At 43.5% G+C, this 131,269-nt stretch overlaps 1 protein-coding gene across 1 annotated transcript; it reads left to right on the forward strand.

Moving 5' to 3' along the window:
• Nucleotides 1-21,132: 21,132 nt before the first annotated feature.
• Nucleotides 21,133-115,510, forward strand: UBTD2 (ubiquitin domain containing 2). Its single transcript, XM_040344535.1, has 3 exons — nt 21,133-21,391; nt 78,238-78,474; nt 114,687-115,510. The coding sequence occupies exons 1-3, from the start codon at nt 21,322-21,324 to the stop codon at nt 115,082-115,084; spliced, it is 705 nt and encodes a 234-aa protein (XP_040200469.1). The 5' UTR covers nt 21,133-21,321; the 3' UTR covers nt 115,085-115,510.
• Nucleotides 115,511-131,269: the final 15,759 nt, after the last annotated feature.

Below are 131,269 nucleotides of genomic sequence, written 5' to 3' on the forward strand. Positions count from 1 at the left end.
GATTTTCACAAGGGACAGGGCAACCACCCCAAAGGGGGAGAACTAAACGGGGGTCGAGAGGGGGGCGGCGCGCCCGGAAGAAAAAGACCGAGAGTATAACAGGTACTGGGGTGTTTAATTTAAGCACCTCTACCTTTAATGATGCTGAAAGACTAGTTCTAGATAAAGGTCTGAAGTTTGTTCCTCCGAAAGGACTTAACAAGTTTCAGACCTTTATAGATGTACAAAAATTTACGAGAAAATTGAGTATCCAAAGATACTTCATCTCCAATCCAACCAGACCAAATCTTGCGGATGTCACAACGGGTGTTAGACATACGGGTCTTTCGAACCCTTCCCTTTTTAACCCTCCTTGTCCTTTGGCACCGAGTATTAAAGTCTTCAGAGACTTGGTTTTGAAGGACCTAGAAGAATTACCTTTAAAAAGGTTCCATTCTGATCCCAATATTAAGAATGGCTTGAAATCCCTATGTGAGAGAAAGGACCTTGTTATACGCCCTGCTGATAAGGGTGGGGGGATAGTAGTTCTTGACAAGTCTGCTTATAACTCAGAGATGTCAAGACTACTGGAGGATGATGTCACTTATGTCAAGTTACCATCCAATCCTACCAGTAGTTACACCTACTCCTTAAAGAAATTGGTGGAGAAGGGTGTACAGAGAGGCATCCTCAACAACAAGGAACGATGCTTTTTAGTACCTAGGGTACCTCGTATCCCTGTTATATACTACCTGCCAAAAATTCACAAACATAGCACATGTCCTCCAGGAAGACCAATCATTAGTGGCATTAACTCTGTCACCTCCAGATTGGGGAAATATATTGATTTCCACCTCCAACCTATAGTGAGAAACATTCCTTCCTACCTCAAGGATACCAGGCATACTATTGCTAAACTTGAGGAAGTGATATACACCAATGACATCATTCTTGTCACAGCTGATGTGGCCTCACTTTACACCAGTATAGCCCATCACTTGGGTTTCCAAGCTGTGGAATGTTTTCTCAACAGGTCACCCGATCTCCCTATTCTGCAAAGATTGTTTATAATGGATCTCCTCAGGTTTGCCACTACGCACAATTATTTTTGGCACGCGGGGGATTTCTATTTACAACATAAGAGAGTCGCAAACATTTTCATGGCCAAATGGGAGGAGGATGTCGTCTATGCTGCCGCCCGTCCGGAGATAGTTCTCTGGGCGCGGTACATAGATGACATCCTCCTCCTATGGCGTGGTGACCACGGGTCTCTGGAGTCCTTCATGAGTCATCTTAATGACAATCAAGTTGGAATCAATTTAACATATGAGGCTAGTACTTCTAACATTAATTTTTTGGATCTGGAAATTTTTGTACAAAATAACAGTCTACAAACCAAAACCCACTTTAAACAAACCGACCGTAACGGGTTTATCCCGGTTGACAGCTGCCATCATCCCTCCTGGCTGAAGTCTGTCCCACGTAGTCAGATTCTGCGAATTAGACGGAATTGTTCTAATGTGGGAGACTTCAAAGAACAAGCAAAGATTCTCAAGAATCGCTTTGTTGATAAAGGATACTCTGAGAATCATATCCAGGAAGAAATTGAAAGAATTTCAACGATTGATAGGGCAACCCTGACACGAGAGAAAGTCAAAACGGTACAGGATAGTAGGTTTAAGAACTCTTTTTTCACCGCATTTTCTATGCAATATAAGCAAATTAGGTCAATCATCCAAAAACATTGGAACATACTAACGAGTGATCCCACTTTGGGACCTACCTTACCCAATAGTGCATCCATAATATATCGAGGGGCAATGTCAATGAGAAATCAGATCGCGCCAAATGTCCCAGACCCCCCAGTCAAACCCATTTTTTTCCCTCTTTCTAAGGGTTATCATCCATGTAGGAGGTGTAAAGTGTGTGTATACAACATCACCAAGAAGAAATCTATTAACTTTAGATCTACGGTTACAGGGGTTGAATTCCCCATTAAACAATTTTCAACATGTGCCACTCGGTATGTTGTTTACCTTCTCACCTGCCCTTGTGGAAAACAGTACGTGGGGCGTACCATACGGAGCTTTTCCACAAGGGCAGGTGAGCATATTGCCAAGATTTTGGCAGGGTACCCCAAACACACTGTACCAAGACATTACTTGGAACACCACAATAAGAAGGTCGAGGGAACCCTGTTCCAAATTATAGACCACTTTGTCCCTCATTGGAGAGGTGAACCAGGTACGAGGGGTGTATCTAAGTTAGAAGTATATTGGATATACCAGTTAAAAAGCTATACGCCCCACGGGCTTAACGTGGAGTGGGACGTGAATTCATTCATAAACCAATCATGAACCTCCATCTTGGTTATTTATTAGTACAGCTTAATATCTCCTTTATTGTGTTTATTTTATATATAGTGGATGGTTTTGTTAAATCACCATACATCTATTATAAGTATGATTGCCTGCATCAACTAGTCAATTGGGGGTGTATATTACCTGTGATCAATCTGTATACACTATCCCGGGGACCTAATGCACTATATTCACTGCTTAGGATTCGTTTTCATCATAGAGGTTTATAGCTACTGCTTACGCCTCTCTTTCATCAATGATTCCCTTGGGACGCATCAGATGGAACGCATACGTCATCACGCCCCACGTTAGCTGACGCGCACACCGTCGTGGCTAAGTGACAATGCGCGCATCACCGCCTGCCCCCTTGGCGATTTGTGTCGTGGATGTTGAGTCCGGGACTCGGATTCGCTGTAAGGTGGGAGGCGGAGCAATTCCCTTGTCCCGCATCCTCATATTGGACAGAGGCTGTCATGTGGGACGGGAGGAGATGACGTCACATATTGGAGCACTGCGATTGGTATCCTCAGCCGCGCCCCCGTTGTCCCACCTCCGGTGGTTGGAACGCAGGAAGAGGAAGTAGCAGTGGGTGAGACGCACGCCCGAGGGGAGCAGAATAGCAGGTGTAGATCACAGGTAAGCTAATCATATGGCTATATATAGGCGCAGGTAGAGGTGTGGGTCAGCTCTATAACCCTGTTGATGTCTGTGAGGACGAAACCGGTCGGTTAAATTTTGATCCATACCACCAACACTGTGCCAGTTCATGTTATCTGCCTGCTGTGGTTTTTCTTTGATGTGCCGTGGTGAACGAGTGTCTTTATCGTTTGGGTCTTTTATAATTTTTACTATTTTTAAACTTTGGACGATTTCCTTGCTGTGTACTATTTTTTATGAGATTTGGACTATCTCTTTGCTTATGTCAAAACATTTTTTGATCAAGAATTTTAAATAAATTTCTACACTATGAGGAGGTGTTTTCTCCCTCTTTTCTCATATCCCTCATGAAATCGGGAGTTTCCCCTCCTTATCATCTCACGTGACGTTCCTGTGGCTGGTGTTACCAACCCTCCTTCTGGGATCTATCCGGAGCATCGGAATTGGGACATCCATCCACCCATTGGTGCAACTGAAGGACGGCCAGCATATACAAGCCTTGAGGACCTACCCACCATACGGTGAGCTGTGGGTCAACTAAAGCTGGTAAGAGTACCTTAACTTTTATATGCCAAGGAATGTCCTTTTGAAGATGTGCAATTTCTGAGGGAAAGGATTCTCCATTGATGTGGAAGAGGTGTTTTCCAACTGAAGTGACGAACAGTCAGCTCTGGGGAAGCTCTGGGAGTGCCCCCCTTCCTACTTTTCAGAACTTTTATTTTATTTTTTTTTGTGTTTGTTCACATTTATAATCACCTATTACATAAGATTTTTCTTTTGTATGCTTTTTTATACCATACAGGTATAATATTAGCACTCAGAGTTATTATAGCTCTGGTATACATGTATGTTTAATTCACAGAGTTTGGTTTTTCCTTAATATAAAACTCTCACTACAGAGGTCACATCCTCACAACCAATTAGTGGTTACCTTTTTCCTTTTTTTTTTATTTTTTTTATTTATTTTTTTATAGTTTTGGCGCTACATTAATTTTCTTTTATCTGCTTACACTTATCCACTGGTATGTTGGCTGCCTATTTACACTATATATACACTTAGATTTGTTTAGCGCAATATATTCTTTTTATATATTAAATAACTAAACATGTATGCATATAAAAGCCCAAATTAGGATAAACTATCATTAAAGTTTAAATTGAGCACTAGTCAAACATTTTGGACAAAAATATAGCAAGACAAGCACATAATTGCGATGTGAAAGAGCCACTCTCATCATGTACAGCACTGGATCAAGATCGGGCTCCGGTAAGTATAAGGGGGGGATTCTACTTAATGCATAAAGTAACCGCAGTGCATTATGGGGCACTCCGCGGTGTGTGAACTTGCGACGATTGCTCCATAAGTTTGTTCTACAAACAAACGAACAATTCGAACATCGAGACCATCCCTACTTATGAGTTAAAGCTTCCTACCTGGACACATGCTTGCCCTTTGATTCCACCTAGATGCTACCTTCCCTGACCCGATTAGTAGGACATTTTATAAACTATGCTTTTGCCGATTATTTGGTAATTTTCTTTGGTTGTATGTCAGCCCTCCAGCTCTTGACAGTGGGGCAAAGCCAAGAATCATGACTATGACTTATGCCGCGTACACACGACCGTTTTGTAATGGCGTGAAAAATGAATTTTTTTTTAATGTCATTAAAAACGATCGTGTGTGGGTTCCAGAGCATTTTTCATGGCGTGAAAAATGGGCATTAAAAATTTAGAACATTCTCTATTTTTTTGCGTTGTTTTTCACGTTGTCAAGCATGTCGTGTGTAGGCTTTAACGACGTGAAAAAAAACGTGCATGCTCAGAAGCAAGTTATGAGATGGGAGCGATTGTTCTGGTAAAACTAGCGTTTGTAATGGAGATAGCACATTCGTCACGCTGTAACAGACTGAAAAGCACGAAGACTGAAAAGCGCGAATCGTCTCTCACCAAACTTTTACTAACACGAAATCAGCAAAAGCTGCCCCAAGGGTGGCACCATCCGAATGGTACTTCCCCTTTATAGTGCCGTTGTACATGTTGTACGTCAACGCGCTTTGCTCGAGCATTTTTTTTTCACGATCGTGTAGTAGGCAAGTCAGGCTTGACAAGAATCGTGTTGAAGAAAAACGTAGTTTTTTCTAGACCATTAAAAATGGTCGTGTGTACGCGGCATTAGGAGTGTCAAGCATTGAAATCTATCCTCCTTGTGGCAGCTCCTGCCAAAAACCCGGCACTCTTTACTCAAAGTCCCTCCCTAGTAATTCTTACACTTTATTCATGATCAGAGTTCTTTTATTTATTATGACTGGTTACCTGAGGTAGTCTGCAATAGTAATTTCTGCATGCCTGAAGTGTGAGGTAATTAGGCAGCAAGAGAAATATCAACTATCAACACAAGGAAAGCGCTTACAGTCATTTAGTTGTCGTTGCATATCTGCATCTACCTGGTTATTATAGAATATGATTAGATGAATTTTTACTATTAACAGAGAACAAAGTTGAATAGTGGCAGTTACTATAATATTATCATTTAAAAAATAAACAGTAAAAAAAAATTGCGGTCCAGTTGATAAGATTTCACTCTCATTATGGGTTGAATAACTAAAACTGGAGAGTGCAACATGTGGTGCAGCTCTGCATAGAAACCAATCAGCTTCACGATTGTTTGACAAAGCTTAACTGAACAAACCAAAATTAGAAGCTGATTGGCTACCATGCTGCGGTGCACCCGATTTTTCACTCTCCAGTTTTAGTAAATCAACCCCAGTGTTTTTGTGACAAAACTAACACAGGGAGAGAAATTTAGTGGAATTCTTTAATGGGACACAAACAGAAAATAAGTTTCCAGCCTTGGCTAGTACCTTTTTCCTTAGAGGAAGAATAGTGATAAAGGCATCACAAGGCGTTTTCCTTAAGAAAATTACATTTGTCATATAATTCATAGGAAAAAAATATAGAAATGATGTAGAAAAGACAAAGCTTCCTAATTTCTCACTGGGAAAATGACTTAGCAACAGTCACCAGAACTAATTTGATGAGATATAGTGCTGTATTAAAAATAATAAGTCCCAGTGTATCATAAAAGTAAGCATCACTGTATGTAAATGTCTGAGCTCAAAAACATCCTATCAAGCGAATATCATACATATCCAAGCAGTTTTCAAATGTCCATTATGTATGAGCTAACAATCATGCTGCAAATACACAGAAGAAATGCATCCTGGCATGGACAATGAGAATAGTGTCACAACTGTCATCAGCGATATTTCAGAGGTAAGTGATCCTAACCTAAACATGCCAAGATTAAAAAGGTTTATGGCCGGCTTAAAGCAGTAGGAAACAGTATTAAAAAAGAAGTAAATAGGCACCAGGCAGTTAAAGTCGAAATGTGCCACTTTGCCAGAAGTGGCATCCAGGAGTGGTGTAGTTTAGTAGTATTTTTTGCTAATGGGACTTTGTATTTTTTATCCTGCACCAAAACTATATTTCCTTTTCTCTAGCATTTGCACTATGCAGTGTACACTCCCGGCAACTTGAAAACAAAGAGAGTGGGAGCTAGGTGCCACGATAGGCTATTAGCACATCATGGGATGTGCTTCTGTGGCCATCCCAAAGCTAAGATCTGCTTCTAATGTCCTGTTGAAAATTCTGCTGCAATTCCCTCCAGTGCTTGTTATAATATATTTGCTCAAGTGACCGCTGTTGAAAGGAAAGATAAGATTTATTGATCCTACCTTTTATCACATATATACCCCTGAACTGAGGGTGCCCCCATTTTCCACTGGAAGAGGAGGCCTCCATGTAAAGTTCTTCATAAGAGCCTCAGGATATAATTTCCTCAGTGGTATTTTTCCTGCTGCACCAGACAGAAGCAGAATTTAGACTCACCATGACTATATAAAAAGCTTATTTAAAAAAAAGTTACCCCCTATCATTTACAATTGCACTTTGCTTTTGATCTCCAACGTCTCAAGTTATGCTTTTTGCTTTGAAGATTTATGAGAATTGGTAACTATTCTAAATACCACACTGCAGCTAGGATGTCATCAGAGCATTAAAGCATTTGGTCTACTGCCAACTCCAAGATGTTTCTAAGCACAGCAAGCAAGAGTGTGGCTTATGTTCAGTAATACTGATGGATGGTTTCACTTCTGCCATTGGTAAGATACTTTGAGGTGCATTTAGAAGTTCTATCTACAACTTGGATTCTTGTAAAATTAGTAGTAGATAGATAATATAAATAAATGCGTGTAAGGTACAGCCATCCTTTTTAGAAAATGTCAGATGTATTTCTAATTTAAGTAAAATACTGAATAATCCCAAATGCTATCTGGTTTTAGCAGTGTTAACACACAGTTCTTTGTGTCTCAAACTTTTAGATTCAACATCTATTTTAGTATATATGAAAAAGATACTGAGCATACTATAAAAACAATAAATAAAAAATGTATAAGGTGTAAGCTGAGACTCAAAAATGTTATACAACATAAATAGCAAAATATAGGAAAAAAAGGAATCACGCTAAGGTTAAGCAATGTGATGTGCCCAATACACTAAGGCCACTGTGATGTACCCAATACAATGAAAACAAATCAGGTTAACCACCAGTGGGAACATAAACACATGCAGTGATGAGTGAATAACACAGTTGAGATGGGCCAGAATCAATGAAGAAAGAGTCCAATCATTAGCATGTGATAGTATTCAGTAGGGTTGTCCCGATACCACTTTTTTGAGACCGAGTACAAGCACCGATACTTTTTTTCAAGTACTCGCCAATACCGATACTTTTTTTAATGTCATGTCACAGTGGCGGTATTTTTTTTATATTTTTTTCCATTTTTTTTTTTTTACTATTTTTTTTTTTTTACTATTTTTTTTGTTTTTTGTTGTTGTTTTTATTGGGGGGGGAATGAATTGTCAGTGTGTTTGTTTTTTTGTTTTTTTTATTTACATTTTTTTACAATTTATTTATTTTTATCAGCCCTGTTGGGGGTCTTTGGTGAGATATCAGGGGTCTTAACAGACCTTTAAGACAGAGAAAGGGACTAAGGACACATATTCCCCAGTCCCTTTCTCTGCAGCCTCAGCTGAAATGAATGGAGGGAAGCTCCTCTCCATTCATAAACTGAAGCATCGTAAACACAGGTTACGATGCTCAGTTATGTGAATGAACAGAGTCAGTGATCACTGACTCTGTCCATTCGGAATAGGTAGGAGCCAGATTTAGCGGCTCCTACCTCCGCTCTCCATCCTCACAAATTGAGGGGGGAGAGCGGCACGGACAGGGGGGGAGAGAAGAGCTGCAGGAACGGGGGGAGAGAAGAGCGGCACGAACGGGGGGGGAGAGAAGAGCGGCACAGACGGGGGGGGAGAGAAGAGCGGCACGGACGGGGGGAGAGAAGAGCGTCACGGACGGACGGGGGAGAGAAGAGCAGCGCGGACGGGGGGGGGGAGAATAGCGGCACTGACAGGGGGAGAGAAGAGCGGCAGGGGGGGGGGGGAGACTGCACGGAGCACGGGGGGAGGAAAGACTGCACTGAGCACGGGAGGGAAGGAAAGACTGCACGGAGCACGGGAGGGGAGAAAAGACTGCACGGAGCACGGGAGGGGAGGAAAGACTGCACAGAGCATGGGGGGAGGAAAGACTTGCAACTCCCCTGCCTGCCCAGGTATCGGCTGAGGCATCGGAGCATTTCCCCCGAGTACAAGTACTCATGGAAATGCTCGGTATCGGTACTGATACCGATACTAGTATCGGTATCGGGACATCCCTAGTATTCAGTAATAGCCTGAGTGAGAAATTGATCCACAGACGGTCCAGACACAGTGATGACAGAAGCACCTCCACCACGATAAACACTGACTCTTACCAGTGTAAGAGTGTGTTACTCTTACTCTTTCCATCCATTTTTTTGGAACGCTTGGGCTACCTTTTTGGGCTTGACTATAGGTAATGTATTATATTATCTGACTTGACTCTGGTGCAACCATGATCTAACTACTGAGGCTGCATTGACTCACCTGTCTGTTCATTTATTCTCTCCCCCCTCCTTTCTCTCTAGCTAATTTTTACGCACCCCACTCCTGATGACTGGCTTTAAACGCCAAGAAACGCATCAAGTCCATGCTCAGGGATGCCAGATAAGCTTGCCCAATCATGTATTTTACCATACTGTTCTCTAAAAAACTTTTTTCTTTGGGATAATCATGTTTCACTGTATCTGTATGCCAATTTAATGTGATTGCTTATTATTAATCATGTCCTGGATTTTGAATATTAATATTGTCAATGTGATTATTACTATATGTATTATGCCTTTGTCTGCATGATCTTTGTATTATATATTATGATACATATTACATTATGAATTTTATATTTGACTCTTTGATTTTCTTTTTTCGGATTGGTTACTTAGCAATTCTGATGGGACTGTGACAGTAAATCTACCCTTGATATCCCATATAATTACACACGCCTGTCCATGCCTCAATTAAAGTCCCATGACCCACTCATTTTATTTTATTTTTTAACTCCGGAGGTAAGTTCAAGGGTAAAATCTCAGACTTGCTATAATTAATCTTAAAGTTGGAGAGCACGCTGAATCTCTGTAACATTGCCATAATGTTGGGGGAAAGAAATTAGCTTGTGTTCTCTAGTCCCTACACCAAATCCCTTAATATCAGGGTTCAGACATATCCGATTGAGCAACAGTTCCAGGGTGAATGCAAAAAGGAGGGGGGATAGCGGCACCCCTGCCTGATTTCTTTACAGATCAGAAACGTGTTAGAGAGGGTACCATTTACTTTAACCCGCGCTGCTGGATGGCTGTACAGTGATGCTATCCAGGAAAGCATGCTGGGGCTGAGGCCTAAACTCGTCAGCACAGTCTGGAGATCAATCCACCCTGTCAAACGCCTTTTCGGCATCAGTAGAAAGGACAAAATATAACATAAAAAAAAGAGACCTGTATGTGTTGCCGACATCCCTGATTGAAATGGAGAGAAAAGGACCCCCAAGGTGGGACTTTAAAGGCAACGACTCAAATTCAAAATGAGTAATAATATACAAAATTTATTAAACAATTTATACAAAAAGTGGTTAAAAACATAATAAGTACAAAGGTGCGTGACTTTTCCACAGTGGTCCAATGGGGCCCGACGCGTTTCAGGACTTGGCCCCTTGCTCAGGGGCTAATGTCCTGCGTGGAGTCACACTATATGTAATACAAAATAACCATATTTAAAATTTGTACAGAGTTAGAATGAATTGCATATCTAAACAAAATAGGAGAGCATCATAAATGTACAGCATATATATCATACCCATCACCATGTAAGTAGACTCGTGGCTCATCTGGCAAATATCCAGGCGATAGCAAAAATAGCCCCCCAACAGGAAAAAAGGCGGGGGGCAGTGGCGGGGCTGGACCACCTCACAAACTCCAAACAAGCCCAGAAGATACCCAGTCGAGATTGACAGAGCGTCAGTATGGCTCCCAATCCTGATCATAACCAAAAAATCAATAAATCAATAAGTGTCATCTAAATCCTCATTGTCCAAAAAGATTAGATGACATTCCTTAAATAAAAGGTCTCACTTTACATGCGGTGGGAAACGGTGCTAGTTTATAAGAATAAAAAAATATTTAATAGAAACATACCTATCTATTTATTAAAGATAGATGAAATTACAGTGAGACCTTTGATTTAAGGAATGTCCTCTAATAGTGTGACCCAACACAGAACAGTGAAGAAGGGACCAAGTCCCGAAACGCGTTGGACCCCATTGGACCACTGTGGAAAAGTCACGCACCTATGTACCTATTATGTTTTTAACCACTTTTTGTATAAATTGTTTAATACATTTTGTACATTATTACTCCTTTTGAATTTGAGTCGTTGCCTTTAAAGTTCACCTTGGGGGTCCTTTTCTCTCAGTAGAAAGGAGAAGACAGGGCGATTGCACCGTTCGCGATTGGGCCCAATGTATCAACTGAAGTGTGCGGTTAGAATTATCTTGTGCGTCTGCGTCTCTCCCAGCTATGAAGTTTGTTTGGTCTAGGACTCTAGGTGGATTATCGTTGGTAAGAACAGTTTGAGGCGGTTAGCCAAGATTTTTGCTAAAATCTTGATATCAGAATTCAGTAGCGAAATTGGTCTGTAGCTGCTAGGGATGGTGTGATCTTTCCCCTCGGGAATAACTGTAATATGCACAAGGAGCCCCTCCTTGGGTATCTGTGCTCCTGAGGCTGGAGTGTTAAAGTAAGTGCACATCGGGTTGGACAATAAGGTATGGAACGAGGTGTAAGTACAGGAAGATGGTGTCCGTTATCTGTTTTAGTGCCACTGAGTCGTCTAGAATATTTTCATTCATGTGCCAGGTCCACAACCCTGCATCCAGAGACAGTGGGTGCTGCAAGGAGATGGACACTGGGGCATGATCTGAGTTTGTGATTGATCCGATGTTTGTCTCTTTTTAGTGATGTTGCCCCTGCTATCAAGCCAACAGTATGCAGAGGAGGTGGTGAACTGGCTAACTAAACCATCCTCATCCTCTATGACTCAAGCTGACACTAGTGCGCAGTCCACCGCTGCTGCCAGAGTGGCTTTTTCTGCCTTCTTGTCCACAGCTACTCCGGCCATAGCCCCAGCACCATGCATGGAGGAATCAGCTGAATTATTTAAAGGGGTTGTAAAGGTTTGTTTTTATTTTCTAAATAGGTTCCTTTAAGCTAGTGCATTGTTGGTTCACTTACCCTTTTCCTTCAATTTCCCTTCTAAATGTTTTTTTTCTTTGTTTTCTTTGTCTGAATTTCTCACTTCCTGTTCCTCCTCAGTAAGCTGTTCTGGCTGACTAACCACCGCTCGGATAATGTTGGCAAGTTTACTGAGGAGAAACAGGAAGTGAGAAATTTAGACAAAGAAAAAAACATTTAGAAGGGAAATCGAAAAAAAATTTAAGTGAACCAACAATGCACTAGCTTAAAGGAACCTATTTAGAAAATAAAAAACAAACCTTTACAACCCCTTTAAAGTGTAAGTTTACCTTTACAAAAAAATCTGTAAGGTGAACTTACACAGGCCCCCCTCGTTGCCCCAACCCTTCCCGGTCCCACTGACCTGGACCGCCGCAATCTCCAGTTCTAAGTCCCGGTATGTCAGCATAAGGAGCCTGGGGCTTATAAATCCTCTCTGCATCCATGCAGCTTCATAATAGCTGACAGTATGGGCTATGCTGATTGGTCAGCGCCATCACATGCGCGGCACTGACCAATTACAATGCTCCAAAACATCCCCCTGACGAGGGACGTTTCGGACATTTAGCTGAGAGAATTTATAAGCCCCGGGCTCCTGGCACAGATATACCAGGGCTTTGATTAGCACGGTCTAGGTCTGCGGGACCGGGGGGGGGGGGGGGGGGGGGGGGGGGCCTGAAGTTCACCTCACAGAGTTTTCTGTAAAGGTGAACTTACCCTTTAAACACAGCATCAGCTAGTTGCTTCTTGAGGATGCACAGGCATTACTTGATTCTGATGATGGTTCTGAGGTTTAGAAAAGGGAGTAACATGAGCCTACAGAGAAGAGAGAACATAGATAAACAACAAATTGGCAGCCATGTTGCCCCAGCCGCTGCGTATTGCCAAGTTGGCTCCAATGATGATGAGGATGTAAGGGATAATGAGATCACTGACGCGACTTGGGTGCCAGATAGAGCAAAGGAGGAAGGTGAGGCTGAGGCACAACCCCAACGAGGCAGGATGTCCTCCAGAGGCAGCCATCGTAGAACAGTAGAGAGCAGCCACCCTATTCAATCAGATTGTGGAGCTGGGATAGAGATAGGGTTTGTTGGGGCCCAAGGAAGCCAGAGGGGTAAATAGGGGCAGGTGGACTATATCGGTACTAGGTAAGTCAGTTAAACAGGGAAATATAGTAAAGGTAAAAAAGTTCAATTTATTAAAAGTAACATAAAGAAGATAAGGAGTACACAATTTTTTAAAAAATTACAACAGTATTGATTTAAAAACAGATAGATTATACGACTAGCCAACACATCATAGAGATGGTATAAAGCCCTAGTCTGAGGGCGACGATGAAGCGGAGGGGGTCGTATAGATCAGGATCTCTGGCCATTTTTCAGAGAATATGAATGATAACACAAAAACTTTTCTTTCACTCATGGTTAGTGTTTGGCTGAAGCCAATTATTATTAATCAACTGTGTTTACTCTTTTTAAATCATAATCACAACATAAACTACCCAAATGACCCTTATCAAAAGTTTACATACCCTGGTTTGGCCTGATAACATGCACACAAGTTGACACAAAGGGGTTTGAATGGCTATTAAAGGTAACCATCCTCACCTGTGATCTGTTTTCTTGTAATTAGTGTGTTTGGTAAAAGGTCAATGAGTTTCTGGACTCCTGACAGACCCTTGCATCTTTCATCCAGTGCTGCACTGAGGTTTCTGGATTCTGAGTCATGGGGAAAGCAAAATAATTGTGTCACGTACCTTACCAGAGGCCGAAGTGCTGAGAGGGCTTCCCTTGCGACTAAGTGCAGAACGCCCCCTGGAGGTGACACAGGGGGTGCTATGCCCAAAGATGCAGGAGTTGCCAGCTGCGACTTGCTGAGTAGATGTTGGAGATCAGCTGTATACCAGGATACGTAGTCAGGCAGGGGTACCACGGAAGTACCAGATGAAATAGACTGGCAGGAAAACCCAGGGGTGGAGTCAGGAGCCAAGCCGGTAGTCATACACAGGAAGCAGGAAGTGACTGGAGCAGGTCAGAAGCCAAGGTCATACACTGGAACAAGCAGACAGGAACAGGATAAAGGGTAAGCCGAGAGACAATCCGGGGGTCATGCACGGAGAAGTCTGGTCAGGCAAGCCGGGTCGTCAAAAGAAACACAGGAAAACAGGAACAAGAGCTCAGGGTCACATAAAGGCTGAAGATCATGCAGCAGTTGGTAACTGCTGCAGCAAGCTTTAAATAGGGCACTGACGCCAGGAGTCCCGCACTGTGCTCGTTGGTCCGTGCAAGACAGGTCTGCCAGTTCTTCCACGGTTGGTTCTCTGACAAATTGTCAAAGGATCTATGGGAAAAGGTAGTTGAACTGTATAAAACAGGAAAGGGATATAAAAAGATATCCAAGGAATTGAGAATGACAATCAGCAGTGTTCAAACTCTAATCAAGAAGTGGAAAATGAGGGGTTCTGTTGAAATCAAACCACGGTCAGGTAGACCAACTACAATTTCAGCCACAAATGCCAGGAACATTTTTCAGGATGCAAAGAAAAACCCACAAATAACTTCAGGTGAAATACAGGACTCTCTGAAAACATGTGGTGTGGCTGTTTAAAGATGCCCAATAAGGAGGCACTTGAAGAAAAATGGGCTGCATGGCCGAGTCACCAGAAGAAAGGCATTACTATGCAAATGCCACAAAGTATTCTGCTTACAATATGCCAAACAGCACAGAGACAAGCCTCAAACCTTCTGGCACAGTCATTTGGAGTGATGAGTGAGGCCACAACCATAAATGCTACATTTGGAGAGCAGTCAACAAGGTCTATGATGAAAGGTACACCATTCCTACTGTGAAACATGGAGGTGGATTGCTGATGTTTTGGAGATGTGTGAGCTACAAAGGCACAGAACATTTGATCAAAATTGTTGGCAAGATGAATGCAGTATGTTATCAAAAAATACTGGAGGAACATTTGCATTCATCAGCCAGGAAGCTGTGCATGGGACGTACTTGGACATCCAACATGACAATGATCCAAAACACAAGGCCAAGTCTACCTGTCATTGACTACAGCAGAATAAAGTAAAGGTTCTGGAGTGGCCATCTCAGTCTCCTGACCTCAATATCATTGATCCACTCTGGGGAGATCTCAAACGTGCAGTTCATGCAAGACAGCCCAAGAATTTACAGGAGCTGGAGGCTTTTTACCAAGAGGAATAGGAAGCTTTACAATCTGAGAAGATAAAGAGCCTCATCCACAAATACCACAAAAGACTTCAAGCTGTCATTGATGTTTAGTGGGAAATACACGGTATTAAGAACTGGGGTATGTAAACTTTTGATCAGGGTCATTTGGGTAGTTTCTGTGGCCATTATGATTTAAAAAGAGTAAACACAGTTGATTGATAATAAATGGCTTCAGCCAAACACTAAGCATGAGTGAAAGAAACATTTTTGTGTTATTCATATTCTCTGAAAAATGGCCAAGAAATCATAAATTCTGCCATCTACCCATAATCAGGTCCCAGTTGCTTTAGGGGCTGCCAAATCCTGGTTTCAATGGTGCATGTCTGGTGGGAATGTCCCAGAATCAGACCAGTCTGGAAGAGGATATGTAACCTTATCTCCAAGGTCACTAAGTGTTCGGTCCCCAGGTCTGTCGCCCGTGTTCCTCATATCTCCAAGCCCAACCAGAAGATGATCTGCTTTATGCTCCTGGGGGCAAAACTCACCATTGCTAGGGCTTGGAAACAGCCCAGGATTTCCATTATAGCGGTACAACGCAAGATCTCATGGATTATGGCGCAAAAAAAGTTAGTATCTTATCGGACACAACTCAAAAATTTGAAACAGTGTGGAAACCCTGGGCTGCACACTGTGGTATCTCCCTGGCAGTTGGGTTCCACCCCGAGCACCCTGCACCCCCAAGCTTTAGTTAGGCACGTGCTCCCTTTCTATTCCTTATCTCGTTTCTCCCCATCTCACTTTCTCTTCCCCCCTTCTATTTCACTCAGGATAGTTGACATGACTTAAGGGTAATGCATTGCTTGTATGTTATGAAGCCAATTCGGCAACACTGAAATCCTGGTTGAATCTGTGATTCCAAGCTAGAGGCGCACTGGAGTCAACTTTGGATTCACTGATATCCTTGCTAGTAATCTTACAGGTGGGGGGCGGTTGGGGGGGGCCTGGCCGGGGCCCAGGATGATCCCATTAGGGGTGCCCGGGATGGGTAGGACTCTCCCGAACGACTGACCCCTTAGTTCACTTCCCTACCTCTCTTTCCCCTACTAGCCAGGGGTTAGCTCATAATCTTCCATTACTCAGCCCACGGTTGGGCACTGAAACACCAAAGGGGGCCTTGTTGCTGACACTATGTTTTGTTTGACACATGCTTATGATGTAATAGATCCAGCCTTTTGTCATGCTGTTGGCAGTGGACAGGAAGTTTGAACCCAAAAAAGCATCAGACAGTCTGCCTGTGCCTCAGTCTCCATCCTGGTAAGCTCACCCTCTCTAGTCTTTCCTGCTTCCCAGTGTATAAAAAGGGGTGCTCTGTGGACTTTGTTAAAGGGAGGGGGGCGGACTTTGGTGAGCAGAGACCCCCTTTACACCATAGTCCACAGAATGCACCCTTAAATCAAGTTTCCCAGAACACCCCTTACATCAGACCCCCCCTTAAATCAGGGTTCCCCCTAACAGTGTAAGTGGAAATTCTGTGCAGACTCTGATGTAAGGGGTGGCTCTGTGCGGACTCTGATGCTTACATAATAATGTACATAACATAATGTATAGGGTGCAGGGGTCAGAAGTGTGTAATGTACAGGGGTGAGAGTCATGGCACAAGGAGGGGGTCCCATGAGGACCAGAGTGAATGAAGGTGTTCACTGTACACTGTTAGAAAGAGGTTCTATTATACTACTTTGTAGTCTCTAATGGAGTCTGGAGGAGAAGCTTTCTAACACTCTTTTGTACTTTGTGCCAAATGTGGGGGCGAGGCCAGGGGTGGGTCATGGTTGGGGCCTGACAGGGGGCCCTTGCTTTATTTGGTCCGGGGGCCCTGAGTGTTAGTCCACCCCTGCCGGCAAGTGTTCTCCCAGTCAGGGATCTCCGCACGATATTAGCTTCCTAGTTCCTGCCCATCATGACGTCATTCAGAGGCTGGGATAGAAGAGGAGGAGTGCTGTTGCGACCTGCGGGGAGCGCTCACCACAGTGGGTGAGTGGTCAGCTGCACTGCTTTCATTTTACTGAAGTGGTTTATTAAAAACTAAAAAAAGTTTTTTTTTTAGGAAGCACTAGCACTAGAAATTCCCCCTTGGGGGTTTCCCTTATTTTTTCTCTCTTTTTTTTCTCCCCCTTTTTTTTTTAATACACAAGATATCACAGTACAGTTGTTTTTCTTTGCTCTCCCCCCTCTATACCTCTCCCCCCCATTTTCTCTTTCTTGTTCCCTTCATGATTCCTCTAACTAGTGGAATTAGAACACGGGGGAAATATGGCTGGGTATGTTTTATATTGGATAAGTAGACTCCCTAATGCAACTAATATTGGTTTATTTTAATGAAGGAGGTATATTGAAACCGTTTATGTGTGGTGTATTTATGTATTTTATGTGTGTCTTATATATGTATTGTAATGTTTCTAATGTATTATCGTAAAAGATTAATAAAGAAAGAGTTAATACAAAAAAAAAAAAAATGGGGTTAATCTGCAATGCTATTTGGAATATGCAGCATGGAGAGGGTTAATGTATTGCTATTGGTCACTGATGCATTTGTGACCAGTGGCAGTTAATTAACCTCTTTGTGCTGCATTAGCAGCAGTGGTGTCAGTGTTAATTAACCCCTTCATGCTGCAGCATAAAGGAGTTAGCACTGACACTGGTGCCACTGCCACTAATACAGCATAAAGGGGTTAATTAACTGCCACTGGTCACAAATGCATCAGTGACCAATAGCAATACATTAACCCTCTCCATGCTGCATATTCCAAATAGCATTGTAGATTAAATTGGTTGTAAATGTTTTTTTTATATAAAAATGTAGCGATACCCCCTCAAGAGCTGCTGGTTGTTGTTGTGATCGGCATATTAAGTTACCTTTCAGTGTTGTCTAGGGGTGTAGTTGATGAGTAGAGTAGTGAGCGAATGTCCAGTCAATGAATAAAGGTTTTCAAATGCTTTATTTCCAGGCCCAACATGGCCAACATCAACATAAGGTATAGCAAGAAGGTTTATGAAGCGAGAGAGAGAACTTTGCAGTATCAGGCCTGGATATGAGAAAGAGCAATCCTGCTCTCAACAGCACAGTAGTAGTAGTTACAGTTCGTCGCCACTCTAGCCAGAGTGGGTGAAGTGCCTCCGGACAGACTCCTGCCACAAGCATGGCAGCCGAAGTGTCACTTTAGGTTGCTGGGAGGAACAGGCCTCTGCCACAGACCTGGCTCTAGGGCCTCTGCCACAGGCCTAGTACATTAAGTGAACCGAACGGATTGAGCGAATCCTCCCAGTAGGTTAAGTAAGGGTCACCGGGTGACAGTGGAAGTGTACCTGTCAATGTCCCGGGCACCAGATCCCCGATGGTTTGTTCAAGCCCTGTTGGACAACCTGCCTCCTGGTTCTCCTCAAGCTGACCCCCCATCGAACGGCACACAGCCTGTGATCTCCTCAGTAGAGTTGGGAACCCAGTAAGTCACTGGGGTCCCTGTCAGGAACATGGAGCTCTGCGTAGCATGCGACCCCGGCCTGGAAGGCCATCGCCGGGGTCCGTTGGATGCGCACACCCTGAAGGTGGGTGCAGCACCTGGAACCCGCAAAGAACCACACAAAATGGCGTCTGCCACAGATATACTCTCCCCCAGCATGCCCAGCGAGGGAAAACTCCTCTAATTGGCTGCTGGGGAAGAGCGGCTCTGCCAGAACTCCTCTAGCGCCAACTATCGCCCAGGGATGGGACCGCATCCCCGGAGCGCAGACTGACCTACAGGACAGTTCAGGAATGACAGCAGCCCAAATTTAGCAAATTGTGAATGGGAGCAAAATAACTCTCCCATTCCCCACTAACTTTAGCGTAGTGCCCATACTGAAAGTAAGGGGGCACTACAAACATAACAAACTTGTCATACTTACCTGCTCTGGCAAAGGTTTTTGCACAGAACAGCCCAGACTCTTCTTCTGGGGTCTCCCGCTGGCACTCCAGGCCCCCTACTCTTCATCCCGCATCCTGTCACCTTAAAATCATCACATAGGGGACTTTTTGTCCCCTATGTGATGAAAAAAAGAACATAAGGAAAAAAGTTACACCCAAGTACATAAACCCCACATATACACATGAACGAACGTAAACGCATGCCTCAGGGGAGCCTACACGTAAACACGTTGATTGTGACGCACGTTACATATTACCATGCACGCCGTATTGAGAGCAACACAAGACCTCCTCCGTAACACTAAACTGTTACTGGGATTTTGAAGCTTTGCCTATAGAAAATATAGGGCACTAAATTTTGCCGCCATTTCAAAATTGGGTAATTTAATGCGTTTGCTTGCTCTAATATTCACTTTAGTGTGTTTTTTTTACAGAAATGTTACATTTCCTAGACCTTTGCGGTAATATCGTGTGACATAAAAAACGACCACTATTTTATTGTCTAGGGATATCTGCTTTCAGGAAATATATAATGTTTGGCGGTTTTGTGTAATCTTCAGGTCTAAAATTATTTTTTAAACATGTGTACAAAAGAAAAGGTAAATTAACATGGATGACAAAAGTGGGAGTTGGGAGGAGGCAGGGAAGAGGGAGAGTGGGGCAAAGTTGCTCCACCATGGGCCGCTGGGCCAAAAGATGCCAGTCAGCCCCTGCCAGGGTTTCTGGAGGGCCACATTGTCCTCCCCCACCCTTGTGATCATGAAAAATCTTATAGCTAGATTCAGAAAGGGCGTCCTAACTTTGAGACGGCGTAGTGTATCGTGTTTACACTGCGCCGCCGTAAGTTAGCGAGGCAAGTACATGATTCACATAGTACTTGCCTGCTAAGTTACGGCGGCGTAGCCTAAAGCGGGCGGGCGTAAGGGCGCCTAATTCAAAATAGGCTGAGGGGGCGTGTTTAATGTTAATTTTGTTTGACCTGACGTGATTGACGTTTTTTTGGAACGGCGCATGCGCCATCCGCCTACATATCCCAGTGTGCATTGCGGCAACGTACGCCGAATGGGCCTATTGGTTTCGACGTGGACGTATATCCCTATTCACGGACGACTTACGCAAACGACGTAAAATATTCGAATTTCGACGCGGGAACGACGCCCATACTTAACATTACTATTCCAGCTATTTGATGGAATAACTTTAGGCCTGATAATGCGTTACGTAAACGGCGTATCTGTACTGCGTCGGCCGGGCGTACGTTCGTGAATAGGCGTATCTAGTGATTTACATATTCTACGCCGACCGCAGTGGAAGGGCCACCTAGCGGCCAGCCTAAATATTGCACCCTAAGATAGGACGGCGCAAGCGGTCGTATCTTAGATAGGTTTAAGTGTATCTCAGTTTGAGAATACACTTAAACTTAGGACAGCGCAAATTCCGAGTTAGGTCGGCGTATCTACTGATACGCCAGCCTAACTCTTAGACCTTTTTCACATTGAGGCGTGGAGCCGCGGTGACGGTATAGCCACGCTATTTGTAGCGCGGCTATACCGTCGTATTTTCCGCGATATTCGGGCGCTAGCGGTGAGGTTTTAACCCCCGCTAGCGACTGAAAAAGGTATTACCGCGCTTTCCTATTGATTTCAATGGGAAGGCGCGGTATTGGAGCGGTGAACACACCGCTCCTATACCGTGGTAAAGATGTGGCTAGCAGGACTTTTGGAGCGCTCCTGCTAGCGCGCCGCTTCAGTGTGAAAGCCTTCGGGCTTTCACATTGAACACCACATCACTTTTCCACACTCTATGGGCCACTTGCCCCCCCAGGCCTAAAGCTGCCAGCCCTGCCCTGGCTGGGCGTTAAACCCAACTTTGTCGCAGTCGCATATGTGCTTTATGTTATGTCTGTTCACATTTTGTTTTTTCTTTGAGTAAAGTTGCACATTTCTGAGGAGTAAAAGGCGAAGCTCCTCCCTTTTACACAGATTTTATTACAAGCTCCCAGCAAATCGTCTAAAAATCTATTCCTCTCCAGCCGGCTGATGAATTCCAGCTGAGGCGGCGGAATGTGCTGCGCTGTAACAGATGTAGAGTAGCACATGCTGGGACCCATCCTCCTAACACGACCAATAGGAAACCTGCGGAAACCAACACAGGGCAGCTTCCATGCTCATCAGCGACTAGTAGGGAACCAGAGCCGCTCGTGACGTCACCCGCAACACGGCAAGGAGGAGGCAGCTGCTACCATCGCTGCTTATAGCGGGGAGTGGAGGGCCGTGACGTCGGCGGCGCGAGAGCGCGCTCCCTTTTCCTTCTTCTTCTTCCTCCTCCTCGTTCCTGTGCCTGGTGCCGCGCACCGTGAGCGCGCCCGCCCTGTGAAGGCAAAGAGAGACTATAACGGCCGAGGCTGCCCCCGCCGGCACCCATGGGAGGGTGTGTGGGCACTCACCACGACTCCTCGGGCAGCCTGAACGAGAACTCGGACGGGACCGGAGGTGAGGAAAGGAGGATGGTGGGGAAGAGGAGGGGGGAGAGAGAGAGAGAGGGGGGGAGGAGAGATGGAAAGGGATTCAATGCTCTTCTTTTGTCTGTTACTGGCCCGGTGCACATACAAGCGGGGTAGGGGGGACTGGCCATGGCAGACTCATGTGAGGGGATGAGCTGGCAGGCATAGGTCAGCCTGGCACTGCCATGGGGGTATGCTTCATGCTCATTGGGAGGGATGCTCATGTCCAGGTACAATGGAGAGCCATGTATACAGGTCCTATAACCAGTCCCCTTTATCTGGACCTGTCCTGTAACGTTTAGGATGTTGCAGCTCATCCGACTATGTCCCATAGTTGTGATGAGTGTCGGGAACATACCCTGCCATTATTGGACCATTCACATCTTCAGCCGCATCACACAGACAGTCGCAAAGTAACCAACTTTTACAATGTTGCTGCGCATTACCGCCATTACAGTTGGAGTTCTTCCTAAAGCTGAGCTGTTTCAAAAAACAGTTATGCGAACTGTCACATTTGCTTGTGCTCTCAACCAAACTGTCAAGCCATCAAATGGCTGGTGTCATATCTGATCACCATGGCAACTGCAAATCAAACCGAGGCTAATGCCGCGTACACACGATCAGGCTTTTGCCCGGCCAAATCACTTCAGAATTGCGACGGAATTCCATTGGGAAAAATAGAACGTGTTTTATATCTAAACTCTGATGGAATTCATCGGAATTTCCGATGAAAAAACTCAGATGGGGCTACACACGATCGAAAAATCAGATGGGGGGGAAAAAAGTCCATCTGACTTTTTCCATCGGAAATTCTGATCGTGTGTACGGGGCATTAGATGGCAGCTTCCTTGTCTAAAAAGGAAAGTGTGTGTATGTATAAAACTGTTATTTTTTTTTTTTTTTCTTCAACCCCTGACAGGTTATCATTTTCTATGTATCTCATTAAAGCGGGAGTTCACCCATAAATGTATTTTTACCCTTAGATGGATGCTCATTTAGTCTAGGGGAATTGGCTAGTTGTTTTAAATTCCGAGCATTACTTACCGTTGTAGAGGGCGATCTTCTCCGACCACTTCCGGGTATGGGTCTTCGGGACTGGGCGTTCCTTCTTAATTGACAGTCTTCCGAAAGGCTTCCGACGGTCGCATCCATTGCGTCACGAGTAGCCGAAAGAAGCCGAACGTCGGTGCGGCTCTATACTGCGCCTGCGCACCGACGTTCGGCTACTTTTGGAAAATCGTGATGCGATGGATGCGACCGTTGGAAGCCTGTCGGAAGACTGTCAATCAAGAACGCCCAGTCCCGCAGCCCATACCCGGAAGTGGTCGGAGAAGATCACCCTCTACAACGGTAAGTAATGCTCGGATTTTAAAACAACTAGCAGATTCCCCTAGACTAAATGAGCATCCATCTAAGGGTAAAAACAGCATTTTACCGGTGAACCTCCACTTTAAGGAGGTTTCCCTTCACTTTCTATCCTGAAAACACAACTGGAAGTCTCTTCGCACTTTAGCTGGTTTCATGCCTCACATTTGCACGGGCACAACAGCCTGCCTATTCATTTGAATGGGCTCCTGTACATGCAAGAAGTGCAGGGGAAAAAGTCCCCCTTTAACTAACAAACAAACGTGGTTTCACTTACTTCATCTTAATGGCACATCTGTTAACCACTTGTCTACTGGGCACTTTTTCTCCCTTTCTGCCCAGGCCAATTTTCAGGAAGTGGTCATGCAACACTACCCAAACAACATTTTTATTATTATTATTCATGATTTATATAGCGCCAACAGTTTACGCAGCACTTTACAATGTAGAGGGGAGACGGCACAATTACAATACAGTTCAATACTGAAGGGCCCTGATCATATAACTTGTGTTCTAAAGAAAGGGGTGGGTGGTAAAAAAGGTAATGGCTGCAGAGAATGATTTGATGGGGTTGGCTCGGGGACAGTTGTTAGGTGGTTGTAAGATAGGCTTCCCAAAATAAATGATTTTTCAGGGATCTCCTAAAGGTGGACAGGGTAGGGGCTGATCGGACGTACTGGGGCAGGGAGTTTGAGGATGGGAGAGGCTCTTGAGAAGTCCTGAAGACGAGCATGGGAGGAGGTAACAAGGGTGCTAGAGAGCAGGAGGTCCTGGGTCTTGCGGAGGGGACGATTTGGGCAATATCTAAAGATAAGGTTGGTGATATATTGGCATTTTGAATTTTACACGATGGGGTAGGGGAAGCCAGTAAACATATTTTTTTTTCTTTTTCTTTTTTTTTTTTTTCACACAAATATACCACATTTATTTGTATTTTTTTTGCTAATTAACCAAAAATTAAAAACAAAAATAAATTCTTTCATAGTTTGTTATAAAATTTGACAAACAAATTCTTCTTCACTGATGTGCGCTGATGAGGCGGCACTGATTGGCTGCACTGATAATCGGTGTATGGGCCTTTCACACAGGTGGTCCGCCCAGCAGACTTTGCTTTGCTCAGCAGGGGATCGATCCGCTGATTGCAACTGAGCAGGCAGATGACAGGTCCATCTCAGCTCTCTGTGCAGAGATGGACCTGTCAAAGCCTGCGCTCTCCTCTATGGGGAGATCGGATGAAAACTGTTCCGCCTGTCCGTTTTCATCTGATGCGCCAAAACAATGGAAAATAGTGTCACCATCCGTCTGGATTTCGCAGACAGGATCGGATAGCAGCGGATGTCAGCGGGCATGTCACTGCTGACATCCCCGCGCCATAGGAGTGAATGGAGTGTCCGATCAGGTCCACCTGAAAAACTGACAGGCGGACCTGTTTAGAAAGCCCATGTAAAAAGGATCTAAATGTCCCTTTTAGACAAGTCCGTTATCAGCTCTCTTCTCTCCCTGTGAGTGCCGATAACTGGCTACTGTTTACATTCGTGATCAACTGTGATTAGACACAGCTGATCACATGGTAAAGAGCCACTGATTGGCTCTTTACCACAATCTGTGATCAGCAGTGTCTGGAGCATACTGCGACCAGAGCACGGTGCCCATGCCCCGTAGCAGGCACGTGGTGGGCGTGATCATGGGAAGCGGTCATATGACGGCCTCACAGAACTAGCCAGCCACGCTGTAGCCGTCATTTGGCTATAGCGCGGTCAGCAGGTGATTAACCTCCTTAGCGCGGTATTCCAGAGTCTGGCTCGGGGTGAAATTTTTTTTTTTTTTTTTTATCCCGAGCCAGACTCGGGATCGCATTGCAGGATACAGGGGGAAGTTTCTTACCTTGTCCCTGGATCCTGCGATGCTTCCCCGCTGTGTGTGCGGGCTCCTCCGCTGTGTCTCCTCGCTGGATACACAGTGCCGCCGAGCTCTGTTCCCTGTGACGTTACGACGCACGGGGACGGAGTTCGGCGCCAAATTCAAAAAGTGAAAAACACAATACACATACAGTATACTGTATGAAATACACACCCCCCATTGTCCCCAGTGTTCTGCATGTACTTTTTATATAATAAAAACCATTCTTTCTGCCCGGAAACTGGAGATTGTCCATAGAAACCAAAAAGTGTCCCTTTACATCAAAAGTGGTTAACAGCGATAATAAATTAGAATAACTTGCAGAATTGAGCGATAGCGATTTGTGGGAAAATTCATCATCAAACAATAACAATAATGACAGCGACAATTCTGCAACTGAGCAAATTTCAGTGTTTTTGATTTGATTATATTATTGAATAATTTTTATTAGAATTACATTATTATTTGTTATAAATTATTTATTATATTATAATTTATGATTTTGTTTTTCAAACTTTATCATGCCCGGGATGTCTACTAGACTCTTGTTTGGACAGATTTAAGTGGGTTGTTCCTAAGAATTGCTCGCCTACAGTATAAAACGCCAAATTTCCATGCAAAAAATTGTACCGCTTTTGGTACAAAATTCCAGACATAATCATACCACCAGGGAGGTTAAAGAGCAGCACGCGTTGCCTGTGGGTCAGGAATACATGTAATTTTTGCACAGGTTCCCAATCTGCACAAATGTGAACATAGCCTGTTGGGGGGTGGTAAATATAAGTTGTTATTAAACCCAGGACCCTGCATTCACTATATCTGGTCTCCCACAGAGCACAGAATATGTCATTCCAATAATTGTAGTAAATATAAACATACATTTTTCTTATCAGCAGTATATAGTCTTGTGACTTCTATCAGTGTCTGTTCGAGCACTGGTTAAAGCTTGTAGGAGGAGTTTTCATTCTTCCCTGATTGTACTATGAGGCTGCCCCCAACCCTCTGGCTGGACAGTGCTGATTGGCCCTGTGCTGATCACATGCACCCTCCCAAGAAAAAAAAAACCTCTAGCAATACACGCCAAACTGACCATGTGCAGAGTGCCCCCCAAGGCTCTGTTCTATCAGGAGATGGATTGGAGACAGTGAAAGAAGGGGAGAATAAGGCCCCTTTCAGACTGGGGCGGAAAAAATAGCGGCGCTATACCGCCGGGATTGCCACGGGAATCAGCCGCTAGCGGTGCGGTATTAACCCCTGCTAGCGGCCGATAAAGGGTTAATACGGCCCGAAATGCGCCTCTATAGAGGCGCATTGCGGGCCGTATGCCATTGTTTTCAATGTGAAGGAGTGGTATACATGCCGCTCCTCTCACCGCTCCAAAGATGCTGCTGACAGGAGATTTTTTTGTCTCCCGCCAGCGCATCGCCTCAGTGTGAAAACCCTCCGGCTTTCACATTGAGTCTGCAGTGAAGGAGTTTTTCAGGCGGCATAGCAGCGATATCCCGCCTGAAAAACTCCTCAATGTGAAAGGGGTCTAAAGGATCAGACATCCTTTTTATACTATGCACAGATTTAACCCCTTAGGTTCCACAGTGAGTATAACGAGCATGCTTTATTGCATATGCAGACTAATTTTACTGTTGTGGCTTTAGTAACACTTTAAGCCTCGTTTTTAACAAATATGTAAACTCAACATTTCATATTCCTGATATGTGCCTGCTGTAACTTCTACTTGTATGAAAAAGAATCCTGTTCTTTGTATTGCTTTGCTTTCTTTGTATTGCTACCAGTTGTGTTCCTGCTAGTCCCTCTGCTTTCCTATTAAAAACTGGCCACACTAAACAGGGGAACACACTATGGTCAATTCTCTAGCTGTGCTGGGAACTCTTCTCCAGTGATCAAACTTCTGCTGACATGCCCCCCCAACCCAGCATAGCCATTCACTGGAAAAATAAGTCTGCTGTTTCTCCTCCTATAGCTCTTATTCAGCTGAGAACAGAGACTATGGCCCCTTTCACACTGGGGCATTTTTCGAGCGTTATTTGAGCGAAGCCTCATCTGCAATCCCAATGTGCTGGTAAACCACCGCTAAGACCCTAACGTTTTAGGGCGTTTTTGCAGTGCCTCAGTGTGAAAGGGTACGGCGTTTTTACAGCGCTTTCAATTTATTTCAATGGAGAGGTGTGTTTTTGGAGCGTTTTTTTTTCAGCGCCCAAAAGCTGCTCCAAAGATGCTGCTTGCAGGACTCAGTGTGAAAGGGTCCATTGAGATGCATGGAGAGCGGTTTAATAGCGCTATTTTTAAAGCTAAAACGCTGTAAAAACGCTTCAGTGTGAAAGGGGTCTATGTTATCACTTATGAAAAAAGGTTTGTGTGTGTTTTAATAATTATTATTATTCATACACAAATGTTTTGCCTTTCATTTCTATTTGAAACTGAATGGGTTGTTTTTATAAAGTGATCGTTTACATATACTTTATGCTGCAAAAGGCAGCCAGACAGGGTTATACATTTGTCATGGCATCACATTGATTGTCCCTGTTGCATTCTGCAGACAATACAGACATTGGATGTGCCCCATTCAATGGAATGGGGTCGTGTCGCAACTGCAAGCTAAACACTATGCTCAAGATTGCAGCACTGTATTCTTATTTTAAAAACCCTGTTCAAAAAAAAAATTCAAGAGGCAGCAGGCTCAGCTACTGAATGCCTGTTGGCTGCTTCTGTACCTCCACCATGGATTGCTTTCCAAATAAAGGACCACGCTTCATAGCAATGCAGGTGTAAACGAGCCCTAAGTGGAAAGTTCATACCGCTAAACCAGCTGCTGACTAGACCTGTGCAGATAATATAATATTGTTAAAGGTCCAGTCAACATCCAGCCCTTAGAAAACAATAAATATCTCAAGCCCTGGTTGAAGGTCCTTTTTGGATCCCTAAAATGCATTGGCTACACTTTCGATTGTTTCCTGGACTGGCCCTGGAATTAAGTCCTATCTGGACTTTACACGGCAGTTGTGTGTTGCTTTACATTTTTGTTGCAAGTTCACAGGGGAAATAAAAATCGGGTGCTTGATCCCCTGGTTTAACAACCCTTAAACTCACACCTATAGTCAGACATGGTGGCTGCTTGGATCTGTTTAGGTTGACATGGCCATTATGCTTTGTGGTGCAGCAATTTTAGCTTAGCATTTGGAGTTTGACAAGCGGCACTACTTGCCATTTGAAGTCCACCCAGCAATTGTGTGCACCTTGGCTCTGGTGGCTGCGACACAGTAGTTAAATGTCAAATCCCATTTTGGGTTATGAAAAAAAAAATCCCCAGGGATTTGAAAAACAGGCATGTAGTGGGCAGTATCGCCTCCTGAATACCTGTAAACCAGCTCCAAACTGCCTATAAAGGTGATTCACTGATTGATGACAGGGGTTCTACCACCCCTCTAAAAAGCAATGTGAATGAGCCGCTACACGTTTCTTTTGGGCTGGGTTCACACCTCCAATGGATATGGTTCGCAGCAGGGGTCTGGGGCATCCCTGTTCTCCTTTTCAGGGAGGAATCAGGGCTGAATCTTTGCCTGAATTCGGCCCTGAAATGTAGCCGAAGATGCACAGCACTCCTGTGCAAGCCACAATGGAGATATGTGAACCAGCTCCATAGAGAGCCCGGTCACTATCTCCAGTAATGCGAATTGGATGCTTGGAAATTCACATCCAATTCCATAGGTGTGAATCCAGCCTTAGCCCAGGTTCACATTGGGCTGCGGGAGTGAAGCTGTGCGAGTTCAGTTGAACTCGCACGATTTCACTCCCGCTGGCAGTCCCGATTTCGGGCCGCGATTTAAGAGACATCTGTGCAGGTTTCTGCACAGATGTCAATGTAAATTGCGTCCCGAAATCGCAAAAAGTAGTACAGAAACTACTTTTTTATATTGGTTCAGCGCCGCAGATGCGGAATCGCACCGATTAGGACGGTGCCATTGCCGGCAAATGCCGCCGATTTGAGATGCGATTTGACATGTGAAATCGCATCTCAAATCGTACCCAGTGTGAACCTGGGCTTAAAGACAGTTGTCTCTGAAGTAGGAATCCCTATAGGAAGATTCCCCACTCCAGTGACTGCTCCAAATTTTTGTTTATTTTTACTTTCTCTTTCAGTACTGATAACAATGGGGATCAGGACCTTCAGAGAGGGTGAATCTCTCCAAGGGAGATGGCAATCAACTTCAATTCAAAACCACACACAAAGTTTTGCATACACATACATTTTTAGGCCTCATTCAAATGAGCAAACAATTCTAAGGCGGCCAAACATGTACACAGAGCACCTCAGAAATGTTCATGTGAACAGTGAAAACTTTACACAAAGTAGATATTAGTTGGGATTGTCTAATTTCCATTATGTTTTTTTTTTTTTTTTTTTTTATATCATAGGGTCACATCTGCTTTATCACCTGACTTTATGGTAATTTGGATTATGCAATTAGAATAAGGTGGTTTCACAAACTTTCATATCGCCCATCTTGTTCTTGGACAATCAACAGCTGCGTTGACACATTCCATGGTTACTGTACTGAGGTGACAGATATAGGGGCCCTTCACACCACTGTGGTACATGGACATGCTTTGCGCTATGTGTTGCATTAGGGCAGCTCATTCAGTTAGATGGACTGCATAACACACCAAAAAGGGTGCATGTCGCATCTCTGGCAGCGCTGCACAATGCAAACTAGTTCACTGATAGACATTGGACAGAAAAGCGTGCCTGTTTGCAAGTTGCTTTTGGGGAGTCAGAATAAATGTGTGTAGCACAGTGGCGGAAATGTGCCCTAACCATTATGGCGATAAACTCTGTGGTATGTGCTGATGGTGAAGACTAGAGGTCGACCGATATGGGTTTTTCTCTGGCCGATACCGATGCCGATATTTAGAATTTGGGGCGGCCGATGGCCGATATATGATGCCGATTTTTGCGGCCGATATTTTAGGCCGATTTTTTATTTTTTGGCAGGTGGCACTAATTGGCAGGTGCCACTGGATGGCCTTGGCAGGTGGCACTAGTTGGCACGCTAATTGGCACTGGCAGATTGCACTGGATGGACCCAATTGGCAAAAGCAGATGGCACTGATTGGCAGGTGGCACTGAATGGCACTGGCAGGTGGCACTGGTTGGCACGTGGCACTAATTGGCACTGGCAGGTGGCACTAATTGGCATGTGGCACTGGATGCTACTGGCAGGTGGCACTAATTGGCAATAGTTAGCACTGGCAGATGGCACTGGGTGGCACTAATTGGCAGGTGGCACTGGATGGCCTTGGCAGGTGGCATTGGGTGGCACTGGATGGCATTGGCAGGTGGCACTGGATGGCACTAGATGGCATTAGCAGGTGGCACTGGATGGCGTTGCCACTGGCAGGTGGCACTGGATGGCGTTGCCACTGGCAGGTGGCACTTGATGGCATTGGCAGGTGGCACTAGTTGGCATGGCATTGGCAGGTGGCACTGGATGGCATTGGCAGGTGGCACTGGATGCTACTGGCAGGTGGCACTAATTGGCAATAGTTAGCACTGGCAGATGGCACTGGCAGGTGGCACTAATTGGCAGGTGGCACTGGATGGCCTTGGCAGGTGGCACTAGTTGGCACTAGCAGATGGCACTGGGTGGCATTGGCAGGTGGCACTGGATGGCATTGGCAGGTGGCACTGGGTGGCACTAGATGGCATTAGCAGGTGGCACTGGATGGCGTTGCCACTGGCAGGTGGCACTGGATGGCGTTGCCACTGGATGGCATTGACAGGTGGCACTGGATGGCATTAACAGATGGCACTGGATGGCATTGGCAGGTGGCACTAGTTGGCATGGCATTGGCAGGTGGCACTGGATGGCATTGGCAGGTGGCACTGGCTGGTTGGCATTAGCAGATGGCACTGGCAGGTTTCACAGCACATAATGTAGCCGATAATGTGTGAAACTCTCTATACAGTTTCACATGGTGCTGCAGAGAGCAGAAAGAGGAGCTCAGATTCATTGCGATGTTGAAGGTGGGCGGGACCCGGGTTGGGTGGGGCTCAGCTGTCCACCAGCCAATGGGATGAGATCATTGGCTGGATAGCTGCTGAGTCCCGCCCACCTTCAACATCGCAACGAATCTGAGCTCCTCTTTCTCTCTGCAGCAGTTGTGAAACTGTATGAAGAGAGAGTTTCACACATTCAGCTACATTATGTGCTGTGAAACTGTGAGAGCAGAGAGAGAGAGGAGCTCAGATTCATCGTGATGTTGGAGGTGGGCGGGACCCGGGGTGGGCGGGACCCAGCAGCTATCCAGCCAATGATCTCATCCCATTGGCTGGTGTTGGACAGCTGAGTCCCGCCCACCACGGGTCCCGCCCACCCCGACATCAGTCCGACAGCTCCATTCTCCTTCACACACACGGCACTGCTCTGCAGACAGTGTGGAGAAGGGAGGGGGAACCCCATGTTCCTCCTTCCTTCTCCACACTCTGCTGATGCAGATCTGCTAAATATCGGCCACATTTGGATAATAATCGGCCGATGCCGATTTCTCCAAAATGACTGAATATCGGCCCGATATATCGGCCGGCCGATATATCGGTCGACCTCTAGTGAAGACGCTACCTAGATGAGTTGTATGCCTTGTACATTTAATCAGAAATGAGCGTATAGGTGAAATCATTGCATTATTGCTTTCAGTAAAGTTTTAGACTAGCTACTTCTAAATGATATCGCAGCCAAATACACCTGGGATTGGGAAGCAAGGGCTTATGTCACTGGTAACAACTCTTGGGACTATACGTCCCATGAATCGCTACATCATGGTGCAGGCACGCTCTGACATTCGAAACTACTGTCTTCTGCCTCTGCCGGGTCTTCTCCGCTGTCTTCTCGCTCTTTTGCTGGATCTTCTCTGCTGGCTTCTCCCTCTGTTCTTCCGATGTTGACTCAACTCTCTCTCCCGCTCTAATGCTGGGTGTGCGGTGTGCCACTACTTATATTGGCATGGGTCACTGGAGGCCTGCCCCTTATGTCACCACCCATACCATGGGAGGTGATGTTATAAGGTGGAGGCCTCCAGATGTCACCCGGTGACCATGCCAATATAAGTAGTGGGGAACCCATGCCGTTAACATTTTGTGTGGAGTTCCCCCTAAAGATTTCTACCAGAATCTGGCATTGTCAGGGATCAAAGTCGGATCCCTGTTCATTGAAGTTGGACGCATGTCGGACTTCAAGTTACAGGGCAACTTTGGATACAAAGCGGGACGACTGTCGTGTCGTACCAGTGTGAACCTGGCCTAATTGATGAAGAAATAATGAAGGAATAGCCCACACCTGGCCATGAAACCGCTTTTGATTCAACTGTCCAATTACTTTTGGTCCTTTGAATAAAGGGGATGCTTATTTTTAAGAGCTGTCATTTCTAACCCCCTCCTCCTGATTTGGATGTACATACCCTCAAATTAAACCTGAGTGTGCATTTTCAGCCCATATCCGTTATAGAACTATAGCTTGAATGTTTTGGTAAATACCTGAATTTTTATATATACACCCACACCTAACTGTATATTTTGCAGCCTTGACCAAATGTCTACCCGGCCAACCATCTGAGATTTGAACAAATGACAATTGCAAATTTTGGAAGCTTTTTGTTGGCCCCATAATATTTATTAAACTTTTATATTTGCTAAATAGCAATTTGTTTACCATTCAGCTATTTTGTTGTATTTGAGTTTTACTTATCTTGTGTAAACGTTGTTTATCTTTTAACCACGGTTTGCCCAGATTTATGACATGACATGATCTGATCCTTTATGTACGAGGGATATAAAAATACTGTAATTGCTTAAAATCTATTTACTCTTGTATTTGGCATCTGTCCATGCAGGATGGATTTGATTTAAATCACTAGTAAAAAGGCTTGATTTAAAAAATTATTTTTAAAGAGCAAGCTGTCTGCCCTGCAGCGGCTCCTTCTCCTGACCTGCTGTTGACTAGGGGTGCAACGGATCAAAAAACTCACGGTTTGGATCGTTCCTCTGATCGGAGTCACAGATCGGATCATTTTTCGGATCAGCAAAAAAAAAAAACATAAATATATATATATATTTTTTTTGTCTATTAACACTTTAAATTATTTTAATGTCCACATCTCCCCCACTGTATATAGGAAGATTGTCTGCATCCATGAGCAGGAGGGGAGCTCACCTAGGCCGCCGCCGGGTGTATCGAGATGGCTGCCACTCTGGAGCTAGGCTGAAGCCGCGGCCTTTCCTATGGCCGAGGCAGCGGAACTCAATCCGCGGATCGCGTGGTGTGCCAATCCGAACATGTTGACCTGTTCGGATTACGGATCAATGACGATCCGTTGCACCACTACTGTTGACTCACCAACTGTCCCATGCACTTTAATGGGATGGCTGGTGATGAGGTAGTGACACAACAATGTGAGGGGCGTGGCGGCAGCAGGTGAGTGGATGCCCGCTAACGGGCGCTACCATGATGGATCTAAAATGACAAGTGCTCTTTAAATGTAAGGACTTATTCTTACTGGTAGCTGGAATCTTTAATATTTGCAAACAATTTGATAAAGGAATATCCCTGAACTTTGTTTTATCTCATGGATACTGTGAATGCATCAATGCCGTCCATGTTATCTCAGCTTGCAAAGCTTGGATTCCTTGAATGAGGTTACCAAAAATGTAAATATTGCAGAATATACAGTCTCATGCTACATAACTAAGCTCAGTTTCATGCTGAATAAACTAAATTATTAATGTATCTTAAAGGGGTGTGTGTGTGTGTGTGTGTGTGTGTGTGTGTTTGTTTTTTTCAAAATAGGTTCCTTTAAGAGCCGGTTCACACAGGGGCGGCACGACTTCGGGGGCGACTCGGCCAGGCGACATGAAGACGACATCTAAGGCGACTTGCAAAATGACTTCTGTATAGAAGTCAATGCAAGTCGCCCCCAAAGTAGTACAAGAACCTTTTTCTAAGTCGGAGCGACTTGCGTCGCTCCTATTAGAACGGTTCTATTCACTAGAATGGGACGCGACTTGTCAGGCGGCTGCGTCGCCTGACGAGTCGCCCCAGTGTGAACCGGGTCTAAGCTAGTGCAATGTTGGTTCACTTACCATTTCCCTTCTAAACTTGTTTTATTTATTTTTTTTTGTCTGAATTTCTCCTCTGTAAGCTTGCCCCCATCATCCGAGCCGTTCTGGCTGGGGGTTAGTCAGCGTGCTCGCCCCCTCCCTTGGGACTACATCCCTGCAGGGAGATGCTGTAGGGAACCAGGAAGTTAGCAGCTGCAGTATTTGTAGCTGCTGACTTTTTAATCATTTTATTTTTTGGGCAGAGCTCCACTTTTAAATAGAAAACAATCTTTTATATAATATATTGTTTTTATTTATTTTTTTTACTCCAAAAGCATTTTATTAAAATAAATTTGAAAAAAATATATAAAATCCAATCCTTCTCTTTTTTTTTTTTTTTTTTTTTTAGAGTTCATTGATTTATACCCACCCTGACTAGAGTCAGTAGTGAATTATGCATGCCTCTACTATAACCTCCAAAACTTTTTTTTTTTTTTTTTTATTCTTTCTCCAAAAGTCATCTTAATTTTCTGTACATTAATTTTAGTGAATGCAAAATATGGATCGATTGCATTGACTTTTTTTTGGTTGCTGTGGAAAGTCAGCTGGGAGGCTGAACATGCAGGATTAGAATGCTAGTTTTGGTAAGCACACTGATTTGTTTTGACAGAAATTTGATAGAGCAGCAGGAGGACAGCAACCTGCTGCAAGGCCGATCTCCCCTGAACTTGGTAAATAGACATCTCGCCGTGTGACAGCTGTGTAGCCCTCCTGCTGATCTTTGCTCCAGCACCACCCCGATGTAACATACTACATCTGTTCTTTGTCCCCTGCTCACTCTGATATCATTGGGCTGTGATCAGGACTTGATGCTTTTATTACCGATGTAGCCAAATCTCTGTCCAACTCTCTAGGATCATTAGGGGCCCATGAGCAGGAGATTTATCTTGCATATGGTTAAGAATTTGCCATCATTGTCTTTGTAATTGCCTGAATGTCCACTACATTATTTGAGAGCTGTTGTATTCTTTATTTTGTAGATACTTTTGTTGCTTTTAATCTTGCATTTTAAAGTACCAGTAAATACACTGCTCAAAAAAAAATGAAAGGAACACTTTTGAATCAGAACTCCTGGGATATTGATTCGGTCATTTAAAGGTTCGTTTTTTATTTTCTAAATTGGTTCCTTAGTGCATTGTTGGTTCGCTTACCTTTTCCTTCCATTTCCCTTCTAAATTTTTTGTTTTTTTTGTTTGAATGTCTAACTCAGTGTTTCTCAACTCCAGTCCTCAAGGCGCCCCAACAGGTCATTGTCATGGACCTTGAGATATTAAAGTGTTTCTACTTGACATCTGTTACACAGGAGAGGGACATTCAATGCAAGGCTTTTGAAATGCTAAGTGGAACCAGTTTGCGAAATACCTTTTATTGTGTTCTGCAGGTTAAGAGCGGGTGTCGGAGTCAGTCCGTCTAGCTAGAATCGGGACTTGAAGGTTAATTGAATCTATTATGTATGTTTGAAGATGTATGTGTTTACGCTAAGGGACTTTGTATTGTTCTAAAAGGTCAGAAGCCTCCTGTCAGCTGTATTGAATTAGCATTCTATTGTCTAAAGCAATGTAACCTCTCAGAGGTAGTAATTAAGTAGACCGGGTTATTGTGTACATTGATTACCCCCTGGGGCTTCTGTCTCAATACACAAGTCTTTCTATCCAAGCTATTGGACCAATCCCTGTTGACAATTTCAAGTCCTCATTTGCATGGTCAAGGGGGACCTGAGTGAAGACTGCATATACTTTACAATTGACCAATAGGAAAGCGGTTGTTGGGAGTGGGATGTTCCAAAATTCTGTATAAAAGTGTGCTGTGTACTTGAAAATAAAGGGTCCTGTTGGAACTTACATACAGCCTGCCTGGTGTTTGTTCTTAATGGGTCCGAATGGCACATAGCTGTAATTCGGATCCCGGAACCTTGGATGACTGGACCATCAGACGTTGCAATCTGCAAGCTGACTCACTGGTAGCAGAGGAGTGTCGGGAGAGCAGGACCTGGGCGAGGAAGGATCTCGTCAGTCATGTTTTCAGGATTTCCCTCAGATGAAACGGCTGTGGTAATTACAAGGCTGTGAAACTGATCAAATCACCTGTGCAAAATAATGGAAAGCCTGAAAACATGACCTGTTGGGGCGCCTTGAGGACTGGAGTTGAGAAACCCTGGTCTAACTTCCTGTTTCTCCTCGGTAAGCTATCCACCATCATCCGAGCGGTGGAAAGTCATTTAGAACACCTTAGGAAAGGAGGAACAGGAAGTGAGAAATACAGACAAAGAAAACAAAGGGAAATTGAAGGAAAAGGTAAGTGAACCAATAATGCACTAGCTTAAAGGAACCTATTTAGAAAAAAAAATGAACCTTTACAACCCTTTTAAGTAGCAGAGGGGGAGGGGTATATAGAGAGGGGGTTGTTTATCAGTTTCAGCTGCTTTGCTGTTAATTGAAATTAACAGATGCACTAGATGGGCAACAATGAGACCACCTCCAAAACAGGAATGTTTTTTCAGGTGGAGGTGTCTGACATTTTGTTTCCCTACTCATCTTTGCTGACTGTTTTTCACTCGTTTTGTATTTGGCTAGGGTCAGTGTGTCTACAGGTAGTACAAGGCGATACTTGGACCCTATAAAAGGTTGCACAGGCAGTCCAACTCCTCCAGGATGGCACATCAATACGTGTCATTGCCAGAAGGTTTGCCGTGTCTACCTGCACAGTCTCAAGAGCATGGAGTAGATTCCAGGAGACAGGCCAGGAGACAGGCAGTTACTCTAGGAGAGGTGGACAGAGCCGTAGAAGGTCCTTAACCCATCAGCAGGACCGGTATCTGCTCCTTTGTGCAAGGAGAAACAGGATGAGTACTGCCAGAGCCCTACAAAATGACCTCCAGCAGGCCACTGGTGTGAATGTCTCTGATCAAACAATCAGAAACAGACTTCATGGGGGTGGCCGGAGGGCCCGACGTCCTCTAGTGTGCTCTGTGCTCACTGGCAGACATTGTGGAGCTTGATTGGCATTTTCCTTTGAACATTAGAATTGGCAGGTCCACCGCTGGTGCCCCATGCTTTTTACAGATGAGCAGGTTCATCCTGAGCACATGTGGCAGATGTGAAAGGGTCTGGAGTAGCCGCGGAGAACTTCCTGTAACATCGTTCAGCATGACCGGTTTGGTGGTGGGTCAGTTGATGGTCTGGGGAGGCATATCCATGGAGTGACGCACAGACCTCTACAGGCTACACAATGGCACCCTGACTGCCATTAGGTATCGGGATGAAAATCTTTGGACCCATTGTCAGACCCTACGCTGGTGCAGTGGGTCCTGGGTTCCTCCTGGTGCATGACAATGCCCGGCCTCATGTGGCGAGAGCATGCAGCCAGTTCCTGGAGGATGAAGAAATTGATGCCATTGAATGGCCCCCACACTCACCTGACCCCAAAAAAACACCTCTGGGACATTATGTTTCTGTCCATCTGGTGCCGCCAGGTTGCACCTCAGTCTGTTCAGGAGCTCTGTGATGCTCTGCTCCAGATCTGGGAGGAAATACCCCAGGACACCATCTGTCGTCTCATTAGGAGCATGCCCTGATGTTGGCAGGCATGCATACAAGCACTTGGGGGACATTCACACTAGAGGTCGACCGATATGGGTTTTTCTCTGGCCGATGCCGATGCCGATATTTAGAAATCGGGGCAGCCGATGGCCGATATATGAGGCCGATTTTTGCGGCCGATATTTTGGGCCGATTTTTGGATTGGGATGCATTGTGGAGGAGGATGGATGGTGCTGGGCGTGGGTGGGAGATGCGTTGTGGAGGGGGAAAGATGGTGCTGGCTGTGCGTGGGGGATGCATTGTGGAGGGGGATGGATGGATGGTGCTGGGTGTGGGTGGGGGATGTGTTGTGGAGGGGGATAGATGGATGGTGCTGGCGGTGGATGTGTTGTGAAGGGGGATGGATGGATGCAGCTGGCCGTGGGTGGGGGATGCATTGTGAAGGGGGATGGATGGATGCAGCTGGCCGTGGGTGGGGGATGTATTGTGAAGGGGGATGGATGGATGCAGCTGGCCGTGGGTGGGGGATGCATTGTGAAGGGGGATGGATGGATGGATGGATGGAGCTGGCCGTGGGTGGGGGATGTATTGTGAAGGGGGATGGATGGAGCTGGCCGTGGGTGGGGGATGTATTGTGAAGGGGGATGGATGGATGAAGCTGGCCGTGGGTGGGGGATGCATTGTGAAGGGGGATGGATGGATGCAGCTGGCCGTGGGTGGGGGATGTATTGTGAAGGGGGATGGATGGATGGAGCTGGCCGTGGGTGGGGGATGCATTGTGAAGGGGGATGGATGGATGGAGCTGGCCGTGGGTGGGGGATGCATTGTGAAGGGGGATGGATGGATGGATGGAGCTGGCCGTGGGTGGGGGATGCATTGTGAAGGGGGATGGATGGATGGAGCTGGCCGTGGGTGGGGGATGTATTGTGAAGGGGGATGGATGGATGGAGCTGGCCGTGGGTGGGGGATGCATTGTGAAGGGGGATGGATGGATGGAGCTGGCCGTGGGTGGGGGATGCATTGTGAAGGGGGATGGATGGATGGAGCTGGCCGTGGGTGGGGGATGCATTGTGAAGGGGGATGGATGGATGGAGCTGGCCGTGGGTGGGAGATGCTTTGTAGAGGGGGGTGGATGGATGGAGCTGGCCGTGGGTGGGGATGGATATATATAAAATGAGTGTGTATACAGGAGAGGGGTGTGCTCTAACATGTACACACTGTTCCCTCCAGCACTGTCCATTGGATGACACCTGTGAGCTCCCACGTGAGTTGGAGTACAATCACTAGAGAGCCGAGGCACCTATCAGAGATGATAGGAATACTGTACATTACCCCAGTCTCCAGCAGCACGAGAAATGAATCCTTCAGCCACGCTGCTGGTAGCCTGCGCGCCGGCCCCGCCCCCCTTACCTCGGCGGGCTGTAGCAGAAAGCAAACTTGTCACAAGCCTGAGCAGCTGCAGTAGTTGCTTGTCTGCGCGAAGAGATCACAAAAGCTTCCTGCATGCTGGGACGGTGGCGGGATTACTGAACATGGGCTCTAGGCTACGGCTGGAGCCGTAGCCTAGAGCCCATGTTCAGTAATCCCGCCAACGTCCCAGCATGCAGGAAGCTTTTGTGATCTCTTTGCGCAGACAACTTGTACTGCAGCTGCTCAGGCTTGTGACAAGTTTGCTTTCTGCTACAGCCCGCCGAGGTAAGGGGGGCGGGGCCGGCGCGCAGGCTACCAGCAGCGTGGCTGAAGGATTCATTTCTCGTGCTGCTGTAGGTGGAGCGGGGTTTTAGCGCGGCAGCCGAAAATCGGCCGATTTTTTTACAATAATCGGCCGATGCCGATTTCTTAAAAACGGCCAAATATCGGCCGATATATCGGCCGACCGATATATCGGTCGACCTCTAATTCACACTACTGAGGACCATTTTGAGTTGTTGCAATGAAATTTCAGCAAAATGGACAAGCGTGCTGCATAATTTTTTCACTTTGATTTTCGGGGTGTCTTTGACTTCAGCCCTCTGTAGGTGGATAATTTTAATTTCCATCAAATGATGTGCCATCCTTTCATTCCTAACACATTGCCCAGTCCATATCAGTATAGATATCCAGCTTGAGATTTTGAGATCCCGTTGAGATCTGATATGTTTTCAAAGTGTTCCTTTTAATTTTTTTGACCAGTGTATAAACCCTCAAAATTAAATAGAAAGAAATACAGCACTGAAAAATATTTTAAAAACCATGTATTAACAAATGCAAAGGTGAATAATACCAATATCTCAAAAGTAAAAAAAAAAAAAGTGAAAACCTAAAGTCCAATCATCTTGTATAAGCTTTAAAATGTTAACATAATTTCAGAAGTCATTTTAAATCTGCAGTTTTCATTAACATAATGCCTTGTAATCCTGCTATGCATGTCCTTGTACAGGTTCTCCCTGTTATGGCGTGACAGTGATCTGCCCCCATGTCTTGTTTGCTGTCCTACATTGTCATCCTGCCACTTTTCCTGTTAGTGGCCACTCTAAGTAACCATGCTCGTACTCCTTGTGCAGGCATGTTTCACCATAGTTAACCGCTTCAGCTTAGGAAGGTTTTATCCCCTTCATGACCAGGCTATTCAGCACTGCACTACTTTAAACTCTGTAGCCAAACAAAATTTATAAAAAAACAAAACAAAGTTCACACAAACCTTTTCTTTTTGGTGGTATTTTATCACCACTGGGTCCTTCATTTATTATAAATAACCCAATTTCTTTTTGTTTTTCTACTAGAACACATCTCCAAAAAAAAAACTTCTTCCTTTTTTTTTTTTTTTTTTTTTTCTTTTCCTTTCTTCCTACGAATGGCAGTGATCGGTGACTTATAATGGACTGCGATAGTGTGGCAGTCAATCTGACTGACACTGTGCTCACCAGTGACACGAATACAGCAATAATACTATAACTGACACTGGCTGGGAAGGTGTTAGGATGGGCTCTGTACAGAGGAAACCATCTATGTTGATTTTCCACACGGGGCCGCTGGGCTGCGATTGGACACAGCCGATCAACAGGTCCTGGCCATGAGTCATTGACAAAATCTCGCTGTGTACAATCACATAATGCCTTTGATAATACGTGCCCTAATACGTGACCTGCGATGTACATTTTGCGCTGGCGGTTAAAGCGTATGACCCCCCCACTTGTAAAGGTAAAAAAAATATTTTCCTAAATGGCTTCCTTTTACCTTAGTGCAGTCCTCCTTCACTTACCTCATGCTTCCATTTTTGCTTTTAAATGTCCTTCTTTCTTCTGAGAAATGCTCACTATCGTTCTTCTGCCTGTAACTACACACAGTAATGCAAGGCTTTCTCCCTGGTGTGGAGTGCCGTGCTCGTCCCCTCCCTTGAGGGGGTGAGCAGGAGAGTCAGGACGCTCTCTACGTTGCAGATAAAGGAGCTGTGTGTTGGTGGTTGTCCTGACTCTCCTGCTCGCCCCCTCAAAGGAAGGGGGCGAGCATGACACTCCCTCTACAGCGACTGTACTTCCAAGTGCAAAAAGATACTTGGTGGGCACACTTCCAAGTGCACTTGTAGTGCAGAGGATTGCCTTTTGTAAATAAGCCCCATTGACAGGCTGCAGGCAGTGGATCTAGACCCTGCACAGTGCAGCTAGATACCCAGGCCCAGATTCTCGTACGAGTTACGCCAGCGTATCTCCAGATACGCCGTCGTAACTCTGAGTTTGAGGCATCGTATCTATGCGCCTGATTCTTAGAATCAGTTACACATAGATTTATATTAGATCCGACCGGCGTAAGTCTGTACGCTGATTTACGCCTAGAAATATGTAAATCAGCTAGATACGCCATTTCACGAACGTACGCCCGGCCGACGCAGTACAGATATGCCGTTTTACTTTAGGCTTTTCCCGGCGTAAAGTTACCCCTGCTATATGAGGCGTACCAAGTATGGACGTCGGAACAGCGTCAAATTTTTCACGTTTTACGTTGTTTGCGTAAGTCGTTCGCGAATAGGGCTGTGCGTCATTTACCTTCACGTTGAAAGCATTGGCTTCTTGCGGGTTAATTTGGAGCATGCGCACTGGGATACTTTCACGGACGGCGCATGCGCCGTTCGTAAAAAGCTAAATTTATGTGGGGTCACATTAAATTTACATAACACACGCCCACATCTTCCACATTTGAATTAGGCGGGCTTACGCCGGCCTATTTACGCTACACCGCCGCAACTTTGGTTTGAGAATACTGCACTTGCCTGTCAAAGTTGCGGAGGCGTAACGTAAATAGGATACGTTACGCCCGCACAAAGATGTGCGCTTCTACGTGAATCTAGGCCCCAATATGCACAGAAGGCTTCTGGAATTTTTCTGCAGTAGGTTAGATTTAGATTCAAGTAAAATGAGAACTTTGAGAATTTTAGTAAAGTAGTATTATTGGCTACTATTTATTTTTTATTGACTGGAATGTTTTTTTAAAACTTGCTTTTGTATCTAATCTATACTTGTTATCTTTATTAGTCTTTGCTTGTGTTGCAAAGTATATCACAATGCATCACTTAACAGGTTAATATTGGGGCAGGAATGGATAAAACCCAGGAGGCCGTTAGTAAATTGAGCTAAAACATGACAGATGGTGCCTGTATCTGGTGCCGCACTCAATCGCTGTGTAGTGAGGGTCTACCAAAACAATCCCTTCAAATTATATCCAGTCTACTAGTCAACCAACACAGTTGGTAGTAATGTTTTATGTTTTATCTTCTAGATCAAAATCTGATTGTGTGGCTGACAGATTGTTTTCAATGGTACATATTTTGTCAAATAACACTAATCTACAGATATTAGTATATTTTTATATATTCTGTTAGTGTTTCTTGAAATATCTACAGTGTCCACACTTTGCTCTAGACTGAGGCGCACAGATTTATTAGCAGGTTTAAATACACTAACAAATTGAAACCAAACTCCAGCTCACACTGCAGTTACAGCAGCATTTTTTTATTTTTTATTTTTTTTTACGTTTTGGGATAAAGGTTTTTACATGTATAAAAGCTGATCATTTGTAAGCACCCCGTCTGTAGTAAATGGTGGTTCTCGCATATCTAATTGCTACATCTGCAGGACAGCTTGCGCTGTCCTGCAGCAGATTTAGACTTGTTCTAGAGATGCACCGATACCCTTTTTTTTATCTGAGTACGAGTAACGATACTTTCAAGTACTCACTGATACTTTTCAATGCCGTTTACGTCTTTACAAATAGAATGCGCACAAACCACACTGCAAATAATTGCATGCGATTTGAACAGAAATGGTGTGATTCCTGTCCGAATCACATGCGGTTTACCCACAGCTCCTGTGTGAAGTCCGGCTTGTCATAGTGATTTTGAGCCAGAGTTCACACAGGAGCAGGGAAACTCCATGCTTGAATGGTCCCACTGGCTCTTATTCGACTGGACATCTCTGGCTCTCACATGTACATAAATAAATAATTGCAGAAACCATGAGTATTGCTGTATACACTGGAAGGGGGAGAGTAATGGCGTGTACACACGATCCGAAAATCAGACGACAGATCGTCCAACTTTTTTTGCTTAATAGTCACAAGTAGAAATTGAATAGGTTACGAAAGTCGCACAAATTCTCGTACGACAGAGGTGATGTCATGTGTTGTAATGTATTTGTATTTTCGGACAATAACTATACTGACTTAACGAAAATCGTACGATCTGGTATCGTATGAGGAAACGTGTTTTTTTTTTTTTTTTTTTTTTTTTGCTTGTCCAATTGAATAATATTGGATGAATTGTTGTGATCGGCTCTCGAAAGCTCTGTACTAATGATCCGATTATCGCACGATTCTTCCTCGGACGACAGTTTTCGTACGATATTCGGATCATGTGTATGGGCCATAAGGCCCCTTTCACACAAACGGACCATTTGTCTGTTTTTCATCCATCCGTTGACGGATGGAAAATGGACATTAATTTATTCCTATTGAAAAAACGGGTGATCATCTCTTTTCATCTGCTTCTGACAACATCCTTTTTTTTATTTAACGAATGAAAGCTTTTTCATGCGTCAAAAAAACGTATCGGACGAAAAACGGATGTTAACTGACAAATGGTCAGTTTTTCATCCATTTTTTGCATTTCTAGTGGATGGGGGGGGAAAAAACGGATGGAAAAACTGATGAACTGAGCTGATGAAATTAACCCTAATGTGTGTATGTGTGAAAGAACCCTAATTCTAGGGCCAACTCTTGGGGTAATTCCAAGTTGATGACTTGTGAAGGCTTTTAAAATGTCACCTGTGCACAGTTTTGGGTAATATTATCTTGTCACTGTGTTAAAGGATCACTAAAGGAATTTTTTTTTTCTTTTTTTCGCTAAATAGCTTCCTTTACCTTACTGCAGTACTGGTTTCATGTCCTCATTGTTCGTTTTTGCTTTGAAGTTGCTGTAATTCTGCTCTGATCTCCACACTTCCTGCTTGTCTGGCTCCTTTTGAAAAAACTCATGGCAGCTTTTCACTGTGGTCTAAGCTGTGTGTCTAAAACTCCTCAGAACCAATCAGATTCATTTTGAAAACAAAACACTGCCCTGGATTTGTTTGTTTTTGTTCTGTGGGTCTCTTTACTTCACAGAAACATGAAACCAGTTTAAAAACGAAAGTGAAACTACAGGCACATTATATGATTGAATTTAATCAATTTTTAATCATTTTTAAAAGGAATCGGTTAACTTTTATGTCTCTATACCCTGTAAACAGTCATTTCAGCAAAAACATTTTTTTCCTTTAGTGACCCTTTAAGGGTGTATGCAGTTTTGAGACTTGACTTATTTGGTATCTGTTTAGTGTGCATTCACACCTAGGCGTTTTCACGCCCGCCGCTATTGCAGCCTGCAATACGCTGGAGGGGTGATTTTACATTGTCGGCTATGGAGATGGTTCACATCTCCACGCCGAAACACCTGAAGCTCAAAACAAGTCCCGGACTCTTTTCTTTCGGGCGGCTTCGGCGTTCGGGCATAGCCGACAATGTTAAAATCACCCCTCCAGCAAAAAACAAGGCTCAAAAACGATGCGTTTTGTCGCCGCAAATCGCGGGACAAAACGCCTATTTTATGTCGCCACATATCGCCTACGCAAATGTGTGAATGCAGACTTGCTCAACTGTCTCGACCTTCCCTTTTTATATTATTATTTTTTTTTTTTTTTAAATTACTAAAAATACAGCTTTGATAAAGTAAAGTAACCCAAACATTGTGTAACATTAATTGTAACTGCCACCATTTTATTCTACAGAGTCTCTGCTTTAAGAGTAAATATTTGGTGGTTTATATAATCCTCACGACTAAAATGTGCATTTTTTTTTTATCTTCCAAGAAAAAGGCTCTGGCAGCAAAAGAGTTAAACGCCAGAGATGGTAAATACTTTTAACTGAAATGGAAAATTCAAACACACGACCAAATATATACCCAATAGGGATTATGCATACTTTGTAAGGTTGAAAAAGATATCAGTCTATCACGTTCACCCTGAGAGTGTTTGACTACTGTTCTCCATATCCCTGTGAGAAACCCATCTCTCAAATAAAGAAAACCTATTTTATTTTTTATCTACACACTCAAATGACAACACCAACTGTAGAAGGGAGTTCCACATCCTCATCATTTCTAACAGTGAAGAACACCATACGCAGTTTAAGGGTGAAACGTTTCTCTTCCAACTTCATTGTGTGGCTGCGTGTCGTCCTTAGAGAACCAAGATTAAAAAGTGTCCTCCCAATGCTAGTCACCATTTAAGGATTTGTATATTGCTGTCATATCCACTCTTAAGCGCCTCTTCTCCAGGGAGAATAAATGTAATTTATGTTTGTTCCTCATAACTGAGGTTCTCCAGACCCCTTATTAGCTTTGTTGCCCTTCTGTGGACTCTCTCCAGTGCAAGCACATCGGGCCAAATTCAGATACATTTACGTTGCTCCACGGCAGCGTAACATATCCCATTTACGTTACACCCTTACGTTACACCGCCGCAGGTTTACAGCGTAAGTGCCTGATTCACAAAGCTCTTACCTGTGAACTTGCGGCGGTGTAACGTAAATGTGCTCGGCGCAAGCCCGCCTAATTCAAATGGGGCGGGCACCATTTAAATTAGGCGCGTTCCTGCACCGAACGTACTGCGCATGCTCCGTCTGGAAAATTACCCGACGTGCATTGCGCTAAATGACGTCGCACGGACGTTATTTGTTTAGCCGTTAACGTAAATGGCGTCCAGCGTCATTCACGGACTAGTTACGCAAACGACGTGATTTTTTAAATTTCGACGCGGGAACGACAGCCATACTTAACATGGCTTAGAACACCTAGGGCTCAGCCCTAATTTTACGTGGCGTATCTCGACGGAAACAACGTAAAGTTAGACGGGCAGCGCGGACGCTCGGGAATCGCCGTAACTAGTCATTTGCATATTCTACGCCGACCGCAATGGCCTCGCCACCTAGCGGCCAGCATAGAATTGCATCCTTAAGATCCGACAGTGTAAGTCAATTACACCTGTCGGATCTTAGGACTAGCTATGCGTAACTGATTCTATGAATCAGTCGCATAATTAGGACGGGCGGATCACAGAGATACGACGGCGTATCAGGAGATACGCCGTCGTATCTCTTTTGTGAATCTGGCCCATCATTCCTGAGGATTGGTGACCAGAGCTGGACAGCATTCTAAAGATGCAGCCGAGCCTGAGTTTTTTGTAAAGTGGTAGGGGTATAGTCTTATCTCTTTTGAGTAAATACCTTTAATGCATGTTAATGGCCCTGCTTGCTACAGCTGTCATCTACTAAGAACCCTAGATCCTTTTCTCCGTGTGTGTGTGTGTGTGTGTGTGTGTGTGTGTGTGTGTGTGTGTGTGGTGTTCTTTCCCCCCAGAGTTTTTTCCCTTTAGTGTGTAACATGCATGTATACATGTATAAATTGAGTCTTGTCTGCCATAAAATTGTCCAACCCTCTATTCTAATTAGGTTTTCTTGTTAAGTTGCTATATCCTGTTGTGAAGTTGTTGCCCTGCCTGGCTTATCAGCAAACACTCCAATTGAACTATTTTTTATTCTAACCGATATCGTTTGTGAAGTTAAACAGAATAGGTCTCAGGACAGATCCCTAAGGCATCCCACTCACTGCACCAGAAACACATTAGGAAAATCTGCACCATAATCGCCAACCTCTGGAAGCACTGGAACCAGTTTTCGGGTTTATACTATATCAGTGTCAAACGATCTTAAAGCAGTATTAACCAAAGGCAAACATTTTATTATATTGCAGCTTAAAGGGGTTGTAAAGGTCCGTTTTTTATTATAAATAGGTTCCTTTTATGCTAGTGCATTGTTGGTTCACTTACCTTTTCCTTCAATTTCCCTTCTAAATGTTTTCTTTGTTTGATATTCTCACTTCCTGTTCCTCCTCAGTAAGCTGTTCTGGCTGACTAACCCCCAGCCAGAAGGGCTCTGATGATGGGGGCAAGCTTACTGAGGAGAAACAGGAAGTGAGAAATTCAGACAAAGGAAAAAAACATTTAGAAGTGGAATCGAAGGAAAAGGTAAGTGAACCAACAATGCACTAGCTTAAAGGAACCAATTTAGAAATTAAAAAAATGAAGCTTTACAACCCCTTTAAAATGTCTTAGATGTGATGGCTGTATTCATTTTTGTCATATGGTGATCCAGCCAGTAAGTCTTTTTTTAAAAAGCACAAGCTTTTCAGCAGAATGGATCAGTTGCAGAGATGAGAAAAACCATTTAACCCTAACAGGGGTGCTTACAATGTTCATCATCTTTTATTTAATTGTAAAACATTTTATTCCAAAAAAGGGAAAAATAGGGCTTGCTGTAACTGCTTATAAGGTATTTAGCTGAAGCTTGGCTGACAATGCTACATTCCAAAGGTGCCCCCATAGCTTATTAATGCAGAGTGGGAATACTCTAATACAGGAGGTGTGTTACTGGCCAGATAACCAGGTGGGGGGGAAAAAAAGAGAAAACCGGTGTAGCCACGATATCTAATGATTGGTAAGCTGCAGTATACTGTTACATTTTAGATTTTGGGTTTATTAACGCTTTAATTTGTAGATTAATTATTTGTGGGGTACTGTGTCAAACCCCTTAGGGAAAACCAGATACACGATTACAGCTTATCTCCTCATAGAATGTTGTCTGGAAGATCCTCCCCATCGTTTACACACTATTAATGTTAGACTGACTGGTCTGTAGTTTCCAGGTACAGATCCGGGCCCTTTTTTGATTATTGGTACCACGCCAATCAGCTGATACCATTCCAATCTGTAAGCTGTCCCTAAAAATGAGGAATGATGGTCTGGCTTTAACATGGCTAAGTTCTTTTAGAACTCTTGGGTGTAAGTCACCTTGTCCCTTTTTATTCACATTTAAAGCGGTGGTTCACCCTAAAAACTACATTGTCTTATTCCACTGCCCCCCCACTTTACAATCGAATTAAGGCTCTTATTATTTTTTTCATGCTGTACATGCCTTAGTACAGCATATTCACCCGTGCATCTGGGTTGCAAAACCCGCGGGAGTGGGCGTTCCTCACATGCCAGTGATTGACATTTTGCCCAAAAACGCATTCCCCCCCCCCGTCGCGTAAGCCGCGTCACGATTGGCGAAAGGAGCCGAACGGCGATGCGCATGCACAGTATAGCGCCGACTCGCTGTTCGGCTCCTTTCGCCAACCGTGACGCAGCTTACGCGACGGGGGGAGCTCGTTTTTGGGCAAAACGTCAATCACCGGCATGTGAGGAACGCCCACTCCCGCGGGACTCGCAACCCGGATGCACGGGTGAATATGCTGTACTAAGGTATGTACAGCATGAAAAAAATAATAAGAGCCTTAATTCGATTGTAATGTGGGGGGGCAGTGGAATAAGAAAATGTAGTTTTTAGGGTGAACCACCCCTTTAAGTGTGTGTGTGTTTGTGTTTTTTTTTTTTTTTTTTTTTTTATTATTGTTATACTTTGGTCTCTTGTCAGCCACAAGGGGTACATTCAATATAGTTCCATACACTCAAAAAGCTGGCAACTCGACAGCTTCTTCATTGTGAAACTTTATTTGAGCACTACAGCAATTGCAACCTCATTAATATGCTAACATGTTTCGGCCGAAAACTTACCCATAGCATATACTAATAACAATAAAATCCAAATGGCATAGCTATTGATCTGCTCAAGACCAGAAAATTAGAGTCAAGGTTTCCTCCATTCACCATTCTAAAATGCTTTGACACTTTAGATACACTTTTAAAATCCCCCCCCCCCCAAAAAAAAAAAAAATGTAATTGAAATGCTCTGGTATCCCAATGTGTAGATTGCGAATAATGCAACCTACATATTTGTATCTAGCAACTTCTACATTCTTTTACATAATCAACCATTTTTGAATTGCAATTAATGTAATTTTTTTAAGAGTCTAAGATTTTCCTGTTAAAAAAAGTAAGTTGTGCTCTTTTTATGCCTTCTACACTGCTTGCATGTATTAAAGCCACATGGATATGAATCCACGTGTACTGGAGAAATTTGAATTATGGGAGCGCGAGAGAGAGACCGTATGGATCCCAAAGTGGGAGCTTTTCTACTTTAAAATTTGCATCCCTGTTGTAAAATATCAAGTAATGCCTTATCTGCATACAGGATGGGGAGGCAACCTTTAATGATTCTAACAATCTGATTGTACTGTATGGAGTAAGTGGTTACAAAATGGGTCACTTCATTTTTACATTCAATATACAATGTCTTGAAAAAGTATTCATACCACTTGAAATTTTCCACATTTTTGTCATTTTACAACCAAAAATGTAAATGTATTTTATGTGATGGACCAACACAAAGTGGCACATAATTGTGAAGTGGAAGGTAAATGATAAATGGCTTTCAATTTTTTATTTACAAATAAGTATCTGAAAAGTGTGGCGTGCATTTTGTATATCCCTTACTAAAATCTAGTGGGACCATTTTGTCCTGTGTATTTCTCACACTAAATTCTGCTATGATCACCAACATCCAGTCAAAATCCAGAAAAGTAACCATGTGACTTCAGAAAAGGAGTGGGGGCGGGAATTAAACCCTCAGAGGGCCAAGGAACACACCAGACAGGTGAGGGATAAAGTTGTGGAGAAGTTTAAAGCAGGGTTAGGTTTAAAAAAAAATAAAAAAAAATCCCAAGCTTTGAACATCTCACAGAGCACTGTTCAATCCGTCATCTGAAAATGGAAATAATGTGGCACAATTGCAAACCTACCAAGACATTGCCATCCACCTAAACTGAGAGGCCATGCAAGGAGATCATTAATCAGAGAAGTGGCCAAGAAGCCCATGGTAAACTCTGGAGGCTCTGCAGAGATCCACAGGACAACTATTAGTCATGCACTCCACAAATCTTGCATTTTTTGGAATAGTGGCAAGAAGAAAGCCATAAGTCCCATTTGCATTTTGCGAGAAGCCATGTGGGGGACATGGCAAACATTTGGGAGAAGGTACTCTGGTCAGATGGGACCAAAATAATTTTTTTTGGCCTAAAAGCAAAACGCTAACACTGCACGTCACCCTGAACACACCACGCCCACTGTGAAACATGGTGGTGGCAGCATCATTTTGTGGGGATGGTTTTCTTCAACAGGGACATGGAAGCTGGTCAGATTTAATGGGAATATGGATGGAGCCAAATACAGGGCAATCTTGGAAGAAAACCAGTTAGTCTTGCAAAAGACTTGAGACTGGGGCAGAGGCTCATCTTCCAGCAGGACAACTACCCTAAACATACAGCCAGAGCTACAATGAAATTGTTTAGATCAAAGCATATTTATGTGTTAGAATGGCCCTGTCAAAGTCCAGACCTAAATCCAATTGAGAATCTATGGCAAGACTTGAAAATTGCCGTTGACTGATGGTCTCCATCCAATCTGACAGAGCTTGAGAAGAATGGGCAAAAATGTCCCTCCTAGATGTGCAAAGCTGGTAGAGACATCCCCCCAAAAAGACTTTCAGCTGTATTTGCAGCGAAAGTTGGTACTACAAAGTATTGACCCAGGGGGGCTGAATACAAATGCACGCCACACTTTAGGTAATTGTTTGTAAAAAATTATGAAAAACATTTTATAATTTTTCCTTCCACTTATGTGGCACTTTGTTGGTCTATCACATAAAATACATTTACATTTTTGGTTGTAACGCAACAAAATGTAGAAAATTTCAAGGGGCATGAATACTTTTTTAAGGCACTGTAATCCTATTAACATTACTGTCTTGTTTAAAAGAGAAGTAAAGAGGGGGGGGCGTGTGTGTGTGTGTTCCAGATTCATACTTGCCTAGGTAGCTGCAGCATCGATCCTCCGGCACCTCTGCATTGAGAAGCTATCGATCGATCATTTTTTAGAGCTCAGTGAGCTGTAGACTATCAGTCACAGCTCTCTGATCTGCCCCTCCTCGCTCATTGGAGTGCTGACCTGTGGCAGGGGCGGCTGGCTCAGGCTCTGTGGTTTTGCTGGGAGGCTGAGCTGGGTGTCTGTCCAGGCACCTGGCAGATTCAGACTTTATTGTTGCAATGACATGGAGCCTTGACAGACTCCTGTGAATCCAGACAGCTCTCTGCTGAAAACGGGTGACAGGAGTGCAAAACCAACTGCACTGTGATCCATATTTGGCTGGACTTCTCCTTTTAACCCTTTCATGCCTAAGCCTATTTATGACATTTGGTGTTTATGTTAAAATCCATATTTTTGGCTAGAAAATTACTTGGAACCCCCAAACATTATATATATATTTTTTAGCAGAGAATCTAGAGAATAAAATGGCGATTGTTGCAATATTTTATGTCACACGGTATTTGTGCGGCGGTGTTTTAAACACAACTTTTTGGGAAAAATTTACTTTCATGAATTTTAAAAAAATGAAAAAGTAAAATTAGCCCAATTTCTTTGCATAATGTGAAAGATGATGTTACGCCGAGTAAATAGATACCAAGCATGTCACGCTTTATAATTGCACGCACTCGTGGAATTGCGACAAACTACGGTATCTAAAAATCTCCATAGGCGCAGCTTTAAACTTTTTTTTTTTTTTTTTACGGTTACCAGGTTAGAGTTGGAGTAGGTCTAGTGCTAGAATTATTGCTCTCGCTCTGACGATCGCGGCGATACCTCACATGTGTGATTTGAACACAGTTTTCATATGCGGGTGCGACTTCCATATGTGTTTTCTTTGTTGCGCAAGCTCGCGTGGAGGGGGGCGCTTTAAACTTTTTTTTTTTTTTATAATAATAAATTGTTTTTTTTTTTTTTTTTTACATTTTGATCACTTTTATTGCTGTCACAAGGAATGTAAACATCCCTTGTGACAGTAATAGGTGGTGACAGGTACTCTTTATGGAGGAATCGGGGGTCTAAAAGAGGGGAGGTACAGATATTTCAAGAATCCCCTTGAGGACCACACATCCCACTCTTTCCTCCTACCTGATGGTGGTGATGGGATGGAGGCGCCACTCAACGATTCCCCATTTTCGGGGAGGGAGTTCCTGATGCGCAGTGCCAAGGCAGGTATTGCTGGCTTGCGCTGAGGAGATCTCCTGCTTGCTGCTGTATCTGCATCATTCGGCTGGCACTGCACAGGTCCGGATGCTGGTATTGTGCACACGGATGAGGTCACTTGCGCTTTTTCCGGGCTACGACAAAATGTCAGCGATCGGCAGGTGTGCATAAGAGCGGCAGCGGAGCGGGGGTCCAGGGTCCTTTCTCCCCCCAACCGATCTATCCAGAGTAATCCCTTCCCAGTAGGTCTAAATCCAAAGTCACTAGGGCGGCAACTAATGATTATTTTCATAATCGATTAGTTGGCCGATTATTGTTTCGATTAATCGATTTAATAACCTTAAATTGTAATTTTGCAGCATCTCAATTGAAGTATATTGAACCAAAAAAGCAGAGTTTTGTGTTTAAAAAAAAAAAAGTCCTTGCCCTTTCTAGATTTGCAGCAGCTGAAAAAATCATGTATGTGAACGTGTCCCATAGGAAACCATGTAAATGAACTGTAGTGTGTTTCTGCAAAAAGTGCCAAAAAACAGAGGTGTGACCGAGGCCTGAGATGTTTAATAACATAATGGGGTAAAAAAAAATAAAAAAATTGTACAAAAAGAGCAAATCGCTGCTGTAAGGGGTTCATGTTTTACTGTGGGACAGTGAAAGTAATATTTACAGTAGAGATTTGCTCTTTTTGTACTATAAAGGGCCAATTTTAGTTTTTTTTTTTTTTTTAACCTCGTTATGTTACTGGCCAATTTATCGATTATGAAAAGAGTAATCGATTCATTTCATAATCAATTCGTTGTTTCGGCCCTAAAAGCCACCTCTAAATCAAGGCGTTGTGGGTACTGCAATGAGAAACTCCCGCAGGACCACACCAAGCCTTTCTGCTTCAGATGCATCTATAGGTTAGTGGGCAAGGAGACAGCACAAGCTATGAAGGAATGCTGTGCGCTACAGTCTGAGATGCTAGCAACCCTCCAGTTCTTTAGGACTACGGTGGTATACCTTTTGAGGGCTCAGTGCTCTTCGGCTCAGACCTAGAACAGGTCCTGTCCTGATCAACAGACAAGGGCAAGAAATTCCTGACTAAATCCAAGAGGGATAAAGGGAAGACTTTTTTTTTTCTCCCAAGGCCCCCCCCCCCCCCCCTTCAAAGGACCGGTTTAAGGCTAAGAAGGAGCCGAGGAAAAAGTGGGGGTTTGGTAAGGGCAAGGAAAAGGGTGGAATTCTTTTTTCCAGGTCCAGACCTTCCAACAAGGAAGTCAAATGACGCCAACATAAAGGTTGGTGGGAGGCTCTCGTGGTTACAGGTTGGAATTCCTGTCACCCCCCCCCCCCCCCTGCAAACTTTGTCCTTATCTGTCTCCCCAGAGATCCACAGAAAGCAAGGGGCCTTTTAGGGAGTGTCTGCAAGCTTGCAGAACAGGAGGTCTGTTTCCGTGAGTCAGATTGCCCAGGGGTTTTATTCCCACGTCTTTGGTTTCAAAACCATCGGGCAAACTTCAGCTGATGGTAACCCTACGGAAGCTGAACCGGTACTTACTATACAAGAAGTTCCGTATGGGGAGTATCTACACGGTCAGACACCTCCAAGGGAGGTCTTCATGATCACGTTCGACTTAAAAGATGCTTATTTGCATGTCCCCATTCCCCCGAAATTCCAGATGTTCCTGCGGTTTGCTGTTTAGACAGAGCAGGGTGTCCAGCACTGGCAGTTCAGGGCAATCCCCTTCGGCCTAGCAGCCACTCTGAGAATCTTTACAAAAGTTCTCACCGAGGTGGTGTATTTTCTGCACCCCCAGGGGATAGCCTTGATCCCGTACTTAGACGATATGCTAATCTACAGTCCAGCCTGGACCTGCACCTGACTCAGCCTCTCGGCAATACGCCTGAGCCTGCCCCCTTCACAGCTCAGCACTCTGAGTGCTGGAGGGGCAAAGCGCAAAGCCGATGACTGCCAGTCACAGCTGTCTGCTCAGAGCCGAGAGGGAGAACTGAGCAATCAGTGGTGTTTGCTCAGTGCTCACTGCAGAGCCGGTGGGGGATAGATGCAGCATTGGATCAATGTTTATGCCATGTCATGCCAGTGATCTAGCGCTGTCCCAGGTGCAGGTCTTCTCCCTTCACTTCCTGGTCGCACAGGAGTCAAATCCTGTGAGGAGGGAGCAAAGGGGACCTGTCAATGCTATGCTGTGTATCTATGGACAAGCACAGCTCAGGAGCATGGCAGCAGCGGACTCCAGAAGATGAGGTAAGCAACTGCACCATTGCACAGAGCAGGCAAGTATTTAATATATATATATATATATATATATATATATATATATATATATATATATATATATATATATATATATATATAAATATAAATTGGGCTTTACAAATGCTTAAAGGAGGGTAGTAGCGTGGTACAAAATATAATTGCCAGAAAGAGCCACAGAGCAGCAGTCACCTGCAGTTCAAAATGTCCATGGTTAACTGGTGGTTTTCTTTTATTCTTATCAATTGATTAAAAATGTTAACCCCATATGTACTTCTGGCACACCAAAGCATGATGTATTCAACTGCGGCTGAAAAGCTGCCAAAGATTAAGGACATCTGGAGTAGATGATAAATACATTTAACTTGGAAATAGTTTTAATGGCATAAAAATGGTTTTGTCAGATTAGGTTTTGTGAACAAATAGGATTGAACCAAAATGTGTGTGTGTGTGTGTGTGTGTGTGTGTGTGTGTGTGTGTGTGTGTGTGTGTGTGTGTGTGTGTGTGTGTGTGTGTGTGTGTGTGTGTGTGTGTGTGTGTGTGTGTGTGTGTGTGTGTGTGTTTGTTTGTTTGTTTGTTTGTTTGTTTGTTTGTTTGTTTGTTTGTTTGTTTGTTTGTTTGTTTGTTTGTTTGTTTGTTTGTTTGTTTGTTTGTTTGTTTGTTTGTTTGTTTGTTTGTTTGTTTGTTTGTTTGTTTGTTTGTTTGTTTGTTTGTTTGTTTGTTTGTTTGTTTGTTTGTTTGTTTGTTTGTTTGTTTTTAAAGGGGTGGGGGTTAGATAGAATTTAGAAACTTATCCTGGGAAGTTTGCACTCAGTGTTTTATTTAGTGTAGAGCGCATTAAATATATATGATCCAAGAGATCAGTGAACAGAATAGTCACTGTTTCGAAACAGACTGGTTCATGTGTCAGTACAGGTGAAATCTCAATGTAGGAAAACAGACTTACTGACATCGAGGGAAAGTCTGCAACCAAGTGGAAACACGAGTACATCAATAACCATATTTGTGGGCAATTATATCCATGCATGTGTGCAAAAACTTCATGTTATAATACATCCACTGAAACTTCAAAATTAAAGTGGTTCTAAAGGCTGAAGTTATTTTTTTTTCTCTTATTACGTTCTATGCTGTAAGATAAAAAAACTTCCTGTATGCAGCAGCCCCCCTAATACTTATCTGAGCTCCATCTTATTCTAGCAATGTTGCACGAGAGCCTCGGCTGTCCGGGTCTCGCTCTCTCTTGGACCGCAGTGGGTGCCATTGGCTCCTGTTGCTTTTAATCAAAGTCAGCGAGCCAATGAGGGGGCTGTGCTGAACTGCTGCTCCATTTCTAAAGAGCAGCGCATAGGGGTGTGCCAGGGCCTTGTGCAGTGCAGATTGCCCCTCCGGCCCCTTCCCTTTGTGAATGAGCACAGTAAGTGATTGGTACCATGTGTTTTGAGCTTTGGAGTGCACACCCTAATAACATTGTGCAGTGCAGATCGCCCCCACTGCCCTGGTTCATTCCTGCCCTCCTCCCAGCAGCACCAATTGCTTTCTTCCTCTTCTCTCCCAAAGGCTGCTGCTGCTGGCACACACACAGGGGACACTTTAAAAGGAGTGGGGGAAGGGGCCAGTAAATATAATTTACCGGCCCCTTCCCTTTGTGAATGAACACAGTAAGTGATCAGTACCATGTGTTTGAGCTTTGGAGTACACACCCTAATCACCTTGTGCAGTGCAGATTTCCCTTACTACCCTGGCTCATTCCTGTCCCCCCACCCCCTGCAGCACTTCCTGCTTCTTTTCTCTTCTCTCCCAAAGGCTGATGCTGCTGACACACACAGGGGAAGTTTTCAAAGGAATGGGGGAAAGGGCCGGTAAATATATAATTTACCGACCCCCTTCCCTTTGTGATTGAACACAGTAAATGATCAGCACCATGTGTTTGAGCTTTGGAGGGCACACATTAATGCAATAAGCTGCGCACACCTATGGAACAGCGGCTGAGCTCGGGTCTGAATGGATACAGGGAGCTGTGACTCTGGGTGCCCCCATAGCAAGCTGCTTGCTGTGAGGTCAGTCTGCAGGAGTGAGGTGCCAGTAGCACTGGCAGGGGACTTTAGAAGGGGATCTGGGCTGCTCTGTTCAAAACCACTGCAGAGTAGGTAAGTAGAACATGTTTGTTTTGTTTTTTAAACACAAAAACGGGACTTTAAAATCACTTTAAAGTGATATTTTAGCTATACTTTGTATATCAGTTTCTCCTGCTAATGTACAGACTTGCAATACATTATCTATACATCCAAAAGTTACCGCCATGGGTAAACCATAGTATTGTTAAAACTAACAAAAAAAAAAGTTTTATTGTGCTTTGTTTTTAACCACCATGAAATTAAAATATAACAGATTATGGCTTAAAAAAAAAAAAAGCATCACACTACATATTCATGCATTGCATCTGATTTATAAATAAATATTGCACATACCCTGCAGAGGAGCACCCGATGCATTTCAGAATTTCTCTTTCTTCAGAGGTGCAATATGTATGAAGCTATAATGCATCTCTAACAAAATGCGTCCAGTAAATATATGTAGAAAGATCAAATGTCAAAACTTGAAGCCAAATGCATATAAAGTAGTGATGGCACCGAAAATTATCAGCATCGGCTGAAAGAAAAAAAAATGCAGATAATGGGGTGCCGAAAAGAAGGGTGGGGTCCGCTCCGGTTACTGCCTATTTGCGGTGGGGGGGGGGGGTGAGATCCTGGCGCGCCCCAGTACTCCTACCTCCTCACGCAGATCAGCGATCTCAGATGAGGCTGCATCTGATGGGCCCAGGCGAGGTTGCATTGATATCTTGTATCATGTCTGCAGTGTCTGACCATCTCCTGTATCATGTCTGCTAGAGGTGCAACAAATGGAAATGTTGCCAATACTATTAGCAGTGTGTTTAAGTTTAGGTAAGAGATTGCAGACTGCATCTTTCTTGCACTAAAGGTGCCAATAATGGCCAACAATAAATTCATATTCATTTCAAAATTATATTAATTAAAAAGGCTATAAAATATACATTTTATACACATGGTAAAGGGCCGCGATGCTTGGTCCTTTACCTCGATCTGTGATCAGCTGTGCCCAAAAGACACTGATTTGTGCCACTGGGGAAATAGGGGAGGCTTGTTCTGGGAGGATATCCATGGATGCCCTCCCAAAACAGAGCTGCACTGTAGCCATATGTTGGCCATGGCGTGGTATTGAAGTGGTTAAAGAGCCTCCCTATTCTCCTGCCAAGCAAAATATATGCTAGAAAGTTCTGTGCAGTAATTTTAGAATGAAACCTCTGTGCAGAAGCTTCCTATAACCAAGTCCAGTCACTGCTGCTCCTGACAGCCTTTATGTTCCTCTCATGTAGTTTTCTGAAGGCAAACGGTAGTGGGTGGAGCCTGATGGATTCCTCCCACAACTCTGCTCTCAGCACAGGCTATGTACAACACAGTGATGTCAATTCTTTTATATGGCAATATCTGGGTTTGCAAAGTTGTATGTGGTGCACACCAAATAAATGTATATCTTATGTGGCTATGAAAGAGGTTGTAAATGCTCAAGGTTTTTCATCTTGATACATTCTATGCATTAATTTGAAAAACCTTCTGTAGTGCAGCAGCCCCACAGAGCCCCCCTTTTACTTACCTGAACTTGATCTTTCCAACGACGGGGACGAGCACAGCAGCTCCAGCCGCCACTGCCTTGGGTCCTCATTGGATAGATTGATAGCAGCGGGAGCCATTGGCTCCCGCTGCTGTCAATCAAATCCAGTGACACGGGGCGGGGCAGAGCCTTGCTGTCTGTGTCAATGGACGCAGCAACAGGACTCGGGAACGTACTCGCACGAGTGTTCCTGGGGAATGCGGGTCTCCATGGGGGCGTTTGCGAAGATCAGGAGCCAGGAGCGCTGCTAAGGGAACCCTGAAGTGGATGATCGGGGCCGCTCTGTGCAAAACCCGTGCACAGAGGAAGTAAGTATGACTTTGTTTTGTTTCTTTAGTTCAACTTTTAAAATGGTGTAATTGAAGGTGTTTATTATCATAGATGCTTGCTTGTTACCATCAAACTCCTTTTCTACACTTCCTGGTTATTGACTGAAATGCACAATATTTTGGCCAACATGAAACATTGATTATTATTCTCAATGCAGCTTTGTGAATGTGTCTAGATGGCAGCGGGATATTTTATGTAGGTCATGGGTCTAGCAGGGAGACATAAGCTGAATCCAGACCTGCTGTTTATCTGATTGTAAAACGCAGGGCAAGTTGCTAAGAACCATTACCAGGTTTCGTGTAGACTCCAGACAATTCATCTCTAGGTGATGGATTTATGTTTCTAAAAGTGAAGTTCTTTTGAAAATTAAATGCACAACTTTTTGCAGAAAAAAATAGCATTTAAAAATAATTGTATTTATTTTTGTTTTGCCGGAGCTTACAGAGTGCATTGCTGATCGTGGGTGCACTGTCCAACTCCTGCACATTCTTGGTCCTCCTGCTTTGTGCCCATTTACCTGTACAGACTTTCTGGTACAAAGCTAGAGGAAGACTGACTGAGCTAGGAACGTTCTTGCCAGCACACTACTTGCAGTTCATTGAAGCTACAAGTCTGTCTGCCATCGTGGGACTTGTTTGTTCATTCCCAGATCACTGTAAGAAAATGCAGCTGCATGGGTAGAGCTTCGCACAGCCACACTGTTTTCAAAATGTGACAGCGGGTGTGGGGTGAGGATCCCCCACCTGCTGTCATGGGAGATGCGGGGGGTGCTTATTGGTTACAAGTTGCATCCTAAATACAGGTGTAACTTGTTATTAAAGGTGAACCTATCCTTTTAAAGTGTCTAAAAGTAGGAACAGTCTAGTAAGCAGTTAATGAATCCTCATGTTAAAAACCCTTTTGTGGAATTGTCAATATGACTGGGCAACCAGCCAGCCACCATGTTTTTAAATCAAATGACAATTCTTGTCCTCAAGCTGTGACACTGTTCAAGCTATTGAGAAGTGTTAGTAGACCTGTCATGCAGCACTGGGAAATCAATAGGTTGGCCACTGATTCAGAGATATTTACCCATTGCTATAGATGTAGAAGTGATGGCAGATTTTTTTTTGGTGAATACAAATGTCTATCATGTGTGGCATATTTTTACAGGAACCCCTTTGTGTTATTACCTCTTTTCAACCACCCCAGTGTCCCTTTTATAGTTCTGAATGCCTTGGGGGGGCGGGAAGGTTTTGGTGATCACCACTGTAACCGCTCTCCGCACATAAACATCAGCCGCCCGGTGACACATATGCATGGCGTGTAGGAGTTAAAGCCCACCACTTTTTAGTGACACACGTGTGTTGGGTGTTCGCAAAGGGGTTAAAGAGGAACTTCACACTTGTCATATTAAAAAGCGCAACAAAGGGCGCTTTTGAAATAATTAATAATGACAATCTACAAACAGATACTTATAGATAATTGCAGGCTTTTTATTCTTTGCATTATTTTTCATCTTTTCCTCCCCATTCTTCCGGTGGCCATTTTTGCTAAGGGAAGATGAATCTGTCTCCCTTTTACTTCTTGGAACTCTGGATCTGCCTCCTGGAACATGTGAGAGACAGTTCACAGGTTGCATTTGTGAGGCCAGGGTGACATCACCAGTGCCTCACTCAACTAGTGGAAAACAGTCATTGTAAGTAAAAGAAAAAACATGTTTAGTGATTGGAGGAATGGGTCCACTTTGATGCACCTGCACATTTAAAAGCGGACCTACACCACCTCTGAGCACCGCAAACCAATGTAAAAATGCAATTTTTTTATTATTCAAAGCAAATTCACCCATCCATATCTCCTTGCTCTCCACAGCGATGCACGACTGCGCAATTGTCAGTTAACACAGTGCCGTATTGCAAAAAATGGCCTGGTCAGGAAGTGGGTAAAACCTTTCCAGGGCTGAAGTGGTTAAAATATAACTAACGGCAATATTTTTTAGATTTTTGTATAGCATGGAGAGGGATTGGAACACCTTTCAGGACTTTATTGCTGTGTCCCTCATTCGCCCTCTCTATTTGTCTTGTTTACAAATATCACCAAAATCAAAAGAAAATCCCACATTTCATATTGTCCCCAGAACCATAATAGAGGGGAGATGTTCCAATGAGGACACTAGTTCTAGTGGCAACCAGGGATACCCATATTTTTGGAGAGATTTCCTCTCGCTTCTTGTTTTGGCTATGGGCCAGGAAGTGAAGGGAAATCTCCCCAATGGGACACTAATATCAAAAACGTCCATTTTCTCTACACAAAATTTTAGGGGTGCAACAGATCAAAAAAAAAACACAGTTTGGATCGTTCCCCAGATCAGAGACACGGATCGGATAATTTTTCAGATTACAACCATATATATTCCCCACTGTAATGTCCGTGTCGTCTCCCACACTGCAATGTCCACATCTTCCCCCAGCTCCTACACTGCAATGTCCACATCTTCCCCCAGCTCCTACACTGCAATGTCCACATCTTCCCCCATCTCCCACACTGCAATGTCCAAATCTCCCCCGTCAGCGCTGCTCTGGGAAACTCACTTAGGCCGTCGCCGGGTGTACAAAGATGACCACCGTTCCGGAGCTAGGCCGAAACGGCGGCCTTTCCTATGGGCTCAATCCGCGGATCCCGTGGTGTGCCGATCCGCGGACGTTGACCCGTTCGGATACTTTAAATCTATTTCACTATTTTGGGCAGCTGCTCAGTTTTTACACCAATCTGTTACATAGTTGGTAAGGTTAAATAAACCCCACAGTCCATCCAGTTCAACAGCGTGTGTGTAAAAATCATTTCCCAAAGGCCCCGTATATATTGTTTTCGCTAAGATGCCTGTCCAAGAGTCTTTTTAAACTATCCATACTTCCTGCCGATGCCACCGATTTGTGGAAGAGTTCCACATCCTTACCGCCCTGACGATGAAAAAAACCCTACGCAGCTTAAGGTTAAACCGCTTCTCTTCCGGTCTCATTGTGTGGCCCTATGTCCTCTTGCACTCCCTGGGACTGAAAAGTTTCTTGCTTACGTTGGGATCACTGTTTTGAGATATTTGTATATCGTATCTCCTCTTGAAGCGTCTTCTCCAGAGAATTAATGTATCGCTTGCAGTCGTTCCTAATAATTGAGATCCTTCAGCCCCCTTATTAATTTAGTTGCCCTTCTCTGGACTCTCTCCAGCACATCCCTTCTGACTGTTGACCAGTACTGGACAGAATACTCCAAATGTGGCCTAACCAGAGCAAGTGGCAGAATAATCATTTTATCTCCTGGAGTAAATTGCCTTTTTAATGCATGGTAATCTGCTGGCTTTGTTAGCCGCAGCTTGACACTGCATGCTATTGCTCAGTCTGTCCTTCTCCATTCTGGAAGCCCCTAGGGGTTCTCCCCTCTAATGAGTAGCTTGCTTTTTTATATTCTTACCCCCTAAGTACATTGACGTTTAACATTGAAAAATGTAAGGTATTTACCACGCAGTAGCCCACTCCGTTAATTTATTCAGGTCCTTTTGTAAGATTTCTATATCCTACTGTGGTGGTGTTGTCCTACATATTATTGTCATCAGCAAAAAAGGAGATCAAGCTACTTATCCCACCCTCCTATATCAGTTTTTAAATAAATTAAACAAAATTCCTATCCTCCCATTATGGGGCCTATGTGTTCCGACCTCGCCTTTTTACTGTTCATATATTTAATAAGACTTCTTGAGATTATTTTTACTCTCTTCCGATATGTGTCTTAATCGGGAGTGGTGATCAGTGTCGTGTCACACATAGCCCATCCCCCCTCTACAGTTAGAAGCACTCCCTAGAACACAGTTGGCCCCTTCAGCGCCCCCTACTGGTTAACCCCTTCACTGCCAGTGCCATTTTTACAGTATTCAGTGCATTTTTATAGCACTGATCACTATATATATATATATATATATATTAAATAAAAATGCCATAAAACTATCCCCCTATTTTATAACACTATAACTTTTGCACAAACCAATCAAACGCTTATTGCTTTTTTTTTTTTTTAATATGACATTTTAAGTTTATTATTTTTTTGATTCAGCCACCCAGGTTTAACATTTGTTGTTCTTCTATATTTATTACCCCTTGGAATGCACTTTGACATATTTATTTAATATATTCCTAAAGCATTCCCATTTTTCCTCTGTGTTTAATTTTTCAAGGATTTCGTTCCACTTAATATCCTGCAGCATTGAGCGCAGTTTAGAAAAGTTGTCTCTTTTGCAATTTAATGTTCTTGTACTCCCCTCGTGCATTCTGTGGTCGCTAGTTCCCAACTTGTCCCATATTTCCACATCTGCAATCAGATCTGTATCATTTTGTAATTTAATAGATCTAGCAATGTGTTTTCTTCTAGATGGGGAATCCACTGGGATTCCCTGACTAGATTCAGCCCAACTGGGTTTTTGTCCACCATACATAAACTTGTTAGCAAAACAAGTAGGCAGTGCATTCTTTTGAATTGGCTTTTACAACAAATTACTCTATCCATCTTAATTTGACAGTTTGACTTATTGTTCAAATCAATTTTTATTATATCCTTCAGTACCATACAGAACAGGGAATTATGTATAAACTTTTATGGCATAGCAGAGTTTACAAACCACCAGGCCATACATAGAAGGATTATTACCGTAAAACTGCTGACGGACTGCTTCATTAAAGAGATATAATTAGTGTTGATGGCAAACGTAAAAAGACTATAAAAATGGAGAAGGTGAGAAATGGGCGGAAGCAACTGAAGACGTAAACCCCAATGAGTGTCATTAGTCTGCTAAAGCATTGTGTATCATGGACAGTTTATTTTTTCTTTTACATAACATTCTTGTTTTTGGTAATGCTTTTTTACATGTCAGTGCTCTTGATATCCTACAGCCTTTTTGCAGCTACTTCCTGCCTATGCACGCACTCCATGGAGAACTGCATGCCATTTTTAAAGGCTAAGACTACCTTTTTTATTAAAAAAAATAATTAATGCACATATTTTTGCAGGTAAAAAATTGATTTTTTTATTTATTTATTTATTTATTTTTAAACCTGGAGCTTGCAAAGTGTTGCACGGCAATCAGCAGATCATGGTTGCAATGTCAGGCTTATGCACACACTTCCTACAGCTACCTCCTGTATATGCTATCCTTTTCAGAGCTGTAGGCAAGAGGGAATAAACTACAAACATACTGATCAGCGTGCTTGCATTTAATTTATTTTAAACTACAAGTCCTGTCTAACACAGTGGCAGGCGGGACTTGTAGTTTCTACATTTACAGATCCATTTGATGTGGCAGAGCCTCGGACAGCCGCACCATTTTTAAAATGTAACAGCGGGTGCAAGGAGAAGAACCCCCACCCACTGTCACACTGAGGGGAGGGGGTGACTAAGTACATGTTACACCTTGCATGCCAGTGTAACATGTTCTAAAAAGTGAATGTATACTTTAAGGGCAGGGTTCCTGATGCTGATAACAGTGGAATATACCTGTATATTGAAACGGCCACTTGTAATCTCCATTGGAAGCCTGTGTGACAGGCTGTCATTGCAAAGCACAATTATGGGAGGGACAGAGAATTGTCATCCTGTAACAGAAAGTTCCTTCGTGGTAGGATCAGCAGGTATTAAAAGCTTTTAAATGTAAAAATAGCGATAATGTATTTTAAAAATGCATTAATAAGTGTGAGGCTTATATAGGTTTTATTTTTGGGTTTAGGAAGGTAATTTGTAAGATTAAACAGTCAGGACTTTCCCTTGTATATGTCATTATGCTATGCAATTGTATGTACCTTCCACTGGAAAGATTCTGTGCATTTGTATTACCCTTTTGTGTTATGATTTCCTTTGTGCAGAAATATGACAGTTGAGTGCACTATGTAAGTAATAACGAAGTAAGGTGTGTGTGTGTGTCTATCTCATTCTATTAAGCTGCATGTACTCCATGTGTAAATGAGTCAAAAACAAAGGTTAGGATTTTTTCTCACAAGGTTAAATGATTTTCAATTACATGGAGCAGCGATAATCAGGAATATATTGCATTATGTCCACTAGATGGAGTATTTTCAATGATGGTAGCTTCCATCTAGGAAACTGTTATTTTCCTGATTCACTCTATTCTGTATAAATGAAAAACATTTGACCTTGAGAGAAAATGGCATAATAACATTTATTGTTTTACAGGCGGAATAGCTCTGAAAGTTTTATTTATGCAAAATACACCCCAGCAAGTCTGTTGGTTTTTCAGCTTCCTTTAACGCAGAACTAAAGGGATTAAACTTTCCTTTTCAGTGGTCCCTCACTGAATCTGGCATCTTCTTGTGTGCCAGTTTTTACTCCATCCTTATTGGCCGGTGCAAGACGGCATCGCTCCTGTGCATGCGCAGGTGCTAGACAGTCTGACACTCAGAGACCCTCTGTTCTGTAGGTTGAGTTGCACGTATGTGGCTCAGTTTACAGTACCAGAGAAGACCGTGAGCAGGCCAGTTGGACATTTTTTTTGCAGAAGAGTGCCTGTCTCTCTTCTGCAATAAAATTTTGCCTGCTCGCTGTTTGTTACACTGGAACTTCAATGTCACTTTAACGGCTAGGGTGTTCAGACAAAGTGGGAGTTGGATGGTTGCGACAAACCATTTACCACCATCAGGCATGCTTACAATGGTCAGCTCTTAATAATAAGCTTTAAAAAATGGATTGTTAGAATTTAGTACCTCGGCCAACTTATATTCCAGTAAATATTTTAACACCGTAAATCAAGCTCAATTTAAAGAAGTAATGGGGCCAAAGTTCTTTATTTCTCTAAAAAGCACTGGAGGGGAAGAGCAGAGAGGTGGTGACTTCACACAGAACTGAACGGTCAGCGGTCTTTGATCGCTCGGTTCGGGGGACAGATGTAGCATCGGATGAATGATGCAGCCACCTAGGTGAGTATGTAGGCTTGGTGTGGTGTGTTTTTTTTTTTTTTTTTTTTTTTTTTTTTTATGTAAACACTTTACAGTGCTGAGAGCGAGGGCCCTGCGCGCTCCCAGCACAGTCACCGGCGAAGACCGGTATGCTCCCAATGCATACTTGCGTTCGGGAGCTTTTTGATGGGATCACCTTGACGGCCAAGCACAGTGGTCACATGACATTGATGACCCCCTCCCAGCATTTAGAAGCTCTTAAGGTGGTGGTGGGAAGTTATAAGATATGGATGCTTCCATAGTCTTCCTTTATACACTCTGGTTACCAACTTATTTATTTGTAATGATCAGTGGGATTTTGAACTGTGTATATTGGGTTTGTTTCTGTTTTTTTCTTTCTATTTTGTGTGGGTTTTTTTTTTTTTTTATGATTATTTATATCTGCCTGTCTGTATCGGTAAGTATGCATCATTTTGGATTTTAGTCTGGAATTGATTCTCTAATCAACAATGGTGTGGAAAGTATGAACATTTAGTTTATGGATATTGCTGTTTGGTTTGGAAAATGCCATTCCACTTTCATTGACATGGTTCCCTGAAAATAAACATTAGAAGCTCCAAAATTATCATGATGCTGTATGTGTGTGTTTTTTTTTTTTTTTTTTTTTCCTTATTTTGATTTAGAATTGTTAATATCATAGGGAGTTATTTTTAGAACAATTATGTTTCAGGCTGTACACTATAATGAAGCTAAAGATTTTTTTCAGAAGCCTCTGATTTGAAACTGTTATGATCCATCCAACAGGCTACATACTAGTTGTGAGATGGTGATATAGGTAGAAGTTAGAGAAGCGATGGTGTACTTTCAGTGAGCACCTGTTAAATTGGTTATAAAGGCAAAAGGTTTTTTAATTTAAATACATTTTCTGCATTAAGGTAAGAACCTTTCAAACCCCCCAACCCCCTTAACACTTTCCTGATCTTTATCCAGCACTGTGCACATCTGCAGCAACTTTCTCCTCTTTTCACAGGAGACTTGGTAGCAGTGGGAGACAATGGTTCCTCCTGCTATCAGTCATACACCTGTGTGGAGGAGGCAGGGCCAAGCCACGCTGTATGTGTCTATGGACGCGCACATTCGAGCCTGCACGAGTGCACTCAGTAGAGGAGGAGCCAAAGACTTTGGGTTGGTTGGAGTGATTGGGATTTCAGTGCATACAAGGCACAGAATTGGGGAGTACAGTGGATTTCTGGATCAAGAAGTGGCGTGTGTGTGTGTGGCCATTGAAATGAATGAACACTCAAGCACTAAATGTGCCTAAGCGAGTTTGGGCATGTGGGGAATTTGTATTTTATTTTTTGCAGTGAAATGCTCCCCCCCCCCCAACCAAGATAAACAAGTGGTCAAACTATTTCTTCCACTAAAAACAACACTATTCCTCCCACTAATACTAATAATGACCATAGGCACTAAGTAAATTCTTTCCTCCCACTGACACTGGGGAATTTTCTCCTCCCACTGGTGACAGTCCAGCCCCCCAAAGTCTGAAAGACAATAAACTGGCCCTTTTTGTTTAGACACCCCTGTCATAGAGAATAGTGTAGGGGTAAGGTTTTGAGTAGTTTAGCAAACACCGCCAATCCAAGGGAGTGCATTTCTAGCCGATCAACCGCTTGCTCAAGGGGCACATTGAACAAGAGGGGAGAGCAATGGCAGTGTTCTGTGCGATACCATTACACAAAGCTTAAAGGTATAACCTCCCCTTTTATTTACATTTCTTTCTTTTTTTTTTTTTTTAAATGACCCTTTAGAATGACTTGAGTCGCACAGCAAAACGCATGAAGGATGGGTTAGATTAGGAACATCCATGGGTCTCAACCAATTGTGGTGAGATGAGGGGCTGGGGTAGATGGCAACTAGATGAAAGAAGAATTTTCAAGAAGAAATCAGTATATACACAACAATTGCATGGTGTAGATTATCTAATTTTATAAAAAGCAGCTTAAACAATTTGCTGGTGTGGCATTTTGTTTTGTAATATATACAAAATTTTGTTCTGCTATATTTCAGCAGTCTGTAAGCAACCATTTTCCCAAGATGCTACATTTTTGTTACTAGACAGTTTTTGTTAAATTGCTGTATTTATACTTTCTTTTTTCTTATTTTATTTTTTTGGCTAATTAAGATCTTGCATTGTGAAACACCTTGAAATGTTTTCCATTCTCTACTTTTAATGCTGAAGAGTTTTTTTTTTTTATATTGCACATACAAATTTGTCAAACGGTGCCAGCATCTAGCAATTCTGCTGGTTTAAATGAAGAAAAAGGCTTCCCTTTATTGTTTGCATTAGTATAGATGTCAGCTGTTTCTTTGATCCAAAAGTTACCGTCAGGCCCGTCTTTTTAATAATGTTTGCCCAGGGTCCAAGCAATATTTTACTGTACATCAATACTGCTCACTGATTGGTTGTTAGAGGTTATTGGACATCCTAATCACACACTAAGGCCCAGATTCACATACATTGGCGCATATTTATGCCAGCGTAGCGTATCTAATATACGCTACGCCGACGCAGCGCAGAGAGGCAAGCACTGGATTCACAAAGCCAGTGCTGCCAAATCTGCGCTGGGTTTCCTAGGCGTGAGCCATGCAAATGAGGCGTGACCCCATGCAAATGATGGGCTGAGGCTTAGACAGATGCGTATAATGAACGGCACATGCGCCGTCCCGTGGACGCATCTCAGTGCGCATGTTCAGAATCACGTCGGATCTACTCCCTAAGTTACGACGGATCACTGCCTACGGCGTGAACGTAACCTACGCCCAGCCATATTCACGTCCAACTTAAACTACGTGAAATACGACGACTTGAGTTCCCTGGTGCAGACCTTTGCATGGATGCTGCTGAGTTACACCTCCTTTTATGGGGCATAACTTTACGCCGGACGTATGACTTTACGCGCACTGCGTCGGACGGACGGATGTATGTGAATAGAAAATCAATGGGAGCGGCAAATGCACCCAGCGTAAATAGGCGCCCACGATACGACGGCGTAGGAAGCCTATTTTTAGGCGTATCTTAGTATGTGGGTCGGCGCATAGATACGACATTTGTACTTACGTCGGTGTATCTGGAGATACGTCGGCGTAAGTGCTTTGTGAATCCGGGCCTAAGCGTTTGCCAGAGGTTAATGCACATTATTAATGCTAACTGGTTGCTAGATGTTACTGCCAGTCTGCGGCTATTTACATATTAATGCTGTCGATCTGCGACTATTTGCATATTAATGATGGGCTAGACTTACGACAGCGTATCAGTAGATACGCCGTCGTAAGTCCGAATGCGGCGCCGTCGTATCTATAAGCGTTTTCTCAATCTGAGATACGATTATCTGTTACTAAGATACGACCGGCGTAAGTCTCCTACGCTGTCGTATCTTAGCTGCATATTTACGCTGGCCGCTAGGGGCATGTACGTCGATTTTACGCCGAAAATATGCAAATGATCAAGATACGCCTATTCACAAACGTACGTCGCATGTAAGATACGCCGTTTACGTAAGGCGTTTTCAGGCGTAAAGATAAACCACCAAAAAGATGGCGCAGCCAATGTTAAGTATGGACGTCGGACAGCCGTCAAATTTCACGTCGTTTGCGTAAGCCGATTCAGAATGGGGCTGGGCGTAGGTTACGTTCACGTCGAAAGCAAGGAGTATTTGCGACGTGATACTGAGCATGCGCGCGCATGCGCCATACGATCGGCGCTTCATTTACATGTATGGTAATGAATTGTGAATTCATTACCGTACAACACACCCCCTACCTGCCTATTTTGAATTAGGCGGGGTTACGCCGGGCCATTTGCGATACGCCGACGTAACTTAGGAGGCAAGTGCTTTGTGAATACAGTACTTGCCTCAATATGTTACGTCGGCGTAGTGCAAATGGGATGCGCTACGCCGACCTAAAGATAGGCGGCTGTACCTGAATCTAGCTAGATGTCTCTATTTACACATCAATGCAGGTTATTTACATGTAAACACGGGTTCTGCAGGTGAGTTATCTGTAAATGGCAATAGGGCAGAGCTGGGCAGCATTAGTAACATAATTTCACACTGCGATATTGGGACACAGTACAGGACTAAAACTTCAAGGGAATTTAAACTGGGATAGTTGGCAAGTATGAGGCAGCTGCTTTGGGGCCCAGGGCAGCTTCCCCTTTTGCCCTGGCTTAAAGATGGCCCTGGTTACCGTGGGGTTTTTTTTTTTTTTTTTTTCTGTGCTTATGTGAAGGTATTTAACCACTTAAGGACCGAGCCTCTTTTTTAGACTCAGTGGGCCAGATTCTCGTAGAATCCGCGGCGGCGTAGCGTAAGCCATTTACACTACGCCGCCGCAAATTACTGGAGCAAGTGCCGTATTCTCCAAGCACCGCGTGTACGTTCGGGAATTCGCGTAAATAGCTAATTTGCATAGACGGGGAAAACGACGTCGGCGACACCTAGCGGCAGGAAAAAAAATTGCATCTAAGATCTGACAGCGTAAGAGCCTTACGCCTGTCAGATCTAAGGGATATCTATGCGTAACTGATTCTAAGAATCAGTCGCATAGATACGACGGCCCAGATTAGGACTTACGACGGAGCAAATGGCGTTGCGCCGTCGTAAGCCCTTTGAGAATCTGGGCCAGTGTTTACAATTTAAAAACAATTTTTTTTGCTAGAAAATTACTTGGAACCCCCAAACATTATAATTGTTTTTTCTAACGCCCTAGAGAATAAAATGGCAGTCATTGCAATACTTTGTCACACCATACTTGCACAGCAATCTTACAATTGCACTTCTTTTTTGTACAGGTGGTACAGTCCTGAAAATCACCGTAGGTGTAAGTCGGCTCGAACTCTTTTGTGGGCATGATCCCAATGGGGGAGCCAATCGGCGGGTTCGGCGTACTCTATGTCCGCTGGCCACCTGCGATCTTTCCCCACAGTGACAGAACAGGGATCTGCCTGTGTAAACAATGGCTGAGAGCGCTGACTGAAGTGTTTTGGCGGGGGGGCTGTCCCCCTGTTAGAACACAATAGCGCAGCAGGGGAGATCGATGTGCTAACAGATTGTTGATACATCGGCTCCAATCTGAGCTGTCAGGTTTTAAAGTAGTGTGTACTAGGCTTTAGACATGAAGTCAAGAAGGTTTAAATTGGGGCACAGGTTTACTTTAGGAAATGACTAATGTACTGGTTATATCAAAGTCATTACTGTGGCTCTCGTACATGATAACATGTGTAGTTTAGTTCACCTGCAGAACGGAATCCTGCTGTGTGCTCATTTTGAAAGTGTTTTTTCAGTGTAAGTCATACCACCTAATTTTGATCTTTAGCTTGTACACCATAAAAGATGCTTTTAAAATCTATAGCTTGTACAGCATAGAAGATGTTAAAACTTCTGTTCTATATTTGGTCTTGGATCATTAAACGTAGTTCAAGAATTATAGATCTGTAAAGAATAGAGATGGTGATCTGTTGGTGGCTTTCATGTTGTTGAATTTACAGGCTGAGCTGCTCTATGTATGTCAGCAGGGGAGTTCTGGTTAATAAAATATTTAAAATGCGTATGACCTTCTGTTGAGCATTAAAAGCATACCGTAGCTCTGACCCTCTTTTTCAAGTGGAAGTAGACACTTTCCAAACTCAGATTCCAGTTCTCTGCTGTGTAAATGTTGGCTGCAGCATAAAGAAATACTGTTTTCCTACACTGGCTGTTATATGGACATTTTTTATTTTTCTGTAATATTCAATAATTTTTCTATAATGTGCATGTTATGCCTAAAAAAGGATATTGCTTGTTCAAGCTGGACCCTGGGAAAAATCAAAAGTGGGGTAGTCAAGGTCCCACCCAAGGCCTTCTGCAGTAATCTTCTGGTATGGGGGGGGGTTAATAGAACTGTTTGATCTCACAGTGCTAGTCAAGAGTGCTCAACTGTGCTCTCCCTTTTCATCTAGCTTCTCCATTCAGGAGGATCAGGGCAATATGATTGGTCAAAGCAGTCCTACATCAGCACTGGCCATTTAGAATTGCTTTGACCTATCCGGGAGGAAGAATGTGGATTTCAAATACCCGGACTGCTATGCTGGCCGCATGAGCAGTGATGGTTCATTACCCAGGGAGATCGTTTCTGGGAAAAGGTGAACTTACACTTAACCCTCAATAGCCACAAATGATAAAAATCAACGTTGGCACAAAATGCCGTTACAGACACAGTTAATACCTAAAATTAGCAGTGACATTATCACTGTGCAGAGCTCTAGAATGGACCCAGCAAGTATACCCACTACAGACTACCTGCAGAAAATCTGAGATGGAAGGCAGGTACAAAACCGAGCACCTTGCACTAGGTTGGAGCTGCAGTGAGATTGTACTTTTATTACAGGAAGTCCCTACACAAAGAGTGTTTCACATTGGATCACTGCACAGATCTGAAGAAATTCCACAAACCACATTAAAATAAACGCATGTATTCCTTTTGTATTTAAAGCCATGAAAGTTCTTCAAAGCCATGAAAGCTTTGAAGGATTTATTTGCAGTATCCCTGTCCTCCTTAACCCCTTCCATACAGGACATTTTCACCCCCTTCCTGCTCAGACCAATTTTTAGTTTTCAGCGCTGTTGCACTTTGAATGACAACTGCGTTGTCATGCAACACTGTACCCAAACTAAATTTTTGTTTTTTTTCCCCCCACAAATAGAGCTTTCGTTTGGTGGTATTTGATCATCTCTGCGATTTTTATTTTTTGCGCTATAAACAAAAGAAGAGCGACAATTTAAAAATAAAAAAAACACAATTTTTTTCTTTTTTATTTAACCTCTTGACCACCGCCCCATGTCAAAAAGACGTCCTCTTTTTAAAGTTGAATATCTCGATAACGGCAGCAGCTGCTGCCACAACCGAGATATTCATCTTTTCAGGGGGCGGTGGTGTACACGATAACGGCGGTCTCCGCGGCGGATTCGCCGCGAGATCGCCGTTATCGGTGGCGGGAGAGGGGCCCTCCCGCCGCTCTCCCGCGCCCTCCGCCGCTTACCGGAGCCGTCGGTAGCGGCGGAGGGGATCGGATGTGTCCGGCAGCTGAGCGGGGACGGGACTGAAGGAGAAATCTCCTTCACCCGTCCTCATAGCTCTGCTGGGCGGAAGTGACGTCAAAACGTCAGTCCCGCCCAGCCTCTTAAAGAAACATTTTTTTTTTTTTGTCATTTGAAAAAATGACTTTTTTTTTTTTTATTTATTTTTTTTGCATTTAAGTCTAATTATGAGATCTGAGGTCTTTTTGACCCCAGATCTCATATTTAAGAGGACCTGTCATGCTTTTTTCTATTACAAGGGATGTTTACATTCCTTGTAATAGGAATAAAAGTGATCAATTTTTTTTTTTTTTTTTCAGTGTAAAAAATTATAAAACTAAATAAAAATAAATAAGAAAACCAAAAAAAATTTTTTAAAGCGCCCCGTCCCGACGAGCTCGCGCGCAGAAGCAAACGCATACGCGAGTAGCGCCCGCATATGAAAACGGTATTCAAACCACACAAGTGAGGTATCGCCGCGATCGTTAGAGTGAGAGCAATAATTCTAGCCCTAGACCTACTCTGCAACTCAAAAAATGCAACCTGTAGAATTTTTTAAACGTCGCCTATTGAGATTTTTAAGGGTAAAAGTTTGACGCCATGCCACGAGCGGGCGCAATTTTTAAGCGTGACATGTTGGGTATCATTTTACTCGGCGTAACATTATCTTTCACAATATATAAAAAAATTGGGCAAAATGTATTGTTGTCTTATTTTTTAATTCAAAAAAGTGATTTTTATCCAAAAAAAGTGCGCTTGTAAGACCGCTGCGCAAATACGGTGTGACAAAAAGTATTGCAATGACTGCCATTTTATTCCCTAGGATGTCTGCTAAAAAAAAAATATATAATGTTTGGGGGTTCTGATTAATTTTCTAGCAAAAAAATTGTGATTTTCACATGAAGGAGAGAAGTGCCAGAATTAACCCGGTGGGCAAGTGGTTAATAAATATCACAATTTTTTTTTAAAAAAACGTTTTTTTCCTCAGTTTAGGCCGATACGTATTCTTCTACATATTTTTGGTAAAAAAAATTGCAATAATCGTAATATTGATTGGTTTGCGCAAAAGTTATAGCGTCCACAAAATAGGTGATAGATTTATGACATTTTTATTTTATTAATTTTTTTACTAGTATTGGCGGCAATTTGCGTTTTTTTTTTACCGTGACATTGCGGCGAACACATCAGACACTTGACACGTTTTTGGGACCATTTACATTTATACAGCGATTAATGCTATAAATATGCATTGATTACTGTGAATGTGACTGGCAGGGAAGTGGTTAACCACTAGTGGGCGTTGAAGGGGTTAATATGTTCCCTAAGGTGTGTTCTAACTGTAGGGGGGAGGGTCTCTCAAGGGGAGGAGACCGAGGTGTGTTCCTCTGTACTGGGAACACACATTGGTCTCCTCACCGCTGACAGGAGGTGGATCTGTGTGTTTACACACACAGATCCACACTCCTGCCGTGATTACTGGCAATCGCGCGCGCCGCCGGCGCCACGCGCCCGAGATCGCCGGGAACACAGGACGTCATTTGACGTCCACCCGGATCGGCGAGGGGTTCCTGCCGCCGTCATTTTCCTATGGCGCGGTATGGAAGTGGTTAATGCTCTTTCACACGGGCGGCCCGTTCAGGTCCGCCTGCCAGTTTTTTAGGCGGACCTGAACGGGCGCTCCATGCTCCTCTATGGAGCCGCGGATGTCAGCGGTGACATGCCCGCTGACATCCGACCCGATCCGCCAAAGTGTGACGGAGGAAAAACCTACTTTTCCATCCGTCTGGCGGATCGAATAGGGTGAACACGGACACCCGATTTCCCCCCCCCCATAGGGGAGAGCGGAGAAAAGACAGGGCGGTCCCTGCACAGTGTACTTGTAGATCAGGCATTCTGGAAGTTTGAAGGTAAACAGGATCAAGGAGATGGGGCTTAAAGGAACACTAAAGGCAAAAATGATTTTTTTTAAATGACAAACATGTTATACTTGCCTCCAATGTGCAGCTCGTTTTGCACAGAGTGGCCCCGAATCCTTCTTCTGGGGTCCCTCGCCGGCTGTCTCGGCTCCTCCTCGCAAAAGCTTTCCACCTTCATGCGAGCGAGCTCGCATGGTGGAAAGCTTTTGCAGGCGCGCTCCCGTGATACAGCGGCGGTCATAGCCGTTGACTGTATCACTCGGCCCCGCCCCCGGCGCGCCGAGTCATCGGATGTGGTTGACAGCAGCGCCAGCCAATGGCTGCGCTGCTATCAATCCGTCCAGCCTAGCCAATCAACGGCCAGGCTGGGAACCGAAGAGGATCATGAGGACGCGCACGGGACTTTCGAGGGGTGGGGTAAGTAAAACAGGGGTTCGGGGGGGGGCCGGTACCGTCTGATTTTTTTTTTTTTTCACCTTAATGCATAGGATGCATTAAGGTGAAAAACATTTGCCTTTACAACCCCTTTAAGTTGTTCAGACTGGTGGGATCCAACAAGACATTTTAAGTATGGATTGCCACTTTTCCACTGGAGTGTGTTGTGGGAACATGCAAGTTAAGTGTCATTCATTTGAAATGCACCCCAATGCACTAAGGCAATGTAGCTCAAAGGCACTTGAGTTTACAGCACACCACAATGCATAGTAACACGCAACGTGATCTGACCAGAGAACCAATAACTGACAATTGTCAGTAGTCGGCCAGTCTAGGCTTAGGGATAGCAGCCCTAAACATGTTTTTTTTTTTTTCTATGAGGCCAGCAGAATTTTCAACATAATTACTGTAAATGTTAGTGTATTTTCAGTACAGTATTGCATGTTAAAGGGGTTTTAAAGGCAGAAGCATTTTAAGCATTTAAGATAAAAAGCCTTCTGTGTGCAGCAGCTGCCCTCAGCCCCCCCCCCCCCCCCAACGCTTACCTGAGATCCCTCTTGCTGTCCATCGATGTCCACGAGTGTTTCAGCCGTCAGATTCTCCCTCCTGATTGGCTGTAGACACAGCAGTGGCGCCATTGGCTGCCGCTGTGGTCAATCAGTCAGCTAGCCAATCAGAAGAGAGGGGCGGGGCCAGGTCAGGGCTTTGGTCTGAATGGACACAAGGAGCTATGACTCGGTTCGGGTACCCCCATAGCAAGCTGCTTGCTGTGGGGGCACTGAACAGGAGGAAGGGACTTGAGAAAAGGAAGATCTGCAAATCCACTGCAACAGGGCAGGTAATGACATGTTTGTTATTTTTATAAGAAAAAAAAAAAACAAGACTTTACAATCACTTTCAATACATCATTCGAATATACAGTATTCTACATTCATTGAACGAAGTTAGATCATATAAAAAACATGTCTGTCTACTCTGTAAACTCTATTAGACATACTGTAATCTGCCCCATAGATGTAAATTAATGGGCATTGGCATTGTTTCACTTTCCTCAATAATTAATACAAACTAAACACCGTATGAAGGAAAAAAACATAAAATGATGTAGCTTCAATGTGGTCGGTACTTGGCTTGACTTCTTTCGTTATTGCCTTTTATGAAGACCTTGCAAAAGGTTCAGTCAGTTTGCAAGAGCTCTTTTCTCTAAAGAATCTTTATCTTGTCATCCTTCAGTCTTTAATGTAGCTTGCAATTACAAGAGCTGCTGCTTTCAGCAGATCTAGACGCATTTCACATTTTATTGTAGTCACATTTGACCCCCAGTGTTTCCAACATAAAGTAGAAGGCAGTCCTGCTGTCAATACACCAAGCGGAGAAAAGCACAACACTGAACAGTGTTTTTTTGGAGTGCATCTATGTTAGAACACAATGTTTAATCATCACCTACAGTCTCTTGAACAAAGACATACCATGTAGAGTGCCCAAGATGTTTTTTTAACACAGGTGCTCTATTATGTAACAATTGCAACCAGCTACTGTGGTGTAGAGCTCAGGGCCACCTGTTCAATTTGGGTCACTGACCATGTTGTAGTTGTTGTCCAGTAACAAGTGGAAGGCAGGTGAATATAGTTTGATATTAATAGTTTCTTACAGAAGGCAAAAGTAAAACCAGTACCTGCAAACATTCATAAACTCTGTACGCTCAATTATGCACACTTTATTATTATTATTATACAGCGGCAACAGTTTGTTACTACATGAGGGCAGACAGTACAGTTACAATACAGGAGGAATCGGAGGGCCCTGCTTCTTAGAGCTTACACTCTAAGAGGGAGGGTCAAGTGATACAAAAAGTAATAACTGTGGGGATGAGCTGATGGATGGGCCTACACTTGAGCCCTCATCATGACTAAGCCAAGTCAATGTATCCTTGGTAGGGGCTTGTTTAGAAATTCACCCATTCCTGACCATCAGACAATTCCTGCTGGATACATTTTCAGTAGGATTTCACACAGGCCTCATTGCGCTACCAACTGTGTCTTTTGAATGCAATTTATTGTCGGCAGACAGCCGCGTTACTATTGTTGATGACTTATTGGAGGCAAAAGTGTCCAAGGGGTTTGTGATTGGTCTGTTTGTCGCACCACCATTATGCATGTCGGCCCCATCGGGGTGGTTTGTGGCAAGTTTTCTAATAAATATTTGTTATTTACGGCTTGTATGTGCTTCATTCATCTCACATTCCCTCATACCCTCGTGGAGTTTTCACTGACCTATTCATCTGTGGATTCAGCTATCCAGCATATTCTAAAATTTATTTTAGGGGAACTTTGTTATCCAAAGCAGATATTGTTGATGCATTCAAGCTACTTCCCTTCAGACCTGCCCTTTGGCAATGGCATGGCATCAGATTACGAAAACGTTACTATTTCACCACCAAGTTAACCTTCGGGTCAAAGAGCAGTATGCTCATTCCACAACCAACGCACACGTCTCCCAGAGTATTTTCAGACGCTACTGCGTCAGTCGGTTTTGCCGCCATTTTTGGTCAGGAATGGCTGGCCAACTCTTGGCCCCCGGAAGTATTTTGCATGTCCAAGTTTGCTCAGACTTTGGCATTGTTTGACATGTACCCAATATTGGCGGCAGCAGTCACTTGGGGACCTATTTGGTTGGGAACTCGTCATTTTCTTTACTGATAATTTGGCCACAGCAAAAATTATTAATAAAAGCAGATCGGGGTCACTGCTCATCATGTCCTTCATTCGCAGTTTGACATGCAAATTTAATTTCCGTTGTGGTGTTAAAAATCTTGTTTCCTGCATTTTTGGTCAGTCATTTTTTTGTCACATGACCTATGAAAAACGCACCATAAGCAAAATTGTGTGTGTTTTTCAGCCTACCTCTACTCAATGCCCCTCCTCCTACCTGGCACTGTCAGAAGTGGCTGAGGCTGCTCTGTCCTAATTCCCTACAGATTTTCACTGCATTCTGGGATACATGAACCTTCACATGAACCTTCAACTTGATAAATGCTTCACTAACTTGTCATAAATCCAGTGGGTGTGGGTATAGACAGGGCTGGCCCAAGACATTATGCTGCCTGGGTCCAAGCATGAAAAAAAAATCATGCCCACCAAATGGCCTCTACATCCATTATTTTGAATCGTGGTGATTACAACTAAAATTAAATTTATCAGGAAGTCCGATTTACAGGAAACGGCATTTTGTCTATATGCAAATTTATATAAGTAAAATGTTATGTTCCATTCCAATAAACGGGCTAGGGGGTAGTACATGACAGTGGTGGCAGTGGTGGGGAGGGATGGGGGTCAGTGGCAGGGAGGAAAGTCACATTTCCTTCTAAGGCTGCCCCTAACCTGCACAGCTGGCCCTGACTGATGTATGCTGGTAGCGGAATGTACTGAAAAAAACATTTGGGCATCAATTTTGAGCAAAAGTAAACAAGTATTGGTTTTCCGCAGTTCGGGTGCTTTGTGTTTTGGATGACGACGTTGTCTTTTGTGCTTTTAATGTATGCTTAATATATGTCAATATTTTTACACTCCAGTAATCCAATATATTTTTTATTTTTATTTTTTGCTATTCTAGTGGCCTTAGGACGTAATCAACCCTTGAAGAAAGACAAGCCTAAATGGAAAAGTGACTACCCTATGACTGATGGACAGTTGCGTAGCAAACGGGATGAATTCTGGGATACTGCACCGGCATTTGAAGGGCGTAAAGAGATTTGGGATGCTTTGAAGGCTGCAGCACATGCTTTTGAGAGCAATGACCATGAACTGGCCCAAGCAATCATTGATGGTGCAAGTATAACATTACCACATGGTAGGTTTGTGTTGTCTGACTGTGAGGCAGAATGGCAGTAATGCTTAAGAGTCACACTTCTCTTTTTTGAAGATTCAAGCTGGTGCATGACACTGTTCAGAAGTGGAGATTAACTCAGACATGTTCCTAACACTTCCTAGCTGAACTCTGAACATGCTCTCCTTTTTTACTCCAGTAAGCTTAGGGCCCTTTCACACGTACGAACAAACGGTCCGTTTATTACAAGTCCGTTTACAGACTTGTAATGTATCCCTATGGGATTGCAGACGTTAGCGGATGATGCATCCGCTAACGTCCGCAACCATCCGCGTCCGCAAAGATCCGCTTTTGCGGACGGAAGAAAACACAATTTTTCTTCCGTCCGGCGGAACGGATCGGATGAATACTGACACACGGTTCGTATTCATCCGATTCCCCATAGAGGAGAGACAGGGCGGTCTCTGCACTGTGTGCGGGGACCGCCCTGTCCGCCGACAGCTCAGCGGGGATTAACGGAGGAATCCCCGCTGAGCCAAACGGGCTAACGGAGCGGATCAATACAGATCCGCTCCGTGTGAAAGAGCCCTATGGGTCATGTCCTTTCCATCCCGCACCCTGCCTCTTCATTTACATGAACTGTGGTGCAGGAATGATCCCAACCGCATCTCATTTGAGTAAAAAACAAGTTGGTCTAGAAATATTAGTTTAGAGGATCGCAAGCTCATCTCTGTTCAAGCTCTTTTAGACAGACCTTGAATTCTAAAGCAGCCTTAAAACCGTAACGTACCTATAGCATTAATGAGCATTTTGGATGTGTTGTACAAGCATTCATGTGTCAGGCAACACTCCTAAATCCCTGTGGGGTGTTTTTTTTTTTTTTTTGTGTACAAGGGTAAAATGGGAAGTGATCACTTTTGACTCTTTTGCAACCGTATCTTAACCTCTTTGTGCTATAGCCGAATGATCGCTACAGTGCGTTCGTACGTTTCCAGGAGGGCATCCTTCTGTGATTGCCTTTCCCATGTTCCAACCTGCGGCGCACATCGGCAGCGACCTGTGATTCGGACACAGCTAATCCCAGATCGGAGGAAATGCCCAATCACAGCAGCTTTTTACCATGTGACCAGCTGAGTCAAATCACACCTGATCTTGGTGTAAACAGGATTTGCCTGTTATCAAAAGACCTCCTCACGCTGACTGCACGTGAGGAGAGGATAGCCTGTAAGTAGCAATTCACACAGGGGGGTTATTTACACTTATAATCGGTGTCTTGATTATCAGTGCTACCAGTCAGTGGCCATCATTGCTGCCAGTCAGTGCCTGCCTATCAGTGGTGCCCTTCAGTGAAGGAGAACATTTACAAACTACTATAATAAAAAACATCTTTTATTGTTTGTTTAGCTAAAAATAACCAGTGGCGAATAAATACGACCAAAAGAATGTCTCAAAAAAATTAAAAGTTTGGTTGGGTACACTGTTGCATGACCACGCAATGTGTAACGGCAAGTAAACTAAAACCACACAATGCACATGCAATATCCAGGATATTAAAAATGATGGAACACAAGTTATAGCAACATCAGTAATGGTGATCATAATTGATCAGTATAGAGAGAAAAAAAAAGTCCTGGTATAGAACAAAAGTCCATATGTTGGTAAAAGGATACAAACACTGGTGGCAGCTCCCCTAAGGGCGAGCAGACTCTGGAATACAAGATAAGAAACAACAAGGTGTGCCAACTAAGTGCAGTGTGTTTGAAATAAACAGAATTTATTAGTATAATAAGCCAAATGGCTACTTGCATGACAGCTGAGAGAAAACCGGCATGGGTATCTCTGTATAGGGTGTCTAGTCACTGTAGGGTCCGGCACTCCATCCAGAGTGCTGTTCCAGTGGGCTGCTGTGATGCGTTGGTAAAAAGATCAAGGAGATGGAACAGGCCGGCCCGATTCCTGCTCGGCGGCAGCGTGCGCACCAGCGTGGAACGCACTCGGAGCAATCCGGAAGTGACACCAGGGTGTGTTCGATAGAGGTTGACCGATATATCCGCATTTTCATCCATCCGTTTGTGGATGAAAACGGGACATACATTGGTCCCTATGTGATTGCGGGTGTCAGCGGATGAACATCCGCTGACACCCGTAATCACCCGCCTTTGCAAAGATCCGCATTTGCGGACGGGTGTTCATCTGATCCCCCCCATAGGGAAGAGCGGAGAAAAGACAGGGCGGTCCCTGCACAGTGTGCGGGGACCGCCCTGTCAGCCGACGGCTCGGCGGGGATTTTATGGAGCGATCCCCGCTGAGCTTACGGACACACGGAGGCGGATCATTACTGGTCCGCCCCGTGTGAAAGGGCCCTTGTCATTCTCAAAAAATTAGCATATTGTGATAAAGTTCATTATTTTCTGTAATGTACTGATAAACATTAGACTTTCATATATTTTAGATTCATTACACACAACTGAAATAGTTCAAGCCTTTTATTTTTAGTTTAGTTTTTAGTTTTAATATTGATGATTTTGGCATACAGCTCATGAAAACCCAAAATTCCTATCTCAAAAAATTAGCATATCATGAAAAGGTTCTCTAAACGAGCTCTTAACCTAATCATCTGAATCAACTAATTAACTCTAAACACCTGCAAAAGATTCCTGAGGCTTTTAAAAACTCCCAGCCTGGTCCATTACTTCAAACCGCAATCATGGGTAAGATTGCCGGCCTGACTGCTGTCCAGAAGGCCATCATTGACACCCTCAAGCAAGAAGGTAAGACACAGAAAGAAATTTCTGAACGAATAGGCTGTTCCCAGAGTGCTGTATCAAGGCACCTCAATGGGAAGGAAAAAGTGTGGCAGAAAACGCAGCACAACGAGAAGAGGTGACCGGACCCTGAGGAAGATTGTGGAGAAGGACCGATTCCAGACCTTGGGGGACCTGTGGAAGCAGTGGACTAAGTCTGGAGTAGAAACATCCGTGTACAGGCGTGTGCAGGAAATGGGCTACAGGTGCCGCATTCCCCAGGTCAAGCCACTTTTGAACCAGAAACAGCGGCATAAGCGCCTGACTTGGGCTACAGAGAAGCAACACTTCTCTGTAGCCACTGTTGCTCAGTGGTCCAAAGTACTTTTTTCGGATGAAAGCAAATTTTGCATGTCATTCGGTAATCAAGGTGCCAGAGTCTGGAGGAAGACTGGGGAGAGGGAAATGCCTGAAGTCCAGTGTCAAGTACCCACAGTCAGTGATGGTCTGGGGTGCCATATCAGCTGCTGGTGTTGGTCCACTGTGTTTTTTCAAGGGCAGGGTGAATGCAGCTAGCTATCAGGAGATTTTGGAGCACTTCATGCTTCCATCTGCTGAAAAGCTTTATGGAGATGAAGATTTCATTTTTCAGCACGACCTGGCACCTGCTCACAGTGCCAAAACCACTGGTAAATGGTTTACTGACCATGGTATTACTGTGCTTAATTGGCCTGCCAACTCTCCTGACCTGAACCCCATAGAGAATCTGTGGGATATTGGGAAGAGAAAGTTGAGAGACGCAAGACCCAACACTCTGGATGAGCTTAAGGCCGCTACCGAAGCATCCTGGGCCTCCATAACACCTCAGCAGTGCCACAGGCTGATTGCCTCCATGCCACGCCGCATTGAAGCAGTCATTTTTGCAAAAGGATTCCCGACCAAGTATTGAGTGCATAACTGAACATAATTATTTGAAGGTTGACTTTTTTTTTTTTAATTAAAAACACTTTTTTTTTATTGGTCGGATGAAATATGCGAATTTTTTGAGAATTTGGGGTTTTCATGAGCTGTATGCCAAAATCATCAATATTAAAACAATAAAAGGCTTGAACTACTTCAGTTGTGTGTAATGAATCTAAAATATATGAAAGTCTAATGTTTATCAGTACATTACAGAAAATAATGAACTTTATCACAATATGCAATTTTTTTTTAGAATGACCTGTGTGTGTGTGTGTGTGTGTGTGTGTGTATATGTAGTGTAATATATATATATATATAATGTCATTCTCAAAAAATTAGCATATTGTGATAAAGTTCATTATTTATTTTTATATATATATATATATATATATATATATATATATATATATATATATATATATATATATATATATATATATATATATATATATATATATATATATATAAATATATATTCTAAATTAATTATACATACACGTGCACTGATTGGAGGCTTGTTGTGTTTAAATGTAAGACATTTTCTGTATTACTTAGCGGAGTAATAATGGAACTTCCGCTTTTCGGAATCCTCCCCCCCCCCCCCCCCCCCCTCCGGTGTCACATTTGGTATCTTTCAGGGAGAGGAGGGAGCAGATACCTGTGTAATCCAGGTATTTGCTCCCTCTTCCGGGCATAGATCACCGCGGTGACTGTGGTGACCTACGCCACATCTGGAGCCTACTCCGCCCCCGCTGTCTTCTGGGAGACGCACAGGTCCCAGAAGACAGCAGAGACCAGTAGGCTTGCGCATGCACAGTAGGGAACCAGGAAGTGAAGCCGCGCAAGGCTTTACGTCCTGATTCCCTTACCGAAGATGGCGCCAGCAGCACCCGAGAGATCGGCTTTGGGTGCCGACATCACGTGTACCCAGGACAGGTAAGTGTCCATATATTATTTTGCAGAAACTCCGCTGCTTTCGCACTGGACTGTCATTCTAGTGGCGCTATTTGGCTGCTAGCGGGGCGCTTATATCCCTGCTAGCGACCGATGAAGGGGTTAAATGCTCTCGTGTAGCGCCACTGCAGAAGCGCTTTGCAGGCTCTTCAGCAGCGGGGCTATTCATTTCGATGGGCAGGAGTGGTGGAGAAGCGGTATACACCGCTCCAAAGATGCTGCTTGCAGGACTTCTTTTTTTTTTTTTTTTTTTTACATCCTGCCAGCGCACCGCCTCAGTGTGAAAGCACTCGGGCTTTCACACTGAGACTGCAGGGGAGCCGTTTTTGCAGACACTTTACAGGCGCTATTTTTAGCCCAAAAGCACCTGAAAAACGCCCCAGTGTGAAAGGGGTCTAACTGTTAGATTTTATGAGGGGGGGGGGGGATAAAAAATCGGCATACCATATGGGCCCAAAAAATCGGCATCATATATCGGCCGCCGCGATTTCTAAATATCGGCATCGGCCAGGGAACAACCCATATCGGTCGACCTCTAGTGTCAGATGACATGTTTCAAAGCTTCCACTTTTTTTCCCCAGATTGGTGATTGAAGCTGTCAGTCTTATATAGGCTCCCTGGGCTTGAGCAGAGAGGGTGTGACACTAGCTAATGTTAAACGAAGACTTAAAGGAGACACTAATCAGCTCTCACATTACAAATATAGTTTTAAGAGTAAAAATGCTAGTGCAAGAAAAAGGACGATAGACAATTCAATAAAAATGTGTATGTTTAGAGATGGGGAGATGGAGATATATATAAAATCTCGCCATCTCATTAGAACTCAATGATATTCAAACACATGAATCAAAAAGCAACAATCATAATAATGGGGCAAAAGCATCTAAATTCATTCATCCGTGAGGACGCACAAAGACAAGATCATGATGGTCAGATATGGGGGGCACTATTACTATATATGCGCACATATACATGTGTGCACATACATGCAACGCATACATATATACACATATGGGCACATGCAAATGTGCGCATACACAACCACACATGCATGCGTGAGGGACATATAAACATCTCTGGACGACTGTATATGGTGTGTAACTATTTAGATACTTGGTTACTTGCAACCCTGCAGAGGGAGGTGGTATAACCCCCCAAGAAAAATGGTGGTGATAGGAATGGAAATGGAAAGATAAGAGGGGGGATGGGTGATGAAGGGAAAAGGGAGTGGGGGCGGGGAAAAAGGGGGGAAAAAACACGGGACTAGGAAGGTCCCCAGAGACATGAAATGATGCAAAAAAAACATATCTGAATGTATGTCTATAACCATACATATAGTAAACACTAAGCTTTAGAAAACTGTATGGACCTCAATTTCTTTGTTGAGGCCATGGGGTGTCAAAGTATTAAGAGTATAAATCCAGAAAGTTTCTTGCTTACACAGGGGTTGTAATCTTTCAGCTGGTGTATATTTATCTGGTATACAATTAATAATCCATACTTGCGCAGAATATACTTCATCCATAAGATGGGTGGGTTGGGGGTAAAGGAATTTTTTCTTTCACCTTGTGGGTGAAGCATATTCTGCGTATCGCACAGAGAACATGCCCATTTCGCAGAAAAAGACTTCTGAATCTGTTACTAGATTCATAACATAATATCATGCTAGGTAAATTGGAACAATGTAGCGCTAATACCTGTGTAAAGATATGGAAAGAACCCACATCTAAACATATTAGTGTGCCAACATATAGTAAAGGCTTGCAAATAATAACAATGAATTGAGAACGTGCATAAAGTGACTGGGATCCAAACGAATGGAAATAAGTCACCACAGGAACGTGCATGAAGTGACTAGAGTCCAAATAAATGTGGATAAAGATGGCTTTACCATAAGGAGATCTTGAAGATGGAACAACAGCTTGACAGAAGTGCCACCACCAAAGATCGAAAAGGGGGCTTACCAAATATAAATGACTAGGGAAGGTATATACCGCCCAAGTCGCCAAACGCTTGTATCGATCACCCTAATCTAAACAGCTGGTCCTGGATCCAAGCGGCTAATCGATTTGATGATCCCAAATCACAGTGTTAATGATAACTTCATAGAGGCTCGGTAACCACATGCCATGCAAGAAATATTGGAAAAAACTTGCATAGCGTGATATTGTATGAACAGTGTTATTTGTTTAAAGTAGGATTAAAACTCACATGTTAAACGCCCATCATAGCCTTGTCAGCTGTTACGGCACCATCCACAGCATCGCTTTTGGTGCCGTAACATCTGACAAGCCTATGATGGGCGTTTAACATGTGAGTTTTATCCTACTTTTAATAAACCACACTGTGATTTAGGATCATCAAGTCGATTTAGCTGTTTTGGATCCAGGACCAGCGGTTTAGATCAGTGTGATCGATACAAGCCTTTGGTGACTTGGGCGGTATATACCTTCCCTAGTCATTTTATATTTGGTAAGCCAATGATAAGAAATTAAAGCTGCGTAGCACTAGTGATATCTCATATTAATAATTAATAAATTGATTCTACGTGAGAAGGGGGTTACTGTATTTATTTGCGTAGAACACTCACTTTTTTACCCTTAAAATAGATGGTAAACTGTGCCTGCGTGTTATACGCAGGGGGCTGTGGAAAGTTTTTTTCCTGAAACTTCCCTCTTGAAGTTGGGGTGCGTGTTACACGCCGATAAATACGGTATATAAAATAATCTACAGAGGTCAATTGTTCCAATAAACATAAACGAATAGAGTCAATTTGAGGTAAAATAGCCATGACTTCAAGAAGAAGTGACAAGAGATTAGATAAAGTTCCTCCACCTCTTATTACAAATCTCCTTACCGACTCGTGTGGATCTCCTATTATGGAGATCACATTCGCCTGTGGCTGTTAACCCTGCCCAGGGTCTCTCAATGGTTACTGTCCTATTTCTTCCACGTGGGGACTCCTTGCTAGATCTCCCGAATGTAGGTAACCCTTTCTTTCAGATCATTTGTAATTCCTACTTCCTGGTTGCAGCCAACGCCATCTTAGCTCCTGTCTTCTGAGTCTGAAGTTGGGAAAAACCGAAACACAGTAAGGGCGGAAGTAAACTGCTCTTCAGACTCAGAGGACAGGAGCTAAGATGGCGCTGGCTGCAACCAGGAAGTAGGAATTACAAATCATCTGGGGAAAAAAGGGTTACCTACATTCGGGAGATCTAGCCAGGAGTCCCCACGTGGAAGAAACAGGACAGTAACCATTAAGAGACCCTGGGCAGGGTTAACAGCCACAGGCGAATGTGATCTCCATAATAAGAGATCCACGCGAGTCGGTAAGGAGATTTGTAATGAGAGGTGGAGGAACTTTATCTAATCTCTTGGCACTTCTTCTTGGGTGTTAATTCGTCTTGAAGTCACGGCTATTTTACCTCAAATGGACTCTATTTGTTTATGTTTATTGGAACATCATTAAAGCGGGAGTTCACCCAATTCCTTTTTTTTTTCTATTTTCCCCTTAGATTCCTTCTCGTTGTGTCTAGGGGAATCGGCTATTTGTTTTAAAATATGATCCGTACTTACCCGTTTTCGAGATGCATCTTCTCCGTCGCTTCCGGGTATGGGTCTTCGGGAGCGGGCGTTCCTTCTTGATCGACAGTCTTCCGAGAGGCTTCCGACGGTCGCATCCATCGCGTCACTCGTAGCCGAAAGAAGCCGAACGTCGGTGTGGCTCTATACTGCGCCTGCGCACCGACGTTCGGCTTCTTTCGGAAAATCGTGACGCGATGGATGCGACCGTCGGAAGCCTCTCGGAAGACTGTCAACCAAGAAGGAACGCCCAGTCCCGCAGCCCATACCCGGAAGCGGCGGAGAAGATGCATCTCGTAAACGGGTAAGTACGGATCATATTTTAAAACAAATGGCCGATTCCCCTAGACAAAACGAGCATGAAGCCAAGGGGAAAATGTGTAAGCTATGGGTGAACCTCCGCTTTAATATTCATAGTATTAGCAATTTCCAATGATATATATCACAGTTTTTCAACCTTGGGTACACATCAGCACACAACTGACCTCTGTAGATTATTTTATAAAATCCCCTTCTCACTTAGAATCACTTTATTGATTATTGATCATTAATATGAGATATCACTGGTGCAACGCAGCGCGGCTTTAATTTCTTATTTGTTTCAGTGTGTGTATCTTGCATATATAGTTGCAGCAGCTGCTGCACATCACTTTTTGTCTTTTGTATCATCATTTTAATATATGTTCTTGTTTGTTCACTTCATATACTGTGACCGCGCAGTATTTTCCTTACACATATTTGGTAAGCCCCCTTTTCTACCATTGGTGGTGGCACTTCTGTCAAGCTGTTGTTCCATCTTCAAGATCTCCTCATGGTGACGCCATCTTTATCCACATTTATTTGGACTCTAGTCACTTCATGCACTTTCCTGTGGTGAAGTCACCCTTATTTCCATTCATTTGGATTCCAGTCACTTTATGCACTTTCTCAATTCATTGTTATTATTTGCAAGCCTTTACTATATGTTGGCACACTAATATGTTTAGTAAGGTCACGTGGTGACACTTTAAGCTTTAGTCATGTATTAATATACGTAGATTTGGTTTGTTATCTTTAGATGTGGGTTCTTGCCATATCTTTACACAGGTATTAGCGCTACATTGTTCCAATTTACCTTATTTATTCTATTCCAGAGTTGTGTGGCGGCTTATATTTGTATTATACACAGCGCAGTTTATTCTTTATATTTCTGCACATATCGTCATGCTAGCCATAATAAAATGGAAAAATGTTTTTAAAAAAAATGGTAAATCTTAACACAGGATCCCCATCTAACTACCTCCCTGCCCACATTACCCAAGTTTGCATATCGCAAGGCCCTGAGTGTTGAAAGTGAATTTGCACCCAACAAAATAAAATCTCAAACCAAGACAACTATCCTGAAACAACTTGCACTAATCCCATTAATAGGTATGTTCCGTTGTAATGAGGCTCGGTGCCTTACTTGCTCACACGTGTCCCATGGCAAAAAGTTTTGTTGCCAACAGTAAAACATTCACTCTTGACTCATTTTTATAATTTCTCCATGACACGTGTACTGCCTGTCCTGTCCGTGCGGAATGCGATATGTTGGTAGAACCATCAGAGCCCTGCAGGCTAGGTTCGAGGAACAAAGTCAGGCAGTAAAGAAGGGCAGTCCAAATAGTGTCGCGCTGTTTCAACACCCGCCATCTATACTCTCCAAGTATGGATTTTTGAAGGTATACCAGATAAATATACACCAGCTGAAATATTCCAACGCCTGAGTAAACAAGAAACTTTCTGGATTTATACTTTTAAAAACTTTGACGCCCCATGGCCTCAACAAAGAAGTTGAGGTCTATACAGTTATCTAAATCTTGGTGTTTACTATATGTATTGTTATAATTATACATTCAAATTTGTGCTTCTGGGGTACTTCCTAGGCCCATGGTTTTCCTTTTTTCTTTAACTCTTTTTTTTTTTTTTTTTTTCTTTCATCACCCTTCCCCCCCCCCCCCCCCTTTTTTATCTTTCCATTTCTATTCCTCTCCTATCATTTTCCTTCCTCATCACCACCATTTTCCTTGGGGGATTACACCACCTCTCTCTGCAGGGTGGTAAGTAACCAAGTATCTAAATAGTTACAATATACAGTCGTCCAGAGATGTTTATGTCCCTCACGCATGCATATGTGTGTGTGTGTGTGATGATATATAAGCATTTTTAATATTTTTTATTGCACTAGCATTTTTACTTATAAATCTATTTGTTATGTGAGAGCTGATTTAGTGGCTCCTTTAAGTCTTTGTTTAACATTAGCTAGTGTCACACTCTCTCTGCTCCAGCCCAGGGAGCCTATACAAGACTGACAGCTTCAATCGCCAATTACTGAGGAAAAAGCAAAAGTTTTTTAAAAACGCTCTGACGTCACTTCCGGATCGCTCTGAGTGCGTTCCATGCTGGTGCGCACACCGCTGCCGAGCAGGAATCGGGCTGGCCTGTTCCATCTCCTTGATCTTGCGATCAACGCATCGCTGCAGCCCACTGGGACAGCACCCTGGGTGGAGTTCTGGACCTCACAGTGACTAGACACCCTATACATAGATACCCATGCCTGTTTTCTCACAGCTGTCATGTGAGTAGCCATTTGGCTGATTATACTAATAAATTCTGTTTATTTCAACACACTGCGCTTAGTCGGCGCACCTTGTTTCTTATCTTGTCTGTTTTCATCGCCTGTGTGAAAGATCCCTTCATTAGAACTGCAGTTCTAGCTCTGAAGTACATATTGCAATACTTTTTATTAAAAAAAAAAAAAAAAAATACTATTTTAGTAGAATATTTTTATTGATGCTTTTCTGTAACGGGTTCTGGAGGTCAACAATTTAAGATGAATTAATTTTAGCTATTGCCATCTGGTCTTGCAGGTTTAGTGAATACAGAATAATTTTTTCTTGTCACAGATGACCATATGTAACTAGATAGTCTTCCACTAGCTCTATGCAGTGCCTTTTGGCTTTGCATATGTTATTCCTTACAGTGGTTCTTAATGCATTCCCTGCAATAAGGTTTTAATGTCCCAGTAGTTTTATTATCCCCACACCTCCCTATATACTGGATTGAGTGCTATCTCGATCCAGCACTGTGCCTGTCTGCAGCAGTGCTGGTCTGTGGTCTCTCTACACAGGACACAGAGGCAGCAGCAGGAGCCATTGGCCGGTTTTGTTAAGCAAAATGTTAAGTGTTTGTCTTGTTCTCTTTTTTTTTTTTATTGTCCTTCCTGTAGCTTACCAGACAGTAATTGGTCCCTCACATCGAGCCATGACCCAGCATACTTGACCCCCTAAGCTTTGTTTCCAAATGTTCCATCTTGTCCTGGAGATTTGAAGTGTTTTTTTTTTTTTTTTTTTTTTTGTATGTAAATGAGTCACTTTTGGCTTTTAAAATGGTTGTATTGGGTTTAACAAATGAAATTGTTAACTGGATATATAGTTTGACAGGACAAGCATTTTAAATCGAGTGGGGAATGAACCAGATCACGCTCCTTCTCTGCACTCCATCGTAATATCACAAATTATATCCGCAAATAGTTTTTAACGTGACACAGATTGAATCTGGTGCTGACAATTTTTGAGGACATTGTTCCTGTCATTTCCGAAAGTAACAAGTGTGATAAATGTGATCTCCAACAAATTTTATTTCCATGGAGAAAAAAAAAATTGTCAGAGGTTGCTTTTTACACTGCAGTGCCTCTTTTATTAGAGGAGGTTATAACTTGCTCAATTCCTGACAAATGGTACTCAATAAATTGCTTTCTAAAGAATGGATTTATTGTTTTGTTGGTCCATTTATTTTATTTGCAACTTTTATGATGGTGCATGCAAAGAAAGGTAAATATATGTAGACTGCATATGCTCATTGGTTATACACCATGGCTTCTGATCACTTGTTTTAAAAAGACCAGACCTTTTTGTAGGATGCTTTTTTTTTGCCTCCAATACACATAGGGGTTGACTTTCTAAACTGGAGAGTGCAAAATCTGGTGCAGCTGTGCATTGTAGCTAATCGGCTTCCAACTTCAGCTTGTTCAATTAACTACCTAAGGACCAACCACCATTGTTATACGTCGCTAATTTGACATTAAATACCGTTGTTATGGCAGCATCTAGCTGCCATAGCACCGGTATTTTTTTTAAACGGCGGACTGTCCTCTTTATGATGAAAGTGGTCTCAGTGGCGGATGCGCCACAAGATCACTTTTTATTGGGGTCGGGAAAGGGGCCCGCCCCACTTCGGCCATCTCCTCAGCTTACAGGAGCTGTCGGTAGTGGCAGAGACTATCGCGTCTGCTCTCCTCACCTCACTGCCTAGATGCCAAGTGAGGGAAAGATGGCCCCCGCTCGGCTCCATCGGCTCCAATGCATTGGAGGGCGGAAGCAACGTCCCAATGCTCTCAAAGGGGATTTTTTTTCCATAGATCTGAGGTCTTTTCGGTCCCAGATCTCACCTTTTAAGAGGTTCTGTCATGCTTTTTCTCTATAAGGGATGTTTACAATCCTTGTAATAGGAATAAAAGTGACCTAAATTTTTTTACGCAAGTCGCGCCCGCATATGAAATTTGTGCTCAAACCACACATGTGAGGTATTGTCATGATCGTTAGAGCGAGAGCAATAACTCTAGCCCTAGACCTCCTCTGTAACTCAAAACTGGTAACCTGTAGAAATTTTTAAATGTCACCTATGGAGATTTTTAAGGGTAAAAGTTTGTCGCCATTTCACAAGCGGGCACAATTTTGAAGTATGACATGTTGGGTATCGGTTTACTCGGCGTAACATTATCTTTCGCAATATAAAAAAAAATGTGGGCTAACTTTACTGTTTTTTTGTTTTTTTTGTAAGAAAAGTGTATTTCTTTATCGTACATCAGGGGAAACAGAGCAACCATAATAATGACTATATGAGTTATACGCCACCTACTGGTGGATGGACACTGGCAGTCAAACAGGAAGTCCCCCATTATATAACCCTTCCTACACAGAAAGGACCTCTGATTTTTTTTTTTCCGCCAGTGTCTGTAAGGTGGAATGGTCACTGATGTGATACATGTGCTCTTTGAGCATACTTTGAGGTCTGGATGGTTCTATTTAGAATCGTGGACTTCATTCGAATCCATTCGAGCCTCATTGGAAGGAGAGAAGATTCCTCCTGTAATGCAGCCTTATGGCGCTGGACCCTACGTAATGGAGCCCTGTGCAGTGTTTGTTCTGACCAAGGTGCTTTCCTGCAGGGTGCTATACGGGTCCAGGGGAGTAGACCCCACATTGAGGGGGACCCAGTCCCTTTAAGGTTTTTTTATGACAGCTCACCGTGATGGGTGAAGATTTGACTCCTGATATGTTCAGAGTCATGCAGCAGGAATGGCAAGTCTTAATTTTTGCAGTTTCTCTTAAAAAAAAAAAAAAGAGAGAGATCGCTCTGACTGTCCTCCCATTGGCCACTGAGGGGGCAGTGTGCTGTTTAATCATGCTGTGTACTTCTTGGTCATGTGGGCTGCTGTTTCTCCTCCAGCCACTAGAGGGCGCCGGCTCGCTAAGTATGGCCTATTTTTAATATAGGCAGGAAGTGGAAGGGCGGCCATGTTGCCATGAGGTCAACAGCTTCAGCAGGGTCTCTGGAGACTTAACACCAGCCCATGGATACTAGTGAATTGTGAGTACTGGATACGAAGAAAGAGGATGGATAGCCGCACTCCAATGACCAATTGTCTTTTATAAAAAAAAAACACAGCAAGTACATCACTTCACAAGGTGCAACAAAGGAACAGGTGGATAGCCGACGCGTTTCGCACTGAGCTAGTGTTTAATCATGGCTGAGTGAGTACTGGCTATGGGAGAAATGTGTGGCCAGACAAGTCATGATTATATACTGCTTAATCTGGGGAGCCTGTACAACTGAGGCACCCCTAGCATTGCACTTTAAAGTGGTGTGTCTCCAGAATACTGTGCAATTTTGGTATAAAAATAGTATGGGGCCTGGTGCAGTTGAATGTGTGCATACTTGGAAACTTAGGAATAATGTGCATTTGGTCTGCAGAGCTTACTTTTAGGATAAAGCAGGAAAAAACTGCATGGCGTGCATATGTGCTAAACGAATAAAAACTAGTATGGGGCCAAGTGCCGTTGGGCAGGTGCAGCAATAGTATACATGCCTGCAAGCTTGTTGCCTAACCGCATGCTTGAATAAACATGTTCTGCATAGATGTTGAGTGCATGCATGCATGCATACATACATACATGTGGCATAAGCACATGTTTGGAAGAACATGGGCATCGATGCACTCGAAGGAGTTGTGTCTCCAAAATAGCATGCATTTGATCTGCAGGAGCTTAGTTTTGGGCTCCGCCTTCACACTTGTGTGACTTGCATTTTGGTCGCAACTTTGATGCGATTTTGCAGTGATGTTAAAGCAGTGCCTGTATAATCTTGTGCCGTGCCAAGGTCGGACCGTAGTGGTGCAGGGGCTACTTTTGAGGTCGCTGTGACTTGAAGACACACGGATGTGAAATGTACTCATTGGAAATCATGTGGTGTGACTTGTCAGGTGATCTTGCGGTGCCAAGTCGCAGAGGTGTGGAAGAGGCCTTAGGCTGTTAAGGCAGCATAGAGGTTGCATTGGTTGCTTTGCTAATCATAACTATAATTCGTATGGGCCCAGGTGCAGTTCAGCAAGTGCAGCATAGTAGACATGCTTGCATTGAACGCCCACCCCCAGGCTGGCTGCGACAGCGCATTTACGTGGACACATGTTGCGTAGACGCAGGTGTTTATAAGCATATGTTTGTATAGACGTGTGGGCATAAGTGTATATGCATGTTGCATAGTTATGTGTTTGCATAGATGCATGTTGCATAGCATATGTTGCATAAACACGTTTCATAAATGCATGCTTACTTATTCCGTAAATGCATGTCTCCATATTTGTTTAAGCACATGCCTACATGCTCCCATATAAGCATGCCTCCATAAATGCATATTGCTTAAACCAGGGCTCGACAAATCCCGGTCGCCATGGCGACTAGAAATAGCATTTTTTTTTGTGAGCTGGTGCCATCTGGTGGTGAGCCGTTGGTATTACAAGTTAAGCATTACAAGTTAAACAGCAATTCTAATGTCATTTTTCACTATTTTTCACTGCCATCTCCTTCCCTCTAATTAGAACCCCCAAACATTATATATATTTTTTTATCCTAACACCCTAGAGAATAAAATGGCGATCGTTGCAATACTTTCTGTCACGCTGTATTTGCGCAGTGGTCTTACAAGTGCACTTTTTTGGGGAAAAATTACACTTTTTTTTTTTATTTAAAAAATAAGATAACAGTAAAGTTATCCCCATTTTTTTTTTATATTATGAAAGATAATGTTACGCCGAGTAAATTCATACCCAACATGTCACGCTTCAAAATTGCGTCCGCTCGTGGAATGCCGACAAACTTTTACCCTTTAAAATCTTCATAGGCGACGTTTAAAAAAATCTACAGGTTGCATGTTTTGAGTTAGAGGAGGTCTAGGGCTAGAATTATTGCTCTCGCTCTACCAATCGCGGCGATACCTCACGTGTGGTTTGAACATCGTTTACATATGCGGGCGCTGCACACGCATGTGTTCAATTCTGCGCGCAAGTCGGGACGGGGTGCGTTTTCTGGCTCCTAACTTTTTTTTTTTCATTTGTACTGCATACGTATATGCTTAGTATGAACTGCATACATATGTGCTTAGTTGCATTAAACCAGGGGTGCCCAACCTTTTGAAGCATGAGGGCCACTTAAGCGACTTGGTAACCGGTCACGGGCCAAATTGAGCTGAGCGGGCGCATGGCAGGTCCATGTCCGCTCTGCATATGCAGAGTGGATACAGACACAACCCACTATACTCCTTTTTATTTAATTTTTTTTAAAGGATTGGATTGGAGGAAGGACACAAGTTGGTTTACATCTGCCACACCTGAGAGGTGAATGGAGGGTCCAATTGGTTGGAACTCACCGTGTGAAAGGGGCCCAAGGCTGCTTTCACACTGCACTGTTTACCCGCACCACGGGTGCAACGCAGTGTACCTTTTGGCTTTCCTGCACTTTGCAATTGACTTCTAATTATATTCTGCAGGTTTTAACAGAATTATTAACAGAAGTCTATGGCTCAGTTCAGGTAACCCGCAGGTGCACTGCTCTGCATTTGTGGGTCAGTTTGAAAGCAGCCCAGTAACCACTGCAGAACAGATGTAGTAAATGGTGAAAACTCTGCGCCAAAAATAAATTAGTAGAAATAAAATAAAATAAACAAGCTGCTCCCCTAGAAGAGTGACATGCTCTAATTTTTCACGTCGTTTTTAACGTTGTCGTTTTTTTACGTCATAAAAAATGGTCGTGGGCTTTAATGTAGTGGAAAAAAACGCGCATGCTCAGAAGCAAGTTATGAGACGGGAGCGCTCATTCTGGTAAAACTAGCGTTCGTAATGGAAGTAAGCACATTCATCACGCTGTAATAGACAGAAAAGCGTCTTTTACTAACACGAAATCAGCAAAAGCAGCCCAAAGGGTGGCGTCCTCCGCATGGAACTTTCCCTTTATAGTGCCGTCGTACGTGTTGTACATCACCGCGCTTTGCTAGAGCATTTTTTTTTCACGATCGTGTGTAGGCCGTTTTAATGATCGGGTTGAAAATAACTTTGGGCTTGATTCAGGTAGGGGCGGGCATAGTTACAGCAGTGCATCGTATTTACGCTACGCCGCCGCAACTTACAGGAGCAAATGCAGTATTCACAAAGCACTTGCTCCGTAAGTTGCGGCGGCGTAGCGTAAATGGGGTCGGCCTAAGCGTGCTTAATTCAAATGTGGAAGGGGGGCGTGTTTTATGTTAATGTGTGATGACCTGATGTGATTGATGTCATGCGCCGTCCGTGTACATATCCCAGTGTGCATTGCTCCCAAGTACGCCGCAACGACGTATTGGTTTCGACGTGAACGTAAATTACGTCCAGCCCTATTCGCGAACGACTTACGCAAACAACGTAAAAAATTCAAGAATCGAAGCGGGAACGACGTCCATACTTAACATTGCGTGCGCCTCATAGGAGCAACGTTACGCCGAAAATGCCTTACGCAAACGACTTAAAAACTACCGCCGGGCGCACGTATGTTTGAATCGGCGTAACTAGGTAATTTGCATACTCTACGCCGAAAACAAGTTACGTCGGCGGAGGAAGCCTATTTTTTTGACGTATCGCGCAGATTTGAAATTACGGCGGCGTATCTGGAGATACGCTGCCATAAATGCTACCTGAATATAGCCCTTTGTTTTTTCTAGACCCTTAAAAACGTAATTTTAACAACCCAAAAAACGGTCGTATGTACGCGGCATAAGAGATTGCCAACCATTTCAGAAATAAGATTGATGCAATTTGAAAGTCCAGACAAAACACATGATACAAATGTTATAAATGGAGTTGCGGTTCAGTGAGTGAAATAAGTATTTGATCCCCTAACAAAACATGACTTAGTGCTTGGTGGAGAAACCCTTGTTGGCAAGCACAAGGTAAGATATTTCTTGTAGTTCGTTACCAGGCTTGCACACATCTCAGGAGGGATTTTGGCCCACTCTTTACAGATCTCTAAATCCTTAAAGGGGTTGTAAAAGTTTTTTTTTTTTTTTACCTTAACCCTTTCACGCCGACGCAACGCATATATGCGTCCTCGGCTTTCGGGGGTTATACCGGGATGATGCCTGCAGCCGCAGGCATCATCCCGGTACTGTTGTTTAGAGCCGGCGATCGGCTATCCAAACATAACAACCGATGCGGCTAAAAGCCGCTCAGTTGTTATGCCGGAGGAGCGGGAGGGGACATCCCCCCCTCCCGCCGCCTCTCGCCGCTCTGACCGGGCCCCCCGTCCCACCGGGAGACCCGACCCTCCATCCGCCGCGTTCTGTGTCCAGGCGGAGACTGACACTAAGCCGTAAACGGCTTTGATTCAGTCTCCGCATTGAAACCACGGAAGCGGCGTCATGACGTCACTTCCGGGTTTTTCGGCTGTCAATGGCGCCGGATTTAAAAAAGTACACAGTATTCAGAATCGCCGTTTTCGGCGATCTGAATACTTTGAAGTGCAAAGGAGGGCTCGGGGGTCTTTTAGACCCCCGATCCCTCCATAAAGAGTACCTGTCACCACCTATTACTGTCACAAGGGATGTTTACCTTCCTTGTGACAGCAATAAAAGTGATCAAAATGTAAAAAAAAAAAAACACAATTTAATATTATAATAAAAATAAATAAGAAAACAAAAAAAAATATTTTTTAAAGCGCCCCCCTCCCCGCGAGCTTGCGCAGCAAAGAAAACGCATACGGAAGTCGCGCCCGCATATGAAAACGGTGTTCAAATCACACATGTGAGGTATCGCCGCGATCGTCAGAGCGAGAGCAATAATTCTAGCACTAGACCTACTCTGTAACTCTAACCTGGTAACCGTAAAAAAAAGTTTAAAGTGTCGCCTATGGAGATTTTTAGGTACCGTAGTTTTTCGCAATTCCACGAGTGCGTGCAATTATAAAGCGTGACATGCTTGGTATCTATTTACTCGGCGTAACATCATCTTTCACATTATGCAAAAAAATGGGCTAATTTTACTTTTTCATTTTTTTAAAATTCATGAAAGTTTATTTTTCCCAAAAAGTTGTGTTTAAAACACAAATACCGTCCGACAAAAAATATTGCAAAAATCACCATTTTATTCTCTAGATTCTCTGCTAAAAAAAATATATATAATATTTGGGGGTTCTAAGTAATTTTCTAGCCAAAAATATGGATTTTAACTTGTAAACACCAAATGTCATACATAGGCTTAGGCATGAAAGGGTTAATGCATCCTATGCATTAAGGTAAAAAAACATCTGACATCACCGCCCCCCCCCCCCCCCGAGCCCCCGTTTTACTTGCCTCACCCCTCAAAAGTGCTGCGCGCGTTTTCGTCCTCCTGTTCGGTTTCCAGCCTGGCCGTTGATTGGCTAGGCTGGACGGATTGATAGCAGCGCAGCCATTGGCTGGGGCTGCTGTCAATCACAGTGGATGACGCAGCACGCTGGGGGGCGGGGCTGTGGCCGCCACTGTATCACGGGAGCTCGCTCGCAAAAGCTTTCCACCATGCGAGGGAGCTTGCATGAAGGTGGAAAGCTTTTGCGGGGAGGAGCAGAGACAGCCGCCGAGGGACCCCAGAAGACAGGGTTCGGGGACACTCTGTGCAAAATGAACTGCACAGTGGAGGGAAGTATAACATGTTTGTTATTTTTAAACCAAAAAAATCTTGCCTTTAGTGTCCCTTTAAGGTTTCTTGACTGTCAACTTTCAACTTTTATAGCTACCTCCCATAAATGTTCTAACTGATTAAGGTCTTGGAACTGACTAGGCTACTTCCTTTAATGTGCTTCTTCTAGAGCTACTCTTTTGTTGCCTTGGCGGTATGTTTTGGGTCATTGTCATGCTGGAAGACCCATCCACTACCAATCTTCCGTGTTCTGGCATAGGGAAGAAGGTTCTCATCCAAGATTTTACAATACATGGCCTGTCCAGTGGCCCCTCAATGCGGCAAAGTCGGCCTGTACCTTTTAGCAGAGAAACGGCTTTAAAGCATAAGGTTTCCACCTCCGTGCTTGACTGTAGGGATGGTGTTCTTAACCACTTAAGCCCTGGACCAATATGCAGCTAAAGGACCAAAGGTGTTTTTACAATTTGGCACTGCGCTGCTTTAACTGGTAATTGCGCGGTCATGCAATGTTGTACCGAAACGAAATTTGCGTCCTTTTCTTCCCACAAATAGAGCTTTCTTTTGATGCTATTTGATTGCCTCTGCGATTTTTATTTTTTGCGATATAAACGGAAAAAGACCGAAATTTTTTGAAAAAAAATGATATTTTCTAATTTTTGTTATAAGATAAATCGAATAAACGAAATTTTAGTCAAACATTTAGGCCAAAATGTTTTCAGCCACATGTCTTTAGTAAAAAAAATGTCAATAAGCGTATATTTATTGGTTTTCGCAAAAATTATAGCGTCTACAAACTAGGGTACATTTTCTGGAATTTACACAGCTTTTAATTTATGACTGCCTATCAATTCTTGAGGTGCTAAAATGGCAGGGAAGTACAAACCCCCCCCCCCCCCCCAAATGACCCCATTTTGGAAGATAGACACCCCAAGGAAACTGCTGAGAGGCATGTTGAGTCCATTGAATATATTTTTTTTAGTCCCAAGTGATTGAATAATGACAAAAAATAAATAAAAATTTTACAAAAAGTTGTCACTAAATGATATATTTCTCACACAGGCCATGGTTATATGTGGAATTGCACCCCAAAATACATTCTGCTGCTTCTGAGTACAGGGATACCACATGTGTGGGACTTTTTGGGAGCCTAGCCGCATATGGGGCCCCAAAAACCAAGCACTGCCTTCAGCATTTCTAAGGGCGCAAATTTTTGATTTCACTCCTCAACACCTATGACAGTTTCGAAGGCCATAAAATGCCAAAATAGCACAAACCCCCCCCCCAAATGACCCCATTTTGGAAAGTAGACACCCCAAGCTATTTGCTGAGAGGCATAGTGAGTATTTTACAGCTCTCATTTTGTTTTTAAAAATGAAGAAAGAAAATAATTTTTTTTTTTTCTTTTTTACATTTTCAAAACTTTGTGACAAAAAGCGAGATCTGCAAAATACTCACCATACCTCTCAGCAAATAGCTTGGGGTGTCTACCTTCCAAAATTGCGTCATTTGGGGGGGTTTGTGCCATCTGGCCATTCCATGGCCTCCGAAACTGTGATAGGTAGAGAGGAGTGAAATCAAAAATTTACACTCTGGGAAAGCCTGAAGGCGGTGATTGGTTTTTGGGGTCCCAAAACGTCTCACATGTGGTATCCCCGTACTCAGGAGAAGCAGTAGAATGTATTTTGGGGTGTAATTCCACATATGCCCATGGCATGTTTGAGCAATATATCATTTAGTGACAACTTTGCGCAAAAAAAAAATATATATATATTTATTTTCCCCGCAACTTGTGTCAAAATATAAAATATTCCATGGACTCGCGATGCCTCTCAGCAAATAGCTTGGGGTGTCTACTTTCCAAAATTGGGTCATTTGGGGGGGTTTTGAATTGTCCTGGCATTTTATGCACAACATTTAGAAGCTTATGTCACACATCACCCACTCTTCTAACCACTTCTAAAGACAAAGCCCTTTCTGACACGGTTTGTTTACATAAAAACATATTTTTTTTTTTTTTTTGCAAGAAAGTTAAGTTGAACCCCCAAACATTATATATTTTTTTAAAGCAAAGGCCCTACAGAATTAAATTGGTGGGTGTTGCATTTTTTTTTCCTCACAGTATTTGCGCAGCGATTTTTCAAACGCATTTTTATTTGGAAAAAATAGACTTTTTTTTATTTTAAAGCACTAAAACACACTATATTGCCCAAATTATTGATGAAATAAAAAAGATGATCTTAGGCCGAGTACATGGATACCAAACACGACATACTTTAAAATTGCGCACAAACTCGCAGTGGCGACAAACTACATACATTTTTAAAAGCCTTTACAGGTTATCACATTACATTTACAGAGGAGGTCTACTGCTAAAATTACTGCCCTCGATCTGCCCTTCGCGGTGATACCTCACATGCATGGTACAATTGCTGTTTACATATGACTCCAGACTGACGCTTGCGTTCGCCTTTGCGCAAGAGCAGGGGGGGGGGAACAGGGGTGCTTTTATATATATATATATATATATATATATATATATATATATATAGCTATATATATATATATATATATATATAGCTTTTTTTTCATTTGTAAACTGTTCCTTCCATTTTATTTATTTTTTACAATTTTTATTGTTCTCTCAGGGAATGTAAATATCCCTTATGATAGCAATAGTTAGTGACAGGTACTCTTCTTTTTTTAAAATGGGGTCTATTAGACCCTAGATCTTTCCTCTGCCCTCAAAGCATCTGACCACACCAAGATCGGTATGATGAAATGCTTTCCAATTTTCCAGTGGTGCTGTTTATATTCGGGGGGGGACATTCCCTCCCACTGAATGTAAAAGCAGTCTAGAAAAGAAAGGGGGGGTGGAGAGAGTAGGAAGGGGGGGGGGGGAGAAGGAAGGGGGGGGGGGGGGAGTAGGAAGGGGGGGAGAGAGGAGGGGGTCTGGTCACAGTGCTCACTTACTTGAATGGTCCCCGGGGGCTCTTAGTGACTTCTCTCATTCTTGTGGTCTTTGACTTTTTATTCTTCCCGCCCACTCATCCCCTTCAGACGTAGCTAGCAGCACACATGCAGGGAGAGAGGGGCGGGAGAAGGGATGTGGAAGAGTACAGGACGGAGCAGCGTGTCACTGCACACTGAACAGTGAGGGTGGAGCGGCTCAGCAGCCATCAAGGGAGGAGAGGAGAAGCTACGGGTTTCCTGGCCATTCCCGGGTGTGCTGCGGATGTTCCCCGGGCGACGGAAGGTGTTTCGGCGGTGATGTGGAGCTGTACACCGCCGAAGATACCAGCTAACTAAGGCTCTCCACAGCACCAGAAACACCTTCCTCCGCTCGCGGAACATCCGCAGCATACACAGGAATGGCCAGGAAGAAATGCACCATACCAAGCTCCCTCCCTCATTTCTTTCCTCCTATAGAGCGCCGCCGCCGACTACTCATTCAGCGCACCTCGAGCGCACACACCAACTGACACTCCTCCGGGGGCCCCAGCTAGTTGTGCAGCTCTGATGGGGAGCTATTTGTCCAGCTCTGATGGGGCCCCAGGTCACGTGGGGCCCCCGGGCTGTGCCCAGGGGTGCCCGCTCAGTAAGACGGCCCTGGACAGGACTAATCTGTGTATCACCCATCGCCATTTTATTCCCAAGGGTCTCTGCTAAAGAAAAACATGTATAATGTTTGGTGGTTATAAGTAATTTTCAAGCAAAAAATACTGATTTAAACTTGTGAACATAAAGTCCCAGAATTTTTTTTTTTTTTGGGGGGGGGGGGGGGATTCATGCACTAGAACAATGCTATAATGCCTCATACAGCTACCGGAATTTAACATATTTTGTTATAGTGGCCCCTTTAAATCACCCCTCCCCCCCCCAAATATATTTTCTGTATTTTAGGAAATTTTATTTTTAAAGTGATTGTAAAGGCAGAAGATTTTTTATCCTAATGCATTAAGCCAGCCTAATACCTGAGCCCCCCCCCAATCCATTGATGTCCCGGATGGATTTGGGTTACATTGTCCATGTTCCGTGTACCTGCATTTTACAGCAGACAGGAGTGTCTTCTATGTGTCATAATAATTTTAAGTTTTTGTGTGCTAGGACTTGAAAAAGGGCTGGGTATATACATTTTCCTGCAGGCACCCATTTTAAACGAGCTGCTAATGCACCTAAAATTTACCCTAATGCTTTTTTCACACAACAGGGCATGGTAGTAAATGACAGTGTCCTGCAACACAGGCCTGTTACCTTTGTGCATTTGGGTGCAAAATAAAAGGCATTTCAATGCACTGAGAGCATGATGCACTCTGGTAGCACACACATTATGCCAGCCCATGTTTAAACAGTATGTATTGGCTCCTTAAAGTATTTAGAAAGTGATTCACCTTCCAGCAGAGCGTGGTACCCTTAGAATTTAAATGCGCAAAGCTGCCTGTGAATTTCTAATGTCTCCCTGCAGAGCCCAGATGGCAGCTCTCCATAGGTGCCACTATACATTCAGCCAAATTAATTTAACTGACATAACTTATTCTTTGTGTAAAAATACATTTTATTGTACATTGTCAAGACCACTTTAGTAATGTCTATACCTTTTAGGAAAAATATATTTAGTACAATCAGATTCTGTGACCCTTAGAATACTTTAATCTTTTCGCTGCCAGAGCAAAATGTGTATTTTTTTTACACACAACAGAACATTAGATATTTTCTGAAAGCAAAGGCGGACCCATAAAATAAAATCATGTAGTTTACAATGTGTGTGCGTCATTGAAATGCGTTGAACTAGAATCCCCCAAATTTTTCATAGGTAATGATTTAAAAACTTTTTTGGCTCCTCAGTTTAGCTTTTAACTGTAAATAAGGGCCTTAGACGTATTCCTCTTACACCACATTTTAGCAATGCCTAATATGTGTTGTGCAGTTATCATTCACGCATATGTGTGCAGCCTACATTTTATTTTAGCGTTTTGTATACATATTTTTTTTTTTTTTTACATATTTGGTCTGTTTTAATGTACTTTGAAAATGACACACGGAACAAATAAACAATTGGATATAAAACATAAAAAAAACATGGAATTGTTTTAACAAAATGTAAATTGTTGACTCCTTTTGCAGGTATAACACACTTGCAACATTCTTTCTACAATGGAGATGAAATATTGTTCAGAAAGTTCTTCCCAACACTGTTGCAGAAATTCACACACATGTGTTGTACTTTAGAGGTAGCCTTGCTTTCACTTTTTCTGTCCAGCTCAGCCTACCGTCATGTTCTTTTATTCTAATGTAACTATGACACAGACCTAGGGGTATGTTTTAGGTCAGGGGTCTCCAAGCATTTTAAACAAAGGGCCTGTTTATTGTCCTTCAGACTCCAGGAGGGCCGGACTTTGGCCAGCGGGAGTGGAAATTGTCCTGGTATCAGTAGGAGTAAACATCTGGTATTGGGAGAAGGAATACTGCCCCATCATTGGTATTATAGGGAGGAATAGTGCTCCATTAGTGGTGTCAGTGGAAGAAATGGTGCTTCATTGTCGGTGTCAGATGGCAGAATAGTGTCTCATATCAGTGGGAGAGATAGTGCCCCAAGGGCTGGATAAAGGCAAGCAAAGGGCCACATCTGGCCCTCTGGCCGCAGTTTGGAGACCACTGTTTTAGGTAATTGGCTTGCTCTAGGATGAACCCCTGGCCAACTAGGCATGATTCAGAGGGTATTGCATGGCACTGCAAAATGCTAAGGTAGCAGTTTTGGTTCAGAGTGCCACTCACTCTGTGCAAGTAGCTAACTCTGGATCCAGTAAAAGAGCCACAGACCATCATACTTCCTCCTCGGTGTTTGAAAGATGGTGTCACACACCAAAGTACTATCCTTACACCTATTCAACAGTGTACAAAAACACTTTGTGATGAACCAAAGATCTCACATTTTGATTCATAAGATCACCTTCCAGTCTTCAGTAGTTCACTGGTGGGGCTTCATGGCCCAGGCAAGCCTCTTTTTCTTATTTTGTCATCTTAGCAATGGCTTTCTTACAGCCACTCAATTTGCAAAACCTGCAGCTCGAAGTCTTCTCTTCACAGTTGGAACTGGGACTTGCTTACTTCAATCAGCGTTAAAGGAGTTGTAAAGGAAAATGTTTTTTCACCTTAATGCAATCTATGCAGGGGCGGGGCCGAGTGGTACAGTGATGCTATGGCCACTCGCTGTATCACGGCAATTGGTGACACCATGCGAGCGCTCGCATGACTGTGGTGACCAATTGCGGGGAGGACCAGATACATCCGCCGAGGGACCCCAGAAGACGTGGATCGGGGGCACTCTGTGCAAAACGAACTGCACAGTGGAGGTAAGTATGACATGTTTGTTATTTTAAAAATTCCTTTAGTAACGCTGTTGACCTGTGAACCGAACCGCCTGTCATGCAAGTTGTTGACTCAAACTTGTCTTCTGATTCTGTTGTGGCTTTAGGTCTGTCAGACCTCCTCCTGTCAGTTTCCTCCAGTTTCCAAGTGCCCTTTGAAGGTGTAGGAAACTGTACTCTCTGACATCTTGACTTTCTTAGCAAATTTTCTGAAGGAAAAACACTTTTATGGGTTATAATGGTATGTCTTCCCTTGTTGCCTTTTTTCTCACCATTTTGAGAGCAATATACTACTTCCTGCAGTATAATACTGGCTAAATATTGCTTAAGAGGGTGTAGTAAGTAACAGTTTGTTTCAACACCGCTTTTTTACAGACCTACAGCTTGTAAGTAATCAACAAAAATTGGGACACATGTAGGAATTGTTAGCATGAACATTAACTTAAGTGGGCTGCACACTATGAGAAAATCAGGTGAACAATCGTCTGATTCTTCTCGTTGTTTCACAGCCATAATCGAGGAAGCAAATGTACGAAAATTCTCATACGACAAAGGCTTTTTTTTATGTTTTATTTTTATGGTTTTCTGATTATGTGCAGCCTTTCATTTCTGTTTTTTCTCTTTTTTTTTTTTTTTCTTACACAAAACAATTGTTCTTTCTGTTCCTGTACGAGAAAAAATTGTCCCTTCGGAAATTTTAGTTCAGAAGGTCAGAATTCTTAACCACTTCAGCCCTGGAGGATTTGGCTGCCCAATGACCGGGCCATTTTTTTGCGATTCTGCACTGTCAATTTAACAGACAATTGCACGGTCGTGCGACGTTGCACCCAAACAAAATTGACGTTCTTTTTTTTCCCCACAAATAGCTTTCTTTTGGTGGTATTTGATCACCTCTACGGTTTTATTTTTTTGCACTATAAACAAAAAAAGAGCGTCAATTTTGAAAAAAGCTATATTTCTTTTGTCCATGGACAGACACAGCTCCTTATATTCTTGACTTGTGGGTTATGTTCCGTCTATTAGGAGAGGACTAGGCAAGTTAGACATTTAAAACGTGTAACTTTAGCAAAGCTGAACAGCCCCGCCCAGGGGGCGGTCCCTCTGGTCATGACCCCTCACACTGCAGCCAGCAGCTCAGTTTTTTTTTCTCTAGTAGAGGAGTAGGACCTGTCTCCCTTTGGGCCCAGGGTCCTGAAGAAATTTTTATTTTTGAGAAATCTTCTATCAACTGCCGGCTGGGTGACAGGCTGGATAATATAGATCCTTGTCCCCCCAGGCCGGCCTTCGAGCGTGAGCAGACCTTGGCTACGCGCTGGGTCGGCCACGACATACCCCATGGCTCCAGGGGTGGCCGGTGAGCTATATGCTCCGGGGTTCACATATGACTGGGCTGCTGTTGTCTCGGTCACAGTGGACTGGGCCGACAGCTACTCTGTGCTGCTCGGTTGTAGGTCTGTCAGGAATGCACCAGCAGGGACAGGTAAGTACTTTTCCTCCTGTCTTGGCAGGATGGAACAGCTGGGCATTCTTGGGGTGGTTGACTAGGAGGTCTCGGGTCTCCCTTTTCTTCTCCCCATCCCCTTCCAATGCATGTGGGCCTGTATGACCGAGGTGTACCTGTGGGGGGTCGCCAGGTCCTGAGTGTGTCCGGGTCCGCTTTTGTATGGGTGTCTGCCATTTAAAGGGGGCCTCCGCTCCGGGGCCACTGTGTGGGTTAGCCTTCTCGTCCACCACAGTCAGGCGGCGCCGATTTTCGAGCACTTTCCCGCCATTTTCCCAGTGGGATACCCATAGAGAGTGGCCTCATTCTTTTCAATTTATATTTTTCTGTATGTGTTGAGCTAGACGAGCCCTTGTGACCTGCACCCAGCGTAGTGTGCTTCTCGAGAGGCTGTTTTAGGCTTTTGGATGCCTGCATTAATCAGATATCTCCACTCAAAGTCCATGATGTTATATGACGGTCCTAGGCAGGAAGTGGTTAAAAAAAAAAAAATCCTTTCATGGCGAGTTCTGCCTGTCTGCTGGCCATCTTTTTCTACAATTTCCTGGATTCCGTGTATGCTTTGCAGCTTCTCCTCTATTGTTTACTTTTAATTCTCCCATAGTACCTTGCTGCCTGCGAGCTGTGATTCCTTTGCTAACTCTGCCTCCTGAAGGTAGGCAATGTGCAACAGGGCATAGTCCATATGTGTCAGAGAATTCAAGGAAGTAAATGTGTGGGATTCTTCGAAATGTAAGTTTACAAACTTCACGATTCAGATTAATAGGAACATGCTAGAAATAACTAAAATACAATGTGGAAATTACATATTATATAAGACAATTTTGCCAAAGATGCACTTTAAAGAATTCCAGGTATGGTATATTTTTAGCTCGAACCAATGTAACTATGTATATGAAATACCTGACCAATGTTCCTGGAAGCTGGAATTTGCTGGTGCAAACTTCTACTTTTAGTTCTCTCCACTTTCTTTCAGGTCCCAGCCTGATGCAATGTAAATACAAGTGGTCAGCCTCTCGGCACAAGCACCTTTCAGAGAAAGCAATCTGATTGGACGAGGTGGAGAGTGTGACTTCCCCACCCCACCTTATCACCTCATCTCTAAGCATTTTATTCAGAAAATGCAAAGCATTCTCTGAATGGTAGCTGTGCAAAGCAGCCTACGTCCTGTAGTCACAAGCCAGCCACTCAGCTTGAGACCTGGAAGCAAGTGCAGATCACTGGAGTAGTGGTGTCAATTTCATTGATTCAAAGCTTCCAGGGACATTGGCCAGGTATGTCATATGCAAAGTTGCATTGGACCAATGTAACCTGTATTTCTTATTTAAAGTGTTATTAAACCCACAACCGTAAAATCAGTCTGAATATGTAGTAAAGCATGCTTGTTATACTCACTGTGGAATACTGTGCATTGTGTAAAATAAAAAAGCAGCTTGATGCTGTCTTTTGATTCTTCCCATCTTCCACTGTCTCTAATCCAACTCCTAATAAGCCAGAGCCGTTGGAGTCAATCTGTTTCTTGAGGGTGCATGCGAGCAGCACAGGGCCATTCAGCACTGTCCATCCAGGCAGAGGCTCAGGGGTTCTGCAGCCTCAAAGGATTGTCAGAGTAGAATGAAAACTCCTCCTGTAAGCTTTAACTAGACACTGATAGACGTCAAAACACTGCTATATACTGCTGATGAGAAAGGGTATTTAGCAGTTTATATTTACTAAAATAATTCCATTTCCATGTTCTGTGGGAGACTAGATATAGTGAATGCATGGTCTATGGTTTAGTAACACACCAAGTTACAAAGTTGTATGTGTGTTTTGTAATGGCTTTTGCTTTCTTTCTGCACCATTTTTTTTGGAATGCCCAGCTAACTGGCAGGGACTTCATTATGATCGTGAAAAAACTTTCTGGCATCCAATCATTCCATTAATTTTATGATCAAATTTGAGGCGTTTTCATGTATATTGTTTTTTGTACAACAGCTGAAGCAGAAGTTTTTTTGAATCATTTCCTCCAATTCAGCAAGTGTAGAACATAAGTGCTACATTGGTGTTGGCAGCCTGTGGGATGCACATACACTGTGCCCTGAATAATGCATGTCGGATAAAGAAAGTCTAGGATGTGATCAGATCCTTCTGTAAACAACTGCCCTGCTAACAGAAGGCGGCAGTAGTTATATGAATTGGTTTCAGATATTTTAACAGTGTATTGCCTTTTACTATCCATTTTACCACTTGCCTCCCAGATGGTTTTTACCCCTTCATGACCAGGCCATTTTTTGCTATTCCGCACTGCGCTTCTTTAACTGGCAATTGTGCGGTCATGCAACACTGTACGCAAATAAAACTTGTATATAATTTCCTTCCAAAAAAAAATCCCAGCAAGTGTATTTTCTTTGCTTTGCCCAAAACTATGGTGTGTATGTATGTATGTATGTATGTATGTGTATGTGTATGTGTGTATATATATATATATATATATATATATATATATATATATATATATATATATATATATATATATATATATATATATATATATATATATATATATATATATATATATATATATATATATATATATATATATATATATATATATATATATATATATATATATATATATATATCTCTATCTATCAGTACAGACCAAAAGTTTGGACACACCTTCTCATTCAAAGAGTTTTCTTTATTTTCATGACTATGAAAATTGTAGATTCACACTGAAGGCATCAAAACTATGAATTAACACATGTGGAATTATACATAACAAAAAAGTGTGAAACAACTGAAAATATATTTCATATTCTAGGTTCTTCAAAGTAGCCACCTTTTGCAGCAGACACATCTCTAGAACTGTAAGGCCCCATGCACACGAGACGCTATTACAAACACCTCTAATCTCAGCTTTTCAAAGGCAAAAACCGGCATTTAAAACGCCCCTTTTTTTCCGCGAATTGCGCTGCGTTTTGCGGCGTTTTACCGCGATTTGCGGCTGTCAGCGTTTATCCCCAAAACACTGTAGACCCTCCCCAAGCTCAGAAACTATTTGTGCCGCGTTTTGCCGCGATTAGCGGCGTTTTGCCGCGTTTAGCAGAGTTTTGCCGCGATTTGCGTCTAAAACGCAAAAGCTGAAAGCTTCTGAACTCCAAATTTTGGGTTTGGAAAAACGGCCCTAAACCCAACTGCTTTGAAACGCCAAAAAACGTGATCGTGTGCATGGACACATAGGATAACATTAAATGTGTTCAGGGGCAGTTGAAAAAAATGCCCAAATGCCTCTGAACTCGAGTTTAGCAGCGTCTCGTGTGCATGGGGCCTTAAGAGGAGACTGTGTGAATCAGGCCTTCATGGTAGAATATCTGCTAGGAAACCACTGCTAAAGAAAGGCAACAAGCAGAAGAGACTTGTTTGGGCTAAAGAACACAAGGAATGGACATTAGACCAGTGGATATCTGGTGCTTTGGTCTGATGAGTCCAAACTTGAGATCTTTGGTTCCAACCCCCGTGTCTTTGTGCGACGCAGAAAAGGTGAACCGATGGACTCTTCATGCCTGGTTCCCACCGTGAAGCATGGAGGAGGAGGTGTGATGGTGTGGGGGTGCTTTGCTGGTGACACTGTTGGGGATTTATTCAAAATTGAAGGCATACTGAACCAGCATGGCTACCACAGCATCTTGCAGCGGCATGCTATTCCATCCGGTTTGCGTTTAGTTGGACCATCATTTATTTTTCAACAGGACAATGACCCCAAACACACCTCCAGGCTGTGTAAGGGCTATTTGACCAAGAAGGAGATTGATGGTTGTTTCACACTTTTTTGTTATGTATAATTCCACATATGTTAATTCATAGTTTTGATGCCTTCAGTGTGAATCTACAATTTTCATAGTCATGAAAATAAAGAAAACTCTTTGAATGAGAAGGTGTGTTATATATATATATATATATATTGGAATGGCGGTGATCAGCAACTTATAGTGGGACTGTGATAGTGTGCTGGGAAATCTGACACTAGCTGGAGGGTATATTAAAGTGTTTGTAAAGTCACTAAAGTGACTTTACATGCATGTAATGTAGATATCCAGCCATTACCCATATCCAGGGCACAGTGGTGTAGTAGATGGCACTTTTGCCTAGCAGTAAAAAGGGTCTCGGGTTCGAATTCCTAACAACAACTTGGAGTTTGCATGTTCTCTGTTCTCCCTGTGCCTGCGTGGGTTTCCTCTGGGTACTCTGGTTACCTCCCACACTCCAAAGATTTGCTTGTAGGTTAATTGGATCATGTCTAAATTGTCCTTAGTATGTGTAGGTATGATAGTGAGTTAGGGACCTTGGAGTGTAAGCTACTGGAGGGTGACTGTACAATGTATATTTAAAGCGCTACGTAAATTGACGACGCTATACAAGTACCTGAAATAAATTGCCAAAAGTGTAAGCGTTTGTTAGAAATCAAAAGGATAAATAACGTTTCTGACACTGCAGCTGTGCGGTCACGTGATCCCCTGTGCTGGACGTCCTCTATCTGCAGAGAGAATTGGGAGGGGCCAGCCAGCACAGGGGATCACGGATTAACAGTAAAATTATTTTCTTATCGTGGGTTGTGAGCACCCAAGGCAAGTAATTTGTGCCCCTAACCCATGAACATGTAGCGCTTCCTGAGTCCCTCCAGTCGTACAGTATTAAAACCCCTTATGGTACATATTAGGATGTACCACTCTTTCTCTTTGTTCTCCGTTCTTTCCATTTTATCTCTCTGTATTCTAATTTCTTGTCCCCCCCCCCCAATCCTCTCTAGTCTTTCTTGTTCTCTTATTTTTCCTCTCCCTTTTTCTTTGTTCATCCCCCCTCTTTTCCTCTCCCTTCCATGTATTCTCTGTTTTTACTCCTTCTCTTCTTGGTGGGTTGGAGTTGGGATGAGTGGCAATGCTGGGGGGAGTTCTGATCAGCCAACTTAGGTTCTCTTGATCAAGGTCATCTGCTGATCTGAGAACTGTAGTGGGGTCTTTTAATTGCAACTATAATCACCGGTATTGTTACTCACTGTGTCTCTTTGTGGTGTCTCGTAGCAGTGACACCTATCCTGAAATCAGGATAGGGTCTCCTCCAGCCCTTCCCACTTCGCATTCCTCACCAGTCATCTGACCTCTAGTCTCTGCTCCCCAGCCATGCCATGAACTTAATGGGAGGCTGCGAAGAGGCTGAGTGGGCGGTCACATGCTCCAGGGACAGCCCTATCGGGCGGCTGCTGACAGGCTGCGAGATCGGTGCGTGCTTCAGGAACAGTCCAGGTTTCGGTGACCCCTGGCAAATCATCATTCGACCCCCAGGTTGAGAACCACTGCTTTAAACTGAGTTCTGTTGAACAGTCCAGCTGGAAAACCAATATTCGTTCAACTGCAGCGCTGATTGGTGTATTTTGGCATGGGAGGGGGGGATTCTCGCTATCAGAAAACAATAGCACAACAGGGGGAGATACAGTACCTGCATCCACATCACTTCCATGGATTCAGGAATCTGAGATTTTTTTTTTTGTTTAGCCTGCTGGTTGAATGGAAAAAAAACTGTGTATCCATCTTAAAACCTGAACTCTTGAAGGATGAGCAGATATTGTAGAGATGCAAAAGGCTTGTGTATTCTTGCTTGTATTTCTGTGTGTTTTGTAATTCTTCCAAATCTATGCAGAAATCCTAGTGTTGCATAGTTACATAGTTAGTTAGTCAGGTTGAAAAACGACACAAGTCCATCCAGTTCAACCACAAAAAAACAAACAAACAAAATAAAAAACACAGCACAATCCCATAAACCCAACTCCATACCCACAGTGTGAAACATTTCTCTTTGTTCTAGAGCTTCCTGTAATAAAGACCAGTTACTGATGTCCTCTCTGCTTGTGCAGGGTGACTGGTCTTGTCTCCGCCCCTCCTTATGTCATCTTCTGTAGGTTGTCTTTTTAGTGGGTGGGGTCTGCTGTGCTCTGCTTTCTACACAGACTATAAACTACATAGTGATGATGATGTCATGCCTTTTTATAGGGTAATATCTGGGCTTGAAAAGGAATTTGGTGCACACAAAGTGGGTTTAAATCCTTTGTGGCTAAATGAATATATTTAAATAAGTTTTTTGTTTTGTTTTTTTCCCTCAGAGTTTAGCTTTAATGTTGGGGCCAGTGTGACATTTTTCCTGGGACAGGGAATTGCAGATTTCTTCCTATGCTCGGAAAACACAGACTTATTTCTGGTAGAGGCTAGAAAAAATAAAACATAATATCTGATTCACATGGTATTAAATGCTCAGCATACTTTGCAGTCCTGGTTTAAGCAGCTATAAATATTAATGAATGTGGGAACTCCCATATCTTATCAAAGAATAATTTCCTTATGTTAATGTCCAAAGATCACTCTGCGTAACAGACTTAAAGGAGTTCAAAAGGCGGATTTTTATCTGAATGCATTCTCTCCATTAAGGTAAAAACCCTTCTGTGCTGCACGATTCCGGCCAGCCCCCCTTATACTTGCCTGAACCCAATTTATTTCGATCTAGCAGTGGCTTTTCCGCTTCCTGCTGTCAATCAAATTCTGGGCACGAGTGCCCCCATATGAAGGGGGAGCCTGGTGCACTGACAAGGGAACCCAGAAGAGGAGGATTGGGGAAGCTCTGTGCAAAACCATTACACAGAGCAGGTAAGTATAACATGTCATTCAGGTCAGACAGCCTTTGAACTGCCATTAGTACTACTTGATTTAATGTCGGTGGGATTTTGCTGACCTGCAATGGGTGTTAGTTCCAATTCCAAATGCATATCAAATGCAGGAAAACAACGCTCATAGACATGAGCCCTAAATATGTTTGGAAATCGCAATTGGCTAATTTAAATAAAGTAAAATGCAGAATCTACAGCTGAGAAGCAGCAGCCCACTCACTGACACCCAAGCTAGGTTTCTAAATGGTAAACATGGATATAATACAATCTTCCTTCTGGAACACCGTAATATTATTTGAACCAAAACACTGTTTTGCATAGAGTAGGGATCAGTTGGATAAGGCCTTTTGTATTTTATTTTTTTATTTTACTAACTGTGTTCTGTTGGGGGAATTACCTTCAACAGTAATAAGCGAACGGAGGTTCTAGCCTTCTATAAAAAATAAAAATAAAAAAAAAGTGTGGTGTGTTTCTTGTTTTTTTTATTATTATTATTATTGCCATTCTGCCCATGTTGGAGAGATTCCCCTTACTGTTGCAGGCATCGTCATGGACAGGAAGGGAAATAAAATCTCCAAACAAGGTCACATGCAGCAAAAGCCTAACAGAGGTTCTAACAACCTCTATCTATTGGGGGGGGGGGTTAGTTATGCTTCTCCCCCTGCCACTTGCAATGAGAGGCATACATTTTTTTTTTTCTTTTTTTTTTTTACTGAAGAATACACAGCACTTGTTTACGAACCTGTGTGCATAGACACATTACAAATAAAGGGCTGTATTTTAGCTCGGTAAAGAAAAAAGCTGTACTGAGCTTTTTCAAATTGCAGTGTGCAAGAGGCCTTTTTATGTTAAGTGTTTTCCTATCTTAGGTGTTGAGTTACAAAGCCCAGGAGATGCGATTACCAGAATCATTATGGCTAATTACCGTTATGTAGAAGGAGGTCAATGGACATGCACAGAGGGTGCACAATAACCGCAAAACTCGGTGCTTACATATCTTGGTGTCATGCTCAGACAGAATGAAGGAGTGCCAGCCGACGCCAGTGAAATAAAAAAAAAATACTCTTCCATTTTTAATGAGGACCAGGACCAGCTGAGAACCATGTGCAGAATAACAGTCAAGTAGCTAAGTTCTCATCCAGAATAGAATGTTGTGATCTCTTGCGCCATCTGCAGTGAAAACATGGTATGACAACAACTGAGTTTCCAAAACAGAGTTTGAACGTAGGGTTTACAAGCTTTTTGTCAAATTGAGATCTAAATTTAGAAATTAAAGTGCTGTCATATATCTGGGAATAATGTCTTATGATCTAAAATGTTTGACCAGAAATAAAACCTGACAAATGATTTCTGGTTACACATGTGATTTGATGTTTCCATAGCGTTGGAGGATATTGCCATCATCTGACAAGGACAAAGCTGTTGCCTTTTGCCTTCTGCAATATCCTGACATAGCGATTTATCATCTCGGAGCACATATTCACAATTTTCCAATGTTAAAAGAAAAACTGTCTAACCTTCAGCCATAGGGCAATGTCACATGACATTTTGGCAGGCAGCAGCTTTTGTGACTGAATCTCATCGTTTTTACATGTCAAGCTGAACATGTCCTTTACCTCCATGGGTTCAGTGGAGCTTGCGGTTTCTATCACAAGACTGCAAACTGTGTTTTCTGGAAGGGATTTCTTCCGACTACCATTTCATTCTGAGTTATTTTGTTTAGGGAGACGTGCACAGTGTATTGCTGTGTACTTTTATTTTTGTTCTTGAGTTCATTTAGTCACGTGTTTTATATTATTGTTTTGGCTAGTTCTGAAACATTGAGAAAGTCCCTAGATTGGAAGATCTATGTGACATTGTATTAAGAGATGTGTCTTGATTCCAGAATGGCTTTATAATTACTACTTGGGCTAAGTGTGCACACCGTGCAAAACCAGTGGCATAGTTTGCGCCTGCTTATAAGGAAAAAAAAAATAACGTTTGCAGACAGTCGTGGCTAAAACTGATTCTTGTATTTGATATGTAGTTAACTACGTCGCTTTAAAATCTGAAGATTTTCAAGTCCTGTCTTGGGACCTAGTTTCTACATTGTGTTCTACTGTCTATAATAGGTATAACTTTTCTAACAAATGTGTACTTATTCCTTCTTTCTAAGGTGCCCTTACTGAGTGCTATGATGAACTGGGAAACCGCTACCAGCTACCTGTTTACTGCCTTGCCCCTCCCATTAATATGATTGAGGAGAAGAGCGATACAGAAACTTTGGACATACCTGAGCCACCTCCAAACTCTGGCCATGAATGCCAGCTGCGACTTCGCCTCTCCACAGGAAAGGACCTTAGGCTTTTGGTGCGCAGCACGGACACTGTATATCACATGAAGCGGCGCCTCCACACTATCGAAGGGGTTGAACCTGCCAGTCAGCGATGGTTCTTTTCTGGGCGGCCACTGACAGACAAAATGAGACTGGAGGAGTTGAAGATTCCCAAGGACTATGTAGTACAAGTTATAGTGAGCCAGCCGGTTCAGCATCCTACACCGGTAGAGAATTGACCATCTCAGACATGCACACCGTCCTCTTTTACTCAAGTCACTCCTTGCTATGTTTGTACGCAGCCTGTAACTTTTTTTTTCTTTCTTCTTTTTTTTTTTTTTTTTTTTCTTCTTTTTTTTTTTTTTTTTTATCTTCCACTAGATATTGAGTCCTGAGCTGTCAGAGCAATGAATGACATTGCAGGCCTCTTTGGCAGCGCAGGACTTTGTAGCGGGTTCAGTGGACATGTGACTGAAGAAGGAAGAGCCGGGCCTTCCTCTGAAGTCATGGGGGGAATCAAGTTGTATTTCTTAATACTGAAAGACTTTTTATAACATCAGGAAAACTATCTTTTTTTATCTGTTCTATAAAGATTTGGACTGTAAGTGGAGTATTTAGCATTGCACTTTTAAAAAAAGAAACAAAACAATGAAAATTTGAAACAACAAGTTTGTCAGTTTTATCATTTCTATATGTGGGTTTTCTGCAAGAATGCTAATCGTATACAAGCAAATCTTTAAGGCTGAACTCCAGATTTTGGCACTTAGTTTGTTTGGGCCAGCTGGCCATCACCAACATGTAAGACTGCTGGATGTGCTGTGTAAACTATGTGGCTGAGGCTACATACAGGAGGCTACATACAGCACTGTGTTCCTGGGTGCAAGCCGAGACCTTCCTGTGTCATACCTGTAAGAAAAAAGTATCTGAGCTGTGCTCAGCCATTCATAGAAAGCAATGTATTCTAGCAATTAATACAAGGCTTCCTCTGATTGGCTGAGCCAGAGGTGGTGACATCACCCTGCCTTTCTGACTCATTGCTAGAATACATTGCTTTCTATGAATGGCTGAGCACCGCTCAAATAGACTCCAGGTATGAGACAGGAGGTCTTGGCTCGGACCTGGAAACCCAGCGCGGTATGCTGTATGTAGCTGCAGCTACATACAGTTTATGCAGCACATCCGGCAGGCTCACATGTTAGTGAGGGACATGGTAAAGTGTAACAAAACCCGGAGTTCAGCTTTAAGAGATGAGATGCAACTAAACCTATGTGACATGTGAATTTTCATGAGCTACATTGGGTCCATAAGTTTTAATGCCAATAGTCTAGAGTACATTTTGTTTGTACAGATAAGGCAAAGTTCTGCAAAAATGCATAAAAATCTTTGGTATAGACCCCATGTGAGCATCACTTTGGAATGCTGTTATGGTGTATGGCCAGTCTAAGAGGCATATTCATTTTTAGATCTATATGAGGGAAGCTACATCAAAATGAACATTTAAATAAGCTTTGAGGTAAACTTAAAGGGGATGTAAAGGTTTGTTTTTTATTTTCTAAATGGGTTCCTTTAAGCTAGTGCATTGTTGGTTCACTTACCTTTTCCATCTATTTCCCTTCTAAATGTTTTTTTTCTTTGTCTGAATTTCTCACTTCCTGTTTCTCTTTAGTAAGCTTGCCCCCATCATCTGAGCCGTTCTGGCTGGGGGTGAGTCAGCCAGAACAGCTTACTGAGGAGGAACAGGAAGTAAGAATTTCAGACAAAGAAAAAAACATTTAGAAGGAAAAGGTAATTTAACCAACAATGCACTAGCTTTACAACCCCTTTAAAGTATAACTAAAGGCAGCACTTTTTTTCTTTTTTTTCTTTTTTTTTGTGCGGTCTTCACCCCCATTAGGAGCTTCATCTCCATTAGGAGCAGAAGATGTTTGATCGATTTCTGTGAAACCAGCTTGCCCATATATGAATCAAAATTGAGCCGGTCTGTAATTTTGATCCATGTATGACCTTTACACCTTTTTAGGAATCAGAGCTGCTATTGTACTATGGAGTACTATTGTACTATGAAGTTCCATAGGTGCCAATAATACCAGTGTGACCTGAAATTTATAAATGGTTTGACTATACAAAATAGGGTGTAGATATTTAAAACAACTCTTCCCTTTTTATTATGAGTTTTGGTGAATATTTTTATTTTACAGTTTAAATCTCTCTAGAGCACTAGTCATTTTGTTTTTGGTAACTTTGTGTTAAATTGTATTTCCATTTTTGTGATTCAATGAGTCATCCGCTAAAATTCAGCCATAGTGACAAAGGATGCTCATATTTCATCAAGCGCACAAGTGTCCCCACAATAAATTTCACAGTAGCCAGATGAATCCACAACGCCCCCTGGGGGATGTTAAAGCGGAGGTTCACCCAAAAAACACTGACTAGGAGCCGTGTAGAGCTGACTGTGCAGGCGCCGTATATAGCCGACTCGCGGTTCGGCTACTTTCGGAAAGTTGTGCCCCGCCTTATCCGCCGGGGGGAGTTCTCAGGCACGTCAATCATATGGGCAAAGTCCCAGATTACATTGCGGCACTGCACAGGAACACCCACTCCCGTGGGAGCGAGTACCCGGAAGCCAGGAGGAAAATACCGATAATACCGTATGTACAACCCCCCCAAAAAATACATACTGTACATGTTTGAGGTATACTGAATGTAATGTTATATACTTGTTTTTTTGGGTGAACCTCCGCTTTAACTAAAGTAAGTCCACACATCCAGTGCTGTATGGCAAACACTCTTCAATTTAACAGGTCTGTGTACAATATCACAGGCTCGTACCAGATTCATTGACCCATATGCAAAGAAATGAGTACAATAAAACCTTTTTTTTTTCTCTAAATTGTCTCCATGTGACTTCTGTAGTTTCTTACATACATCCTCGCACACATTTACTAAAAAAGAGAAAAAACTTGTATAGTGTAGTGCTCTCAAAATATGCTCACGTGTATGTGATAAGTAACATTTAATTTTTACATTGCATACCTGTGTGCATTCTCTGTTCCCCTATTGTGTGTATACTTACTGAAAACACACATTTTCAATTGCACATCAATCCACAACAGCATGGTGCTCCAAAATTGCTCCTATAAATCTTGCCAGTCTCATTGAGCAGACACATCGGACACTTTTGACACATTTTTGGGACCATTGTCATTTTTACAGCGATCGGTGCTATAAAAATGCACTGAATACTGTGAAAATTACACTGGCAGTGAAGGGGTTAACCACTAGGTGACGCTGAAGGGGTTAAGTGTGCCCTAGGGAGTGCTTCTAACTGTAGGGGGGATGGGCTGTGTGTGACATGACGGTGATCACCGCTTCCGATTACAGGAAGCTGTGATCACTGTCCTGTCACTAGGAAGACTGGGGAAATGCTTGTTTACATCAGCATTTCCCCGTTCTTCCTTAGTGACATGATCGCGGCTATGCCCGCAGACATAGAGTCTGCTAGACCCACGGTCGGAGTCACGGAGCTTGCGGCGGTAGCGCCTGTCAACAATGCCGCTTCTTAAAGGGGACGTATATATACATCCTTTTCTGCAGCCGTGCCATTCTGCCGACGTATATCGTTGTGCACTGGTCGGCAAGCGGTTAATGTAGTGCTGAAATTTGTGCAAAACCGACTTTCCCTTGCTCCCTCCCTTCCCCCATGCACAAAACCCCTTACCAGACTTGCCCCCTTAAGACCCCTTTCACACTGAGGGCGTATTGCAGGCGATATAGTGTTAAAATTAGCGCCTGCAATCCGCCCTCAAACAGCTGCTCCATTGTGCTAGGACGGGGTATAAAAAGTCCTGCTAGCCGCATCTTTGGAGCGGTGTGTTTACCGCTCCTCCACCGCTGCTGCCCATTGACATCAATGGGACAGCGTGGCTATACCACCCGCAATGTGCTGCTTCAGGTTTCCAATGGGTCATGTTCACATCTATGCATTTTATGGAAAGGGCCAGGGACTTTTTCTTTAATGAATCAAAAATGTGTATTAAAAAAACGCAAAATGCACCCAGAATACGCAACCTGCATAGGTGTGAACCAGGCCTAAAGACATCTAGGAAGAAGAAAAGCCAAATAGTCCAGAAAATCCCATTTAAAAATTTATTTAGGATTGCTTACTTTTGCAGGTAGGTACAAACTTTTCAAGATGGCAGAATGGGCACTTCTGGTTCCAGTCTTGTATCACCTCCTGACAAATTTGATCCAGTCGACTTTATCAAAGAGCCTTTGATAAAGATTCATTGATGTGAGGGAGCAAGGAAAAATTGGGTTTGCACAAATTTGAGCATTAATTAATGTGAGGACAATTACAAAAAAATTTATATTGGTGTGAGCATATTACACTATTGTTTTGCTTTGTTTTGTATAAAAAAAATAGTTTGAGGAGGATGGCAAGATTCAGAGGAGCATTTTTGGAGCACCACGCTGTTGTGAATTGATGTGCAATTGTTATTTTTGGGCCGGATTCAGAGAGACTTACGACGGCATATCAGTAGATACGCCGTCGTAAGTCCGAATGCGCGCCGTCGTACCTTTAGGCGTATTCTGGAAACCAGATACGCCTGAATTTGGCCAAGATATGACCGACGTAAGTCTCCTACGCCGTCGTATCTTTGCTGCCTATTTACGCTGCCCGCTAGGGGCATGTACGTTGATTTACACGTTGAATATGTAAATGAGCAAGATACGCCGATTCACGAACATACGTACGCCCGTCATACGCCGGAGTAAAGATAAATCACCTCTCTAGGTGGCGCAGCCCATGCAAGGTATGGACGACGGAACAGCCGTCGTATTTTACGTCGTTTGTGTATGTGAATGGGGCTGGGCGTAGGTTACGTTCACATCGAAAGCATTGAGCGGACGTCGTTACGGTTAATTTAAATGTAGCCCGCCCACTACATGCCTACTTTGAATTAGGCGGGGTTACGCCGGCCCATTTGCCCTACGCCGACGTAACTTATGGAGCAAGTGCTTTGTGAATACTATACTTGCCTCACTATGTTACGTCGGTGTAGTGCAAATGGGATGCGCTACGCCGGCCAAAAGATACGCCATTGTATCTGAATCTGGCCCTTTGTGTTTTTCGGTAAAAATGCACAATATAGGGGAATTGAGAAAAACATGCAGTATTAAATGGCATGTTATCACATACACGTTGGCCTATGTTGAGAAAATATTTTCTATATGATTTGAGAGTACTAGACTATGAGTTTTTTTTTTCTTTTTTGGGAACGTGTGTTATGAAGAAAACGGCTAAGTCACGTGGAGATGGTTTGGATAATAAGCTTTATCTGACCCATTTCTTTGCATATGGGTCAATTAAGAGCCTGGGATGTTGAACATACACAGGCCTGTTGACTAGCCATTTGAAGATCAGGCTTTTTCTGGCACTTTTTGTTCACAACAATAATTTTTTTGCTAGAAAATTACTTGGGAACCCCAAACATTATATATTTCTTTAAGGCAGGGGTCTCCAAACATTCTAAACAAAGGGCCGGTTTATTGTCCTTCAAACTCTTGGAGGGCCGTACTTTGGCAAGCGGGGGGGGGGGATTTTCCTGGCATCAGTGGGACTTAACATATGGTATTAGGGGGAGAAATAGTGCCCCATTGTCTGTATCATAGGGAGGAATAGTGCCCCATTAGTGGTGTCGGTGGGAGAAATGGTGCTCCACTGTCGGTGTCTGATGTCAGAATAGTGTCTCGTTTCAGTGGGAGGGATGCTTCCCCAAGGGCCGGATAAAGGCAAGCAAAGGGCTGCATCTGGCCCTCGGGCCACGGTTTGGAGACTGCTGCTTTGCAGGTAAAAAAATGTGCGTTTTTTTTTTTGGAGCCTGTAAAAGCATTACACGAGCAATCAGAAGATCGCTAGTGCCATGCATGTCTGTCAGTGTATCTGGGTGTCCATACAGTGTCTTGCGAAAGTATTCAGCCCCCTTGAACTTTGCGACCTTTTGCCACATTTCAGGCTTCAAACATAAAGATATAAAACTTTTTTTTTTTTTTTTTGAAGAATGCATGCTGGTGGCGACCAGCTCTCTCTGTGGTTTGGACACAGCGGAAGCCAATCAGCGACCCGATGTTAGCCGGGACTCGCCTATCATTTCCGAGAGAGGCAGAATGGCAGTCTGCCTATGTGAACAAGGCAGATCACCATTCTGTTAGTAAGGAAGACAGATCTTGTGTTTCTGCTAAGCAGGAACACGGTTTTCTGTCTTCCCACAGTTAAAGCATCCCCCACACAGATAGAAAGCACTAGGGACACATTTAACTATTTGGTCGCCTGTGATAAAAACTGCAGAGATGATCAAATACCACCAAAAAAAAGCTCTATTTGTGGGGAAAAAATATGCCTAGTCATGAAGGGGGGGTAAACTTTCCGGGACTGAAGTGATTAACCACGTCCCTCCCAGCCTATTATAAAAATACAGCTGGGTGGGAGCACTCCTAGGTAGACCTCAAAATCGGGCACCCCATGTGCTCCCTAACTGCAGCGCAGCTATGCGATCTGTGACCTGCTGTGATGCCACCCTTGGTTTCGTGATTGCTGTGACAAATAACAGCAATTGACAATGGCTCCTGCTGCCCTCAGTGTCTTCTGTGAGACCAGGAAGAGAGGAGAGTACGCTGCAGCGGGGACAGCAGTGGACCGTTGAGAAGGGACATATAGGTCTTTAGGGATATGAATGCATTAGGGTAGAAAAAAATATTTTGACTTTAGAACGACACACCATCCATTTGAAGCCATATATAGCATGAATTGCTAAAGCATTAATATATGCATATATTTACCATTACGTCTTACTTCCCAACTTGCTTAAGAATGAGCGACACAAAGGAGATAGTGGCCTGCAGTGCACATAGCGCGCCATGGCAAAACTATTATCCTCAGTGCCAAGGGCATTGCTTGGATTGTAAAGAAAAAATAAAAAGGACACCTTTTGAGCTTGAGTTGGTATGATCTAAGTGTTTAAAATTAAGAGAGCATGGTAAAATAAAAGGGTCAGGAATACATAACACACAGTGCTGCAGTCAGTGCCAGGTTTGGGATTATAAAAGGCAGAGTGCAGGGCTCTGGGATGTAAATGGTTTGTATGGAGTGCAGGGGACAGGAGTACAAAATAAAGAGTCAGACAGGTGTGTTTCTAGGTGGGAAAGGGACCAGGGGCTTCAGCCCAAAGGTAAATTTGATAACCTCTCTCACATTTTAAGGTGAGGTCACACGTCCCGGCATTGGACCAGTGTGATGTCCATCATAGGAGACGGTTCAGGAGGAGATCCCCGCTTTGTGTAATCAGGTGGCGCTCGCTCCCCCTTCCCCTCAGAGGCAGCCATGTACACCCAGAATTGCCTCAGGGCAAGTGGCCTGTATAGCCCCAAGTTCTCAGCCACCCCTAGGCCTTGGGACTCAAGGCCAATAATTCTGAATTAGCAATACGAGACCCAGGGCTTTTTGAGGGCCCACGTGAAGCTTTAGCCCTGGTCAGCCGCCCCTTCCCAACACCACTGGAGTCCGGCGTTGCTAACCAGTGTAGGGGTCAGAAGTGTGACAAATTCCCCCCACAAAGCAATATTTGTCACCCGTAAATTCTCCCCCAATCCCCTGTCACAGCACAAACGCCTCCCCCCCCCCCCCCCCCCCCAAATCCTTCCTCCTTGTAATGACATTCCCCACAGAAAAATAGATGGACTGGGATCCCCCACCCAGTACAGTGAGGCACACCAATTTTTCACAGTCACTCAGAAAACAGTCCGTGGCTTTGTTTTTTTTTTGTGGGTAATAAGAGGTATTATGAGATGCCCACTTGACTTCAGGCACACTTTAGGGACAGCTTCTATATAAAACTGAAACCTCTTCCTCCAGCACACACTTACTTGTTGAACTCCAGCTTACACTTTCCCAGTACTTTCTCCCATGGTCACTGCTCCCAGTGCCACCTCTTCAGGCACTGCCAGCCTGCCTGTCTAACTTCTCCACAGTCTGCCCAGACTGACACTCACCATCCCACCCGTCTGACTTCTCAGGAGATCTCTACGTCGTGCTGACCTGCTCTTGCTGTCCTCTCACTTGCCTCCAGGAAGGATTCCTCCTTGTGTTGTAGATGGTCCCTCCAGCAACTGAGCCCCAGACCCGAAGTCATCCCCCCAGACTAGGGGGGCACCCTCAAGGGCCACCGACAGCCTCTTCAGCACTCCATCTTCCGCCCGACTACCTCTTCTGGCAGGACCCATGAGTATTTATGAGGAGGCTGCCTGGCTGACCCATATGCTGGACATTGGCTGGGGCCCTCATTAACACTCCAAACAGCTCCTCCTAGACTCCACACACTACTTCTGGAAGTTTCTCCAAGGTTCCAGAAAGCAGGGTGAGGCACCAGAGGTGATGCTTGCTGAGTCATTCAGCCTTCCTAAGTCACTCAGCCAAGCCAAATTTTCCTACACTACAGCTTACCCTCCAAAAAAAAAGACCTATCTCCATCTCAGCACACTAGAGAGTGCTACACACATAACACAGTCCTTGTACACACAAAATACTCCTAATTACCTACCACAACTGACAGCCTCACAGACACAAATAGACCTCAGGAAAAAGGATATTTTTTTTTAAATGTAACGTCTCCATTACATATGCTTTTATGCACACACAAAAAACTGAGCCTACCTTAAAGGGCCTGAGCCTACCTTAAAGTGGAACTTCATTAAAGCAAGCAACTGTTGAAACAATGATCACCTTGGTCAGTGCTATGTAATGTACAGTGTGAAATATAGAGTGCAGGGATCAGAAGTAAGTAACAATAAAATAACATAAAGAGTGCAGCAGCCAGTTCACATCACACAGTAAGGGGGGGGGGCTCTGGAAACCCTGATATAAGGTGGAACAATGGGAACTCTGATGTAAGGGGGCTGCATGACCAGAGCCCCCCCCTTTTATTTTAGAATTTCCCCTTTTATCAGTGTCCTTAGTTTGCCCTCACATCAGTGTCCCCTCTTACGTTTAGTGTCCCCACTCCCCTTTTACATCAGAGTCATCTCTTACCCTAGTATAGCCCTCCTCCCTTAGATCAGTAAACCTTCCCACAGTGACTGACTGACGAACTGCCCCTCAGTCTCTGTGTAGTGTAGTAATGCAGTCACTCTGTGGGGCAGGGCAGTCACTTGGTTAGTTACTCTGTGGCCTGGACCTGTTACATGATTGCTCCAGCACTGGACAATGGGACTCCAGCCCGGAACCGCTAGACACCAGGATTTAGTTGAAATCTCAAGACAGTCCCACATAATCCAGAATATTTTGGAGATATGATTATGTGGTGTATATAACATTACCCATTTGAAGTCAAGAAAGAGCCAGAAATATGCCATTTACCCCAGAGGGGTGATATGGGAAAAAATCCAAGTAAAAAAAAACCTCACATGTGCATAGCTTTCACAGTGAGATGACAATCGCTGAAATAGACTTGTTCAAAAACAGGCAGATATAACCCTGGCCCTATATGGCCATCCTAAAGCCTCATACACACGATTGGATTTTCCGACGGGAGTTGTGTGATGGCAGGATGTTGTGGGATAACCCGACCGTTTGTACGCTCCATCGGACAATTGTTGGAATTTCCGACAACAAATGTGGGATAGCACGCTTTAAAACTTTCCGACAAAAAATGTGTGATGTTGGATTATCCAATCGTGTGTACACAAGTCGGTCAGAAAAAAATCCAAAGTACAAACACGCATGCTCCAAACCAATGCTAGCCATAAGACAACATTAGCAGAAGTTGCCCAAAGGGTGGCGCTAAAGAGCAGAAAAACGACTGTTTCATTTTTGTTGGCCAACAATTTTTTGCCGTTTACATGCAATAGAAGATCACGGCCATCGCACAAAATTCCGCGGCTTTGTCCAATGGAAATCCAATCGTGTGTACAAGGCTTAAGAAGACACAATCTGATCAATGGACTTTTTATCAGTAAAAAAAGTACACGTTACTATGTCTCAATACCACTTTATAGCTCATGCCCCACCTACATTGAAGAACTCATCCAAAATCTCCAATCTACTTCTTGGCTCCCTTTTTTTTTTAACAGAAATAATTTTTTATTAGACAAATCAGCATTACATTACAGATACGTCACAGAAATTACATCAATACAAAAAAATCAGAGTGTCAGAAGCATTCATCACTTCCAGGGGCAGAACCCAAGTAATCGGCAGCAAGTGAGGATTGGGTAAATATCAAGCATACATAACGAGTATTTCTTGTCAGTTGCGCCACGGCTACTTCAAACAACCTTTAACAGTAGCATAAACGTAGGAGTAAAAAGGGGGGGGGGGGCGGAGACCAAAACGGCACCTGTCAGAGAGGGGGGTCAAATGTCCAGCACACCTAGTCTGGAGGGGGGGGGGTCAAGGGCAGCGCGGGTCTCCATCCAGGTAGACCAGATTTTGTTGAACTTCCCCGAGCACTGCCTTTTCTCATAAGTCAACCTGTACAAGGGCAGGAATTCACTGAGCTGTGCCAGGAAGCATAGGTGGGGGGTCCTCAGATTTCCAATTCAGCAGAATTTCTCGTCTAGCATAAAGTAGGGAGAAGGTCAGGCGTAGTTTACAGTACCTATCCCCTGCCACGTCCTCCAGGTGGCTCAGTAACAGAACTGTCGGATCGACTGGGACGTTTGTCCCACTTACATCAGTCAGCCTGGAGGCAACAGCCATCCAATATGGCCGGAGTTTTGGACATGACCAGACCATGTGCCAGAACGTACCTATTTCCTGTTTACACCGTTGGTAATTGGGATCCCTTACTGAGTAGATACGGGCCAGCCTCTGCGTGATATAGTAGGCAGGGTCGGTGCAAGGATTTTTGACACCCCAGGCAAAACCTAATTTTCCCCTAATCGTCTTTCAGGACAGCCACCTGAGAGACCTTGGCTCCTCCCCTCTGTAGGAAACACCGCGCCAGCTTTCTATAAATTTCCTCCTCCCCTGCTGGCTCCTCAGTTATTTGTGTTTCCTCCAGAGGGGAGACACCAGCAGGAACCTGCCAGGAGAGCCAGGGAGGCTCAGGTAAAATTGTCCAGAAAGGAGCAGGGGCTTCCAGGGACAAACAGGTTACTAACCTGTTAGAAGTTGGCCACCCTCGTATCCCTGAGTGCAGGCGCTGATCGAGGGGGCTCCATTTCTTCACCGAGTGCGGTGAGGGAAGTGTGCAGCCGGCGTTCCATAGCAGGCAGCGCGAGATGGGGATCTCAATGCGCAGCCACGCCGGGTATCGAGAACGCGCGTCGCCGAGGACGGGTGACGTCATCAAGGCGACCGGGGGCGTGCACTTCCGGGGTCACGACTTCCGGTTCCGGCCGTGTACCAAGAAATGGAGCCAGGCAAAGGCTGGAGGAGCTGCGCACGCTGTAGAGACAGCACAACGCACCCTGGTGACACAAGGAATGTCGGAATCGGACGGAAGAGGGCCTGCTCCAGCAGAGACCAGCTCCAGCCATGAAAAGGTAAGGGGAACCTAGGGTGGATCTCTCCAAACCTGAACCCACCACCCCTCCTCCCCCTCCTGGGTCCCAAAAAGAAAGGGGGGGGTAGCCAATTCCCTCAGTGTCAGAGGGTAATGCATGGGGCCCCTAGTGAGGTAAGCCCACATGTATGCACTGCGCATCTGCAAAGCATGTACAGGTTGTTGATAATTTAACTGGGGAGGTTTGTGTTTTTTATGTCATTCCAGAAAACAGACAAAAGTAAAAACACCCACAGCTCAAAAAGGAAGTGTCCACAATGTAAAGCGACACTTAGAGATTCGTGGAAAAAGGCAATTTGTAGTGACTGTATCAATCAATTAGTACAGGAACATAATAGTGAGCACACGGAACTAGCATCATCAGTTAAAGAACTAGCCAATACCTTTGATTCCTTTAAAACCTTCTTTGAGGGATTCCAGCAGCTTCAGTCAGCTTCTCCTTCAATCACAACAGCAGTTCAAATACCTTCCAACCGTGCAGACCCGTCAAACACTCCTACAGAGGAGGCGGACGAGGAACCTGATAACGCAGTGTCTGGTTCCCAGGAGTCAGACGAGGAGGCTCAGGAAGGAGATTCTAGAAAGCCTTCCCGGTACAAGCTCTCACTGGAGGATGTAGATCATCTCCTGGGAGCCATTTATACCACATTAGGTATATCAACGGAGAAAAAGACCCTATCCTTACATGATCAAATGTATGAGGGATTAGGGGAACAGGAAAAGAAGTATTTTCCGGTGCACGATGTATTAATCGAAGCAATTAAAAAAGAGTGGCAGGACCCTGAAAGAAAGCCATTCTTTTCTAATACCCTTAAAAGACGCTTTCCATTTTCAGAGGATCCAGCATCAATATGGAACAAAGTACCCAAACTAGATGCCGCCTTTTCACAAGTTTCAAGGCACACAGATTTGGCATTCGAAGACATGGGCATCCTATCCGAATCTATGGATAAGAGGATGGACTCATTACTTAAAAAATCATGGGACTCCACGCTGGGAAGTTTAAAGCCAGCAATGGCAGTCACAGTCGTGGCAAGAAATATGGAGTTCTGGCTAAATCAATTACAGACCCATATCGAGGAAGGAACTGCGCAAGAGCATATACTATCCTCTTTTCCCACATTACTGCGAGGTATAGCCTATATTGCAGATGCCTCAGCAGAACTAGTGCGCATGGCGGCCAGATCATCCGCACTAGCCAACTCCACAAGACGGGCCTTATGGTTAAAGACATGGCAGGGGGACTGCGCGTCTAAAACCAAACTATGTGGCATCCCATTCACAGGGGAATTGCTTTTCGGCCCAGGGTTGGAAAAGGTGCTAGATCGGACAGCGGATAAGAAAAAGGCATTTCCGCTGAAACGCAAAGCACCCTGGAATCTGCCTTAACAAAACAAGAAGAGACAGAAAAATGCAACCTGGACCCCCAGAGGTCCTCGTTACACTACTCCCAAGGTAGACAACCAAAAAAGGCCTTGGGTCCCAAAAGGGAAAGGTAGAGGAGGAGCGTTTTTTCGTCCTCCTGAAACAACCTATGACAAAAAATGACGAAGTGATCAAGGTAGGAGGAAGACTGGGGGCCTTCCTACCACAATGGGAAAAAAACAACTCCCAATCACTACATTTTGAGAACGATAAAGGACGGATACTACCTAGAGTTCTCAAAACCACCCCCAAGCAGATTTTACGTAACCAAGCTTCCAAAAAACAAAAAGAAAGCCGACGGCTTAATGAGGGCCATAGAGGATCTCAAAAGGCAGGAAGTAGTGATAGAGGTGCCAAAAGAGGAAAGGGGAACAGGGTTCTACTCCCATATGTTCGGAGTAGTGAAACCCACCGGGAAGGTCAGACCAATCTTAAACCTCAAACCCCTGAATGTGTCCATAACATACAAACGGTTCAGAATGGACTCAATTTATTCCGTCAAAGCCCTACTACCACCAAATTGTTTTCTGGCTTCCCTAGATTTAAAGGATGCTTATTTACACGTCCCAATACACCAAAACTGCCAAAAATTTCTCAGATTGGCAATAGAAACCAAAAACAAAATCAGACACCTACAGTTCCGAGCCCTGCCCTTCGGCCTTTCTTCTTCACCCAGAATATTTACGAAGATTCTGGCAGAAGCCTTGGCACCCTTACGAGTCCAAGGCATATCGATTATTGCATACTTAGACGATTTACTACTATTCGCAGAAACTCCAGAAAAATTACGGAGAAATCTCGAGATCACACAAATATTTCTGAAAAATCTAGGTTGGTTAGTGAATTTGGAAAAATCCAATCTACAACCAACACAACAATTAATCTATCTGGGATATGTACTGGACACAGTCCAACAAAAAGTATTCCTGCCCGAAGAAAAAATAGCAAAAATACAAAAGGAGATGGGTATACTACAAACAAACTCAACATGTACCATCAGAAAACTAATGTCAACCCTGGGGCTATTAACATCTGCAATCCCAGCAGTACAATGGGCATCCTTACATTTCCGTCCACTACAGATGTTTTTACTAAAAACATGGGACCACAAGCAAGAGTCCTTGGACGTCAAGGTTCTTATACCAACCAAAGTAAAGAGAACCCTGTGGTGGTGGTGGAGGACAAAGGAAAATGTAAACCAAGGTCGACTTTGGACACTGCCCATTTCCAAAATCCTGACCACAGATGCAAGTGGCACAGGTTGGGGAGCGCATCTAGGCTCCCAAATAACACAAGGGACATGGAAAAAAGAGGAACGGATGAGATCATCCAATTGGAAGGAATTAAAGGCAGTAGGGTCAGCACTTCAATCCTTCCAAAAAGATCTAAAGGCTCATCACCTACAAATCAGATCCGACAATGCCTCAGTAATAGCCTATATAAACAAACAGGGAGGAACAAGGAGTGGAACCCTGTGGGCACTTGCACAAGAAATCCTGACATGGGCAGAGAAGAACACACTCTCGAATCAAGAGGTGTTCAACCAGATCACACAGAAATGGGGAACACCTCAAGTAGACTTATTTGCCTCGAAAGAAAACAGAAAAGTCAAGCGATTCTATTCTCTAAAAAGAGAGGACGGGGCCCTAGGGGTGGATGCGTTGACACAGAGCTGGGCATTCAAGATGTGCTATGCCTTTCCTCCTCCAGTACTGATACCAGCAGTAATAAGGAAATTGCGCATAGAGAAGACAACCCTAATCCTCATAGCACCCCATTGGCCCAGGAGACCATGGTTCTCTATGCTAAAAGAACTAGCTATAGAACCCCCCTGGCTGCTTCCAGTACAGGAAGATCTGCTCTCCCAGGGACCAGTATACTGCCCCCAGGTCAAAAGGTGGGACTTGGCCGCCTGGTGTCTGAGGAGCAGCTACTGAAAGCTAAAGGTTTCTCAAACCACTTAATAGCAACACTGCTAAAAAGCAGAAAAGTGGAGACACGCAACATATATCAAAGAGTATGGAAGTGCTTTAATAACTGGTGCACAGAAAATACTTTCAACACTCAGAGCTCAGTAGCAGTCTTAGAGTTCCTACAAAAGGGTGTAGAGAAAGGACTAAGCATCAGTACCCTGAAAAGCCAAGTCTCAGCTCTATCAGTTTTTCAAGAAAAACGTCTGGCTACTGACCCATGGATAGTCAGATTCTTCAAATCCCTGAGCAGACAAACACCCATACGATGTACAATTTTTCCAAAATGGGACCTGTCACTAGTATTACAAACATTGACAGGAGACCCCTTTGAACCATTAAAAAATTGTAGCCTAAAGACATTGACGTTAAAAACAATCTTTTTGGTAGCAATTACGACAGCTAAAAGGGTCAGTGAGATAGAGGCGTTATCTATCAGACCCCCCTTTTTTCAGGTTTTTTCAGACCGCATTATTTTCAGGATGGATCCGGGCTTTCTACCGAAAGTAGTCTCGAGATTCCACAGAGAACAGGAAATTGTGTTACCCTCATTTTGTCAGAATCCTACTAAAGAACAAGAGGTTAAATATCATAATTTAGACGTCAGAAGATGCGTTTTACATTATTTAGAAGTAACAAAAACACTCAGGAAGACAGATTCCTTATTTATTTTACACACTGGTGCTAGGAAAGGGCACAATGCCACTAGACGCACCATAGCCAGATGGCTAAAAGAAGTCATTGAACAGGCTTATAAGTTAGGAGGCATACAGATCCCAGAGGGCATCAGAGCGCACTCCACAAGATCAATGGCAGCCTCACAGGCAGAAAGAGCTGGAGCAACGCCGGAACAAATTTGTAAAGCGGCAACATGGTCCAGCTTCGACACCTTTGTGAGACACTACAGGGTGGATCTCTTATCAGCGAAAGATCAGACCTTTGGTCGTAAGGTCTTACAAGCTGTGGTCCCGCCCTAAGGGTAAGTGCTCGGTTATCCTCTCAGGTGGCTGTCCTGAAAGACGATTAGGGGAAAAACGAAGTTACTTACCGGTAACGTTCTTTCCCGTAGTCTTTCAGGACAGCCGGGTAACCCACCCAAAAGTAAGTAAAGAATTTCCTTGCAGGAAATGTGATATAGTTAACTATTTGTATCATATATTCTTGTGTCTCCCCAGAAACTGGAGGTGCTCTTTAAAGAACTGAGGAGCCAGCAGGGGAGGAGGAAATTTATAGAAAGCTGGCGCGGTGTTTCCTACAGAGGGGAGGAGCCAAGGTCTCTCAGGTGGCTGTCCTGAAAGACTACGGGAAAGAACGTTACCGGTAAGTAACTTTGTTTTTGCCGCCCCCATTGGCTCCACCCCCTTTACCCTACCCACTTGACAGGAGGCAACGCTATACAGGAAGCATTGGCTTCCTCTAGCGCTGGTTTCAGTTCTGCGATGCGCTTCTAATTACACCACCAGTCGGA

This window comes from Rana temporaria, chromosome 3, assembly GCF_905171775.1.
Source record: "Rana temporaria chromosome 3, aRanTem1.1, whole genome shotgun sequence".
Classification (NCBI taxonomy): domain Eukaryota; kingdom Metazoa; phylum Chordata; class Amphibia; order Anura; family Ranidae; genus Rana; species Rana temporaria.

Coding starts and splice junctions, on each gene's coding strand:
- UBTD2 (XM_040344535.1), top strand. CDS start 21,322: ATGGGAGGGTGTGTGGGCACTCACCACGACTCCTCGGGCAGCCTGAAC. Junction 21,392..78,237: donor GAACTCGGACGGGACCGGAG/GTGAGGAAAGGA, acceptor TTGCTATTCTAG/TGGCCTTAGGACGTAATCAA. Junction 78,475..114,686: donor AAGTATAACATTACCACATG/GTAGGTTTGTGT, acceptor CTTCTTTCTAAG/GTGCCCTTACTGAGTGCTAT.